Source organism: Erythrolamprus reginae, chromosome 7, assembly GCF_031021105.1.
Source record: "Erythrolamprus reginae isolate rEryReg1 chromosome 7, rEryReg1.hap1, whole genome shotgun sequence".
Taxonomy (NCBI): Eukaryota; Metazoa; Chordata; class Lepidosauria; order Squamata; family Dipsadidae; genus Erythrolamprus; species Erythrolamprus reginae.
The window spans coordinates 13,788,823-13,933,001 of NC_091956.1; the positions used below are offsets into that span (position 1 = coordinate 13,788,823).

General features: G+C 40.0%; 2 protein-coding genes across 4 annotated transcripts; one reads left to right on the plus strand and one right to left on the minus strand.

Moving 5' to 3' along the window:
* Window positions 1-18,693: 18,693 nt before the first annotated feature.
* Window positions 18,694-102,716, plus strand: ATP8A1 (ATPase phospholipid transporting 8A1). 3 transcript variants are annotated; one of them, XM_070757022.1, is made up of 37 exons: window positions 18,694-18,976; window positions 34,234-34,348; window positions 34,797-34,896; window positions 36,378-36,476; window positions 38,610-38,655; window positions 40,289-40,329; window positions 42,941-43,014; window positions 46,777-46,846; window positions 48,981-49,108; window positions 52,203-52,314; window positions 53,578-53,743; window positions 55,307-55,434; window positions 55,938-56,015; window positions 56,911-56,999; window positions 58,304-58,348; window positions 59,043-59,115; window positions 60,495-60,600; window positions 62,894-62,976; window positions 63,093-63,142; window positions 63,235-63,304; window positions 65,447-65,531; window positions 66,345-66,484; window positions 67,039-67,177; window positions 67,829-67,893; window positions 69,918-70,090; window positions 70,529-70,712; window positions 70,815-70,925; window positions 73,843-73,917; window positions 74,017-74,139; window positions 76,195-76,273; window positions 77,343-77,404; window positions 78,219-78,275; window positions 78,419-78,526; window positions 91,249-91,337; window positions 91,951-92,043; window positions 95,865-95,956; window positions 98,096-102,716. In XM_070757022.1, the coding sequence occupies exons 1-37, from the start codon at window positions 18,928-18,930 to the stop codon at window positions 98,191-98,193; spliced, it is 3,495 nt and encodes a 1,164-aa protein (XP_070613123.1). In that variant the 5' UTR covers window positions 18,694-18,927; the 3' UTR covers window positions 98,194-102,716. The 3 variants fall into 3 exon arrangements, with proteins under 3 accessions (XP_070613123.1, XP_070613124.1, XP_070613125.1); XM_070757023.1 differs by lacking the exons at window positions 95,865-95,956; window positions 98,096-102,716 and adding an exon at window positions 92,350-92,571; XM_070757024.1 differs by lacking the exons at window positions 18,694-18,976; window positions 34,234-34,348; window positions 34,797-34,896; window positions 36,378-36,476; window positions 38,610-38,655 and having other exon boundaries at window positions 40,298-40,329; window positions 42,930-43,014.
* Window positions 102,717-111,447: 8,731 nt separating this feature from the next.
* Window positions 111,448-115,705, minus strand: SHISA3 (shisa family member 3). The gene is made up of 2 exons (XM_070756733.1): window positions 115,417-115,705; window positions 111,448-111,836 (listed from the first exon to the last, which is right to left on the minus strand). The coding sequence occupies exons 1-2, from the start codon at window positions 115,703-115,705 to the stop codon at window positions 111,448-111,450; spliced, it is 678 nt and encodes a 225-aa protein (XP_070612834.1).
* Window positions 115,706-144,179: the final 28,474 nt, after the last annotated feature.

Sequence of the window (144,179 nt, forward strand, 5' to 3'; positions counted from 1 at the left end):
GCACTTGCAGTCTCGAATTTTTTGACAGCAGAGGGAGATTTTTTTTTCTGGCGTGGAAAATAAACGATATACTGTAATAGAAATAGGGAAGAAAAAAGAAAGAAATGCTTTTTTCCCAATCCTTCCCAAAAGAGACGAGGAGATTTTTTGCAAAATTAAAAATCTTGCTGCGTTTAATTCCGCCCTGATTCCTGCCTGCCTCATCGTTTGTTTAAAGCTCCACGGAATGCAGAAGTTTTAGAAAGAAAATCTGTCGTAACTTCCTCCAGGAAGTCAGTGGGAGCAGTCAGGGGTGAAATCATGTGGTGGGCTGCACCTCATGTGGGCCACTATATAGAGTAGTAGTAAATTCAGGGGTGGATGGAGGGAGGGAGGGAGGGATGGAGAGTGGATGGATGGATGGATGAATAAATAGATTGATAGATGATAGGTAGATGCAGTGATGGGCTCCTACAGGAACAGTCAGGAATGCAGTTCCGGTAGCAAAATTTGAAGCTCCACCCCAGAGCACCCAATTTGCACTGAAAGATGTTGAAACAAAATGCATAAGCCATGCCCACAGTGTGGTAGTACAAATTTTGGTAGCCCATCACTGGGTAGATGGTTAGATGGATGGATGGTTGGTTGGTTAGATCGATAGATGATAGGTAGATGGATAAATGGATAGATGGAGGGATGGATGGATAGATGGATGGATGGATGGATGGATGGATAAATAGATTGATAGATGATGGGTAGATGGATAAATGGATAGAGGGAGGGATGGGTGGACAGATGGTTGGTTAGATGGATAGATGAATAGATGGAATGGGTGGATAGATGATAACTAGATAGATGATAGCTAGATAGATAGATAGGTAGGTAGGTAGGTAGGTAGGTAGGTAGGTAGGTATATACAGTAGATAGATAGATAGATAGATAGATAGATAGATAGATAGATAGATAGATAGATGGGTGGGTGGGTGGGTGGGTGGGTGGGTGGGTGGGGTGGGGTGGGCGGGCGGGCGGACGGACGGACGGACGGACAGACGGACAGACGGACAGACGGACAGACGGACAGACGGACAGACGGACAGACGGACAGACGGACAGACGGACAGACGGACAGACGGACAGACGGACAGACGGACAGGCAGATGAGAGGGAGGAAGGGAGAGAGAAAGAGAAAAATACCAAAAACAGAAGAGATCAAATGACTACCAGGCTGATGGGTCAGAAGGAAACCAATCTTTTTTTTAAACTACTTCTTCTAGTCATCGAAAACTGGACAACCACTATCCTAAAATTACATCCTGGGTTTTGTAGGCTTCCATCCGTTTAGCATTCTCTGTGCGTAACGACTGAGAATATTTACAAAGAGGTAAATTGCTCATAGAAGCAGCCCAAGTTCCTTCCCACATAAGCAGCCTAATTCGCCTAATAATAGGTTTCTGCCTGTCATTAGAAGTAGACATGCCATTTTTATATGCAAGAATCGGCTTTGTATCTCCGAAACCGAAAGGTGTTTTGAATTAAAAGATATTTTTTTTTTGGAAAAAAAAATTATAATATTATGACAATGATAAAAAAAATTGGCATTGAAAACACTTCTGCCCTGGAACTTTATTAGATTACTGCATCTGAAATCTAATATTAGAACAGCAATCTCGACTCATCTTTTTGTTCAAGTTGTATAATTCAAGTTGGAATTTTGTGCTTAAAATTTTAATCTGTTTTTTTTTTTAAATTGACCAGATCAAGTCCCAGAGGGGGAGAAAATTCCTGATGCTGGCAGGAGGGGAGTGAGTGGCTGGTGGGTGAAATTTTTATTTCCACCATAAGATAAATGGTCAAAGCAATGGAAACTGCAGTTTAATGTTTCCAAACGTAAAATAAGGCACTTGGGGAAAAGGAATGCTCTATCTGAGTATTGTATTGGCAGTTCTGTGTTAGCAAAAACTTCAGAAGAGAAGGATTTAGGGGTAGTGATTTCTGACAGTCTCCAAATGGGTGAACAGTGCGGTCAGGCGGTAGGGAAAGCGAGTAGAATGCTTGGCTACATAACTAGAGGTATAACAAGCAGGAAGAGGGAGATTGCAATCCCACTGTATAGAGCGGTGGTAAGGCTACATTTGGAATACTGTGTCCAGTTTTGGAGACCTCACCTACAAAAAGATATGGATAAAGTTGAACGGGTCCAGAGACGGGCTACAAAAGTGATGGAAGGTCTTCAGCATAAACTGATCAGGAAAGACTTCATGAACTCAATCTGTATAGTCTGGAGGACAGAAGGGAAAGGGGGGGACGCGATTGAAACATTTAAATATGTTAAAGGATTAAATAAGGTTCAGGAGGGAAAGTGAACACAAGAACAAGGGGACACAATCTGAGGTTAATTGGGGGAAAGATCAGAAGCAACATGAGAAAATATTATTTTACTGAAAGAGTAGTAGATGCTCGGAACAAACACCCAGCAGATGTGGTTGGTAAATCCACAGTAACTGAATACCTGGGATAAACATATGTTCTGTCGGGCTCTCTGGTAGAATCCTCCCAAAAATTCACAGGTACAAATTTCCGACACACACACACACGTTTGAAAATTCAAAACAATGTTCTTTATAATGCAAATTCACTTAAACCAAGCCCTCTTTTGGTATAGCAAAGAGCACTCGTCTCCAAACAAACTGGTAATGTGTACAAGTCCCTTATCAGTTCTGTGATACTTAGCTTGCAGCTGTGAAGCAATTCACAGTCCTTCTTCTTTCCCAAAGTGAAACACACTTTGCTCTGGTTTAGTTTCAAAGCGGGGAAAATCAGCACACAAAAAGTCAAAGTCAGTAAAGCAGTCACGAAATACAACGATCAGATAATCCTCCACAATGGCCAAACCCACAGGCTGCTATTTATAGCAGCCTCACTAATTACCACAGCCCCACCCAACCACAGGTGGCCTCATTTTCTTTGATAATAATCTCTTAGTTGTTGTTGCCTATGCATCGCTCTCCGCATGCGTGGCTGTATCATTAACTCTTGTTCTGAATCCAAGGAGGAGCTAGATAATTGATCTCCTTCTGAGCTGTCTGCCACACTCTCCTCCTCCCTGTCACTCATGTCTTCTTGGTCAGAGGAGCCTTCATCATCAGATTCCATCGGGGACAAAACAGGCCTGCAGCATGTGGATCTCTCCCCCACATCCACAGTCCTTGGGGCAGGAGCAGGGCCAGAGCTAACCACAACAGTAATGACCTATAAAGCCCTACATGGCATCGGGCTAGATTGCTTGTGGGACCGCCTCCTGCCGCATGAGTCCTAGTGCCTGGTTAGGTCCCACAGTCGGCCTTCTCCAGGTCTCGTCAACTAGCCAATGTCACTTGGTGGGGCCTAGGGGAAGAGCCTTCTATGTGGGGGGCCCAGCCCTCTGGAATCAGCTCCCCCCAGAGATTCACACTACCCCCACGCTCCTCACCTTCCGTAAAAGTTTAAATACCTATCTGTGCCACCAGGCTTGGGGCCATTAGTCCCTAGACGAGTGTAGTATGTCTTGCTGTGCGAATGGGAATGAATGATTTTAAATGTTATTAGAGTTTTGAAAGTTTTTTAGCTATATTAATTGGATTTTTTAGATATGTATATTGTATATTGTTTTGATATGTTGTGAGCTGCCCCAAGTCCTCAGAGAGAGGCGGCATACAAATCCAATTAATAATAATAATAATAATAATAATAATAATAATAATAATAATAATAGATTATGTGAAGCCCACCTCCAATCAAAAAGGAATCTAGCATGGAATCTTATTTATTTATTTTTATTTATTTATTTATTTATTTTGTCCAATACACAATGAGGGTTTTAGTGGGTATATATCTATATACACGTAGTAAAATACATGATGAATGCTATAGAGGAGATACTCATAGTAAAATATATCTAAGAAATAATAGAAAAGAAGATATAGGAATAGAACATATCAATGAACGAATAGAAGAAGAGATATAGGAATAGAAGAAAGGTATAGGAGATATAGGAGAGCAATAGGACAGGGGACGGAAGGCACTCTAGTGCACTTGTACTCGCCCCTTACTGACCTCTTAGGAATCTGGATAGGTCAACCGTAGATAATCTAAGGGTAAAGTGTTGGGGGTTTGGGGATGACACTATGGAGTCCGGTAATGAGTTCCACGCTTCGACAACTCGGTTACTGAAGTCATATTTTTTTACAGTCAAGTTTGGAGCAGTTAATATTAAGTTTAAATCTGTTGTGTGCTCTTGTGTTGTTGTGGTTGAAGCTGAAGTAGTCGCCGACAGGCAGGACGTTGCAGCACATGATCTTGTGGGCAATACTTAGATCTTGTTTAAGGCGTCTTAGTTCTAAACTTTCTAGGCCCAGGATTGAAAGTCTAGTCTCATAGGGTATTCTATTTCGAGTGGAGGAGTGGAGGGCTCTTCTGGTAAAGTATCTTTGGACATTTTCAAGGGTGTTAATGTCTGAGATGCGATATGGGTTCCAAACCGATGAGCTGTATTCGAGGATGGGTCTGGCAAAAGTTTTGTAAGCTCTGGTAAGTAGCGCGAAATTGCCAGAGCAGAAGCTACGTAGGATTAGGTTTACAACTCTTGAAGCCTTCTTGGCTATATTGTTGCAGTGGGCTTTGGCACTTAAATCTTTTGTTATTAGTATCAAATTATCTGTGATAATTTGATTATTCAGTTCGTATTTGGAGTTCAGATTCTTCTTCCCAATGTGTAGGACAGAGCATTTGCTAGTTGAGATTTGGAGTTGCCATGCGTTAGACCACTCAGAAACAGCGTCAAGGCCTTTTTGGAGAGTAGTTGTGTTATCGGTGGTGTTGAAGAGTTTTACATCGTCTGCAAAGGTTGCTTGTGATGTAATCGCAAAGGTCATTGATGTAGAGAATGAAGAGCGTTGGTCCCAGTACACTACCTTGGGGAACACCGCTTTTAACTGGGACGGGGGTGGATATGGTGCTTCCCATTTTGACCACCTATTTTGACGTGCCACTTGACGTGATTCTTTCATCTTTGCGGCGAAGGCTGAGTGTTCAATTGTCCACCTGCCCTCCTCTCCCAACATCCATTAAAATGGCTGCTATCAAAATCAGCTTGGTTTGGCCTGACTGGTTTTTAATAAACTCAACGCAGACTTCGAGTGAGCCAAGCAATATTGCTAAATCCTTTCCAAACGTCTGCTGATCCATCTGTTCCAAAGTTTTGCTCAGCACCATCGTGGCTGATTAAGCAAGGCCTCCTTTCCAATTTTTGGAAGAGGGGAACAAATCTTTCTCCTCCTTCCCTACTTTTATTCCCTTCACCATTCAGTCATTTCTTGAAAATCAAAAAAATAAACCCCTCTCTTGAGATTCCTTTAAGATTCGGAGAGCTAATTTTATTTCTGAGTCACCTGTTCCCCAACATTTACTTACTGATTTATTGTTTGTACAAATAACTCAAGGAGGTGAACATACCTAATGCTCCTTCCTCCTACAAGTAGGATGCTTGGCTGCATAGCTAGAGGTATAACAAGCAGGAAGAGGGAGATTGTGATCCCTTTATATAGAGTGCTGGTGAGACCACATTTGGAATACTGTGTTCAGTTCTGGAGACCTCACCTACAAAAAGATATTGACAAAATTGAACCAGTCCAAAGACGGGCTACAAGAATGGTGGAAGGTCTTAAGCATAAAACTTATCAGCAAAGACTTAATGAACTCAATCTGTATAGTCTGAAGGAAAAGTGGGGGACATGATCGAAACATTTAAATGTCAAAGGGTTAAATAAGGTTCAGGAGGGAAGTGTTTTTAATAGGAAAGTGAACACAAGAACAAGGGGACACAATCTGAAGTTAGTTGGGGGAAAGATCAAAAGCAACGTGAGAAAATATTATTTCACTGAAAGAGTAGTAGATCCTTGGAACAAACTTCCAGCAGACGTGGTAGATAAATCCACAGTAACTGAATTTAAACATGCCTGGGATAAACATATATCCATTGTAAGATAAAATACAGGAAATAGTATAAGGGCAGACTAGATGGACCATGAGGTCTTTTTCTGCCGTCAGTCTTCTATGTTTCTATGTTTCTATGTTTCTACTACTTTGCTCACAACAACCCTTGGGCTGAAGGAAAGGGACTCAACCGAAGTCACACAATAGAATAGAATAGAATAGAATAGAATTTTTATTGGCCAAGTGTGATTGGACACACAAGGAATTTGTCTTGGTGCATATGCTCTCAACGTACAATACTATCGCACAATAGGAGGATGAGGGGCCACTCCCTAAAGCTCACAGATGAGAAAGCGAGGACAAATAAAAGGGAATATTTCTTCACCCAGAGGGTCATTGGTTTATGGAATTCCCTTCCAGAAGAGGCCGTGACAGCTGTCAGCCTGGATAGCTTCAAGGCAGGATTAGACAGATTCAGGGATGCCAAGTGTATCATAGGTGGTTATTGAAATGGATGTCCAAGTGCCACCTCTATGTTGGTTGAGCCAAGCAGGGTTCCCTTGGGTCCCATTCATAGTTCCCTCTAAGCTGAGCAGTGAGCAATCGCTCACTTAAAAATCATAATCAACTCAGGGTTTTCCAAACCTGCCCAGAAGCCGAGAGGGAAAGAGTGAGAGGGAAGGAGAGAGAGAGGAAGAGAGAGAAACAGATAGAAAAAAGAGAGGAAGGAAAAGAGAAAGAAAAAGAATGGGAGTAAGGAAGAGAGAAAGAAAATCAAAATCTAGTTTGAAACTAGCTCAACTATTTAACTGGCATTTTGATATTGATAGAGTTGCCCTATTATGAGCTCACTGTTATAGACACACAGTACAGTATTTTATTTTGAAATTCTCTGTGGCAAAACAGGGTGGGTTTTTTGTTTGTTTGTTTGTTTGTTTGTTTGTTTATTTATTTATTTATTATTTCTGTGCCGCCCAGTCCCAAAGGGACTGCCGCTCAGACACTATACTTTTCCGCCCACCCCAAAAAAAAATTAGAGGGAACACTGGTCTCATTTATTTATTTATTTATTTATTTATTCATTCATTCATTCATTCATTCATTCATTCATTCATTTGATTTGTATGCCGCCCCTCTCCGTAGACTCGGGGCTGCTCACAACATACAATAAAACAATTCACAACAAATCTAATAAATTTAAAAAATTAAAAAAACCCATTATTAAACCAGACATACACACAGACATACCATACATAAATTGTATAGGCCCGGGGGAGGTGGGAATGCTTCAATTCCCCCATGCCTGACGGCAGAGGTGAGTTTTAAGGAGTTTACGGAAGGCAAGGCGGGTGGGGGCAGTTCTAATCTCCGGGGGGAGCTGGTTCCAGAGAGTCGGGGCCGCCACAGAGAAGGCTCTTCCCCTGGGACCCACCAGATGACATTGTTTATTCGACGGGACCCGGAGAAGGCCAACTCTGTGGGACCTAATCGGTCGCTGGGATTCGTGCAGCAGAAGGCGGTCCCGGAGATATTCTGGTCCAATGCCATTTGTTGGGGATCAAGGGAAAGGGAGGGTTTTGCCTTCTCTTTCTGCTCAAGATTCCCCATGGACAATTGGTGGGCTACTGTGGGACACAGAATGCTGGACTCGATGGGCTTTGGCCCAATTCAGCAGGGCTCTTCTTAGGGTCTTGGGTTCTTACCAAGCTAGGTCTCCTAAATTATTCCTCATATTTCCAATTTCCAAACAAACTGTCAGGGGTTCGATCGTTCTACAACTTTTGCCCGAGGATATCTGTTCACAGGATCCTGTCTTTAATTCTAGGATTTTTAGCGCAAGCTGTTCGCCATTTGCCGAAAGAAGAAAAATTGGCTGGGATCTGATTTTATGCTGTCCAGGCCAGGTGCCGGCCATATGTCTGGGGGACGTTACCACTGAACATGCAGTCTGCCATTGCAGGTTTTTTGGGGGTGCAGAGCATTCATTCATTTCATCGCAGAAGGATGGATTTTGCAAGGCCGAGCTCAACAGAAAAGGCCGATAGCGGCGCACAGAACAGGGCAGAGTATCTCTTTGCAGAGAGAAAGACTTTGGAAAAAATGTACAGTGGTACCTCTACCTATAAACGCCTCTACCTACGAACTTTTCTAGATAAGAACCAGGTGTTTGCCTCTTCTCAAGAACCATTTTCCACTTACAAACCCGAGCCTCTGAAACTGTAACCAGAAAAGGCGGGGAGAAGCCTCCGTGGGGCCTCTCTAGGAATCTCCTGGGAGGAAAGAGGGCCGGAAAAGATGGAGAGAAGCCTCTGTGGGGCCTTCTCTAGGAATCTCCTGGGATGAAACAGGGCCGGAAAAGGCGGGGAGAAGCCTCCTTGTGGCCTCTCTAGGAATCTCCTGGGAGGAAAAAGTGCCAGAAAAGGCAGAGAGAAGCCTCTGTGGGGCCTTCTCTAGGAATCTCCTGGGATGAAACAGGGCCGGAAAAGGCGGGGAGAAGCCTCCGTGGGGTCTCTCTAGGAATCTCCTGGGAGGAAAGAGGGCCGGAAAAGGTGGAGGGAAGCCTCTGGAGGGCCTCTCTAGGAATCTCCTGGGAGGAAAAAGGGCCATAAAAAGCAGAGAGAAGCCTCTGTGGGGCCTTCTCTAGGAATCTCCTGGGATGAAACAGGGCCGGAAAAGGCGGGGAGAAGCCTCCGTTGGGTCTCTCTAGGAATCTCCTGGGAGGAAAGAGAGCTGGAAAAGGTGGAGGGAAGCCTCTGGAGGGCCTCTCTAGGAATCTCCTGGGAGGAAACAGGGCCGGAAAAGGCAGAGAGAAGCCTCTGTGGGGTCTATCTAGGAATCTCCTGGGAGGAAACAGGGCCAGGAAAGGTGGGGAGAAGTCTCTGTGGGGTCTCTCTAGGAATCTCCTGGGAGGAAACAGGGGCCCCCATCGTCCCTGTAGTTTCCCCAATCGCACACATTATTTGCTTTTACATTGATTCCTATGGGAAAAATTGCTTCTTCTTACAAACTTTTCTACTTAAGAACCTGGTCATGGACCAAATTAAGTTCATAAGTAGAGGTCCCACTGTATGTAAAAAACAAGAGAACGGTAACTGCTGATATGTAAGCCAAGAATCTCAACCAATGTTAAGCATGTTTGTCAATTTTGTTTATTTTAATTGTTTAAATAAAATCTTTTTTTAAACTTTTTTTTTAAAAAAGGGAAAAAAAACCCAAGCCATCATTTGTTCAAGTTTTATAAACAAATCACGTACGAGTCATAAGCCCATCTTGAATAATGTTAACCATGTAATAGCCAAAAGGATCAATGGCGGGTGAAAATCACTGCTTTTTTGCTTTTGCGCATGCATTGAAGCAAAAAAGCCACGAAAATTGCCAAAATCTCATGTGCATGTCCTCGTGCGAGCGAGATTTGGGTAAAAATCACCACTTTTTTGCTTCCGCAAATTCATGGAAGCAAAGAAATAGGAGGAAATCGCCCAAATCCCATGTGTGTGACCGTCCTTGCGCGAGCAAGATTTCGGTGAAAATTGCTGCCTTTTTTTTGCTTCCACACATTTGCATATGCAAGAGCCAAATCTTGTGCGAGTGAGCGCATGAGCATGGGCCCCGGCGACTGGCGGTCCATCACTGAATAGGATGCGTTTGGGAAGCAAACCTAAAAAATAAAACAGTAAGTCCACGGGTGGATTGTGACTTAATCTTGCTACCAGTTTTCTTCCTCCTACACAGCATGGAGCTGAAAAAAGAAATGGCTGGGAACATTGTTAGCACCTGGCTAGGGCTGGAAAGAAAAATTCTGAGCAAGTTAGAGCAATGAAAAAAAACCTGCAAAGATTTAGGGCTTGGAAAACATTCTTTGCAGAGAGTAACAATGAAAGATCTTGCAAGTGGGTAAGAGCTGGGAACATCATTAGCACCTGGTTAGGGTTGGAAAGAAACATTTGGAGCAAGTTAGACCAATGGGGGGGGGGGAAGCCGCAAAGACAGGGCTTGGAAAACCTTCTTCGCAGAGAGTAACAATGAAAGAGCTTGCAAGCCGGTAAGAGCTGGGAACATTGTTAGCACCTGGTTAAGGCTGGAAAGAAACATTTGGAGCAAGTAGAGAAAGGGAAAAAAACTACAAAGACAGGGTTTAGAAAATATTATTTGCAGAGAGTAACAATGAAAGAGCTTGCAAGTGGGTAAGAGCTGGGAACATCATTAGCACCTGGTTAGGGCTGGAAAGAAACATTTGGAGCAAGTTAGACCAATGGGGGGAAAAAACCTGCAAAGACTTAGGGATTGGAAAACATTCTTCACAGACAGTAATAATGAAAGAGCTTGCAAGCCGGTAAGAGCTGGGAACATTGTTAGCACCTGGTTAAGGCTAGAAAGAAACATTCGGAGCAAGTAGAGAAAGAAAAAACCCCTACAAGACAGGGTTTGGAAAACATTCTTTGCAGAGAGTAACAATGAAAGAGCTTGCAAGCCAGTAAGAGCTGGGAACATCATTAACACCTGGAAAGAAACATTCGGACCAAGTAGAGCAATGAAAAAAAATACAAAGGCTTAGGGCTTGGAAAACATTATTCACAGAGAGTAACAATGAAAGATCTTGCAAGCGGTTAAGATCTGGGAACATCATGAGCACTTGGTTAGGGCTGGAAAGAAACATTTGGAGCAAGTTAGAACAATGAAAAATAACCTGCAAAGATGGCTTGGAAAAACTTCTTAGCAGGAGTAACAATGAAAGAGCTTGCAAGCAGTAAGAGCTGGGGACATCATTTTCACCTGGTTAGGGCTGGAAATAAACTTACCCAGAGCAAGTTAGAGCAATGAAAAAACCCTGCAAAGACTTAGGGCTTGGAAAACATTCTTAGCAGACAGTAACAGTGAAAGAACCTGCAAGGTAAGAGCTGGGAAGATTGTTAGCACCTAGTTAGGGCTGGGCGGGGGGAAAGCTTCGAGAAAAGCTGTATTCAGAGTATAAGACACACGGGAATTTTCAACCTCTTTTAGGGAAGAAAAAAATGGGTCTTATACTCCAAAAAATATGGTACCTGTTTATGTTGATATAAGTAATAATGGAAATAACTTCTTGCAAATATAAGACCATGAGGATAAAAGAGAGGAATCAGCAACTAGGAAAAGTTGCGATATTTACAAAAGGAATATGTGGGTTTTTAAAAACAAAAAAAAAACATTTTAAAACCTTCCGGGGCTGAAATTAATTGTAGCAGTAGCAGGAATAAAGTACCCTTAACTATGAGATCAGAATAGGCTTTGTTGGGGATCTTTTTGTGTGTACATTATTAAATTTTATTACTTTCATTGTCCATGTATTTTTGGTTAGATTTCTCAACGAATGATCGAGGGTGATATAAAACTTAGTAGACTGAAGAGAGGCTGCAGAAGACCGAATACTGCAGTGCAGGCTAATGATGCAGAGAAATTATTTCTTCTTTATTTCTTTTTGACAACAGGCTGGGTTACTAGGTTTCCTGCCTCAAAATCTGGGTGGAATTTCTAAACTACCATCTTACAGGTTGCCCTGTTGCCACAAATCTCTTGTTTAATGATAGGAACATAGAAACATAAAAGATTGACAGCAGAAAAAGACCTCCTGGTCCATCCAGTCTGCCCTTATACTATTTCCTGTATTTTATCTTAGGATGGATCTATGTTTATCCCTGTGGATTTACCAACCACGTCTGCTGGAAGTTTGTTCCAAGCATCTACTACTCTTTCAGTCAAATAATATTTTCTCACGTTGCTTCTGATCTTTCCCCCAACTAACCTCAGATTGTGCCCCCTTGTTCACTTTCCGATTAAAAACACATCCCTCCTGAACCTGATTGAACCCTTTCACAAATTTAAATGTTTCGATCGTATCCCCCCTTTCCCTTCTGTCCTCCAGACTAGACAGACTGAGTTCATGAAGTCTTTCCTGATATGATAGCAGAGGATTTGGTAGCTTTGTTTTTTTAATCATATTTTTTTTTAAAAAAGAAGAAAACCCTTTGAGTTTCTTACATATAACGTTTCTTCTTGCCCAAATTTTTTTTCTCCATCAGTGATTCGAATTTTTTAAAAAATATTACACCAGTTCAAAAGAACTTGACTGGAATTCTTCCATTAACTAATGCCCATTTTATTGAAATACAAGGTTCTTTTTATTCCTACATAGACGGCATTTATTTATAAAAGTGACAGTGTCAGCCTGCTTAATTTTCTGGTTTTAAAGATCAGAAAATAAAATTACAACGTGTGCTTCACCTTTTCTTTGTTCTCAATTGCAGTCAAACAATCAACTCAACTGTATTTTCTTCCCTTAGCTGAACCAAACCACAACAGCCTGCAGTGTTTATTACTCACTCTACTTGCTTCCCTGAGAAAATAGCATTTATTTTATTTTGACACCGCTAATCTGTCACCTATTAATTACAATGCAAATTGTTTGCGTTAGTGTGAAAAAGTAAAAAAAAGTTGTCAAAAGCGATTCGGAAATTGTGAGTTTCCCAACCCTGGAGGCTTTTAAGAAACGATGGGGAAAGCATCCACAATTGGCATTGCGATGAAAGTTTTTCTGTACACGTGATTGGAGAGAATTTTTTTTTTAAATTACCCCAAAGTTTCCGTTTCCCTCCAAGTGCAAAGTGCACGTTTAATACGCTACCTGAATGCCGAGGTCATGAACGCTGCTGCAATATTTGCCCAAGATGATGATGATGATGATGATGATTATTATTATTATTATTATTTATTAGATTTGTATGCTGCCCCTCTCCGTAGACTCCGTAGATGCTTCCTGAAGTGCACAAAATCGACACAGTCAATGCTGTCCCAGAATTTCTTCACCATTGTAGAGTGACAGGAGATGAAACTTGGGCTTATCACCAGACTCCAGAGAGCAAACGTCAATCAATGCAGTGGCACCATACCCATTCTCCTTCAGCCCCAAAATTCAAAACTCAGCAATCGGCGAGAAAAGTCTTGGGCACCTGTGGCGCACAAATCCTGGGCACCCATCGCAGCAGCGTTCAGCACGCACTTCGCCCTTGGAGGGAAATGGAATGAGGACGCTCATCTCTAACCTTCCCCACCACAATGCCAGTCGATGATCTACTGACCACTGGCACTGCTGGTTCGCTTCCGCTGGCTTCCCGCTACACGATAATCACACCAACTTCCCCCATAAACATTCCCCGTGAGAACTAAGTACCTTGTAAACTTACTTTACGGATAACTCTCGTACACTTGACAACAAATGGCGAATACTTAGAAGTTGTCAATGTTCTATATTTTGCTAATTTTATTCCACTCTCAGTTTGAATCCCTTAACATTAATCACGAAAACATTTGGGAAACACCAGATCTTGTGATTGAAGCAGGAAAACCTTTAAATTGCCTAAAAGAAAAATAAAATTACTGAGCCCAGGTGGATACAGCTTGCTATGAAAAAAATAATAATCTCCCAGTCGGTGGAACAAATTTGTCACATACACACAAAAATACCCCCCCCCCTAATATTTCTCTGCATGAAAGTATGTTTGGTGTTAGGTTCTACCTCCAAGCCAATCTACCTACTAACATAAACAAAACCTACGTGTTACATTAAACAATTGTCTCGATAATGCAATGTTTTTACACTCCTCCTGTAGAATTGCGAGTTTCCAACTCCCAACTTCAAAATGTGGAGAGTCATCCATTTTATACTGGTTTTTGGGGAAAGGTATTAGAGTAATATTACCCTCACGTTGCTTGGCAACTAATTTAAAAAATAACACAGTACTGCTAAGAATCGATGAGGATACTGGGCATTTTATTGGTAGTATACAAAGATATAACAATGTTTATATACATGATACAGTGGTACCTCTACTTACAAACTTAATTCGTTCCGTGACCAGGTTAAGTAGAAAGGCTTGTAAGAAGAAGCAATTTTTCCCATAGGAATCAATGTAAAAGCAAGTAATGTGTGCGATTACTGGGACGTTGGAGACCCTGCTTCCTCCCAGGTGATTCCTAGAGAGGCCCACATAGGCTACTCCCAGCCTTTTCTGACCCTGTTTCCTCCCAGGAGATTCCTAGAGAGGCCGCACAGAGGCTTCTCACTGCCGTTTCCGGATCTATTTCCTCCCAGGACATTCCTAGAGAGGCCCCAGAAGGGCTTCTCCCTGCCTTTATTGGCCCTGTTTCCTCCCAGGAGATTCCTAGAGAGGCCCCACGGAGGCTTCTCCCTGCTTTTCCGGTTATAGTTTCAGAGACTCGGGTTTATAAGTGGAAAATGGTTCTTGAGAAGAGGCAAAAAAATCTTGAACACCTGGTTCTTATCTAGAAAATTTCGTAAGTAGAGGCGTTCCTATGTAGAGGTACCACTGTACTAGTAATAGGGACACATTAGGACAGGGGACGGTAGGCACGTTGGTGCAATTATTCACGTTCCTTCTACAATGGCTTCCTGGCAGTCAGTTTATAAGGTATATTTTGCTGGCTATTGTTTCTGAAAATTATAAACGGTGAACAATATAAACTAGACATATCCAATTCCTGCAATGGTTCATTGTATGTTTTAATCTTCAGTATCCTAATCATCTTAGCTGCTCTTCTCTGCATTGTTCCTAGAGTCTCAACAGTATTTTAAAAAGTTTTTCTGCATTTAATTTCAAAGGATGCCCTCATGTTTTAACATTGTAAAAGATGTGCAAATAACCATCACCACTTCTCGGCATTGTTAACTTGGCATTTCTAAGGATTCCAAGTAAGACATTTCTGTTTGTTTTTTCAATTCTATAAAAAAAGAAAACAGCCAAATAGCTGTTCACAGCTCATCAAAGTCTTATTATGTAAGAGTTCTCTTTGAGGGAGGTGGCGTATTCAGAAATGTGAATAAATAAATATCAGAGTTAAAAAAAACCCCAAAAAACCCACTTATCAATATGTTGCAAATCTTTTAATTTAAATGTCCGTATGCTTCCAGAATTAGAAGTAGGGTCATTCTTTGTCAAGTGGATCAGGTGAAATTGAAGCTGTATTTGAAAATAAACCATTAAATATTATATATATATATATGATAGAAACAAATGTGCTCTTTCCAATGAAGATTGAAGGTGATGAAACAGAGCTCTCTGTTTCCTCACCTTCAATCACCATCATTTTTATTTCATTAGAAAGAGTACTTTTTTCCATATAAGTTGTTTTTGTGATGGTTTCGTTTCTCTCCTATATCTCCTATACCTTTCTTCTATTCTTCTATTTTTCTCTTCTCTTCTTCTATTTTTCATTGATATGTTTTATTCCTATTGTTGTGGTTCGCTCTGGCCCTGCTCCTGCCCCAAGGACTGTGGATGTGGGGGGAGACATCCACATGCTGCAGGCCTGTTTTGCCCCCAGTGGAATCTGCTGCTGAAGGCTCCTCTGACCAAGAAGACATGAGTGACAGGGAGGAGGAGAGTGTGGCAGACAGCTCAGAAGGAGATCCATTCTCTAGCTGCTCCTTGGATTCAGAACAAGAGTTAATGATACAGCCATGCATGCGGAGAGCGATGCATAGGCAGCAACAACTGAGAGATTATTATCAAAGAAAATGAGGCCACCTGTGGTTGGGTGGGGCTGTGGTAATTAGTGAGGCTGCTATAAATAGCAGCCTGTGGGTTTGGCCATTGTGGAGGATTATCTGATCGTTGTGTTTCATGCCTGCTTTGCTGACTTTGACCTTTTGTGTGCTGATTTTTCCCTGCTTTGAAACTAAACCAGAGCAAAGTGTGTTTCACTTTGTGAAAGAAGAAGGACTGTGAATTGCCTCACAGCTGCAAGCTAAGTATCACAGAACTGATAAGGGACTTGTATAAATTACCAGTTTGTTTGGAGACAAGTGCTCTTTCCTATACCAAAAGAGGGCTTAGTTTATAATTTTCATTATAAAAAACATTGTTTTGAATTTTCAAACGTGTGTGTGTCTGAAATTGTATCTGTGAATTTTTGGGAGGATTCTACCAGAGAGCCCGACAGAACACCTATATCTTCTCTTCTATTCTTTCTTAGATATATTTTACTATGAGTATATCCTCTATAACCTTCATTATGTATTTTACTATGTGTATACCCACTAAAACCCTCATTGTGTATTGGATAAAATCAATCAATCAATCAATCAATCAATAAGGCTGCAAAAATATACTGCATCTGTTTTATTGAGATTGATGATCTGAGTCCAAAAATATGCTTGGTTTTGCTCTATCACATAAAGTTTCTGACATAGAAGCATTTTTGTGACTATGTTATTTCTACATTTTCGATGTATGTGGTAGTTAGTGTTTTCTTAGTGCCGCCAGCAACTGTGTTCTTTTCGCCGATGATGTAAAACTTTTCAACACCACGGACAACACATCTACTCTCCAAAAAGACCTCGACTTTGTCTCACATTGGTCTAGCACATGGCAACTTCAAATATCAACCAGCAAATGTTCTACCCTCCACATCGGCAAAAAGAATCCGAACCTCATATATAAACTGAATAAACAAAATCTCACGGCCAACCCCCACTCAGTAAAAGACCTTGGAATACTAATATCAAATGATCTAAGTGCCAAATCCCACTGCAACAATATCACCAAAAAGGCTTCTAGAGTTGTTAACCTGATCCTACGCAGCTTCTGCTCTGGCAATCTCACGCTACTCACCAGAGCCTACAAAGCTTTTGCCAGACCCATCCTTGAATACAGTTCATCTGTCTGGAACCCATACCACATCTCAGACATCAACACCCTTGAAAATGTCCAAAGATACTTCACCAGAAGAGCCCTTCACTCCTCCACTCGAAACAGAATACCCTACGAAAGCAGACTATCAATCCTAGGTCTAGAAAGCTTAGAACTACGTCGCCTAAAACACGATCTAAGTATTGCCCACAAGATCATATGCTGCAACGTTCTACCTGTCAATGACTATTTCAGCTTCAATCGCAACAACACAAGAGCACACAACATATTCAAACTTAATATTAACCGCTCCAAACTTGACTGTAAAAAATATGACTTCAGCAACCGAATTGTTGAAGCGTGGAACTCATTACCCGACTCAGTAGTGTCAACCCCTAACCCCAAACATTTTTCCCTTAGACTATCCACGATTGACCTCTCCAGGTTCCTTAGAGGTCAGTAAGGGGCATGCTTAAGTGCACCAGTGTGCCTTCCATCCCCTGTCCAATTGTCTCTCCTTATCTCATTTATCTTTTCTTCCTTTCAAATATGTTCACCTATACTTTTATATCTTATCTTCTATTCTTTTCTTTACTTATATTATTACATATCTTTCTCTTCAATGTGTATTATGTATTGGACAAAATAAATAAATAAATAAATAAATAAATAAATAAATAAGTATACAGTATTTCCTATACCTTATAATAATTATATTTAGATTTGTTATAAATTGTTGTGTTATGCTGTGAGCCGTCCCGAGTCTGCGGAGAGGGGCGGCATACAAATCTAAATAATAAATAAATAAAATAAATAAATAAATGATGCTGCTCCGTGGAAACTATACCTGCAACAGAAAAACTATAGACATTTTCGAAATCAGAACAAAAAATGATTCAGAAAAATACAAGGTCAATTGCGATGATTACAAAAAAAATTTTTTTTTCCAGACCTGTGTTATATAACTTGTGCAGGACAGGATTTTTTCCATCAGCTACAGTTCACGTCCTGCAGAACAGAGTAACCACGTTCAGGCTACTACTCAGATGTTATAGGACAATTACTGTACATGCATGGGTTTTTTTAAAAAAAAAAACATATACACTGCTCAAAAAAGGGGGACACTCAAATAACACATCCTAGATCTAAATGAAATATTCTCATTGAATACTTTCTTCTGTACAAAGTTGAAGGTGCTGACAGCAAAATAAAATTGATTGTCAACCAGTGTTGCTTCCTAAGTGGACCAGTTTGATTTCACAGAAGTTTGATTTACTTGGAGTTATATTGTGTTGTTTAAGTGTTCCCTTTATTTTTTTTTTTGAGCAGTGTATATTGCAAGAGCCCAGAATCATAACGTTTGCTGGGTCATTTTTGCTCTATAGCTTCACTGCTGCAGGCAGATATTACATTATGTTGGAAAGATACAGAAGGCTGCAAACATTCATTTTCAATCATCTAAATGGCCATTTTGTGCCTAGAGACAATTCCCTTGGTTGAGCCTTGGGATTTCCTGGTGGTCTTCCATCCAGGCTCCATCAGATCCTTACAGGGTGCAAAAAAGGCTCAAAGGTTTCATACCTTACAAGGGAGGGTGCACTCAACGAACACCCACCACTCATAAGCCCAGCTGCCCACCCCACCTACAATTCAGCAAACGCCGATAAATCTCACACCACCCGGCCTTTTATACCCTAAGCCCCGCCCCTTTTCTTGACAGGCCCCACCCCCACCTCCAATCCGGCCTCTTCCATTATCGATCCTTGAAAGCGCAGAGGAGTCGATCGGGTTGAGGGGGGGGAGAGAAAAAAGACCCTACCCCCCCCCCCCCATTCCACACACATACAGGCAGAGTGAAGGGCACGCGCGTCTTTTTTTTTTTGTCTTAACGTGTGCCTCAAAAGGCCGGTCGAAAATATTTTCCTCCCCCCAACACACACCCTCAAGGGAGTTGGTACATTCCAGTTGGGGCGGGGGGGGGAGGTGGGAGGGATCGACGGGCACGCGAAAGCCCAGAAAGCGCGCTAGCGAGCGCGTTAGCCGGCCAGCTCGGGCGCGCAGGCGCAGGTGTGTGGTCTCGCGACCGCAGCCGCGAGGGGTCTCCCTCAGGAAAGAGAAAAGGCGGGAGTTGAGTGTAAGAGAGAGAGAGAGAGACCCCCCTCCCCCAACAGCGGGGAGAGGGAGCGCGCACGCGCACGGGAGCGCGAAAGTCGCCTCAGCGCCTTGTGTGAGGGCAGAGAGCGCGCGCGCTCCTTGCCTGCCGGGCGCCTGAGGCGAGAGAAAAAGAGAGAAAGAGATGCCCGCCGTTCAGAAGACCGTGTCGGATCTGCGGTCTAGGGTGGAAGGTGAGTGTGGCCGGGGCCCGGGGGCGGGGGGTTGGTGAGTGAGGGCGGCGGCCTTTCGGGGGGACTTGGAAGGCGAGGAAGAAGCCCCACAGCATGGCTTGCTGAGGTAAATGGGTGAGCGGAGGGCGTAAAAGGAGGCTCAGGAACCCCCTCAGGAACCGCTTCTCCTCACAGGCAGGCGAGGAGGGGAAGGAGGAAGCTCGCTCGGCCCCGAAGGGGAGGGGGCTCCTGGGGGGGGTGTCAGTTGAACTGCCCACCCACCCAAATCTCTCTCTCTTTGTCCGCAGCCCTTGCGCTTTTGGCCCGGCCTTTTTATTCCTTTTCCGGGGAGCATCCTCCTCCGCCTTCCTTTTGGGCCAAAGGCAGGGCTGGAGAGGGGGACCCTGGAGGTCTTCTAGTCTGACCACCACCACCTGACCAAGGCAGGAAGTCATCCCCACCCCTGCCTATATCGTTCTGGCCAAATGATTTTTTAAAAACTACATTTGTGCAATTTAGGGCTTGTTCGGATTTGCTTCTTCATCTCAGGTTTGGAAAGGGACCTTGCAGGTCCTCTAGTTCACCCCCTGCCCAAGGCAGGAGTCTTGATTGATTGATTGATTGATTGATTGATTGATTGGATTTATATGCCGCCCTTCTCCGAGGACTCATACTATGCAGTCCATTCCCTTCATAAAAGCTTCCAATTGATGCAATTTGGGACACCATTCACTCTGTGGTTCAGATAACTCCTGTTTATAAGGCTGGGAGACCTTGGGGGTCTTCTAGCCTATCCCCATGTCCAAGGCAGTAGACCTTGTACTATTCTGCACAAATGGATGTCCAATCTCTTCATAAAAGCCACCATTGATGCAATTTAGGACTTGTTCACTCTGTGGTTCAGATGACTCCTGTTTATAGGGCTGGAAAGGTCTTCTAGTCTAGCCCCCTGCCCAAGGTAGGAGTCCTCATAATGTCTTTTCATAAAAGCCTCCATTGATGCAGTTTAGGGCTTGTTCGCTCTGTGGCTTAGATGACTCCTGTTTATAGGGCTGGGAGGGACTGGAGGTCCTCTAGTCTAACCCCTGCCCAAGGCAGGAGTCCTCCTACTATTCTAAACAAATGGCTGTCCAATCTCTTCTTGAAAACTACATTTGTGCAATTTAGGACTTGTTAAGATTTGCCTCTTCATCTTAGGTTTGGAAAGGGACCTTGGAGGTCCTCTAGTAGTGCACTCCCTGCCAGCTCATTATTTGTTTGTTTGCCGCCCCTCTCCCAAGACTCCATTCTCTTAATAAAAGCCTCCTTGATGCAATTTGGGACAAAGTCCACTCTGAAATTCAGATGGCTCCTGTTTATAGGGCTGGGAGGGACCCCAGAGGTCTTCTAGTCTAGCCCCCTGTCCAAGGCAGGAAACTTCAAATGATTCAGGACAAATGACTGTCCATTCTCTTCATAAAAGTCTCCGTTGATGCAATTTAGGATTTGTTTGCTCTGTGGTTCGGATGACTCCTGCTTATAGGGCTGGGAGGGATCTTGGAGGTCCCCTAGTCCAACCCATGCCCCAAGGCAGGAGTCCTCATCATACCATCCACGCTGTCCATTCTCTTCCTAAAAGCCTTCCATTAATGCAATTTGTGACTATGTTCACTCTATGGTTCAGATGACTCCTGTTTATAGGGCTGGGAGGGACCCCAGAGGTCTTCTAGTCTAGCCCCCCTGTCCAAGGCAGGAGACTTCATATCATCCAAGACAAATGGCTGTTCATTCTCTTCATAAAAGTCTCCATTAATGCAATTTCGGATTTGTTCACTCTATGGTTCAGATGACTCTTTTTTATAGGGCCGAGAGGGACCCCCAGAGGTCTTCTAATCTAGCCCCCTGTCCAAGGCAGGACATTTTATACCATTCTGGACAAATTGCTGTCCAATCTCTTCAGAAAAGTCTCAATTGATGCAATTTAGTACTGTGGTTCAAATGACTCCTAATTAAAAGGCTGGAAGGGACCTTGGAGGTCCTCTGGTCCAACCCCTGCCCAAGGCAGGAGTCTTCATACCTTCCCAGACAAATAGCCATCCAGTCTTTTCTTGAAAACCTCCATGGATGGAGCAGCCACAACTCCAGGAGGCAAAACTGCCACTGATTGTTTCCACTATCAGGAAATTCCTCCTCAGGTTGGGTCTCTCTTTCATGAGCTTCTACCCATTGCTCAGTCCTAGGGAGAATAAATTGATGCTCTCTTCCCTATGACAGCCCTTCCAGTATTGGAAGATGCTATTATTCTATCCCTAAGCCGCCTCTCCAAAAGCCTAGACCTGTGATGTCAGTCACATCCATGCCGCAAGTGGCGTGCGGAGCCATGTTGGTGGGCATGCGAGCTCATGTCCGGCGCACATTCATGCATTAACCAGCTGATTTTCAGGTCTTCTGGGCCCACTGGAAGTTGGGAAGCACTGTTTTCTGCCGGGGGGGGGGGCTTTTTTGCCCCCCCCTCTCCTAGAAAGGCTCTGAAGCCTGGGGAAAGCAAAAAAACTGGTGTCCCATCGCGTGCCAAGAGGGGAGGGGTCATGCACAGGGGGTGCATGGAATTATGGGTGTTTCCCTCGCCCATTCCCCCCCCTTTAGCACACAAATCAAAAAAAGGTTCACCTTCAGTGGCCTAGACATACCTTAGTTCCTTGACCCATTCATTGCATGATTTGAGCGACCAGACCTTGAGCTATCTTCAAAGGTGTGTCAAAACACACCAAGGTGACCGCTGCGCTCCCCAGCAAAGAAGGGAGGTCTTATTCTGGCAAAGCTGCCATTTTGACTCTTTTGACCACCTCAGATGCCCATCTTTAATTGGCTCCTATAAAACAGCGAGTCACTAATGGGAAAAAAACCCTCATGTCTTGGTGTCTGCTTTTGACTATTCCATCTTTTGGTCCTTCTGCTTCCTGAATTGGATTTCTTTTCTCAAACATCCAGTGGCTCTTTCCCGATAATTGAATAGTCATCTGTTTCATGCAAATGCCAGTAATCAATCATGTTTGATGGTGATCTTAGGGGATGGCAGCCCCTGGTGGGGTGAGGAAAACTTAGCTGGTCAGGGTTGGATAGTCCTGAATGGATTTGAATGAAGGCTGCAGAAGTGGAGCTTGATTGAAAAACCTTTACCTTTTTACTTTAACTTTGCATCACATTTCACAAAAGCAATAGAAAGTGGCTCTGTCCTGTTGTGTTCAAATTGGAGGCTTTTGCTGTTTGCTAGATGTTTTCTGGACTGTTTTCTGCTACAATGAAACACAATAAAATTATTGCTAGTGTGACATTGAGATGTTATTTGGTAGTCCTAGGCCTGTGAAATGCTGATAAATACCTTCATATTCCTCAGTATCTGGGAATGTTGAGATATTAGAAAAGATGTTATGTCATCTTTACTTAAATAAAAGGAATCACAATAGCCTAAAAACAAATTGAAGGGAATTATTGCTCTTAGAGAATGATACATCCTTAATATTTGAAGCAGAGAGATTTCAGTTGCTGAAACCTTTTATAATAATTTGTGAAATATACAGCATCTCAGTTTATAAAGTATATATCTCTCAGCCTTCTTCTTGCCCCAGGTTGTGGCTGAAGTTAAAGAAATCCATACGAAGAGATGTACAGTATTTGTATTATAGGGAAGACTATCCTGTAGCAGAAGGTGAATGGAGAACTCTGGCTATACACAGTGAGATTACATCTTATGGTCTCATGTTGTATTGCTCAGTTTTCTCTGCAGCATGAGAAGGAATAAGGGAAAACAACCCATTCTGGACTGAATCCCTTGTACTGCATTTGTTATCAAATGAGCCGCTCCTGTTACCTCCAAATCTTGTCAGCAATATAATGCAATTTCATTCCATGTGAGGACTACCAAGATTCAGATTTAGGGGAACAGAAAGCTGTTCCTCTAAGAACAATATTACACTGGATAGTGGAACCCTCCTGCAATATGGGGAGAAATTTGCAAACATTTACCTATTGTGATCAAAAGTGAATTTGTTTTATTTTAATAATCAAACATCATTTCAGTTGATATTGCATATTTAAAATGAAATTACCATAGATGCCACCATGCATTTTAAATATAAATTGTACTTCACTTAATTAAAATTGTCATTCTACTTTTGGAGGGGTTTTTTAATTACATTTCCTCCCCCCCCCAATTTTTGGAGCTGAGTAGGCAAAACTTTAAAATCCAATACAATTTTTCTTAATTTAAATAATAAATTGAACAGTTCAGTCCTGTTCAATTCCAGCATTCCACTTTGACAGTACAAGTTCAGTTTGTCAAAAATAGCACTATACTAATTTGTATGTCTGAAATAAACAATCAAGAGTTTCCTAATGTGAAGTTTATTTTTATAGCCAGCACATCTGCAAGTTTCTTTTTGTTCTGTCGATGCAAGAAAGAGAAAGTTCTGTATACAGTATATCTGCTGCAATACAGCACTAAGAAAAACATTGTGATAAAAGCTTTTGTTATGCTTTATTCTGCTATAAATAATTTCTGTTGTATCCCTTTTTCTGCATAGAAAAAATATTTATCATTTATCAAATAAACACCTACAACTGTCTTTACAGTTTTAAAAGATATGAATGCTTACATAATTGTGTAAAAATATATTAATATATGGCTGAAACATTAGATATTAATAACTGAAAATAATCTACTTCATAAATCATTCCTGATAATAAATCTAATTAGTACTAATGTAAATATAGTACATTTATATACCGGTATTTAAAATTTTTAGCAGAGAGAATAATATTCGGTTTATTAGTTTTACTAATGACTTCCTACTAGTTATTAGCATTAGTACCTAATGTTTATTATATAAGTAGAATTGAGTACAGTATTACTATGGAAAGAATGCATCTGAATAAATGGTTGTAAGTTTTCAGTTTCGTTCTTGTGAACGCGATTGAATACAACATTTCAAATGACGTGCCTTCCTTTGTTTTATTACTCCAAATTGAAAAAGAAATAAAGCTGTTTGTGAAATATAAAATGCATATACTCATCATTTATTTTTAGTTCTACAAAAATGCCATTTGGGCATGTTCTATTAATTTTCTTCTTCTCTTGAGCAGTGAGGCTAATAAATTTTGCTTCCATCTGTTCTTATCAATCATGCGAGCCCGGCCATTGAAAGGAATGGGAATACAAAGATTACTCAGAAAGCAAATGGAATGAGAAGTGCCTTGTAATTCACGCAGATTTTCCTTTGCAGAAGGACAAGGCTATGGAGCATTTTCTGGTATTTAAGAAATGGCTGTGAAAGTAGGAAGCCGCAAGGAGCTTTGGCGCTGAATGGCCAGTACAGATAGTCCTCAACTTACAACCACAATTGAGCCCGTAAATTTCTGTGAGATGTTTGTTAAGTGAGTCTTGCCCCATTTTACAAACTTTCTTGCCACTGTTGTTAAGTGAATCATTGCTAAACATGTTAAGCGAGTCTGGTTTCCCCATTGATTTTGCTCCTCGGAAGATCACAAAACCTGATCATATGACCCCAGGGTGCGGCAACCATAATAAACATGAACCAGTTGCCAAGCATCTAGATTTTGATCTTGTGGCCAGGGGGTGGCTGTAAATGTGTGTGAAAAATGGTCATAAGTTACTTTTTTTTCAAAGCTGCTGTAATATGGAACAGTGGTTAAACGAACTGTTGTAAGTTGTGGGCTACCTACATCTAGTTTTCTTTCTCTTCAAATGCTAGGAGATAGCAAGCCTTAGGAAATTATTCTCTGAAAGCCACACAAAACTTCTTGTAATTCAGCTAAGTTTCAGCCACATGTTTTAGGAGCTAAAGGGGAAGCACAAATCAGATCATGTGAAAGTAATTTTGATACATTCTTTTCCTATCTTAATGCAGAGATGAACAATTTTTATGAAAGAAGACCACACATAAGCAAAGCTTATGAGCAAAGAAACACGGACTGCACCCTACATTCCCATGCTTTTTCTCCACAGAAAGGATTGTTCCTTTCCCCCTCCTTTTTGCATTTGCGTGCAGTCATTGTTGGATGTGTTAAGTGGTATCTGCAATTTCCCTAATAAAAAGCAGTGATGCTTGCTGAAGGAAATGTGAAGCTGGGAATGAGGCTAAAACTTCTACATTGTTCTTGATCAAGTTTGCTGGTGGGAGGAACAGTCCTTCCTCTTTCCTCAGCAGTCCTAATTAGGACTGCAGGGGGATGGAGATCTTTAACCTTGGTCTCTTCTGATAAATCCCATTAAAAAGCTGTTGTTTAATGTTTTTGTTCTTCAGCCCCTTCTGTTTTGTTTGTCAAATTGATGCTTTAGGGAAGAAAATGTAGCTTTCATCCAGTGTCTCTTGAATAATTACTTTTCAGTTTGAGTGCCTATCAGAAACTTTTGTTTTAAAATGATTAATATCTGCAAAGTGTTTTAGTTGAAAAAAATCCTTAATTATTAGCTTAGGTAATGGCGTATTATCAGCACATGGAGCCATATCTGCTGGCACGCGAGCCTTTGCCCTAGTTCAACTCTAACATGCATGTATGTGCTGGCCAGCTGATTTTTGGTTCACACAGAAGCTCTGAGAGGGCATTTTTGGCTTCAAGAGAGCCTCCCGGGGAATGGGGGAGAGCATTTTTACCCTCCCCCTGCTCCAGGGAAGCCTTTGGAACCTGGGGAGGGTGAAATAAGCTGTTTCCAGCTTCCAGAGGGCCTCGGGGGGGGGGGGGGAGTCAAGGGAAGCTGTTTTCGCCCTCCCCAGGCATTGAATTATGGGTATGGGCACTCATGCTTGCGCGATAACGCACACCCGAGGGAAAAAACACACACCCGAGGGGAAAATGGTTTGCCATCACTATACTACGCACAGTATGATCTACTGGTTTAGAGGGAGGTAATGTTGAAATCGGCTATAAGGAGTCTTCAATTTAAGGTCACAATATTGAACCCAAAATTTTTGTTGCTAGGGGGGATGTTTGTTAAGTGAGTTTTGTCACATTTTTTGACCTTTCTTGCCACAATTGTTAAGTGAATCATTGTAGTTCTTAAGTCAGTAATATGGTTGCTAAATGAATCTGACCTCTTCATTGACTTTGCTTGTCAGAAGGTCTCCAAAGACGGGGGTAGGTGTCACGTGATCCCAGGACTTGCCTCTGTCATAAATACAGGCAAGTTGTCAAGTGCCAATTTTGATCATGGGACCATGGGATCCTGTAGTGGTCATAAGTGTGAAAAACAGTCATAAGTCACTTTTGTCAGTAACTTGGAGCAGTCACTAAATGAACTACAGTAATACCTCATGATACGAACTTAATTGGTGCAAGGAGGAGGTTCGTAAGACGAAAGGTTCGTAAGACGAAACATTGTTTCCCATAGGAAACAATGTAAAGTCAATTAATCCGTGCAACCAAAAAAACCCCCCCAAAAAAAACGGCTTTCCGGCTGTTTTAAAAGGTCGCAGCCGGCCTGGGGGGCTTGCCAGCACCCCCCGCACCCGGGGTGCGGGGGGGTGCTGGCAAGCCCCCCAGGCCGGCTGCGACCTTTTAAAACACCCACGCTCTTCCCTCACCCCCGCCGCCGCAAGGCATCGCAGCGACAAGCAGGTTTTTCCAACGCGGGTCTTATGCGCCCGAGCCGCGTTTCCCCCCACGTCCGGGCCCACGCACCTGTTCCAGCGGGCTCGGCCGGCCTCTCGGGGGTGCTGTAGAGCGGGTGCGCGAATAGCCTCCTCAGCTTGGAGTGGGGGGGCCTGGCTGCTCAGGTTGGCGGGTGGCCGAGTCCGGAGCTTTGGCCGGCGGCGACGGCGGCTTCTTCGGCGGGGCAGGAGCAGCGGGGCTCAGCCGTCTCCGTGGCCGGACCGAGGCGCCGCCTCATTTGGGGCCAGAGGTGGAAGTAGAAATCGGCGCTGAGCAGCGCCCCGAGAAGCAGCAGAATGAGCAGCCGGTCGCGCCGGGTCCCCAGCATGGTCAGTGCCGGCGGCTGGGCGAGAAGCAGGCCGGGCGCGAAGGCAGCGGCGCACGGGCGATGCCGGGCCGTGGGTGGGAAAGGAAGGCGAGCCACGCGCCTGTTTGGCCGCGAGAGCCCGGGCGAGTCCCGGCAGGGCCTCTGCCCCGCTGCCGCCGCAGGAGCAGGTGGGGGAAGCCGAGGCAAGGGAAGCAGCAGGCAGCGCCCCGCTTGTGGCCGAGAGGCGACCGGCTGCATCTTTGCCCGGTGGCCTCTCCCGAGTAGGCAGACCGTGCCGCCTCTGGAAGGATGGACGCGTTGGGCGTTTGTTTGCATCACGTGATTGACCGGGTGAAATAAAAGATCTAAAAATCCCTTGTCTCCCCAACCCGGATTTTTAGATCTTTTATTTCACCCGGTCAATCACGAGATGCAAACAAACGCCCAACGTGTCCGAAAGCCAGAGACTTTGGCTAGAGGTCTCTCCGACGAGCTCCGGTTCTCGTCGGAGAGACCGCTTGCCAAAGTCTCTGGCTTTCGGACACGTTGGGCGTTTGTTTGCATCTCGTGATTGACCGGGTGAAATAAAAGATCTAAAAATCCGGGTTGGGGAGACAAGGGATTTTTAGATCTTTTATTTCACCCGGTCAATCACGTGATGCAAACAAACGCCCAACGCGTCCATCCTTCCAGAGGCGGCACGGTCTGCCTACTCGGGAGAGGCCACCGGGCAAAGATGCAGCCGGTCGCCTCTCGGCCACAAGCGGGGCGCTGCCTGCTGCTTCCCTTGCCTCGGCTTCCCCCACCTGCTCCTGCGGCGGCAGCGGGGCAGAGGCCCTGCCGGGACTCGCCCGGGCTCTCGCGGCCAAACAGGCGCGTGGCTCGCCTTCCTTTCCCACCCACGGCCCGGCATCGCCCGTGCGCCGCTGCCTTCGCGCCCGGCCTGCTTCTCGCCCAGCCGCCGGCGCTGACCATGCTGGGGACCCGGTGCGACCGGCTGCTCATTCTGCTGCTTCTCGGGGCGCTGCTCAGCGCCGATTTCTACTTCCACCTCTGGCCCCAAATGAGGCGGCGCCTCGGTCCGGCCACGGAGACGGCTGAGCCCCGCTGCTCCTGCCCCGCCGAAGAAGCCGCCGTCGCCGCCGGTCCAAAGCTCCGGACTCGGCCGCCCGCCAACCTGAGCAGCCAGGCCCCCCCACTCCAAGCTGAGGAGGCTATTCGCGCACCCGCTCTACAGCACCCCCGAGAGACCGGCCGAGAAGCTGCTCAACGGGCAGGAGGCGCTGCGTTACTACCGGCGGAAAATAGCCCGCTGGAACAGGTGCGTGGGCCCGGATGTGGGGGGAAACCCGGCTCGGGCGCATAAGACCCGCGTCGGAAAAACCCGCTTGTCGCTGCGATGCCTTGCGGGGGCGGGGGTGAGGGAAGAGCGTGGGTGTTTTAAAAGGTCGCAGCCGGCCTGGGGGGCTTGCCAGCACCCCCCCACACCCGGGTTCGGGGTGCGGGGGTTGCTGGCAAGCCCCCCAGGCCAGCTGCCACCTTTTAAAACACCCGCGCCGCTTCCCATGTGTCTCCTGGAGCCGAATGCGGAAGTTCGGCTTTGCTGTTCAGCTTCAGGCTTTGCTGTTCGGCTCCGGGAGACAGCTGCGAAGCGGCGCGGGTGTTTTAAAAGGTCGCAGTCTGCCTGGGGGGCTTCCCAGCAACCTCCTGAACCGAACCTGGGGTTCAGCAAAATTTTGCCTCGGCGTTCGGGAGGCTTCTGGGAAGCCCCGCCGCCCGGCTGTTACCTTTTAAAACAGCCGCGGGGCTTCCCAGCAGTCTCCGAACGCAGGTTCGTAACTCGAAAAAAGTTCGTAAGAAGAGGCAAAATTTTTCTGAACCCCGGGTTCGTATCACGAGTTGTTCGTAAGACGAGGGGTTCGTATCTTAAGGTACCACTGTACCTGTATTTTATGTCCATTTTATCAATGCAAATGTAAGGAACAAAACTCAGCCAACTACTATAAATTTCAACCCTGTTTTTATTTATTCTACAACATATGCAAACATATTGCCTGTGCATGTATATGAGAACTTTAAAGATATTTTAATATTATTTTACATTCTTACAAATATTGTTCTCCTGCACAGTCCATAACATTATTTTTGATAACCAAATTGCAGTTGTACGTACACAGTTTCAGTATATTTAAATACATATTTTTATGCTAGAAGAAAATCATGTTTTCATATTCTCCACGTATTTTTTGAAAAGATTTCCACCAGTAGTTCTTGATTCATCAAATTGATAAAAATATTCAGATCTATATATGAGTCTAATTTTGTCTGATTTCTAATTAGCAAGAATTTAATCATCGATTTGTCTACAATGCAATTATTCCATAAATTTTTCCTAGTGATAGAATTTGTAACGTCAAAGTTCCTTCAAAATCTTAACAAATGCTATGCTGTTTCCATAAGACATTCTACTATATCAACGATTACTGTATATATTTTAATAATGCACTTGTAGGACAAAAGTATTTATTAATGCTAGCTGAGGAATTATTTCAATTTCCCAATGAAATTTCCCAGTTTTTCTGAAAATCACTTTCTTGACTGTAGGTCCACAATAGGTAAATATATATTGCCTTAATTCTTCAACTCACCCTGTGAATGATTCCTCATGATTGTTTTATTAATATATAGTCATCTTGCCTGGAACATTATATTGTGCTTGAATGATTTACTGTGACATTTCTTGTATTTGCGACAAAATAGATTTATAAGGTAATTTTTTGTACTCTAAATTTTCAATTTATCTCATGTTTTATTAAGGTACCACAAATCATAATCAGAATGGTTTTTTTATATAAATTACTGATCTCATATCTACTCTGGTTCTTTGCTACCTGTATTGGAAGAAATGGCTATCTGGGTTCAGTTCCAAGTGGGGAGAAAGGCACTGGAAACATGGTGGCTGATTGGAAATATGGTTTTTAATGGTGGACAGGAGAGAGAGGGAGCAGAGAGAGGAGATGGAGAGAGTGGGGGAGACACAGAATGAGAGAGAGGCCATGCAAGGGTAACTCTGTAGGTTGTGTTTTGAATCCCAAGCTTAGTTGAGCCTTGCTGGGTGATGATGTAATGAAGGCTGTGGGCAATTTCTACTATGGCTCTGCCTGAAGGAGGTAGATCTTTGTTATATAGACTAGACTGGCCCAGGTCTTAATAGCCCATTGACAAAGGTGGGAGGGGCTGAGTTTCTACCTTTTAATATTTCCTAAAAGGTCTCATTTTGAGAGAGGTGGGTGCTAACTTCCTACACCTGTTTTAAGTTATACTGTATTTTTGAATTCAGTTTGAATTTTAGTACTGTTATTTTACTTTTTAAAACTATATCATTCCAACTAAGAAACAAGAATACTTATCACAGTCAACAGGAAAAAAGCCTCTTTTGTTATAGGATTCTTATTCCTGTGTAGAAGTTCTATAAGTTGAATGAGCCTAGTTTTTTCCAAGTTTGTGCCTCTAAACGTTTTTGCTTAAATTTGGATGCAGAATTTTGGTGATAGTGAAAGGCCTAAAAGGCTTACCGTACATTGTATTTTATGACATAAGATTTTATTTCACATGTGTCAATTTCAATTGCACTTTTAATATTTATTATCAATTTATTTTTTAAAAGACTGTATTCTTTTACGGGTAGTCCTTGACTTTTGAGCCCAAAATGTCTATTGCTAAGTGAGACAGTTAAGTGAGTTTTGCCCCCATTTTTTTTGCCACAGTTGTTAAATGAATCACTGTAATTGTTAACTTAGTAACACTGTTAAGTGAATCTGGCTTCCTCATTGATTCTGCTTGTCATAAGGTTGTAAAAAGGATATCATATGACCTCGGGACACTGCAACCATGATAAATCCATGCCTGTTGCTTAGCATCTGAGTTTTGATCATGTGACCATGGGAATATTGCAGTGATCATGTGTGAAAAAATGGTCATAAGTCACTTTTTTCAGCGAGTTGTAAGTTGAGGAGTACTTGTACTTAAAATATAATGTTGTATGATCAGTTATTTATCTCTACAACCTCAATTTGAATTTACGGCTTTTTAGGATCCCTTATTAAAGAACAAAGGTGTATTGATAGTCCTTACAATAGAGTTTTATGAAAATTACATTTCATCTCTCTCTCAGTTCTACGTGCTACTGAAGGTTGCTTTTATGTTTGGATCCTTTTACAAAACTATAATTTTGAAAAATTCCCACTAATTCAGCTGCTTTTCAATTATTTGACAGTAGTACAAACCCCCTTCTGCCACAAAGCTTCAAAGGAAGCATCATTTTCCCAGCTATTATGCTGCTACTTTAATTCAGATGTATTCTTTTTTTTAACCATTTAGCAAGTATCTGTCCACAATGGAGTATAATTAGCATGAAACCATTTATTCAGGTCGCTTGTCATCTCAATGTGCAGATATCTAATGTGCTTATTATACAAAATCTAATCTTTTACTTAATTTTTGTCTGCTTCATCTAACAAAATATGAAAACATAAAAAATTAACATGTAGGCCTAAACCAGCTTCAACATTTTTTCAGTTCTTTTAATGCTTCAGATGTTTTAATCCTTCAGGTGACCTCTGAGTGAAGCATTGCTAGTATATCAAATTAATGTTTCTTCTGACTGCTTAGAATAACAGAGTTGGAAGGGACCTTGGAGGTCTTCTAGTCCAACCCCCTAGTTAGGCATGAAATCCTATACCATTTGAGACAAATGGTTGTCCCGTCCCTTCTTACAAACCTCCAGTGTTGGAGCATTCACAACTTCTGGAGGCAAGCTGTCAGGAAATTTATCCTTAGTTCTGTTCTGTCTGGGTCACTCCAAAAGCCAACCCAAAAAGAGAATCCAGACACACTGGTAAAAGGCAAAGGCAGTTTTATAAAAGTCAAGAAAAACACAGGTAACAGAAAATGTCCTTACAAACAGGAAAATGCTGTATCTTCAGATATATCCACAAAGGCAAAAGTCCATGCAGCAATACAGGATTCTTGCTGCCAAGCCGAGGCTGTAGATAGCAGACCTACACCTCCCACGGGTCTTCCAAAGCTGCTGGGCCACAAGCCAGGAACAGAGACGCCGAGAAACAAGACACAATAACGCAACTCCAAACTGATAACACTCCACATGGGTTCAAGGGCTTGCCTGCCTTTTAAACCCTGCTAAGGAGGACCACACCCAAACCCAGCTGTTCCTAATTCAGTGCTGATAATACTTCTTTAATTGCTCCTTTCTTTGATCTGACCACACCCAAACCCAGCTGTTCCTAATTCAGTGCTGATAATACTTCTTTAATTGCTCCTTTCTTTGATCTGACCGTCTCTGTCGCATGTCAATGACGGCTTGAGCTTCATCACCTAATGACTCCAAACTACTGGCTGGGGGGAGCCCCCCCCCCGGGGCTCTCATGCTGTTCTCCTTCATCCCATTCCTGATTTTCCTCTCCCCGTCCGACTGTTCAGCCCCCTCCTCTTCGCTGTCATCCTCCTCCGGGCATGGAGCCAGCAGAGACACAGCTGGTCCCTGAGCAGCAACAAGTTCTAGGCTTCTTCTCTCCTTGCTTAGTTTCCACCAGGGGTGAAATGCTCCCAGTTCACTCGTGCCTGTCAGTCCTCAGAGAGCCAGTCACGAAGGCAGCACGAGGCTCCGCGCCCACCTGCATGGACGCCACCATTTGGTTTCTTTTACCCTCTGTGCACACGCAAAGTGTTCTGTGCATGCGCAGAGGGTAAAAGAACTCAAATAGCAGCATCCAGGCGGGTGGGCAGAACCTTATGCTGCCTTCGCGACCGGCTCTCCAATGACCGATAGGCATGAGCAGACCGGGAGCATTTCACCCCTGGATGGAAATGTCTTGTCCTGCCTTCAGATGCTTTGGAGAATAAAACCTTAGATATTGGAAGAGTGCTATCATGTCACCCCTAGTCCCTTCATTTCATTAAACGAGGCATACCCAATTTCTGCAATGGGTCTTTATATGTTTTAGCATCCAGTCCCCTAATCATCTTCGTTGCTCTTCTCTGCACTCTTTCTGGAGTCTCAATATCTTTTTTTACATCGTGGTGACCAAAACGGAATGCAGTATTCCAAGTGTGGCCTTATCAAGGCCTTATAAAGTGGTATTAACACTTCACATGATCTTGATTCTATCCATCTGTTACTGTAGTGGCAAGGTGTTCTATATGAGTTTGCTTTTGGAAGTTATTTGGAAGCCACAGTTGTGTAATATGCAACTGTCTGCAAACTGACAGGGAAGATCGGTTACAGTACACACATATTCATAATCATATTCCTGGTACTATGCTAGCTTACAGCAGGCACAATGACAGTTTAAACTTAAAATGCTGCGGTGCTTTGTTTCTACTGTAGGTAATTGGAGGAACACCTTCCCCTGGTATAAGCTGTCAATCCAACATGCTCATTTCAGTTTAAAAGACTGAATATCATTGATTCACAACAGATTAAATTAATGACTCATTGGAAGTGGTCTCTTTGGTGGTTTCAACCCTGTACAGTAGTCTTCCTAGTAGAGTAGCTGACATTACAAACTTATTAAGCAAAATTGTCCAGAAAAGCTTTGCTGTGAAACAGTTGAGGATGTGGGGGAGAGTGTGTCTTGTGTTTGATCTAAAGCAGCTAAAAAAACAGCTAGAAAAGAGAAGTGTTTTTTCCACGAGAAGGAAGGGTTAGGAGGAAGGAAGTAGAGAGGCCAGGATTTGACGTAGCGTAAAAAGAACCCATGATTGGCTAAGATTGAGAGGTTATACTAGACTTTGGAGGAGTGATGTTACCTACCGTAATATTGGTTGCTATCTGTAACCAAAATTATTGACACTTTTTATTTTAATGCTTTTAGTTATCTTGGCTTTTTTATTATTTTAGCTGCACATATAACAATAGTGTGCAGTTAAAATAATAAAAAGCCCTTTTTTGGCTCATACTGAAAATGTTTGGGAGTTGTAAGTTTCAAGTATATAAAACATTTAACAACTAAGTCCCTGACCAGAGTATACTAAGCTTGAAACATAAATAAGCAACATTTAAAGTACATAAAATGTAATTTTTCTGTCAAATCAAAATATTTAGTTTAAATGCTTTTTACAGCATGTCACTAACAGATCAGGAAAAGATAAAAAATGTACCGGTAATCAAAATGGGAATTAAAAAGATTAATTTTATCAATACAAATGATATAATAGCATTTATCACTGTTTAAAAATGCTTTTTGTTTTTATTTAAATCATCTCAGAATTTAAATGTACATATTAGATTTCTAATATTTTGTAGGTTATGAGAAGACAGATGATGTTTCAGAGAAAACCTCATTAGCTGATCAAGAGGAAGTGAGAACTATATTCATCAATCAACCACAATTCTCCAAGTTCTGTAGCAATCATGTCAGGTACTGTATTTGTAATCAAAGTTTTGTACAATTGTCTTGCATACTCCCATTGGAAGCCAAAGCACTGTTCTGCTACTGCATCATTATCTCTGACCTGTTGTGTGTATGTGTTACCATTATGTGCACATTGAAATAGAGGTGCTTGTGCTTCCTTTAACCATGTATGTCCTTAAACTTCACCCAGGGATATATCTGATTTGTTACAAGTTATGGTAGGCTCCTTGGTGCTCTCTCAGTTTGGTTGTTTTCTTGCAGACAAATAAGACTATAAGGCTAGAAGGAGGGGGAGGGGTTGGAGACAGAAGGAGAAGGAAGATGTTATGTGTATTTAGACATAAAAATGCCGCATTGACTCTTAATATCTCTCTTAGTGTACTCTGATTGCATATTTTATCTGTTTTTTATGTCTTTCCCTTAATTCCATGTGTTTTTAATTCTCCTCTCTCAGCACTGCAAAATACAACGTTATCACATTCCTGCCTAGATTTCTCTATTCCCAGTTCAGGAGAGCTGCTAATGCCTTTTTTCTTTTCATTGCATTGCTTCAGGTAAGAAAGTGTGTAAGTGCTCTGCTTCGTCCCTCCCTTTACCCTCCAGTAACATTTAAGTCATTAGATTGTCATGTACTCAGTAGTTGCAGCATTTCATTATGCAATGTTCAGATATAGTTCAGATAAAATCTTAGAACTTCTTAGGGAATGAAATTTTAAACCAGGGCGAGGTTATTTTTTTCCACCCATCATTATTGTTTTAAACTCTCTTTAATAATTTAAACGATAAGGTATATTTTGAATTGTAAGCCGCTCAGAAAGATTGACTGGGATGGGCGGCCATGGAAATTGAACAAACAAATATATTGTCTAAGTTTTCTTATGAAAAGATTCCTAAGAATTTTTTGGGCCCTGCAGAAGCAGAGTTACTTATTAGGGACTTAGCCTGATAAATTTACCAAGTTATGAGAAAAAAAATGCTTTAAGAGTTGCATTCAATTTCACAGCATCATCTTTTCTCAGACTGGCCCAAAAATCTGAAAAAAGGCACCCCACTTTAATGATTAATGAAGAGATATTGAACTCAAGTGACGTCCAAAGCACTTTTGCTAAATCATTTTAAGCAATGTTTCCTGAAAATCACATGTATTGCTGTACTAAACTTTAAACTGAAAGTTGCTTTACCAGTTCTTCCTGTCCATGTGTAATGATCAGTATAATAATGAGTGTTTATGATGTATAGGAAAGACCAACTCCTGTATTTTCTTATCTGTCATATGATGAATGTATCCCCTCCTGACTGAACTTTGTAATTGGGCACCTATTTTGGCATCAGTGTTTCTATAGAACATAATATAACAAGTAAAAAGACTAAAATATTCTCAGCTAGAAAGTTGTTATGTGACTCCTTTGATATCAGGTCAGGCTTTATTTGCATTCTAATTCTACACTGTAATTATTGTATTAAAGACTGTAAGGGTAATGAGATTAAATTTAACACATTTTCATGTTACACATTTTTATTCTGGGGTAAATAAAAATTCTGGAGTGTTTTTTTTAAAGACATGAGCCATTAGTGGCAGCAATATTTTATAATGTAAATTATTTAAAAACTTTCCTGGCAATATGTATATAGACTTATTGCCGGGCAAGTTTTTAAATCATGTAAATTAAAATAAAAGGAATTCAGATTACTTGAAATCAAAGAGTGAATCTCCTTAATTCACTGTTTACTCCAAATGGATCAGTAATGCCTAAAGCTCTCAAATTATTATCAGTATTAGAATGTATTTTTGGTGATTATAAATATATAATGAATGTTTATTATGAATATAATATAATGTTTATTATGAAACAGTTAATTGTAAGCAGGGTAGATAATAATTAATTGAAATAACCATTGTAATTATTAGTTACCTATTTGAGAAATTTTCCTCATTAACATTTAAGTGGATTCTGCTGTTATCACATTTTATTGAACATATTTTCATACAATTAATGTGCTGATATTAAAATGTGCTTTTCTTTTTATGTTTTAGCAAATTCCAGATGTTTCTCCAACAGGACGGTATACAACTTTGGTTCCTCTCTTATTTATTTTAGCTGTAGCAGCTGTCAAAGAAATAATAGAAGATATTGTAAGTAGAAAAATGTTTCCTTCATAAATTCTAACAAATACTCATCTTTAAATAAGATATATGTTTAAATTGAAAGGGATGTGAAGCAAGTATATTCAGGGGGAAGGTTTGCCTATTTGCCGATGACTCTAAAGTGTGCAATAGGGTTGATATTCCTGGATGCGTCTGTAATATGCCAAATGATTTAGCTTTACTAGATAAGTGGTCAAAGCAATGGAAACTCCAGTTTAATGTTTTCATTAAACTGCCCATTCCAGGGGTAGTGATTTCTGATCGTTTCAAAATGGGTGAACAGTGCGGTCAGGCAGTAGGGAAAGTGAGTAGAATGCTTGGCTGCACAGTTAGAGATATAACAAGCAGGAAGAGGGAGATTGTGATCCCACTGTAAATAGCACTGGTGAGACCACATTTGGAATACTGTGTTCAGTTCTGGAGACCTCACCTACAAAAAGATATTGACAAAATTGAACGGGTCCAAAGACGGGCTACAAGAATGGTGGAAGGTCTTAAGCATAAAACTTATAAGGAAAGACTTCATGAACTCAATCTGTATAGTCTGGAGGACAGAAGGAAAAGGGGGGACATGATTGAAACATTTAAATATGTTAAAGGGTTAAATAAGGTTCAGAAGGGAAGTGTTTTTAATAGGAAAGTGAACACAAGAACAAGGGGCACAATCTGAGGTCAGTTGGGGGAAAGATCAGAAGCAATGTGAGAAAATATTATTTTACTGAAAGAGTTGTAGATGCTTGGAACAAACTTCCAGGAGATGTGGTTGGTAAATCTCCAGTAACTGAATTTAAACATGCCTGGGATAAGCATATATCCACTCTTAAGACAAAATACAGGAAATAGTATAAGGGCATACTAGATGGACCATGAGGTCTTTTTCTGCCGTCAATCTTCTATGTTTCTATTTTGATTTTTTTTTTTTTTTTGCAGCTAAACAAAAAATCTCTCATATTTTGTTATGGAGGATGCATTTCTGATTTTACACATGCAACACGTGATGATGATGTGCCCTTAGGCGAAAGAAATTTATAAACAGAAATGCTATAGATTTTCTGCCTCTCCCACAGGCCTAGCACTTTCTGTGCTTTTTATTAACTGAAGCATTTTAAATATTTTATGTATGATTGTTCAGTAGAGGAAGTCCGCAACTTACAGCAAATACCTCAAAAGCTACTTACGACTCAGTTTCAAAATTACTGCCGCTGCAGCATTTCTTCACTTCTTTGGGCATTAAAAGGAACTGTAGAAATACTGCATGCAGCCCCTCTGTCCATTTCCTCCATCCCACCATATTCCCGCAGGCCTTGAAGTTTGCTTCCCATGCAGCAGGATTCGGCCGTCTACTCAGTCCTCTCCAGCACCCAGTGCACAACAACTCTTATTTCTTTATTTTCAGCTTCCAGGTGCCCAGTCAATGTGAGGTTCAGGGTTTTGTTTTACATAGAATAACACAGTGTGTATTATTTTACTATTGTCTCAATCCTTGGAAGCCTCTGTTTTTAAGGGTGAGAGTCAGGCTGAGTTGAGTCCAACAGGTCCTTTGATGGACTATGGTGCCTGATTTGCTTCCCTTGTTAAAACAAAACCATTGCATTTATAAGATGCCAGAGTGAAAATATTTTCTAAATGTAGTGATGACAAGAAGTATATTGAATATTACTAATTTTACACAAATGTTCTAGAATTGTGTCCCAAGCTTGGTACTAAAACCACAATCTTTAGAGGATAATGGAAACAAGCTCTTGCTATGTTGTTCTTTATCCAAAGATCACAGTATTTGTCTATCTGTTGGCCAAGAGGAGGATGTTTTGACAAAAATAAATATTTTGAATTAATCCTGTAGCAAATCACCAATTTAGGATGCTCTCTGCAGTTTGCCTGGACAATGTAGTACTTTAAAAAAAATGAAAAATTTAAAATTTCTGCCTTGGTTTGCATGAAGTATAAATCACACAAAAATTACCAATTGTGATACCTTGTGCATATGCAGGCACTACTTCTCTAGCGTGATCTGTTATACGTGTTGTGTCAACCTAGTCATAGTACACTTTCACATGCAACTTGCCTAATATTAAAAGTATTCTATAATAGTAGTATAAAAATCTATGTGGTTTGTTTCAGAAAAGACAGAAAGCTGATAATGCTGTGAATAAAAAGGAAATACAAGGTACGAAGTTTCATATACAACCATTTTTTAACTGTTTAGTGAGAAAAAATGAAGTCATGAAGTTTTCTGAATAAAGCTATTTTTATAATTTTACTTTGTCATTTTATTTATTTAGATGATGATTTGTATGATCACCCATTACATGGCAATGAACCTAGATGGAGTTTAAAGTATAAACAAGAAATTGTAAAATGTGAGATCACAAGCATATTTGTGGTTTCACTTAATGACCACTTCTGTTAAGCACCGAGTTGCCAGTCCCAATTGTGGTAGCTAAACACAAACTACCATATTTTTCAGCATATACAATGCTCCAGAGTATAAAACACACATTGAAAAAAACCCTTCTGCCTCTGCATCCCAGTAGCCATTGGTATTCATCTGGCTAGCGACCTTACAGTAGTTATTACAGCATGTTCAGCTGATTGACAGTTGGATCGGTCTCCCAGAATGCTGCCAATCAGCTGTTCCAGGCTGTGGGGATCGCCAGAGCCCGTCGCTGCATCTGTGTGTCATGTTTTTGGACTCTGTGTTTTTTGCCTTCACACATTCCATTTTACACCCGTTGCAGGCTGCTGGGATCGCCACAGCTAATTGCAGTCTCCACACATTGTGTTTTCGACCTCCACACATCACGTTTTTGGCCTCTGAATGCCCTGTTTTTTGCCTTTGCGCATTATGTTTTCAGCCCTTCCAGATGCTGCTGCCAATCACTATCTGGAACTAGCCAAAAACGGGATGCTGTAAACACAACACCCAGAGGCAGCGATTTGCAGCAATTTATTATTTATCTATTTATTTATTTATTGGATTTGTATGCCGCCCCTCTCACTAGACTCAGGGCGGCTAACAACATTAATAAAAACAGCATATAACAATCCAATATTAAAACAGTTAAAAACCCTTATTATAAAACCAAACATACATACAGACATACCATGCATAAAATTGTAAAGGCCTAGGGGGAAGGAGTATCTCAGTTCCCCCATGCCTGGCGGCAGAGGTGGATTTGTGCTGTGGTCACCCCCTCAGCCTGGAACGGTCTAAAACTGTGTGTGCAAAGGCTGAAAATGTGATGTGCAGAGGCCAAAAATGGTGTGCAGAAGCCGAAAACACCATATCCAGAGGTGGCGATCAATGATAATGTGCTGTGGCGATCCCCTCAGCCTGGAATGGTCTAAAACAGTGTGCAGATGCTGAAAACGCAACGCATTGAGACCAAAAACAGAGCGTGCGAAGGCCAAAAAGGTGGGGGCTTCAGCAACGTTCGCTGTATAACACGCACAGACATTTCTACCCACTTTTGGAGTGGGGGAGTGCATCTTATACTCCAAAAATAGGGTATGTACTTGAAAAAGAAAGCACTTTACCCAGAAAAGGTGGTGGAGAGAAAGTAAAGAAAAAGACTGAGAAAAACTTGTACAAATGAATGGTTTTATATTCAGAATTCTGTTGGTAACAAAATGCATTTTTGTAGAATAAACTTTTCACACAATTTTGTTTTGTATTTTCTTTTTGCATAAAATATTTCTGTATAATTGGATCTTGGAGCAAATGTTACATTAGTAGAAAAGCATTTTGATTATTGGTTTAATAGAACATTTGTGGTTTTATTGTTGCTTTCATGATGCAGTATTGAGAAATGGAGCCTGGGAGATTGTACACTGGGAAAAGGTATGTGGCTTTGTCATTGTAAAATTTAAATACATTTAGATCCAGAGAATTGAACGTACAAAAATGCTTGTTAAACGCTCTTCTGAAGTATATTTGTTGTCAAGTTATTAAATACGGTAGTGTTTATCTTTTTGCAAAAATAATAATAATTTATTAGTTTTGTATGCCGCCCCTCACTGAAGAATGTTTTTCACTACCTGCCAAAAAAATTACAGATTATTAAAGCATCCTGTATTCTCTGATATAACCTCCTACAGGTAGTCCTCAGATTACAAGAGTTTTATTTAGTGACTATTTGAAGTTACAACAGCAGTGAGAAAAGTGACTTATGGCCATTTTTCACACGGTTGTTGCAGCATCACTTTGATCACATGTTTAAAATGCAGACCCTTGGCAATTGGTTCACATTTATCAATTGGGTCATATGATTCCCCATTTGTAAACATTTGCCAAGCAATGTCAATGGGAAAGCCAGTTTCACTTAACAACTGCAGTGATTCACTTAACAAGAAAGGTAATAAAACGGGGCAAAACTCACTTAACAACAGAAAGTCAAACTGTCCATTATGTAACTCTGGATCTCAATCTTTATACAGTGATCCCCCGGGTATTGCGCTCCCGGTGATTGCGAAACGGCTAATTTGCGATTTTTGAACCCGGAAGTAAAAACACCATCTGCGCATGCGCGCCCTTTTTTTCTATGGGCACGCATGCGTAGATGGCGCCGGGCAGATCAGCTGCTGGGCGGCTTCCCTAGGTCTTCCCCCTCTTGGCGGGCATCAGCGAGGAGTTTCCCCACCGCCCACGCAAACTCCTCGCTGCTGCTGCTTCGCTCGAGTACTCAGCTGGGAAGCGGCCCGAGCAAACGGCTTGTCCGCAGCCTGCCCACGCCGTTCGCTCCCCCTCTTGCTGGCGGGAGGGCGAGAAGCCCTCCCCAGCACCCGCTCGCCCGCCCTTCGCCCGGCCACCCGCCCTTCGCTCGCTGCTCGCCCGGCCACCCGGGTTCGGGGGGGTGCTGGCAAGCCGCCCATACCGGCGGCGACGTTTTAAAACAGCCGCGCGGCTTTCCAATGAGTCCCGAAGACAAACGCGGAAGTTTGACGTTTGTCTTCGGAACTCATTGGAAAGCTGCACGGCTGTTTTAAAACATCGCCGCCGGCATGGGCGGCTTCCTAGCAGCCCCCCAAACCTGGGTTGGGGGTCCGGGGGGGTGCTGGCAAGCTGCCCATGCCGGCGGCGACGTTTTAAAACAGGAATCCCAATCTTCGGCTCCTCGCTAGCGCTGCGGGAGTAAAAACACCATCTGCGCATGCGCAGATGGTGTTTTTACTTCCGCAGCGCTGCTTCGCGAAAACCCGATCATTGCTAGGGGTCCTGGAACGGAACCCTCGCAATGATCGGGGGATCACTGTATATGTTACAGTGAATTACACTGAATAAATGAAATGTTGGTGTTTACCGTATTGAATGTACGGTAGGATTAAAAGGATTAGAATTGCTATACGTTTTCTATTTTGTTGACTATATATTTATCATACTGATTAAATTGCCATTAATTGTTTTATTGCCTACATAATAATTCAATGTGCATTTGATCCCTGAAGGGTTAATTTGTATGCTCTGATATGCAGACGATTTAGACAAAAGAATAGTTTATTATTCTATGCAATAGTTCTCAAAGTTGCCATTTCCCTATTCTATTAATTCAACCCTAATTATTTTCACACAGCATAATTAGCAAATATCCTGGATTCTCACCATGCATTGAATCAAATCAAATGAATCAAATCAAAATGCACATGTATCTTATCTGTTTAAACATGTAAATGTAACCGTAGTGCTAACAGCACTATAATAAAGAATTAAAAATATTACTTTTCTGGTTTAGCATAGAATAGTGCTCTAATTGTTCTTATAAGTGCCTTCCTTCGTTATGAATTACCGTATTTACTTGGAAAAATAACCACTGGAGAACTAAAATACAAATTCATTTTAGATATTTTTAATTCATGACAACTGTAAATCTATATTTTCCCACATAGAAGCCGATTTCATTAAACTAAGTAGGGATTACTTCTAAGTAGAAATTCCTCAAGTTACTCTACTAATCAATTTTATATGGCTACAAGAGAGTGTCTCTCTCAGTATTTGCCTTGACAGATTCTATACTGTATAAACTTTATTTCTTATGAAAAGAGAAAACACCTTCCAAATTGTTACATTTTTTGTTATTACACAAGTGCTACAGAAGCCCATAATTTTTTAGTAAAATTTGTTTGTTGAAGTCAGCTTTTTAACTCTTGGAGTTAAATCTGTCAAGACTGTAATATGATCTAAATAAAGCAAAGAGCTGGCTGAGTAGTATAAAGATGTCTTTTGTATTCATACCGAGTTACAAAACCGATCACTTTTTCTCACAAAATGAAAATAGAAATGTGGTCATTCTGTTAAATGGGAGAAAAATAATACTTAGATGAGAATGCCTACAGTTTTAAAACCTCTTATACAAGTCATGTACTACTTTTATTGCACAATGTGTACTTAAATACAGTAAAGGAAAGGATCGTTCTGCTAGTTTCAGACCATTAACCAATTCCCAGTTTTCTTTCAGGTAGATGTTGGAGATATAGTTTTAATAAAAGGCAAAGAATTTATACCTGCTGACATTGTACTTCTCTCATCAAGGTAGAGATGCCCATCAATGCTTCCAGAATAGAGTCTGTTTTCTCTCTCCAACTTTTTTCCATAATTGCACCAAGGAAATAAAGAATAAACAAGTGTTTAGAACTGCTGGAATATTGGATACATGAATTATTCCTAAGGAAGCCTACTTTGAATAAATAAAGTGCTGGGCTTTCCAATGCATCTGATTATATTTTCTTTCATAGTTTGGAATTCAGAAGCTTTCCCTCCTAATTTTATTTAATTTATCTCACAAATATATCAGTTGAAAATAAAATGTTAATTTTGGACACAATGTTTTCTTAATATTAAATCATTACAAAGTGTTACTGACAACTTCCTGAAAATATAGTGTTTTAAATTATTTTTTAGTCTCAAGACATGCTTTCATATTTCAAAATACTAGATTCCATCCCTGTGAAATTTAATCTTGTTTATCTGTGTTTCCTTGGACAACTCAATATATGAAACATTTCCCCCCAAAATCTATTTGGTTGGGTCATTATCTTCAAATATAAATATTTAAATTGCATATAGTAAAAATCATCAGGCAAGATTAGCACCCTTGCCTGAAGATTTTTACCATGCGCAATTCTTGTTTAGGCTTTTCCTTTCTCAACAGAAGTTCTATTTTGTTATTTTGTATGAGGAAATTGCTCATAGAATGGCTATTTGATTCCCACTCTCTAAATCATGCCTTCCTGGTAGACGTGCTCAATTTGAATTTCTAGACATATCGGCGCACTTCTCTAGGATTGTAAAACAGCCATGAGTTACAGTATTTATTAAATCTCTTAAAGCAGTTCTTAGCATCTGAAAAGGAAACCAAGAAATTTCCCTCCATTCCTTTTTCAAATTTCTTTTATTATTTTGCTAAAGTTAAAGAATACATTATTATGCTCTGTTTCCTTTCTAATATCATGAATTTGTATTACTGTAGGACTGTTGGCAGGGTTAGGAGTGGCAGGCAGAGTCATCTCTGGACACGCGAGCCATTGCCCATTGCTCTTCCGGGTTCTGGTGCACCAGCAGTTAGCTGGTCTTCACCCATGCTGGAGTGACAGAAACTGGAAGAGCAAGTGCGCATATGTACACCAGGTGGCTGCTCTTCCAGTTTCTGGTGCGCGAAGACCAGCTAGCCAGCGTGCATGCCGGAAACTAGAAGATGATGTTCCCGGCATGCACATACGTACCGGGCGGCTACTCTTCTGGTTTCTGGTGTACATGCACGCGTGAAGACCAGCTGGCCAGCGCACATGCATGCACCGGAAACCAGGACATCATCTCCCTGGCACGTTCTGGTGCATGTACATGCGCTTCCTTTTCGGCACTTGGTACCAAAAAGGTTCGCCAACACTGTTGTAGGAAATGACCAGATTGAACCTGAGGGGAGGGGTCAAACATGTCATCAGTCACGAGTCCCTGTGCGCTCCCAAGAGATCTAAGTCTAGCCCACCTTGAATGCCTCTCCTATCTCCGGTTCATTTCCCTTGATTGCTAGTAGCTCAGATTCTTGTAGAGAGTTTAAGCCTGCAATAAATCTTTATACTTATTTGAATTGCCTGAATCTCCTGGTTTCCCCAGTGCTTGACAATTACGCTTTGATGTCCACATGCTAGGGTTATTTTTTGCTGTCTCTAAAAATATTTTAAATAACACATTTTTCTGATCCAAATTAAATAGATTTTGAGCAGGGGGGAAAGACTGTTTCTTAACACACTTTATATAATAATTTCAACTTTCTGTCTTTTTTAATCTATTTGATTTCTCTTTTATTTATTATTCTGTTATAATTATTATTTCAAAATTGGTAAAGGTTGCAGTGGGGGAAATAGTGAAGGTGACCAATGGGGAGCATCTCCCAGCTGATCTCATCAGTCTGTCCACAAGGTTAGAATTAATCCATTCTAGAATAAATGTGTTTCCGGGTCCTTCTATTAAACCAAGGCAGAAAGGAATTCTGCTGTGAACAGATTGCAGAATGTTTTACTATGTACAAACATTCATTCAAATGGAAGTACAAGGGAATGTCTAAGATAATAGCAATAGCACAAAGACTTATATACCACTTTACAGTGCTTTACAGTCCTCTAATCTGCATGATTATTAAAGCCACATGTGCAGTTAAACACCCATGTACTTCAGCATGAATTCCACTGAAAATAATCAGACATACAGTACTTATAAATCAAGAGGCTTAGTATAAAAATAGATGATCTACCTCCAGATTTAGTCTCTAAAAATAAACCAATGACTAAAACTGTTTTGATGAAGTTATTATGTAGATACTAACATTTTAAACTTGACTCCCATGAGGAAGATGGGCTGTCTAGAAATATGAAATATAGATATAAATCAGTGAATCATGATCATAAATCATACTACAGACAACTTTATGGGTTTTTTTAAATATATTTTGAGAATTATAGAGGACCCACAACACAGGCCTAAATGTTGCATGCTTTATATTGCATGCATTTGGATTTGTTGATGAACAGCATGCTTCCTCAATAAAAGCAGTTTTTATATAGATTCTATATTTGGATTGCATTTTGTTTGACCTCATTAATTTTATTTGATTGTAGAGATGAATGCCAAAATATATTAATTTCTGTAATGAAACATATTTTCCTGATCTTTGATGTTCCACTCATTTATTTTCAATATTCTTCAGTAAATAGTCACTCAAATGTAAACCCAATTTGATAAATAGCTCTTATTTTAAATTATATATAAATAATGTTGCTGAACCCATTGAAGGGAAGTCTTCTGTAATCCAAGACTTGACCTTGGATGGCCTGGAATCTATGCCGCACCTATACATACATGATTATTCAGAACTAAACTGATTTGAATTGAGTAATCCTAGAAAGAAGTGTAAAGGATTGCAAACACAGTGTATAGTTGTTAAATCATATGCGGTATGTTCGGATTTAAATATGTTTCATATACCGAAACTGAAATAATTTGCATGCCGATTTGTAATCAGTCAATTACATTTTCAGAAAAACTGGCCTTTAAAACAAATGTAAAGTGAAGAAATTCCTGTTTAAATATGGACGTGCTTTGCAACTTTACTAAATATTCAACATTTACTAAATATATTTATGACATAAATGCAAGATAAACATTATATGTATTTTGGGAGATATGGTGATATTTTCATACAATGCATTTCATTACAAGCCAATTACAATACAATACATTCAATTACAATTATGTTCACCATGATTTTTGACATTTTTTTGCCAGTTATTTCCTGGATAAAACAGATTTGCTTAATAACTGCCAAATTCACTTAATGACTGCCACAAAAGTCATAAAATTGGGCACAGTCACTTTCTTGCCTTCTTTATTATTACAATGATTTATAATCATAATTCTGGGCTCAATTACTATCATATGTCAAGGACTTCCTATATGTTGCATAAGTATTTATTTTGTGTTACTTTATTTTAAAAAAACTAGAGAATTTATGTTATTCAAACCTATGGATTGCAAGCTTAGTTTCTTGTCAAACTATTTAGCTTGCTTTTTCTGTTTAATAGAAAAAGATCTGGAATCAGTGAATTTCTAGCACTCATTAATGAAGTCAATACGAATCATTTTCTTTACATATTTTAAGGGACATTTTCTGAAAATATAAATTACTAGTTCATATTTTGTTTAATGACAATAACATAAACTAAAGAACAATGTTGTATTTCAGTGAAAATAGATTCTGGACTGCTTAATTTATAAAATGGATCTTCTCTTTTCTATAAGTGAACCGCAAGCTATGTGCTACATTGAAACATCAAATTTAGATGGCGAAACTAATTTAAAAATACGTCAGGTAAGAAGTTTTCCCCTCTCTGTTAACTTACTGTATATTGCTGCAAGATAATTTGCAGTGCATAGCTCACAGCGTGAAGCAGAAGCTTAAAGAGCAAAAAAAAAATGCATTAAGGGACAGGAACATTCATTTAAGTCCTCGAGATGTAGGCACTGATCCAAAGTGTATTGCATACCATTGATGTTCGTCTGTTACTTACAAAAAGAAGAATCCACATTCTTAAAAACCTGGTTTTACCAAACCCCCACTCCCCCCCGCAAAATAATAAGGCTACCTGATTGGAAAGGATATTATAAGGCTGCCGTTCTTACTTGGGCAAAAGAGTGGATTAAATTGGAGAACAATAATGTCAAGGTTCTAGTTAGGATTAGGGTTTAAATCAGTCCAAGTATTCCTCAAAGTTCCAATTATTTCTAGAGCCATTCTAGCACCTACACTGGAGAATAAAAAATAAAAAATTGACATTAGCCACAGCATATAAAGAGAACTGGTATGAAATGTTCTATGGGTGGCATAACACCAATACAATTAGCAAAGATAGACAAGAAATATTCACCTAGATGTTGGAAGTATAGGAAAGAATGGTTCCTATTATGATGTGGTGGCGTTGTGATAAAACAGAAATATTGGGACAGAGTCCAAATATGGCTGGAAGAAATATTGGAAAGGAAAACTGAAAAAAGCCCACATTTTTCTTATTGGGAATAACACATGAAAAATATGAAAAATGTTAAATTTATTTAATATTACCTATAATAACGGTGAGAATCATATTTGCACAACAATGGAAAAGCGAAAGTATACCAACTGAAGAAGATTTAATAAAAAAGATAATGTCTTCTGCAGAAATGGACAAATTAACAATGGAGATAAAAGAAAAAGATGAATCAGAATACTGTATTATAAATGTTGAAATAAGTTATATTGCTGGTTGGGGAAAAATATATATACAGAGTCAACTAAATTAAACATTAGGAATTAAAAGAGGATTGGTTAAAAGTGTGACAAAAGAGATACCTATATAAGATCTGTATATAATATAATGTATTTAATGTATAAAATAATAATAATGATAATAGAAATATCGCAATAGGAAATGAGAAACGGGACTGTCACACATTGTCCAATGTTTTTTAAATGTTTGTCTATGTATGTTTGTATTGAAATAAAGAAAACTTTTTTTAAAAAAAAAAAGCCTGGTTTTACCTGTAAAATATTAATAATATATATCCCTTCTGTGTGCATTTTCAGAATGCAGGCATAAAAATTAATAACCCTTCAATTTTATGTTAGCAGTCTTCTCAATCCTTTCAATTTTATTAGGCATTTGATTTTATACTCAGTTTTATGAAAAATCTGACATGGGAAATTGGGCACTGCAGGTGAAGAGGGAGGGAGGAAGAAAAATGAGAAGACAGTATCATACATTGAAAGAAACATGATTTTTAAAATGAAAATCTATAATTAAAATGTAAATACATTACCAGCTGATAAATAATTAGGGCTAGCGCAAAGGTAGATATATACATGGGTTGAAATGAGTGAACACAGCTTAGGGCAGAGAAGAAATACAGTATTTGAAATTTTGCTTTTAGTTGTCTTAAATTTGTCACATCACCCGTGCATAGAATTGTGGCAACTATCAACAGTTATTAGCAACTAGCAAGTTTAATCAGTCACCATGCATTTTGTATTTGGCTTAGACTTAGAGTGATATTGCTGAATCTTTTTTCCATTCTGCCTTTAATTTTATTATGAACCACTTAAAATCATAATTAAAAATACAGACTTAATTATAGAGATAAGATTCTGTGTGTGCTTCATATAAATAATTTTTATGAGGCACAGTTTGTTGCTCTAAATAATATGACATCTTGTTCTTAAATAAAAATGAATGCGTTTTTCAATACCTTCATAATTATATGGAATTGAGGGGGAAAAGAGCTCGTAAAACTGAAGCTAACCGCAGGATGAATTTGCTTATATACAACACGGTATAATATGATTTACCAGTAAATGCAACTAATGAATTAATAAATAGATGTAAACACCCATATATAGGAAATCATAAGATTGTATTGTTACTTATTCTTAATTTTTCATTATCCCATTATCAAAACTTTTTTTCAAACAGGGCTTACCACTGACTGCTGATATAAAAGACATTGACAACTTGGTCAGACTTTCAGGCAAAATTGAGTGTGAGAGTCCTAATAGACATCTCTATGACTTTGTTGGAAATATTAGACTAGACAGCCACGGGTATGTAAACATTTGAATACAATTTGTTTCGTAATGTTTCTAAAATCTATAAAAAGTAGAACATTGATATTGGTGGAAAGAATATTTTCATTGCTGCTTTTTAACGTGTTGGTTCTATTAATATTAGTTGGCTTTCACTGTTTAAAGTTCTGGTAATACCCGTCCCTCGCACCCATTTTATAAGTAAATATTAACTCAATGTGCTTATTCATCCTGCCATTAAAAAAAAAAGGTTTGGCTGTTTTATTTCAGCATCATTGTTCAAGCATTAAAGTTTGAAGAAAGAAAGGGAATGAAACAACAGATTTTAATCATGAAAATAACCAACCTTTGAGCTCACAAGTATTTATAATTATGGTTTGGCTTTTACTCTTCATTTTACACATTCACCTCCTATTTCTAATCTTAACAATTTAAAATGAATCCCTCTCTTATCTGATTCCTTAATCCCACCACTTGCACCTCAACCAGTATTTTTCTCCAAGCATCCTAAAACACACATTATGCTGGAGAATCAGAATTGGAATAAAGCCGGTGGAGACACTAGCTTTATTAACTGTCATAAATGTGAATCAGTTGTCAAGCATCCAAATGTAAATTATATCACCACGGGGAGGCTGCTGCAACAGTCATAAGTATGAAAAATGGTCATGTCAATTTTTAATGTAACATCGAACCGTCACTAAGCAAACTCTTGTAAGTCGAGGACTACCTATATCTCCTTCCCAAAAGGAGCTGATGCAAAACAAATTTGTGAAACAAATTGTGAAACAATTGGCACATTCACTTACAATGTTTCAAATGTCTTTAAGTCCAGACCAAAGGAAACTTGAGACATTTTGAAACTATTTCCACTATTTATTGAAACTCAAAATTATTGCTTTCTTAATTTTCAAGCTTGGAAGCAAGATAGTCAATGATAAACAAAACTAGGTAGTAACTATCGTGCAACATGCAGAGTGGATTATTGTAAGTGTTTCTACAGGCTACTATAGAAGCAATACTTAAAAACATTTCTAAAGCCAAATGTTGCTAGAACAAGCAGCAGAGAACTGAACCCAGAAATGAAGAAATGTGAAATATATTCAGTTTTAACAATGCTCGTGAATTCACAGGGAAAAATCCTCCATTAGCTTGAGACCTCTTTCTATGCAGGCACAGCATACATGGCAGTTATGCAACCAACAATAACAAAAAAAAGTAGCACAATTGTGCATTTGTCAACTCAAAAGCTCATCAAATTTAACAATGCATCTATTATTCACATGCACAACACACATTTTTGTATTTGGCTGTTTGCTGACAAAGCTCAACATAGAAAGGAATAATTTTCTGGAAAATCTCAACAACCGTAGCAACGGGAATATCTATAAACGGTCATGCACCGCACACATTTTTGTAAGTGGCACTCTGTCCATAACAGCACAACTTTTATTGTTACCCATGGATTATCATGGACATTTTTGTGTTTGCCCACAAAAGAAAACAAAGCACACAACAAATACATAATTCACAACATTATGCTACAATCCATGAGCTTAATTTTCATCTAAAAGAATTTTAATAGCAATAAGCAAAACCTGGATGTTACAAAACGGTCTAATCCAGTGATGGCAAACCTTTTTTGGTTCGTGTGCCAAGAGGGTGTATCTGTGTATGCTAGCAAGCGTGCACGTGCCCACACCAATTTCATCCCCCATGCATGCGCAGCCCCCACACATGTTGCCCCTGCGCGTGCGCACAATCTCCACCCCATCTCCACACATGCACAAAGGCCTCACTGAAGCCTGGGACGGTGAAAAATATAGGCAAACAGGATATTCAGAAAAACAGACTATCAGTTTGGGCTGTTTTTCACACTGTGAAGCCTTCAAGGAAGCTTCCTGAAGCCCTGGAATGCAAAAAATAGTACAACGGCCATTCTTCCGAACTTCCGGTTTGTACGTTGGGTGGTTTTTCGCACTCCAGGGCTTCAGGAAGCCTCCCTAAAGCCTTTGTAGAGTGAAATGGCCTTCTCCAAGGCCGAAAATCAGCTGGCTAGTGCGTGCATGCATGCTGGAGGTGACAGGGTAACGTCTTGTGTGCTCTCCAATATGACTCCGTGTGCTACAAGTGCCATAGGTTTCCTATCCCAGGTCTAGACTCTGAGAAATATGGCTAATGCCCTATTCTCTATTCCCTTTAACTAGTTCCATTCAATACTAACTGAGGTTAAAGCCTTTGCCTATAATCCAGGTCTCTGTTGCAAAAATATTTTTTTAATGTTACTTTTTGTGTTAGAAATGGTTTACATATCCTGATTTCCCATTTGGTGGAAATGTACCAAAAATCTAATATTAAGAAGTGAGGACTACAAAGTTCAGCAGATTCTGGCATAGGTTCCAGGCCATCCAGGGTCAAGTCTTAGATTACATAAGACTTACTTTCAATGGGTTCAGCAACATTTTAAATTTGGATGGTTTCTGCTCAAACACATAAGTGCTCATTGAAGGAAGAACCAGGAGGTGGAAGGACAACACTCATATATCTTCCACTATAAAAATGGTTAATACCTTGATTTTATCAGCAGTGCAAATATAAAATGAGTGGGAAGGCAAGCTCTTTTGTAGATTAATCACCAACAGCAAATAAAGATGAAAAGCTAAAGTGAAAAGCTTTTTCTATTACTATTAGTAATGGTACAAGAGGCCTTATTGATTCATTGTACTACCTCTGTCTTTTTCACTCTTTAAAAAAAAACCCTAATGAAGAAGGAAAATGGTGGTGAGGCTTAATCGTGTGACCGACTCAGTTTTGGATGCAATGATCAGTTGTTACGATTGACAGGACTATAAAAAATATCAGTACAAAATAGCAATTGGGAATGTATGCAATGCAAAGAGAAACAGAACATACCGAATGGCAGAATTAAAATTATGTTCTTGTTAATATTATCCTTGTTATTATTCCCATTAAAAAGCCTTAAGGTTTCATTTAATGTGGCTAAAAATTTCTCCCCCAAAACCCGATTTGTTTCTGTATTAATGTTTCCAAAGTAGTTATTTCGCGATCAATTCAATGTGACAATATTTTTGCTGTCTTTCTTCTCTTTTAGGACTGTTCCATTGGGGCCTGACCAGATTCTTCTGCGTGGTGCTCAACTGAGAAATACACAATGGGTTCATGGAATAGTTGTTTATACAGGACATGATACAAAACTTATGCAGGTTTGTTCTAACCAAGAATAATCTTGTGTGTTAAATGTTTTTTGGACCTTCTGCTCCATGTTTGTGCCATAATGGACAGGAGCAAAAGATCGCCTGATTGGATAATAAATTAGAAGCATAACCATACATAGAATAGAATAGAGTTTTTTATTGGCCAAGTGTGATTGGACACGTGAGGAATTTGTCTTTAGTCCAGATGCTCTCAGTGTACATAAAAGAAAAAGATACCTTTGTCAAGAATCATAAGGTACAACACTTAATGATTGTCATAGGGGTCAAATAAGCAATGAGGAAACAATCATTATTAATAAAAATCTTAAGGATACAAGCAACAAGTTACAGTCATAAGTGGGAAGAGATGGGTGATAGGAGTGATGAGAAAAAATAGTAATAGTAGTGCAGACTTAGTAAATAGTTTGACAGTGTTGAGGGAATTTTTTGTTTAGCAGAGTGATGGTGTTCAGGAAAAAAACTGTTCTTGTGTCTAGTTGTCTTGCTGCGCAGTGGTCTATAGTGATGTTTTGAGGGTAGGAGTTGAAATAACTTATGTCCAGGATGTGAGGGGTGTAGTCCTCAACTTACAACAGTTCATTTAGTGACTATTCAAAGTTACGACATCACTGAAAAAGGGGTGTTAGGGCCATTTTCCTCCACTTGCAATCGACACAGCAGCCCCACATGGTCACTTGATCAAAATTCAGATGCTTGGCAACTGACTCATATTTATGACAGTTGCAGTTTCCCAGATTGCAGATTGCCCTAACAACCGTGGCAATAAATGTCGTAAAATGGGGCAAAACTCATTTAGCTGTCTCAGCAACAAAAATTTTGGACTCCAGTTGAGGATGACCTCTATAAAAGAACACTTAACACCATGAACTTGCTATATAGCTCAAAAAACCCCAACAGTTGAGTATCATTATTATTAGGTAAATATGTTGGTATCATTTGACGCATATCAAGGTTATATCCTTGGGTTTCTCAGTTCACTAGATAAGCGTATGACTCATAAATTAATAAATAAAAGTGTGCATCTATTTTACTGTCAGATTAAATCTGCAGTAATTTATTTGTGGGACAACCAAATCCCATGATACATAAAAGGCAGTCAAGCATCTTATCATACACACTTCAAAATCATTTGTTAATTTTTAAAATGCCACAACACTCTCATATTGCTGCAAAAATCTTAGACGTTAAAGAAAACCCAAAATAGCATATGAATGTCATATTTAACGTGTGGACCCTCCTTTTCTTCCACAGAACTCAACAAGCCCACCTCTTAAGCTGTCTAATGTGGAAAGGATTACAAATATACAAATTCTGTTTTTGTTCTTCATTCTTATTGCCATTTCTCTGGTTTGTTCCATTGGTGCAGCTGTATGGAATCAAAAGCACGAAGGGAAAGACTGGTACCTCAACCTAACCTGTAAGCCCTTAAAACAAGTGTGTTTATTCTGCCATAATGATACCTATCTCACTTTACGACTGCAAAGTAAAATATGTACACGATACATCTTCGTATTTATATCTGTTTAAAACAGTATTATGGTTATTATACTAAAGGTTTTTAATGGATTTTTAAAAAGTTGGTAACTTCAAGAATTATGTACGTGCACTTGCATAACCATATACAAATTCACTAGAAGACATATTTGTCCAGGTTCAAATTAGAAATTGTGTGAAACCCTGTATAGTAATTACATTTCATACATTAATTCAAAGACAAAAATTAAGGTTTTTTTAAAGAGTCTAAATGAATGGATGAATAGAATTCTTTATTGGCCAACTGTGATTGGAAACACAAGGAATTGGTCTCCGGTATATAAGCTCTCAGTTTACATAATGATATAAGGGATAAATCATGATCATAGATATAAATACATTCATCATGAATCATAAAATACAACACTTAGCGATAGTCATAGGATACTAAATAAATCATACTAAAAGACTAAGTAAAACAACATAAATCATAAAGATGCAAGCAACAAAATTATAGCCATTAGTAGAAAAGGAAATAGGTAATAGGAAGGATAAGAAAAACAATAGTAATACAGTTTTAGTAAATAGTTTGACAGTTTTGTGGGAATTAGTTGTTTAGCAGAGTGATGGCATGCGGGGGTGGGGCTGTCCTTGTGTCTAGTTCGGATATGCAGTGCCCTGTAGTGTCGTTTTGAGGGTAGAAGTTAAAAGACTTTATGTTCCAGATGTACGGGGTCTGTAGATATTTTCACAGCCCACATGCAATATACAGCAGAGGAAGGCAGATTGGCAGTACAGTAATTGTTTTTTTCTGCAGTTCCGATTATACTCTGAAGTCTGTGTCTGTCTTGATTGGTTGCAGAGCCAAACCAGACAGTTATGGAGATGCAGATGACAAACTCAATAATTCCTCTGTAGAACTGAATCAGCAGCTCCTTGGGCAGTTTGAGCTTACTGAGTTGGCACAGAAAGAACATTCTTCGTTGTGCTTTTTTGATGAGGTTTTTGATCTTAGGTGACCATTTTAAGTCTTGAGATATGGAAGAACCTAGAAACTTGAAAGTCCCTACTGTTGCTACTGTGTTGTCTAATATTGTAAGAGGTGGTAGTATAGAAGGGTTTTTTCTACAACCTACCATGATTTCTATAGTTTTGAGTGTGTTTAGTTCAAGATAAGTCCCGTCACATCACAAGGCTAAATGACTTAAATAGCACCAAGACAATAGCACACGGTATGGCGGATTTATACCTTTCTATCTGCACTGAGGTCTTAGCAGAGATCGAGTTTAACTTCTATTCTCCCCAAAAAAAGAATTTTGACACCTCTATTCAGATTCCTTTCTAAGGCAAATGATCACATTCAAGAGCAGGTTTCATAGGAATAACGGTATTAGGAGAACTTTATATATAGTTTTTAAAATAAACTTAATTAAATAAAGTTCTAAAATAATTATACTTAATGTTATAACTCATACATGATTTCTGTTTATTCTCCCTGTTTTAACAGATGGTGGTGCTAATAATTTTGGACTCAATTTCCTGACATTTATCATTCTCTTCAATAATTTAATTCCAATCAGCCTATTAGTTACACTGGAAGTTGTTAAATTTATTCAAGCATATTTTATAAATTGGGTAAATATAATACTTATTGTGCTATTTGCAGACCTTTTAATAATTCATTTTGAATCGAATATATGAAATTTGATAATATTTTATACTACAGGCTATTTGTTAAAATAGTGCAGGTTAAATTGCAGGATAAAATATCACAAAATATATTCTTACTTGATTGCAGGCTTTAAGTGGTATAGATAAATGAAATCCTTTACAACCAAACCTTTTAAAATATGAGCTTGGAAAAAAACATGTTTACACCTAATACAAACTACAAAGACAGATAATGAATTGTGTAATGTATATTCTCAGTGGAGTAAGTCTACCTCCTAGCTCTACACCTGGCTTTATATCAGAAGTATCCTCATCCTATCCTCAATATTCACACGTATAATACAATTTTGGTAAATGTTTAGTTAATATCAAGTTCTTGCTTAATGTTTTGCTTGAAACAGATTGCAGTAGAGTGTGTGCATGAGTTAATATCCTTTTCAGCTTTTTTATTATTATTATTTTATTAGGATATTGACATGCATTATGAACTTACAGACACTGCTGCCATGGCACGTACGTCCAATCTTAATGAAGAACTTGGCCAGGTATTTCGGGTTGGTGGTGGGGTCCTGTTGTTTCATTAATGTGTAATTTCTTAGTTTAAATTCACACAATCATCTCCTTTAACTGTCATTTATCAGATAAATGGATAACTTGGTAGACTGTAAATATTCTCTATCCTGTGTTTAAATGGATTATGTTTACATTTATCTCCCAAATATGCCAGTGTAGAATTCCTGGCTCAGGAATTCTGGGAGTTCAAGTCCACAAGTCATAAAAGGGGCCATAGTTGCCAATCCCTAGCCTAGAGATTATTCTTCAGAACACGTCAGAGTGTAATGAGGCTCATTTATATTAATATCCTAATTCAACCACTATTCTGAACATCAAATCATTTATAAAGAGTCCTACAGATGTGGCAAGAAAAAAAATGAGCCGAGGGTTGCTATTTTTAGCAATGTCCCATTAAAAGACTGCAGATATCATAAATATTCTAATTCAGTTAGCAACACTTACAATTAGTTTTTCATCTTTGTATTTTTTAAAAACTTCAATAAAATATTACAAAAGAAATAAAAAGAAAGAGTTCCCGGAGATAACATCAGCCTTAGGGACACCCCACCCCCCCAAAGGATGTTATTTACTTAATAGCTGCTACTAGGTTTAATCTCATCCATGTAGACAGAACAAATGATCCTTCTTGAGATCCCAGTACTCCTAATTTGTGGAGTTGGAAATGGCGCTAAATTTTAAACTGACCATTTACAGATCCGTTGTCTAAACTAACCAATACTGGGAAGCTTTTGTATAATTTTTGGGGGGATAGCATTTTCAATACGTTGAATAATTTAGGAAATCACACCGTGTTACAATGACAAGGTTATATTAATGTATGTGCGATGAAACATTAATGAACATTTATCTCACTTTTTTTTTAAGGTCAAATACATATTTTCAGATAAAACAGGTACCTTGACGTGCAACGTCATGCAATTTAAGAAGTGTACTATAGCAGGAATATCTTATGGGTGAGTTCTTTTCTTATGTCATTGCTTGGTTTTATTTACTACCTTGCTACCTTTAAAAAAAATAGAGTTGGACATTTGTAATGTCATCAAAATACATTTGGTGATCCATTCAGGATCTTTAAATTGAAAACAAAAACGTCTCAAAGAGTCAAAAGCCTCAGATGCCTAACTATTTCAGTCTTAAGTCAGCTTCATCTTTTGAACAATGGGTCTCAAATGATCGAACTGGACATTTTACACGGATGTTTTTATCCACTTAAACTTTAGCAACATCTATGGTGCTTTTTCCTAGGAGCCACTGATTGTCAGATTGTTAATAATTAAAAAGAAAGATACTGAAGACTAACTAATACAGATAGTTCTCGCTTACAATAGTTTCTTTATTAACAGTTCAAAGTTATGGCACTGGAAAAAAAAGTGACATCTGACTGTTTTTCACACTTACAACCGATGCAGCATCCCCATGGTCATGTGATTTATATTAGGACGTTTGACAACTGCTTCATAGTTATTACAGTTGCAGCGTTCTGGGGTCACGTGATCACCTTTTGCAAGTTTTTGGCAAGCAAAGTCAATGGGGAAGCCAGGTTCGCTTAGCAACCATATTACTAAGTTAGCAACCGAAATGATTCACTTAACAAATGTGACAAGAAAAGTCGTAAGATGGGGCAAAACTCACTTGAAAAATTTCTCACTTAGCGACATAAATTTTGGGCTCAATAATGGTTGTAAGTTGAGGATGTACTAAAATTCTTCAGGATATGGAAGTTAAAAGAGAGTGCAAAGAATTTGCTCCATTCAAAGTCCATCTATAAGAACAAATGCTCCCTTGCATTTATTGGATTTTCAAAACATAGAAATTGGAACCTAGAATTTCAGTGCTACAGACTGTGAAGCATGTGCCCCTTCTCTGGGCTTCTGCTCCCTCTTCACTTACACCTGGCTGTGCCTTGTCCTCATGTTTAAAACCATCTCCATCGCCACCTTCCCTTTCGTTTTTGGCTGGGGAATTCTGGGAGTTGAAGTCCGCAAGCTTTGAAGTAGCCAAGATTGGACACAGCTGTCTGGAGTTGCCAACCCTACATGCTTGAGTTACATCAAGCAGGCTGTGCACTCTGGGCTCCTAACAAAGTAGGATTCCAAATAACATAGATCAGTTTTAAAAACATACTTTGAATGATGTGAATAGATCACTAGATCATTGTGATTTTGGGGGGGGGGAAGCTTAATATTCTCTCAGATGAGTTTTATGGCTTTCTTAGCTATTTCTCTATGTTGTTCTGCCTTCTTTACATTTCATGCAGCCATTCTCCGGAATCAGATGAATTTGGCAGTACCTCGGTTGAGTGGTAAGCACTAATTTTTGCTGCTATTTCCTTTCTACTCGCAATGATCTGTAACTATTATTAACATACTAAAACTGAGCATATATAGAGAAAATAATTTTGAAACAGTACATTCAAATAAACATCTCATCTATTGAAAAGTGGGATTCGATTCATCAGTGGAAAAGATAATCCGTCCATTTTTTTTAGACTGAGTAAGCTTTCCTGAGCATCACTCAAATATAAACAACCTGGTTTTTGAAATGTTCATATGAAAATTATTAGAGTATTACGGTATGGTTTTATAGCATTATCAAAAATATCCATATATGTTCATCAAAACTCAATGTTCAGGAAACCATTATTTGTTATCAGAGGCTGACTTTTGATTTTTAATCCATGGGTGAAAGGTCTGGTTTTGATGTGATTTGTATGGATAAATTAACATATTTCATTCATTTCATTCTATATATTTATCATCATTTTATGTTGAACTCAGTTAAATGTGTTGTACTACTTAATCAAACTGTAAGTATGTGGATAGATAATTAAAATGTGAGCTGCCTTCTTAAATACAAATTAAATACAAATCTTGTGTAGCCACTACTTCAAAAAACAGATGAAAACAGAATCTACATGACTTATACTTCACTGAAGCTGTTTTGTTTGTCATAAATATATGTAGTAATTGTTTCATTTCTTTCATTTTTATTTTTAGCCAGAGTCCCCAAGCAAGGGAAGAAAAATCATTTAGTGACTCATCATTACTGGAAAATCTGCAAAACAAACATGTAAGATGCAGAAATACGCTGATGCAAAATAAATAATAACTTCAAAACTAACATATAATAGGAGGAAGAAAGGATATTATGTATATTTGCTAGAAACCTAGGAAGTAATAAAGGCAGGATAAAACTCTAATAAAATAAATGCAGAATAACAGGGACCTTGGAGGTCTTCTAGTCCAACCTGCTCAGGCAGGGACCCTACACCACTTCAGACAAATGGCTGTCCAATCTCTTCTTGCAAACTTCCAGTGTTGGAGCATTCCACACTTCTGGAGGCTAGTTGTTCCACTGATTAATTGTCCTCACTGTTAGGAAGTTTCTCCTTAATTCCAGTTTGCTTCTCTCCTTGTTTAGTTTCCATCCATTGCTTCTTGTCCTACCCTCAGGTGCTTTGCAGAATAGCTTGACTCCCTCTTCTTTGCGGCAACCTCTCAGATATTGGAATACTGCTATCATGTCAACCCCTCATCTTTCTCTTTATTAAAGTAGACATACCCCGTTCTCGCAATCATTCATCATATAATTTAGCCTCCAGACTCTTTATCATCTTTGTTGCTCATGTCTGCACTCTTTCTAGAGTCTCAACAATTTTTTGTTCTACCATCTTGACCAAAAACTGAAAAAAATCCTGATTATCAGAAGAGTTAACAACATTTATTTCCTCTTAAGGGCTTAACCATCACAGAGTGGAGTTTTGATTTGCATAAAAATAGGTCTGCAATCAAGAAGGGAATAGAACAATGAGTCACTTTTGTGACTCACAACCTTTTTTCTACCACTTTCCCTTTCCTTCAATAAGCACCTGATTATTGGGTTTTTTTTAAGATAATGCATATCTTTTCTTTGTCTCTTTTGTTTCCATTACCATTTTGTTTCTGCTGGGTCAGTGATGGTGAACCTATGGCATACGTGCCACATATGACACATGGAAACATCTGAGGGCACGCGAGGCATTGCCCTATGTCAGCTCCAGCACGCATGAGATATTCATGAGCTGGAAGAGCCAGTGGTAACATGGTCAGCCAATAAATTAGTATAGTAACTCAGTCAGCCAATGGGTGTTAACTGCTACTGAGTCTGGGCAGGAGAAACTAAGTTTAAGGCTGGATGTGGTTCCAGTCTCCACGAAGTCTTGTTTGAAGTCTGCTCAAGTCGTGTTATGATCTCTTTAAGATCTCTGCTCTGAACTTGCTGTAATGAAGCTAATTCTCTGTAATTGAATGAAGAGATACTCAGCATATAGTATTGTAAATATCTGCTATGATTATAAAGGAGTTATTTAATTCATCTAAAATGAGCTATTTTTGCATCTGTGTGTACGTACGTACAATTTTTAATCCTAGGAAAAAAAACAGTTCATTCTACTGTTTTCTGTTTTTCAGCCAACAGCACCTATAATTTGTGAGTTTTTGACAATGATGGCAATTTGTCACACTGCTGTCCCAGAAAGAGAGGATGACCAAATAGTTTATCAAGCTGCATCTCCAGGTAAGGCTTATGCAACAGCCGTAATAACTTTCAACTGGTTTTAAGTTTGAACTGCATTACGTCCAATTGCGTACTTAAAAGATACATTCACTTTGAACGGATGGATTAGTCTGGACTTTATTGTAAAGAAGAAGCATTGCTAACCATAGGCTGAACATTATCCTGAGAATAATGTGAGCTTTTAAAGGACATTTTGGCTTACCACATAACAAAGTCACGCCTATAATAGGCTTTGTAGAGTTTCTCCATGCAATGTAATGTGAAGAAAATGAATTAGCACCGGTTTAGTTGAACAATGCATGCCCATAATTTATACCACCCATCATCGGAATAACAGACCGCTCTGGACAGAAGATCTTGATCTTCAAAAGTCCATGTGAAAGCCTGTGATTATATCTGTGCTTGCATTCCTTGGAGGTTAGAGATAGGGAAGTAGCCACCAGCTTACCTTTACATTTCCGATTTCCTCAGCAGAAATATATTTTACATATACCACTGGTAAAAAACTTGGGGAAACAGGCTCCAGCATTGAATTACAGGTAGTCTTCAACTTACAACAGTTTTTTTTAGTGACTGTTCGAAGTTACAACAGCCTCGAAAAAAGAGGAACCTATGTCCATTTTTCACACTTACGACCAATGCAGCATGCCCATGGTCATGTGATCGAAATTCAGACACTTGCCAACTGACTCACAACAGTTGCAGTCTCCCAGGGCCATGTAATTATATATACCTCCTAGCCAGGAAAGTCAACAGGAGGAGACAAAGTTCATTTAACCGCCATGTTACTAACTTAACAACCACGGCGATTCACTTAACAGCAGTGGCAAAAAAGGGCATAAAGTGGGGCAGAACTCACTGAACAAATGTTTCACTTAGCAACATAAATTTTGGGCTCAGTTGTGGTCGTAAGACGAGGTCTACTTGCACATTACAAGCTGATTGATCGATCAGTCACTGTTCTGATTACTGGTGGATTTGTGGGCCCAATTTGGAATGCTGGTTATTACTACAACCCCTTAACGGGCTATGACCAGGGACCAGCTTATTGAAAATCAAATGCCTGTTGTCATATAAGACACTTACATGTTGCCTTGTCCCGCAAGGTGAGCGGCATATAAATTTAATAAATACGTAAGAGGTATGGGGTTCTTTTTAAACTTTTTTAAATATTTTAAATTTATTTGGATTTGTTACGATTTGTTATATTTGCTGTGAGCCGCCCCGAGTCCGTGGAGAGGGGCGGCATACAAATCTAAATAATAAATAATAAATAAATGAATAAATAAATAAATAAATAAATAATTAAGAGCATAATAAAAAAGGGAGGGGAAATGCTACATAAAATATATTTGATAAAATCACTACTTTGTTTCCCCGAAAATAAGACCCTGTCTTATATATTTTTTGAACCCTGAAATAAGCGGGAAGGTCTTATTATTTTGGAGCGTGTGGAACAACATGGGGCTCCTCTTACCAGCTTACCTGATTTCCAGCTGTGTCTCCCTAACCTTAACAAAAGGAAATGGTGTTCTCAGGGGAGGGTTTATTTTTGGTGGAGGGCTTATTTTCGAGGAAACATGATAAGAGTCAAGTTCATTTGAAGAATGAACTTTAAACTAGTCTAACCTATATTTCTGGGGTGTTTGGTGGTCTGCAATATAGTGAGATCAACTATGCTTGGCCAGATTTTGCCATTTTCTAGGATGTCATTTTTCCTAAAACCCCCCCCCCCCCCCCCCCCCCCAAAAATAAAAAGGCTATGTAGGAAAAAGCTGGATTTTTTTTTTTTTGCTACACATTTTAACTACACAAACAAAAATACATAGGGGCATTACGATTCTTTCAAAGAGTTCTTGTACTGCTTCTCAAAACCAGTTAATTGACTCATATTTTTTGAAAATACACACAAAAAAATGGAAGAAGCGATACCAATAACGCAAGAAAACTGAAGCGGAACTCCACTATTCTATTTCATCTCCCCACTCCCCTGAAATTAAATTAAATTAAATGAACCAGGAAAGACTATATTATATGAGAGTAGTCTTGTTTGGAAACATTCTTGAATTATGAAATCTGCTTCTTTTTACTTGGGGGTGGGGGATGTAGCATTATTATATATAAATGAAATTTATAAATAAATAAAAATAATATAAATGAAATGAAATTGTGTGTGAATAAAAGGAAGATGAAAAATCTAATTTTCTGATGGTCAAAACAGTAAACATATTGTTTTTAGTTTATTGTTCTTAACCGATTTTCCAGTGAGATAATAGCGGATGTTTTGTTACAGATGAAGGAGCATTAGTCAGAGCAGCTAAACAACTCCATTTTGTTTTTACTGGAAGAACGCCAGACTCCGTCATTATAGAATCTGTAAGTAGATTAAATTAGTAAACTGTCACGGGTATTATTTTCTCAGTTTTTTTTTAAAAAAGAGAAACCAGAAATGCCTTTGAAGTTTTAACGTGTTGCTTCCCCCCCCCCCCCAGCTGGGTCAAGAAGAAAGATACGAATTACTAAACGTGTTAGAATTTACAAGGTAATTACATAGGCCTTTTTAATGCCTTTTATTTTTCTGTCTTTTGCTTTTTCAGTCCCTTAAAAAGGCTAACCGTTTTTCATTTCTTCCAGTTCTAGAAAAAGAATGTCTGTGATTGTGCGCACACCATCCGGGAAATTAAGACTCTACTGCAAAGGGGCTGTAAGTTGTCACTCTGTTTCGTTTTGTTTTTTTCAAATGTAAATTTCTAACACTTGCTTGTCAGTGATATTTTCTCCAGGAAGATTGCAAGGAATAAGCAGAGGGTGATTTACTTCATGCCACTCTCTTCCCGTCTCTTTTTTTTTCTATACCAGTAAACACAAAAAGTAGAACCAATGTTTCGTAATGGCACCACTGTGTCCAATCGGGTGAATGGTGGTAGGTCTCAAACTTCATTTCCCAGAAACCATTGGGATTTAACCCCATTAGTTCTTTTCTCTATGACCACATATACTCCAAGAGGCATCTGACTTACTATCCTATCTTCTAACCCTGGTGTGAACATAAAAACCCAAAGACTTGTCTCCTGGCCCCTAGATGTACTCAGAATTGATAATGGGTTTCAGGTGGACCTCAAACTTGAAGAGATCCAATTGCTCTCTTTTTCCCCTTCACTTACTGTTTTGTTTTTGGATTTCTGTAGTTGTCTTCACCAAATCTGTGCAGTTTTTATCCTGTGACTGAGATTAGACCTTACATATCCCTCAAGGTACCACATATAATATATGTGGTGTCTTGCTCAACAGTACTAACTGTGAGAGGGACCTTGGAGTCCTAGTGGACAAATACTTAAATATGAGCCAGTCGTGTGCAGCTGCTGCCAAAAAAGCCAACACAGTTCTAGGCTGCATTAACAGAGGGATGGAATCAATATCACGTGAAGTGTTAATACCACTTTATAATGTCTTGGTAAGGCCACATCTGGAGTAGGACATCCAGTTTTGGTACCCAAGCTGTAACAAAGATGTCAAAATTCTGGAAAGAGTGCAGAGAAAAGCAACAAAGATGATCAGGGGACTGAAAGCTAAAACATGAAAAACGGTTGCAGGAACTGGGCATGGCTAGTTTGATGAAAAGAAAGACTAGGGGAGACATGATAGCAGCCTTCCAATATCTCAGGGGTTGCCACAAAGAAGAGGGAGTCAACCTATTCTCCAAAGTACCTGAGGGTAGAACAAGAAGCAATGGGTGGAAACTAAACAAGGAGAGAAGAAACTTAGAACTATGGAGAAATTTTCTATATACAGTATATATTGCTATGGTGAGGAAGACACATATTTGCAATGAATCCCCATTACTGTTATGGCCCGTTCATCCTTAAGCAGCCTCTGAAGAGCTTGCTAGATCATAGTTCATCTCCTAGACAAATTTTACTTAAATAAAAAAAATGGGGGAGAATCAAACATAAAAGTTTTGCTTAACTTACAATTCAAAAATATTCAGTCAAGAAAACTCCAGGGAGAGCAACAACTGATACATTGGTTGTTAAATGCTAAGTCTGTGTCTTTTACTGGCTAGTCCACACAACTACACCACTGCAATAATTCTGCTGTGTGTATGTCGACAGTTTCGCACAGGGCTGCACCGAGACAAACTAACAGTTTTAAAAAATACTACACACAACTTAAAACTAATGGAAAGTGAGGTATAATACTCCATCCACACCACCAGATGGTGCTGCTCCATTATATGAGGCTCTTTTGAATACCAGCATTCAACTCAAAAGATTTTAGAGTTACAGCTTCTGAAAGACAAAATGCTTGGTTTAAAGCCTAAAGCTGCAATTCACGGTCCAAAATACACCATTCAGAATTGGTTGGAGCTGTACCACTCATCAATACAAAACCAAAAACATGGGAGACAATTTTATATGTTTAATTATTGGAAGTAAATTTTAAGTTATTTGATATACACTTCCGCATTCGAGTGAACAACTCTTAAAAATAATAGTGATTTAACTAATGCATCCACGTTTATACATTCAGTTCATAGTTCACAATTCAGTAAAAATTGAAAAGGGTTGTTACATACAGAATTGTTTTCAATCAGTCTTTGCATTAATATAAAAATACAGAGGACTGTTGTTTGGCTACATAGTGGTAAATTTAAAAAAAACACAGTTTCCCTATGCTGATTTTTTTAATGGAAAATGGGATATGTCTTAATTAAATAATTAACTGTAATACTATACATTAAGTAGAGTTTTTGTTATAAAGCATTTTCTGGCCTAGTTTTGCTTTTATGTTTTTTTCAGTGCTCAACAAAATAGATATTTGTTTAATCTGTTCATTATTACTACAGGACACGGTAATTTATGATCGTCTGGCTGAAAATTCAAGATACAAAGAAATTACCTTAAAACATTTAGAGCTATTTGCTACTGAAGGTGAGTACAGTGTTACTATTTAATTATAACAGCACATTGTAATAAATAATTGAGTAATAATAATATAAATGTATGATGATTGACACTTACTAAATCTTCTGGGTTTTTTAGCTAGTACACTGCATATTACAACTTTTCTTTTTTTTAAAAAAATCCCCAATAAACACTGCCTTTTGCTTATTTTCTCTATTTGATTCTCATTTGTCAGCAAGCAGTGATGTTGCCTCTTTGAAAATGTCAGTTTGAAAGAGAAAGAGCTTTTATGAACAGTTCTTTGCCCAGGTTGAAATATACAAAAACTTTCTTATTGCAACTGAAACATGGATTTTTACCCCTTTTCTAAGAAAGATGATAATTTCCTTGGAAGCACAGATTAGTAACAGCCAGTTGCTTGCAAATCAGCTGGTTCTCATGTCCATGAAGGTAACAGCCAATGTGTCAGAGGTGTCTAACCTTTTGTGGACTTCAACAGCTCGCTGGGGAATTTTGGGAGTTGAAGTCCACAAGTCTTAAACGTGTCAAGGTTGGAATACTGCTGCTGTGAGCATTAGGTCAGTGGTGGTGAACCTTTTCCGCACCGAGTGCTAAAAAGGGACCACACGTAGACTCAAATGGTCCTTAAATGAACTGTCGTAAGTCGGGGACTGCCTGCATTGCAGTCCTTGTTGCTGGTTTAAAAATTCAAAACATTCAGACAGAATTTCTGTTTCAGAATTCTGGTTGCAAACAAAAACAAAACAAAATATTATTTTTGCCTATAATCTGCGTTTAGAGAAGTAATAGTTATGGATGGTTATGTGGCTGTTTTTGTAGGTCTGAGGACCCTCTGTTTCGCTGTGGCTGAGATTACAGAAAGTGATTATCAGGAGTGGCTGGACGTGTACCAAAAAGCTACAACTTCTATTCAGCACAGAGCCCTGAAACTTGAAGAGAGTTATGAACTAATTGAAAAAGTAGGTGGTGCATGTTGCTTAAATTTATGCAATGAATTTTACTGAGATTTGACTCAATTGTGTGTAGATTTTATTATACATTAATGTTGTAGCTTAGCACCGAATGAATATATATTTTTAAAAGGAGGTGTTACCTCATATTTTCAGATTTCTCAATTGAAAGTTCTCTTAATAACTTAAAAGTAATTAACAAGACAGTAACTAACAAGAATAAAGGTGATTTAAAAAGGAAGTTTGAGAATTTAAATTGTCATTTAAAAGGCACCAACCATAGTTGCAAGTAAGGTGGTTGTCAAATTGCTCAATAGCCAGCAGAGAATAGCCAGCATTGCCACAAGGAGCAATTGTTTGGAGTTCATTTCAGTTTTTTCTTACGAGGTTTTTCTTTTCCTGTGAAAACAAAAAAAAAGACTTCGTTAAGAAAGTAAAGATATAATACCAAGAATCTTATATTAGTAAGTGCCTTAGTTTAAGGTGTGTTTGCTATGGCATCAGCTCCTAAATCTAAATTATATTTCTTGATTATGTTAATTCTCTTGTGTTTTTTTCTAAAGAATCTCCAGTTACTTGGAGCTACAGCTATCGAAGATAAACTACAAGATGAAGTGCCTGAAACCATTGAAACACTCATGAAAGCAGATATCAAAATTTGGATTCTTACCGGAGACAAGCAAGAGACAGCTATTAACATTGGTAAAATGTTAAATTGAGTTGGTAAACTTAAATGTATGCATCTTCTTCTTCTTGTGCCATATCTATCATCTTATGTTGGCGATTCTATTTTTATCAACATCCGCCTGAAAAAAATGCTGCTGAGTTTTGTCCAAACCAATCCCTTAGATTTTGAAACCATGTATATGCATGCACATATTTAAATAATTGAAAAAAGATAGGTATAGATAATTCTTGGGGAATTATTCATTGGAGGGGGGGAGTCTTTACACAATTGTATTTATTTATGGTCCCAGAAACAACAAATTACTCCTGACTCTTACCTCATTGACTTCAACTTTCCCTCTTAAAAGAGAATATCTTATAGTTTAGCATATTTTTTTCAAATAAATATAGCAAATGTTGGCTGAAAGTGTTGTATAAAAGCAAAACACAATATGTTATTTTGTATGTTTTTTGTTTAATCAAAATCAAATAGATTCCTCAACTTTATAGTGTTCTCTTTAAATATATATTCCCTCAAGTAATTTATTGCCATTTATCTTATCCAGGCCACAATATTCCTGCATTTTAATGTCTCAGGTTTAGGAATCATATTTATATCTTTATGTATCTGTAATTTCAACTTTTAAAAATCCTAATCCAATAGCGTACTTTTTTGTTTCCTAATAGGACATTCATGTAAACTTTTGAAAAAGAACATGGGATTGATTGTTATAAATGAAGGTTCCCTTGATGTAAGTATAACCTAATATTCATATCACGGTCTATGTACTGGATATAGACTATTATATATGTGTGTATATGATATGTGTGTGAATGTTTCTATGTGTGTGTGTGTGTGTGTGTGTGTGTGTGTGTGTGTGTGTGTATGTATATATATTATTTATGTTCTGATTAATAGGACACGTATAACCTAGGCATTTTCCTTCTTTGGTCTAAATATTTTTCTGAAATGTATGCTTTAGAAAATGCTGATTAGAAACAACTGTGGAGTTACATTTTGTCATATAGGAAAAATCACATGTCATTCATGCAGGACATCCTATTTAGAAATGGAGCTCTGTTCCCCATGCAAGATACTGTTTCTTTTAAAAACAGATTTTTACAAAATTTAAGAGGTAAAACTCCCCTCACAGTTGCACAGATGGGCATGCTGACTCTTCCTCATTCTCTAATGCGCACACGGACATGAGCCTGCAGACTTAGAAAATCTCATAACTCTTGAGACTTGCTAATCTGTTAGAGAGTGCATCCTTCTCCAGTCTCCACTGTTTGTAGATAAACAGTCTGGGTTTAATACTTTAACAGTAAACAAATGCAATGTTTCCCCGAAAATAAGACCCATCTTATATCTTTTTTGAACCCTGAAATAAGTGTTTGGCCCCATTGCCATGCACTCAAAAGCCCGATTGGGCTTATTTTCAGGGGAAGTCTTATTTGGGAGGAAACAGGGCAGGTTGAAGAACATCACAGAAAGATGGCTGGTAACATGATGTTAGTTACACAAAGCCAGGCTGTACACTTCTTCTGATCTCAAAATATAAAAAACATGCAATGAAAAAAATATTTTTTAAACCCTAGCTTTTGTTCCACCTTGTTTTCATGTACTGTTTGTTTATTTAAAAAGATAACTTGGAAGATTTGTAATGATGGGAACTTCCTTAGCTGCAACAATATTGTTCATCTGCATCACCCAGCCATTTTACGAGCTATGAAAATGAAATGACATTGTGTCAGCCTTGTTGCATCAGGAAAGTTTTTCCTGTAGCTCCAAACCCGATTGCATTTTATTGGAATGTCTCAATAGAGACCAAGATACATTCTCAACAAATCCTGTGATTGGCATTAGAGCAGATATTGAAGTTATTGAGAAAGAAAGTAATGGTTGCCTTGAATTCAGAAGGCAGAAAAGAGGACTGTTGATCACTAGCAAACAGTACTCAACTGTATGTAATTAGGATTGACAGATTTTCCTAATAGACATAATCCCAAATTGTTTATTCCTAATGCTAATAAAAAAAGGCTTCAGCTGTGGTAGTCTGGTTTTCTTTTTCTTTTTCTTTTTTTTGAGGAAAATGCAAAATGCAACAATAATGTGTCTTGCAAGTTTGTTTTATTAAAGTTTTCCAGGGGGGAAAAAGAGGTGGATTAAACGACTCACCTCATCTAGTAAAATAGATTTAATCCCCTAGCAAAGCCTCTCAGTTGGTTTTAAATTATCCAGTAAAAACCACAACCAGTTTACAGAGTTTCATTGACAAAATTAATAGTTTATTTTTGAGGAAGCAAATATAGATAGAATTTTAGCATATGGCAATATTACATTTATGCATAGTGTATAAAAAGTGATTAATGGATTAACATTTTCCAATAAATGCAGTAAATGACATTGATGTAGTCTGAACACAATTAAACAGGAACCTGGTTGTGCAAGAATGTATCAAGATTAATAAAAGAAAGTTCACCATTAATAATTGCCAAGTGAAAACCCTTTTTCTTCCCTCCAGATAAGTTTAATTGTGAGCTAAGTTGACTTTTATTTTGTGGTGGTTCTATTTTTCCTGTTTTTAATCATTTCTGATTTCAATCCCTGCTGCTGATAAACTTTGTACCTTTAAAAAAAATTAATAGTGCTTTTAACTCCCTTGATAATTATGTTAATAAAGTTGCACATAATAAAATAAACATCAATGGAAGGAAAACCCTAGGAACAACAAACAGAGGTGATGTGTGTGTTTATTTTTGTGGTATTTTACAGGCAACAAGAGAGACCTTAACCCATCACTGCAGCGTCCTGGGTGAGGCATTGAGGAAGGAAAATGATTTTGCACTAATCATTGACGGCAAAACGTTAAAATATGCTTTGACGTTTGGTGTAAGGCAGTATTTCTTGGATTTGGCTCTGTCCTGCAAAGCTGTCATTTGTTGCAGGTAATTCTTTCTTTCTTTCTTTCTTTCTTTCTTTCTTTCTTTCATTTGCTCATACAATTTTAGGCAGCATTCCTCCAAAATATCTTTGGTTCTAGTTGAATTTACAGTAATTTATCGAATGCTTTATTTTTGTCATCTGGGTTACACCAATCATATTTCTCATTTCCTTTTGTCCCATTTATATTAAGTTAAATATTACAAACTTTATATTCTTTTTCAAACTATTTATAACATTTCGCCCAAACTTTGTAAAACTCCAAGTCCTCATTTTTCATTCTCATTGTCAGTCTATTCATTTCCGCACAGCCCATTATTTTAAGTACTTCTCTCTCCATCAGTGTTCTACTCAATTTTCAGTTTTGAGCATATGCTATTCTAGCATCTTACTTTATTTAAGTTTAATAAACAATATTGCCTTTTCCTCTCTCTTTTTTCTAGAGTTTCACCTCTGCAGAAATCTGATATTGTAGAAATGGTTAAAAAACAGGTAAAGGTAGTGACATTGGCCATTGGGGATGGAGCGAACGATGTCAGCATGATACAAACAGCACACGTAGGTGTTGGCATCAGTGGAAACGAAGGCCTCCAAGCTGCTAATTCTTCAGATTATTCTATAGCTCAGGTAAGGTCCTTCCACTGGCCATTCAAGAACATTAAAACATTGTCAATATGTGATTGTAAGCATCAAAGGCTTAAATCCTGCATGTCTGTTTTTTCTTTGTAGTTCAAGTACTTGAAGAACTTACTTCTGGTCCATGGTGCCTGGAATTACAGTAGAATTGCTAAATGCATTTTGTATTGCTTCTACAAGAATATTGTCCTTTATATTATTGAGGTAAGAATGGGCTTACATCGGGATGGGGGGGAGCAGACACACCTCTCAATTCCACCCCTCAAATCTTAATTGAAAGATGTGCTTTTATCCACTTCAAACATTCCTTCCTATTTTGATTTATGGAACACGAAAGAAAGAGAAATTGGCATCCTTTAAGTTTGGTGGCTGCATGATATACACTAATACGAATTAAAGCAAACCCAGGATGTTTTAGTTGTTATTTAAGGATATGTTATTGGCTAAAACATATTGCCATGGCACATATTTAAATTAGACCAGGGGTCGACCGCCTTAAGCACTCAAAAGCCAAAAATCTCACAGAAACGGAAACACCGGGAACCACAAAACTGTTCCCATGCCTGGACTTTTCGGCTCATACCTTGGCTGTGCCTGCTTCTCCTCCAGTATTTTCCTTTTAAGCAATTAATTGTTAAACATTGGAGACACAAATGTCTCTGTAAAAATATATGCCTGCAATCAATTGCATCTCTCCTGCATTAAGATCTAAATACTTTATAAATCCTTTTTCTTCTTCACTTAAATGCCACCCCATTTTCTCCAGGAATTGGCACGTAATAATCTTGATTTCAACCTACCAAATCAATCCACAGACCTGAATGTCAGCCCTCTTTCCCTGAAAGCTTTAACTGGGAAATACATTGCTTAGATACATCGGTATTTTTTTGTGGCTCCAGAGTTAACAAAGCTGCCAATTTTGCTTGGATTTTATGTTCTGTTTTGCCAACTAAAATAAACCAGTGGGTGACTGAAACTCCAGACAATCTTAGCTTAGATGGGAAGACGTTGAAAGTCCCTGAAAGGTTTCGAACCTATCTGGAAATGAGCTGCCAATCACTTAACCTACATTCAACTTTTGCAGCTCATGCAGTGGTTAATAGCTTATGTCAACACCGAATGAATGAATAAATGAATGGACAGAATATGCATGTCTGTAGCAAGGACAACTGCCTGTCCTTTCATTGTTCAAGCGTGAGAGCAAGCAACTGACTGAGGATCTTATACTCCCCGTTACAATGCTTGAAACCTAGGAAAATCTGCGTGGCTGTTTTCTTTTTTTCTGCCCCAACTCTTTCCCTTTTTTCCCTTTTAGATTTTTGAAAAACATTTTGACCAATATTTAGCTCAAATAAGTGGTGTCTAGTTACACTTTTTATATTGCCATTAAATTGCAAAATTCTACTACAAAACAACGCTAGTTTTTTAAAAAATTACCCGAAACGCTGAACATATAATTGCTTATACTGTATTTCAGAATTTGTGTACGTATAGCATATATTTCATGTTTTGCTTAAAGTTTTTATATCTTATGAAGTATGCTTATGGAATATGAGTTCTTTTGTTAAGTCCTTGATAAAAAAATTAAGTGAATAGACCTGTTGTTTAGCTGCTATGGCTAGCATTAACAGCCTTTCGTAAAGTTCTTAAGACCCATCTCTGTCGTCAGGCATGGGGGAACTGACACATTTCCCTGTGGCCTATACAGTTTATACATGGAATGTTTGTGTGTGTGTTTGCTTTTAATAATGGGGTTTTTAGTGTTTTTTAAATTATTAGATTTGTTTTTTACATTGTTCTTGTTATTGTTGTGAGCCGCCCCGAGTCTACGGAGAGGGGTGGCATACAAATCTAATAAATAAATAAAATAAATAAATAACTCTAACAGCTGGGGCAGGTTTGTGCCGCCTGTATGTTGGTTGAGGCAGGCAGGATTCCCTTGAGTACCATTTGTTGGGGGTCAGGGGAAAGGGAGGGTCTTGCCTTTTCTTTCTGCTCAAGATCCCCAAGAACAATTGGTGGGTCACTGTATGACACAGAATGCTTTACTCGATGGGCTTTGGCCTGATTCAGCATGGCTCTTCTTATGTTCTTAGGTTTGTATGTATTTGATTAAAATAAAATCAATGCTTCCCAATATCTATTAAATTCTAACAGTTTTCTTTATGTTAATTACTGTGTGTGAGGTTGCTTTTAGGCTCTTTTCTCCTTTCCCTCTAATTATTGGATATCAGTTAATGATCTGTTTGGAATTCAGTTGTTGAAACCAAACCCTATAATTTATATTTCAAATGTCAGCTCAGTATTATTTCGTTGTGTCTACAGAATCCCTGTTGCGCTTTTTTAAAAAAATCCAGAAAATACAGCCTTGTGAAAACCTTGCCTTGTGCCCTGTTATGTTCCATAGTTATCAAAACATTAATCATAGGCAGCTCATTTAATTTACATAAGCATTTTGCAAATACTCAGATAGTTGCTGACTATTTTGCACATTCAATTGCATACTTTCAGATACGAAAAACTTGTAGGAGTCTCTCTCTGAGAAATGCATTAAATTCAAGTAATATTTTGAGATTTTTTTTATCCATTAGTAATTATAATTAATCTATTCATTTAATATCTGGAAGGACAGGAATGTACTCTTAAGAAACAAAGGAATTATGTGCTCTGTTACCTAATAAAAGTTAAATAGATATTGTCTTCATTATTAACTTTTCTGTGATGGAAAGTTTATGTTGTTGCTGTTGTGAACATACTTGGTTAGCAAATATTAGTGATTCCAATTCTTCAAGTTGAAAGTACAATTGGAAAAAATGTTCATTATAAACGATTTAATCAAGAAGTTATAGTTAAAATTACATAAAATATTCAGATGGAATCATGCCCAGAGATAATGTGGAACCAAAATAATCTATGCAAAACAGTATCTCAGAGACAGCTATCGTGAAGGGTGTGACCTTAATCAGAATTAATTGAAATGAATTTTTAAAATTATAGGCTGAAGACTCTTCACATGTTTATTATCTTTTCTGCCTTTTTTTTTTTTAACATTATTGATTCAAGAAAAGATGCCCTTGAATCCATAAAACTAATATACTATGTTTTAAACTCTATTCTTCAGATATGGTTTGCATTTGTTAATGGATTTTCTGGACAGATACTGTTTGAAAGATGGTGCATAGGACTTTATAATGTGGTAAGTTTTTATAATTAGTTTCTTTGACAATGCTAATAGTTAAAATATATTTGAATATTCATTACAAGTTTTTGTTATTGTATTTGGTTTGCCCATTAGATGTTTACGGCTATGCCTCCATTGACGCTTGGAATATTTGAGAGATCCTGCCACAAAGTAAATATGCTCAAATACCCTGAATTATACAAGACATCCCAAAATGCTCTGGATTTCAATTCAAAGGTAGTTGGAAATAATCTGTAATTATTGCAAGTATAGTGTACCTGTTTGATTCTATTTTACGACAACATGTTACAATCATTTACATATAAGTTTGACGATGATGGTCCCCTATATCTCAGTAAATTTTCAGTGACAATAAAATCCAATCCTGTTCACCTTCTGAGGTGTTTTTTTTTTAAGCTAGCTAGTTTTCCAGAGAAAAACTGTTCATGAATATGCATACAATTTTCAGAAGAGGATTTAATGTTGTAAAAAGTAGCAGAATTTGACCTTCAGGAAACAGATAAATCATTCATGTGTATGGAAGTGTTTCTTATTTAGGCTTGTTGGCTGAGACGTTTTTTGGGGCTCAAGTGAACAGTGAATTTTTCATATTAAGAGTAAATAAATAATAATAAATAATGTTCAAATTATGTATCCTAGTTCTTTAAAAACTTTTTAAAAGCCAGTGTGGATAATAGAGGCACAATTTCTAAATACTGATGTACTAGTTAGAGTTTTAAGGATAACTACAATCTGAATCTGAGAATGTATATTTTGTCAATTAAATGAAGTATGATTGATTGTATCATAATATATACACTCAACAAAATGAAATCTCAAGTGATTTTTTAGCTGGTGTTGACCTTCATTCACATTGTTATTATATTTTTTTTCCTGTACATAATTCTCTTCATTAGGTATAAGTAAACCTAAAACAAATAAAGAAAGAAAGAACACTTAAATATGGACTAGTGTTGGTGATTTTATTAACACCAATTTAATTAAAATCAAATTAATTAACGGAATAATTATATGGGTCATGTTTTAAGTTAATATGGCTGATGTTTTATTTTTTTATTTCAGTACCACTTATTTATAGCACTTTAAAACTAATTAGCTCAGATTCTATGAGTTTCTTAAAATAAATGCTTCCTAGATTTTTTTTCTTTTACATTATTCTTATTTTTAAAATTACAGTATAAATAATTATGAAGGCCTAATAGGTAAAAAAGAAATTCAGCAGTTTACCAACGTAGGGTTTCTGCCACAATTTTTGCATTGTCTTTTGTTAATACATATAATTATTTTTGAAAAAGTTTAGTATATGTAAATAAAGTTATTATACTTGTACAGTGTCCTGTTTAGTTTTGTTTTGCACAATTATGAAATTGTGGTCAAATTCCGTGAGCCACTCAGTTGTAAAGGTTTTAATTGTGTTTTGTATTTTGGAAACTGAGCTAGCTTGTACCTTTTATTGTTTTTGATTCTTAACAGGTTTTACAATTTCAAATAGTTTGCAAATACAGATATTTTGGTTTTTATATGTGGAAGATTTAGAATTTTTATTGCCCTAAATACTGGTGCACAGATTCATTGCGATCAAAAGGGTCAGAGTTCAAGGGTTATGAAGAGAGGTTAAAGGATTAACGTGGGACAATGAGTATTCACCATAAAAATGAAAAAGCAGTCCTAATTTTCTTGGCCCCCACCTCAGCTTTTTCTCAAATAATATTCTTTTGTCAATGACACAGCAAGGAGAGACAAGGGTTAATGAGTAACACAAAAGTTCAAATATGCAAAGTATTGTGGCATAAATTGGATTGTACAACCTTAGCATCTTAGATTATATTACAAAGATGTTACAGGCAGGGTAGAAATTTTTTTGAAGCAAAGAACATAATTCTGTTGTTCGGACAATTTCAAGCGATTAATACGCTCTTTAGCACAATAAAGATTGTGATTTGTAAAAGTATGCCATATGTTATTACAAAACAATAGTGAAAAGTGTGCTTCTTTGTACTTACTCTTGACTTGACTCTAGTCATATCTAAATACATAAAAACATAGATTTTTTGTGCTTGTTTGATAAAATTATCTTATAATCTTTATTTGTAACATGCGAATTAGGAAAATTGTATAAATAAAAAAATGCTTCATGTGCATAATTAAATTGTGCATATTATACACACACACACACACACATTAAATATATAATATAAACAACACATACACATATGTTAGGTAAAATTAGTTTTACCACAATGACAGCCATAAATCTTTGTTTTTGCTTAGGTTTTCTGGATCCATTGTTTAAATGGCCTCTTTCATTCAGTAATTCTGTTTTGGTTTCCGCTAAAAGCCATCCAATATGGTAAGTAAATATTTAAAAATTAAAAACTGCATTCACACTAGATATACAGTGTTCCCTCGATTTCCGCAGGGGATGCGTTCCGAGACCACCAGCGAAAGTCGAATTTCCGCGAAGTAGAGATGCGGAAGTAAATACACCATTTTTGGCTATGGACAGTATCAGAAGCCTTCCCTTAACACTTTAAACCCCTAAATTACCATTTCCCATTCCCTTAACAACAATTTACTCACCATTATTATTGGTACTCACCATTGAATAAGACACTTAGTGATCCTGATATTTATAAACATAGTTATTTATTAACAATAATTTTTTTTGTTATTTATTTGCAAAAATTATTAGTTGTATAACATCATCGGGCGGGAAAAACAGTGGTATAGAAAAAAAAACCCGCAAAGTATTTTTTAATTAATATTTTTTGAAAAACCATGGTATAGGCTATTCGCGAAGTTTGAACCCGCAAAAATCGAGGGGACACTGCAGACGTATTTGTTTGTTTAGCAAAGGCAAACAGAAACTCATTAGTCAGATGGAATTATCTAAATAATCAAAAGATGACGAAGGAAGATCAAATACAAAATTGAATTCAGCTGGTGGTTGCAGATGTGCAGAAGATGCGCTCCTTCCTTGCTTGAAAGGTTGATATTTAGTTTTAGTTCATCCCCGACCAACCTGAGCCCTAGAAAGTTTTTGCTCTGATCCAAGTGCATAGAACTAGTCATGATTGGCAAGCAACCTCTGTATTCCTCCACATAATCTCCAGATAATCTGCAGAAATATACTAAATACATTTATTGGTAATCTATATGATGTCACCTTTCATTAGAAGCCAGGCTGCTAAATCGAGGACTACTAGTAGACTTGTGTCCCTTAACTACAACTTTAGCTAAACAACTGAATAAAGTATATTTGTTAATAGTTGAAGTTTTTTCTTTCTTAAGTATCGGTCTTGAGATATTTGTAGGCAAAAAAAATGCTTGGCATGTTGGCAATACGAATCTTAACAAAAGAAAAAATAAATTGTGTGATGATCTCTTAGTTAAACCTTGGCAATGTTATTATTTTATAGATACTGTGTTTGCCAGTGGCAGAACTTCAGACTACTTGCTTTTGGGAAATGCCGTATATACAGTAAGTTCTACTCATGTTAATCCAGTTCGGATCGTAAACCAGAAACAGCAGTTAGTACTGCAGTGACCTCACGGAGTCTTACTTAAGCAGCTTAAGAGCCTTGCTGACGTAGTGATTAGAATGCAGCATTGCAGGCTAACTCTGCCTACTGCCAGGAGTTCAATCCTGAAAGTTGACTCAGCCTTCCATCCTTTTGCAATAAGTTGGGGCCCACTGCTGTAATTCATTATGAAATGGTATATAAGTCTAAGCACTATTGCTGCCATGAAAGGCCAAATGACTTGATGTCATTTTTATGTAACAACGTCCTCTGTTGAGCATCTACTTTCAGCCCAGTATTCGTTGTAATCATTATTTGATTACTTGAGCTTCACCACTTGAGACTACAGCTTGTCTGCCATTTTTCAGAAGTGGTGTAGGGTCTCCTGCTCAAGCAGGGGTTGGACTAGATGACCTCTAAGGTCCTTTTCAACTCTGTTAATCTGATAAAGGATATGAAACATTATTTTCTTTTTCCATCATCAAAACCTCTGGGTCTTCTTCTCCAGATAACATATGTGTGTTTTCTGTGTTTTACTTACAAATGTATACACACAGATGCACACTCACTCACAAGCTATAGAATATAAAGTAACTTGTTTGCACTTCATTCGTATCTGAAGGAAAATGCAGAAGCAAGACAACAGTTTCTTAAATTGTGTATTATACACATGTCAAAATGTTAAACACTTCTTTGATTTTGAAATCACGTACTTCAATCTGAGTTCAATTTTAACCGGTCAAGAGAAGTAACCTCTCTCCTCTTTTTTTAAAGTTTGTGGTCATAACTGTGTGCTTAAAAGCTGGTTTGGAGACTTCGTATTGGACTTTGGTAAGATATCTTTAAAATATTATAACACAATAAAATGATAGCAGTTCATTTCTATTGAGGCAATGCACGACACTTTTAATTACTGGTGATATAGCTTTAAAAATATTCACTTACTAATTGAGTTTCTTTCTCTCTTTTTCCAGTTTAGTCATATAGCTATATGGGGCAGTATTGTGCTCTGGATAGTATTTTTTGGCATCTACTCTTCTTTATGGCCAGTAATTCCTATGGCACCGGACATGTCAGGGGAGGTAATATTTCTTTTAATTAATAAAATTTTTAAAATATGTGTTACAATTTTTCTTTCAAGCAGGAGATTATTTAAAACCTAGTAATCTTTTAACAGTTTAGGAATTCTCCTGGACATGGTCGTTTTTGACATGCTAGCATTTTTTAAAAAAGTTTCAAAAAACATTTAAGCGGAAACCTGAAGATTCCCCTCTTAGGGAATGATGCTAAAAAAAAATACTTTAGAATAAGAAAACATTTTTTTAAAAGCCAGGAGTACGTAATGGTAAGGATAGCTGGCCAAAAAAGGTAAAAACATAGATAAAAATGTGTTTGTCAGAAATATATATTCGTGGTTTGATGCAAATTCTAATATAAAACAGAACATACATTTAGCAGGGGGGTATATTTTTGAATTCTAATGGCTAAAGGGGACAGGGAACTAAAGAACCTTTTGATGTGGGTGAAAGAGGCAAGTGCAAAAGTTGACTTGAAACTTAATGTTAGGAAAAAGACCCCTTGGCTCTCAGGAAAGTACTTTTGGAACATTTTGGCTGATCAGTGTACAAAAATTAAAGTAACTGATAATGGTAAAAGAATTTAAAAAATAGGCCATTCATCAAATCTTCTCAGTGAAATCTTCCAATTAATTTAAAATTGTGACTCACAATCAAAATTTAAAAATCTGCAATGCAACAAAAGGAAAAAAAAACCCAATTGCACCGGCAGGTACCTATCTGAAATAGGATCATTTTCAGGAATTTATGAAACCCAGTTATATGGAGCATAAAAGCACTTGGTAGGATAAGCTGTTCCTTAAGGTCAGGACTGCAGGGGTCCCATTCCCTTGACTTTTGATTGAGTAGAGATTCCAAGAGACTCCAATGAACTCAATCTGTACAGTCTGGAGGACAGAAGGGAAAAGGGGGGACATGATGGAAACATTTAAATATGTTAAAGGGTTAAATAAGGTTCAGGAGGGAAGTGTTTTTAATAGGAAAGGGAAGACAAGAACAAGGGGGCACAATCTGAGGTCAGTTGGGAGAAAGATCGGAAGCAACGTGAGAAAATATCATTTGACTGAAAGAGTAGTAGATGCTTGGAACAAACTTCCAGCAGATGTGGTTGGTAAATCCACAGTAACTGAATTTAAACATACGTGGGACAAACATCTATCCATCCTAAGATAAAATACAGGAAATAGTATAAGAGCAGACTAGATGGACCATGAGGTCTTTTTCTGCTTTCTATGTTTCTACCATCTCTAACTGGGAGATGGTAAGTTCTAGTCCCACCTTAAGTATGAAAGCTGGCTGGGTGACTTTGGGCCAACCAACCTCGCAGGGTGGTTATTTTGGGGGAAAATAGAAGGAAGACCAATGCCCCACTGCTCATCCCCCCCGAGTGACTTTTAATGTCAGGAAGGCAGGATAAAAATCTTAAGCCATAAACAAGAGAGCCAGTTTGGCGAAAGGGTCAAAGCCAAATGTTTCCTGTATGTTTTAATCGATAATAAGTTTTAAGAGGGACCCTTTCGCCCATTAACATTGAACAGGTTCTAAAGAGGACATTCGGCTCAACCAAGGCGACCCACTGGCAAGATTTATATTTCTCTGTTGTGTTAGGGGAGGTGGGGGGGCTCACGCTATTCTTCCAGCAGGTTGCATTTGATTTCCCAAGGCCGAAAGGGGCCAGAGCCAGAGGACTTGGCAGCGGACGGCTGATGAATTTGTAAATCGCGAAAAGGCAGACGGAGTCCAACCCCAGAACAGGCTGTCCCTGTTAGCGGCCATTGTCTGCCCTGGATCCATTTGCTATATTCCCAGCTGACCTGTTTATGGGCAGAGAGATGTGAAAAGTTAGAGACAAAATGGTTCTGAGCTGAGCCCAGAGGGAGCTTCCCCCCCATCCATCCACCCACCCCCAAACAGAAAGGAAGGAAATACCTCCGTGGGATTGTGTGTTTCTCTCTCTTCACCCACACACATACAAAGAAGCTTTCTGTCTTTAATGTGAATGTCAGCTTTAAATCTTTTACTTTTGGATTAACTCTGGAAAAAGGGGTTGGGGGTGGCGGTACAAAATCTGACAGGGCTTTCAAATATGATGCAGAAACACTTTTGGTGGTGGTGGGTGTTTTTCCCCCCTGCTCCCTTCCCTTCAATTCAGGTTGCTCATTTGTGAAGCCAAAGGCTGGATTGAGTGAATGTGGGCGCCCTGTTGTTCCTTCGTTCATACTTAGCATCACAATGCTCAGAATTAACATCCTGAGACCTACATTATCAATTCTGCTGTTTCACCAAGCAACTTTTAATACAAGAGGGCTTAGACAAGGGATAGCTCTCTTTGGTGTTTCCCTAACTTTAAAAAGTCATTAAGAACCATTAAAAAGAGAAAAAAGGAATTCTATTTAAATCCCCTCCCCTTCCCCAGCTATTTTTTGCCTTTATGTTTAATTCAGAAATTAAAAGCCACAGGTCAGATCAGCCTTTCTTCTGTAGCATTTATGCAACACTCTTAGAAAAGTAATTATCGTCTTTTCTTTCACCTGTTATGGATCTAATTCTATGAGCACCCTTCATTTCTCTGTGCAGTAATACTTGGATTATATCACAGGAAATAATTTCCAATTCCATCTGTAAAGTCACTGCATCACCTCTCTCCCTCCCTCTCTCTCTCTCAATAAAATTTGGGCAAAATAATTTACCATGTTATTACTTAATGAAAGGCAAAGGCGCTAAGGACCAGCAGACATTAAGTTTTCCAAGTCAAACTATCACTGCTAGAAGAGAGCGGCTACTGATTACACTCCCCTGCCCCATTGCCCATTGCCCCCTGCTCCCTCAGCCTTAGGAAAAAGGGTCCCTTGTCTGTCTGGAGTGATTTGGGGAGCAGGGGGGCAGGCTGCAGCTCCAGGGGATTAGCAGGCCTCCCACTTATTCAGCAAAAGAGTTTAAAATGCTCCTGCATGGAAATTTCCTGTTTGTCATTTGATAAAGGGAGACCCATCTGTTCCCATGATTTTGAACAGATAGAATACCAAAAACTCATTCCCAACATCCATTTAGAAACATAGAAGACTGACGGCAGAAAAAGACCTCATGATCCATCTAGTCTGCCCTTATACTATTTTTTGTATTTTATCTTAGGATGGATATATGTTTATCCCAGCATGTTTAAAGTCAGTTACTGTGGATTTACCAACCGCATCTGCTGGAAGTTTGTTCCAAGGATCTACTACTCTTTCAGTCAAATAATATTTTCTCACGTTGCTTCTGATTTTTCTCCCAACTGACTTCAGATTGTGCCCCCTTGTTCGTGTCTTCCCTTCCCTATTAAAAACACTTCCCTCCTGAACCTTATTTAACCCTTTGACATATTTAAATGTTTCGATCATGTCCTCCATTTTACTTCTGTCCTCCAGACAATACAGATTGAGTCTATCAGCTCTTTATGTGGAACCATATCAAAGACTTTGCTGAAGTCCAGATAGGCAATATCCACGGCACCACCTTCATCCAACACCTTTGTGACATAGTCAAAGAAATCAATGAGATTAGTCTGACATTATTTGCCTTCAGTAAAGCCATGCTGATATTTTATCCTTCTACACAATTTGGGTCCAATAAGTTATTGGATTTGGGTCCAATAAGTTATTGGATTTGGGTCCAATAAGTTATTGTTTTTTAGGTGCTGATTTATCCTCTTTTTGAGTAGAGTCTCCATCATTTTAACTATAACTGATGTCAAGCTAACTGGCCTGTAGTTACCAGCTTCTTCTCTACTGCCTTTCTTGTGGATAGGCACAACACTGGCCATTCTCCAATCCTCAGGAACATCTCCTGTTAACAGGGATTGGTTAAACAAATCAGTCAGGGGGGTAGCAATGACAAATCTGAGTTATTTAATAACTCTGGGGTGGATGCCATCTGGACCCATTGCCTTATTTATCTTTAATCGTTCAAGTTCTTCTAAGATCACTGGAGCTGAATCCATACAGCTGGAAGCAATGCTCTATCCATCTATAGTATTATATTGTAATGTGTCTTTTGAGAAAACTGAACAGAAGTAGCTATTGAAATGGTCAGCGATCTCCTTATTCCCATCAATGCATGTATTATTCCTGGTACTAAGCTTCGTGATGCTGCAGTTTTTCTTCTTCCTGTCACTAATATATCTAAAGAAGGTTTTATCCCCCTTCTTTACAGATTTGGCAATTTCTTCCTCTTTTGAGGCTTTAGCAGCATATATTATCTGTTTCGCCTCATTCTGTCTCATTTTATACACCTCTCTATCAGCTATACTTCCAGACTCTTTATATCTCCTATAGGCAGCCTTTTTTTCATTGACTATAGCCCTTACATCATTGCTAAACCATAGCGGTTTCTTCTTCCTTTTACCTTTAGTTATTTGTCTTACATACAGTCCAGTGTCTTTTAAGATGGCCTTTTTTAACACAGTCCACTGGGTGCTCGCTCCTGCCATTTTATCCCTCCCCTTTAATTCATTATTTAAATATTCCCCCATTGCATTAAAATTTGTTTTTCTGAAATCCAATTCTTTGGTTGAAGTATAGGATTGCTCACAATCAGTTTTTACATCAAACCACAAACATAGATGGTCACTGCAACCTAAATTTTCTCCCACCTTAACCTCTGAAACCCAATTCCCATTCGTAAAGACTAAATCTAGAATATTCTCCCCTCTAGTCGGTGTCTTAACCAGCTGTGCCAGAGATGCTCCTGTAAAGGCCTCTACTATATTCTTACTTTCGCATGTAAGGGCACTGGGGATATTCCAGTCAACATCAGGCATGTTGAAATCACCCATAACCACAATATCTCCCTTTACTGCCATTTGGGTAATTTCATCCACCATCTTGTTCTCATATTCCTCAGATTGCCCTGGAGGCCTATAGATCACCCCAATTCTAATAACAGAACCTCAAACAACATTTGAGTGTTGTTAGTGTATATTTCATATCATACTATCCCATCAAAACCTGAAATTTGCACTGTCCTATGTACACCTGGAGCTAATAAGAAAGGCAAGGGTGTGTAAGTAACCCTCGGCTTTTAAATTACTCAAAATACCTTGAAAATTTCATTCATAAAAACTTCTTCTTTTAGTGAAGGGCTTGATTGTATTTTCAGATATTACAGTGCTTTCAGATAATCCATCTTCTTCTCTGGAGAGTGATTAAAGGGTTACGAGAGGGTAAATTAAAAAGGCTCTCCATTCACCAGCAACTCTTTTACAGATTTTATTTAATATATTTTATCCTTCTACACAATTTTTTTCAAAACAGTGGTATCCAACAATAAAACAATGATTACAGGGTAACCAAAATCATTTTTTAAAACCATTAAAAATAACCCTAGAACAAAGATGAACAACCCATATCCAAAACAGGTTGCCTATTCTCCGTACTGAAGGAGCGGGTCCAGCAGTCACATGGGTTGCTCATGTCCAATCCGGTGGAACTGAGCCTAGTGTTAAAAAAGCTTGCTGGATCCGCCCCTTCCCCAGAATTCGCTCAGTTCTCGCATCCTGCGGTTGTATTGTGATAGCTCGTTCAACATTCTAACACCTTCCCTTCGATCTTTCCTTCAAACTAGTAAGAATTGTTTTTCCTTATTTGTTTTACTTGCATTAACAGCGCCAGCCGTTTGCGGCTCGGCTTTTTTCCTTTGGGAGAAGTTGCGGTTTCGTTTTCCCTCGGCTTTTTTTGCCGTTTACGATCACCGCAGCCGTTTGTGGATTCTTTTAATCCTTTGGCCTGGAGGTCCTTGTGCAAGTATTGCTTCATTGATTTATTTATAGTACTATTGTTAAAGGGCTTAAGAAATACCTCCTGCGGAGTGAGACGCTTGTTCTAGTCTCCTGGACTTAGTCGATCGCTTCCCCTTTAAGATTTCTATTATGGAGCGATTTTTCGGCGCGAAGGCCTTCGCGCCCTTTTTTAATTTAGGCCTCTCGTGTTGGCCTTCTGCCAGCCGCGTGGGCCTTAGTCCACCGCTCGGATCCCGGAGTGGGCTTTGGGACGCTCAGGCTTAATTCTCCACCGGCTAAGCCTCCAACCAGAGTGCCTTGGTTACTTTAATTAAAGTTTAGGGAGGCTGGCCACGCTGTATTTGGGGACACGAACTCTGGGTTTGCCCAGATTGCCCTCAAGTCTCAGCAGCTCCGAGGCCTAGGAGCAGGATCCATTCCTCTTGGGAAGTCTTTGAAATTCTTCTCCCTAATCATCCAGTTTATTTGGCTCAGCCTTGTCTTCTGTTAATTGTCAGACTATGGCTACTTTTCCCAAGAGAGGCACCACTCAAGGTCCCAGAGAGGCCAGGCCTACAGGCGATGAGATTACCAGTATCCCCCAGGCCTCAACCTCCTCTTCTTCAGGGGCCCGCCCCTTGACCAAAGTCACCAGGGCTGAGAAGAGAAGGGACCAAGCCCTACAAAAAATCCATGACAAATCAGCAAAGCGTTTGAAAGTACAGGCCCAAGTACTCAGTAGTCATGACCCCCCAGAGGCTCCTAATCTGCCTTCTTCTGGGGTCACTGTGTTATCTCTGGATGAGCCAAACCTAGACAGACCCCAACCTAACCTATGGGGATTAGGTCCAGAGGAACCAGATATTATTGAAGATTCCTCCCAGCCAGGATCCTCCCAGGCTTTCAGGGATTCTTCTGCCATTCCTGCTGATATTTCTAGTTTACCTCCTGAATTCCAATCTATTTTTTCTGTGTTATCCAAGGCCATTGATGCTAAACTCTCTACCATCAATGCGCCCCCCTTACCTCCTCCACCTCCTCGTCCCTCCCGCCCCTTGGGTTCTTCCCCAACGGTTAGAGCTCCTATTCAGGATGAATCAGATTCCTCTCAGGACGAATATGAGGATATGGAAGAGGAGGAGGATCCCTTTCAAGGTCTCTCAGATGATGAGGAATCCCAAATAAAGGTTCCTTCTCCAATTACTATTTTTCCCTCTCAATTGTTCAAATCTCTCCTCCTCAAAGCTAGAATTTCTACGGGATTGGCGGCCCAGGAGAAACAGGCCTCCACATCCACTGATCCCCCGGAGGAGAATTTACCTTACTTCACAGAGGAACAGGAGGATAACGAGGTAATTCCTATGCCTAAATTGTTTAAGGATGCCTTACTTAAGCAGTGGGATTTCCCAGCCTCTGGGCTTAATCCCACAACCAAGGACAAAAAGTTGTACAAACTCTCCTCTTCCTATGAGGAGCTCCTATCCTTTCCTAAACCGGATGAACCTGTCAAGATCCTTCACTCGGCGGCTGCTGTGCCAGGCGAAGCAGAGGAGGTCCTCCGCCCAGAGGACAAGCGGATTGAACAGATGCTCAAAAGAGGATTCACCGCAGATTCCTGGGCCATTAAAAGTTCCGCAGCGGCTTCCTTTTTCTCCAGAGCCATGCTTCTGTGGCTTCGCCAACTTCAACAGCATATTCCTCCCGATGACTTGAGAGGTCAACAAGACTTCAACAAGGTATTTGCAGCTGCTCAGTACGTGGCTGATGCCACTTTACAATCTACTAGATTTGCTGCCAAGTCTATTGCAGCTTCTACAACGGCAAGAAGACTCCTATGGCTTCGCCCTTGGCAAGCAGGAGTACGTCAGAAGTGGCAGTTATCTCTGGGACCCTTGAAGCGCGACCTTCTTTTCGGGGATCTTCTGGATCCACTCCTCACGGAAACCACGGACAAGAAGAAAGTATTGGGTCCAACCACCAAAAAGGCCACCAAAACGCAGTCCTTTCGTCGCCCAGGGCGTCAACAAGATCAAGCGGCTTCCTATCAGAGAATCCCAGGTCAGTGTTCCCCCCGCTTTCGTTCCCAAGGTAGGAACTCCAGGGGCAGAGGTTTTCGCTTCCAAAGGGGAGCGTCCTCTAACAGGGCTTCAAAAAAACCTAGATGGTAGTTCTTCCTCGATTCCCATAGGTGGCCGCCTAGCCTATTTCGCCTCTAATTGGCGTCTCACCTCCAAGGACCCCTGGGTCATTGACACTGTTCAAAAAGGCCTTCTTTTAGAATTTACTTCTCCCCCCCCCTAAACGTTTTATTTCCTGCCCTTCTCCCAGGTCCTCCTCAGATTGTAACCGTATGGAGGAGGCCATTTCCCACTTATTGTCCATCAGAGCCATTCAACCCGTTCCCCCCGGTCAGAAGGGCCTAGGTTTTTATTCCATCCTATTTATGGTTCCAAAATCCTCCGGAGGTTGGAGAGCTATTTTGGATTTAAAGAAGCTGAACCTATTCATCAAATATAGGAAGTTTAAGATGCACTCCTTATCATCCATTTTGGCCGCCATCCACCCGGGAGATTTCATGGTTTCTTTAGACCTCACTGAGGCCTACCTCCATATTCCTATAGCCAAATGCCACAGAAAATTTTTACGTTTCTCCTTTCAGGGCAGGCATTTCCAGTATAGGGCGATGCCATTTGGCCTTTCCTCGGCCCCTCGGGTCTTTACAAAGCTCTTGGGGTCCCTGGCGGCCTATATCCGGGCGTCACCCATCCACATTTTATGTTACCTTGATGATATTTTGGTTCATGGGAACTCCCTAGAGAAAGTGAAAGCAGACCTTTCTGTCACCATGTCGGTTCTACAGGACCATGGTTTTTCCATCAACTTTGACAAAAGTCACCTCCAACCTTCCACATCCATTTTACACCTGGGATCCATTATTAATTCAGAATCTTCCCAGGTCTTTCTCTCTCCTGAGAGAAAAATCAGTATAGGGGAGTTAATTTCACGCATTTTATCTCAACCTTCAGTTTCTATAGTAACCCTGTCTTCCCTTTTGGGGAAGATGGTGTCATGCATAGGCATCATTCCTTGGGCTCGCCTTCATGCTAGGGAACTACAGTGGCTCCTATTACCCTTTCAGAGATCGGGGCACAGCAACTCAAGTCGTCGCATTGTCATCCCACCAATTGTTCGCAGATCCTTCAAGTGGTGGAAGTCTCCGGCCATGGACAAAGGATCCCCTTTCAGGTGCCCGGATCAATTTGTCATCACCACAGACGCCAGTCTATCGGGATGGGGCGCCCACGCCCAGGGGATGATAGCCCAGGGCACGTGGTCCCCGGAGGAAGCTTCCAAGCCAATCAATTGGCTAGAGTTAAGAGCCGTCTCCCTGGCTCTGAAGCAATTCTCTCCTCGCATCCCCAACCGACACGTTCTCATTCTCACCGACAACATTGCCACGAAAAGCCATATCTGCAGACAGGGGGGCACGAGATCCAAGGCCCTCATGAGGGAGGCCCTCAAGTTAGGCCTTTGGGCGGAAAAACATCTTCGGTCGCTCCTAGCCGACCACATCTCGGGGAGCCTCAACGTCCAGGCGGATTGGCTATCTCGAGCAACGATAGACCCAGGAGAGTGGAATCTCCATCAAGACCTGTTCCATCAAATCAGCCTCAGATTCGGCCTACCAGTTCTGGATCTCTTCGCGACCAATGCGAACGCCCAACTCCCTCGCTTTTTTTCCAGATTTCCATCCCCGGGAGCGGAAGCAATCAATGCCCTCCGGAGCCCATGGCCTCCAGGCCTACTCTACGCATTCCCTCCAATTCCAATTCTCCCGGACGTGATTCACAAGGTCCTCACCGAGAGGGCCCGAGTAATCCTAATCGCCCCTCATTGGCCCCGCCGGCCCTGGTTCGCGGATCTCCAACAGTTGTCCGTCCAGGACCCTTGGCGACTCCCCGTTTCGGGGGATATGCTGCGGCAGGGGGCCTCATTCCATCCAGACCCGGAGTGGTTCCACCTCACCGCCTGGCTGTTATCAGGAGAGACTTAGAACTGCGTGGCCACGACCCCGATACAGTGGAGGTCATTTTAAAGGCCAGAAGGGGTTCGACCAATCGAATCTACGACCATACGTGGTCCAAGTTTCACCAGTGGTGTCTACAGGAGGGCCTCTCTCCCCTGTGCATCCCCATACACAGGATCATTTCCTTCCTTATGCAAGGTTTCCATCAAGGACTTTCCACCAGCACCCTCCGGCGTCATCTGGCGGCCATTTCCTCTGTCCTAGCGGGGCCCCGCAGACAGCCTCTCCGTTCCTTTCCAGAAGTTCAGGAATTCCTCAAGGGTATAGCCAACCTCAGACCTTCCAAGGTCCACAGGTACCCATCCTGGGACTTGCCACGGGTTCTCCATTCCCTCACGCAGGCACCATACGAACCCCTAAAATCGGCGTCCCTCAGGTACCTATCCTTTAAAGTAGCATTCCTGGTGGCTATTACCTCTGCCCGACGCATTTCGGAGCTGGCTGCCCTCTCAATCAGGCAGGACCTCTGCCAATTTCATCAGGACAAGGTAGTCTTGCGACTGGACCCCACCTTCTTACCCAAGGTCTGTTCCATGTTCCACAGAACCCAGGATATTGTCTTACCTTCCTTCTGCCTCCAACGGGACCATCCCTTGGCAATTAGATGGCACACCCTGGATCTCATTAGAGCGCTGAGGATCTATATCCAACGCACAGGACCCTTTCGGAGGTCAGAAGCACTTTTTATAGCCTATCACCCCAGAGTCATGGGTGCCAAAGTGTCTTCAACAGTGATAGGCCGTTGGATCAGAGGGACTATATCTAAGGCCTACGAGTCGGCCTCCCTTTCAGTTCCAAGGAACATCACAGCGCATTCCACCAGGAGCGCAGCCACCTCGGCCGCTTGGGCGACTCAAGCCCCGTTGGAGGAGGTCTGCAAAGCAGCCACTTGGGCCTCGCCAAATTCCTTCATCAGGCACTACAAGATTGACTCTTACGCCTCAGCGGACGCTGCCTTCGGCAGAAGGGTACTCCAATCCGTTATCTCTCACGATAGCAATCTAACCCCACCCTAGGGACCGTCTATTGGGTATGTCCCATGTGACTGCTGGACCCGCTCCTTCAGTACGGAGAATAGGCGTTGATTGCTTACCTGAACGCCTCTTCTCGTACGGTGAGCGGGTACAGCAGTCACTTCCCGCCCTTGTATGTGTCTTCTTTACCTTCCTATAACCTTTCTTCCTCTAACAATGAGAGTTGAACACTAAAGAGCTTCACATCTGAGCCTAGTCTACGGATTCGCGAATTCTGGGGAAGGGGCGGATCCAGCAAGCTTTTTTAACACTAGGCTCAGTTCCACCGGATTGGACATGAGCAACCCATGTGACTGCTGTACCCGCTCACCGTACGAGAAGAGGCGTTCAGGTAAGCAATCAACGCCTATTCTCTTCCCCCACCCCCCAAAAAAAGCATTTAATTATTATTTTAGTTTCTAAAACAATTCACTGACGATTGATTCTGGGTGGCTTAACAAACTATTAAAAATGGCAATCCTGAAGAATATAATAATTCCAACAATGAAACAATACATTGCACTAGATGCCCACAGAAATTTTCTGTTCAATTTTAAAGGCCAGTAGCCATGTAAATTTTTTCAGGAGAAAAAACTCCTTTTAGCTAAAACCTATACAAAACCTTACTGTATCCCTTCCACTTCTGGACAATCAACGCCACGCCAGCCTATGGTTTTCCTCCCCAGGCAATGAAACACCCCACCAGTCACAAACAGGCTCTCCCTCAGCTAAGGAAGGGTTACTTCCCTTCGCAATCTCTGGAGAAAATAAAATACATTTTAATGGCTTGGAGCTCTCTTTTTTTTAAAAAAAAAAAAATTCTTGCTGCATTCTGACCTTGATGGTTTTCTTGCAGACATTTCATTAACCGACTAGGTAACATCTTCAGTGCTATAAGAGAAAAGAGTTTGCGGAGTGGCAGAGGAGGAGGAGAAGGAATGTGGGGTCCTTAATGCTCTCTGAACTTGGTTTCCTCCAGACGCTTCATTACCCAACTAGCTAACTTCATCAGGGCCAGAAGAGAGAGGGGTTTGCAGAGAGAAGGAGGAAGAGAAGGACTGTGGGGTCCTCAGTGCTTTCTGAGTTTTGTGGTTTTCTTGCTGATGTTTCCTTACCCTAAGCTACAAATATTCTGTTGGTACTAGTTTTTTTCTACATAGGCGATTTACTATTTTATTTACCATCATTGCAAATGTTTCTGCCCGAATCTTCGGAGAGGGACAACATACAAATCTATTTTTTTATTTCATTTCATTTCATTTCATTTATTGGATTTATATGCCGCCCCTCTCCGAAAACTCGGGGCGGCTAACAACAGTCATGAACAATGTACAGTAAAAATCCAATACTAAAAACTAACTTAAAACCCCTTAATATATAAAACCAGCATACGCACAAACATACCATACATACAGTTGTATCAGCCTAGGGGGAGAAGAAGTCTTAATTCCCCCATGCCTGGCGGCAGAGGTGGGTTTTGAGTAGCTTACGAAAGGCAAGGAGGGTAGGGGCAGTTCTAATCTCTGGGGGGAGTTGGTTCCAGAGGGCCGGGGCCGCCACAGAGAAGGCTCTTCTCCTGGGTCCCGCCAAGTGGCATTGTTTCGTTGACGGGACCCGGAGAAGACCCACTCTGTGGGACCTAACTGGCCGCTGGGATTCGTGCGGCAGAAGGCGGTCCCGGAGATATTCTGGTCCGGTGCCATGAAGGGCTTTATAGGTCATAACCAACACTTTGAATTGTGACCGGAAACTGATCGGCAACCAATGCAGACTGCGGATTATTATTATTATTATTATTATTATTATTATTATTATTATTATTATTATTTCATTGTACAGGTTGTTTTGTTTTGTTTTGTCTTCATCTCTATAGGCCGTGATGTTATTCAGCTCCGGAGTCTTCTGGATGGGCTTATTTAGTATTCCAACAACAGCACTGATATTTGATGTAGTATATAAAGTGTAAGCATGATATAATTAATATATGGTCTACCAAATAACTAATCCGTCCATTTATTAATTACCTAAAATTACAGTGCAGGCTTCACAGCTACTCGGGACAAAATCCCATTAGTTCAATGGGGTGTATTCCTAAGCAAGTGCATTTAATGACGCAGTGTAATTATTGGCATATCTTCCTAATTAAATACAAGCTCAATTAGATTTACACATGTATAGAGAATTGAATTCTTAATTTAAGAAATTATGACCTACTTTTGCAGATTGTTCTTTTAGTTGAGATTACTCTTCAGAAGAGAACAACATATATATGGTATTCCAGAGTTTTAATACTGTATATGAAAGTTTAAAATATTAAAAGTAAATAAACTATGAATACAAATGCTTCTTTGGAAGATAATACTCCCCAGTTTCCTAATGGTTAATCTCAAAATCTGAGTTCTCTGTGGGCTCCACTATAGTATAATGTATATTCTTTTTTAGACAATGTTATTGTGGGACTGAATTTAACATTACTGGGTTACATTTAATTTTATACTGATATTTGCGGACAGATAAAAAGATTTAACGTTTTAAAACAAATTAACTAGGTATGTTTTCTTAATCATTCTTTTAGAGTGAAGAGGGCAGCATTTAAGACCTTAGTAGATGAAGTTCAGGAGTTGGAAGCAAAATTGCAAGACCCAGGTGCTGTTCTTCATGGAAAAAGGTAGAACATGATTATCAGTAATTTCCTCAACCTTGAATATTAGCATTCTATTTATGTGTTTGGCCTGAGTTGACATCATCCCTTGGAATCTAAAATCAAAGTCATAAAGGTTTTTGGATTAATTTTGCTCATAAAATGAACCAAATATTGCCTTAGTTAAGCATTGTCTTCCATGCTAACTAACGATGCAACTAGTTCAGCATACTGAGAGCAGCTTGGATTAGCTTGTACATTGTCCCTATTGCATCTAGTCAGTTAAGGATCAGTTATTTCTACTAATAGGTAACTATGATATGTATATTTCAGTGGGCCTGGAAGGGGTTGAATCCCTAATCAGAAGAGAAGGAGCTGTTGGAAACAAGGGACTTCAAATGGCTGCGCACAAGGATGCATTTGAAATATACCTGAAGATTAGCTTCTTTTGGGGAGTAGCCCTTTACCTTTCAAATTTAATTTTTTTGTTAAAAAAATAATAATTAAATTCTTTCTTTCCTCGGAGTATAATTTCTTCCCAACTGTTATTTTCATGTAGTGTCATTCTCCCTTTTTTTCTTGGCTTTCTCTCCCAGACTAATTACAGTAACAACAGTATAGTTACAGAGTAACTAGAATATAATATATGATACAGTAATATTAATATAGTTACAGAGTAACTAGAATATCTAAGTAGCTACAGAGCAATTAACAGTAATTATTTCATAAACATACAATTCCAATGGATGTTACTGGTGTGATAGTTTATAATTAAATACCATTTATCATTTTAATATCTTTAACTCCCCTCCTAACCCTTTACAAGATTACGGTAGACTCACTACGAACACAATGCAGTTATAGTAAAATACCTTGCAGCAGTTTGGGGGTTTCGCCTGGGTTTTCCAAACCTGTGTTTATTCTCATTCTTTACAACTTTCAACGGGATGATATAAAGGAGGGAAGACACCAGGAAGAGCTAGAACAAAACTGTTGTTAAAGGGATGGAAGAACCTTGAACCCACGCTGGGCATGAAGAATAACAAAGTTGGAAAGGGATCCTGGAGGTCTTCTAGTCCTGCCCCCTACTCAAACAAGAGCCCCTATACCACTCTGGACAAATGGCAGCACAATTCCTTCTTAAAAGCCTCCAGTGATGGAGCACAAACTACTTCTGGAGAGAAGCCGTTCCACTGGTTACCGTATATACTCGAGTATAAGCCGACCCGAGTATAAGCCGAGGCACCAATTTTTGCCACAAAAACTGGGAAAACGTATTGACCCGAGTATAAGCCGAGGTTAGAAAATGCAGTGGCTACTGGTAACTTATAAAAATGGAAAACAATAAAATTACATTAATTGAGACATGTTTTAGAATATTTATTTTAAAGAAAACCAGTAAACTAGCTCTGTAAATTTAAAAGAGGGTAAACAAATTAACAATATTAACAATAAATTAAAAAGTAAAAAAAGTAGCTCGATCAGGAACAAAGCTAAAACCTAACAGTTAAAATCCTTCAAAACTGGATTCCTTCTCATCATTAATTGGATTTACATTATTGTTCTGTTTTTATATATGCTGTGAGCCACCTTGAGTCCTTGGAGAGGGATTGCATACAAATCCAATTAAATAAATAAACAAACAAACAAACAAATAAATAAGTGTATCCAAAGAAGAGCTTCAGCATTAGCTGCTGTGAGGTTATCAGCATAGAAAACCAGATAGATAGATAGATAGATAGATAGATAGATAGATAGATAGATAGATAGATAGATAGATAGATAGATAGATAGATAGATAGATAGATAGATATAGATAGAAAGATAGATAGATAGACAGACAGACAGAAAAATAGATAGATAGATAGATAGATAGATAGATAGATAGATAGATAGATAGATAGAAATAGATACAGATAGATAGATAGATAGATATAGATAGAAAGATAGATAGACAGATAGACAGACACACAGACAGATAGAAAAATAGATAGATAGATAGATAGATAGATAGATAGATAGATAGATAGATAGAAATAGATACAGATAGATAGATAGATAGATAGAAAGAAAAATAGATAGATAGAAAAATAGATAGATAGAAAGATAGAAAAATAGATAGATAGAAATAGATACAGATAGATAGATAGATGATAGATAGATAGATAGACAGATAGATATAGATAGAAAGATAGATAGACAGACAGACAGACAGACAGATAAAAAAATAGATAGATAGATAGATAGATAGATAGATAGATAGATAGATAGATAGATAGATAGATAGATAGAAATAGATACAGATAGATAGATAGATAGATAGATAGATAGATAGATAGAAAAATAGATAGATAGAAAAATAGATAGATAGAAAAATAGACAGATAGAAAAAGAATTCCTGTCTAGCTCTGCCTCATAACACATTATTAGATCCTATCCAAACAAGGACAGCAACTACCACAAAATACCATTTTTTAAACAGTTTAAATCCTTTCAAAGGAGGGGGAGGCGAATCTGACAGCAGGGGGCCTTTTTAATCCGACTAAGGGTAATGCAGATAGAGCAAAGAATAGTTACTCACCATTGCTTTTTCCCTCTCTCGGTTGGAGCAAATGGCTGCCTCATTTGCTTGAGGCAGGGAGAGGAACTACGGCGGCGTGCCAGAGGGGACAAAAGCTGGTGCCTCCTCGCTCTGGCTCAAGCAATGGCGCCCTCGTGTGGTGACTTTGTCAATGACCCGAGTATAAGCCGAGGCTGTGTTTTTCAGCCCATTTTTTGGGCTAAAAAACTCGGCTTATACTCGAGTATATACGGTAATTGTTCTGGGCTGAATCCCTATTTATTGATCTTCCACTCATTGCTTATTGTCTGGCATCCGGGTGCTTTGGTGAATAAATCAATGCTTTCTTCTTTGCTGCAGCCCCTCAAATTTTGGAAGCTGCTATTACATCACCCCTACTCCTTCTCTTTGTTAGACTAGAAATTCCAGGATGCTGCAGCCACTCATTGTGTGTTTTATCCTCCAGCCTCCACAGTCATGTAATTTGTTTCATTCCTATATTTTGGTTGCTTAGGATTAAGTCCAGTGGTTTCCAAAAGACTTGCTCACTCAATGAAGTTTGATTTCCCTTTCTCCATTTTGAAGTTGCTTGCAGCCTTCCCCTTGCCCCCATTCCCAAGCTTCACCCAAGGAATTCAGGAATTCACCCCTGAAAATCTGACAATAACATGGAGTTGATGGAAATTATGTGAAGGGAATGCTTTGACACCAAAGATTCAAAATTACTGATCTCCCTAGTTTCTTCCTGGATGCCCTTCATGAGAACAATCTGACCATCATTAATTGCAGGACTTGCGGATTAAATCCTAACATTTGAATGTTTAAGATAACATTAACAAGCTCTTGACTTATTCCATTAAATTGTCAACCAGAATCATATTTACTGTAAAACATACTAAAAGTTGGCTTGGTGCCTTAAATTTTGATGCTAAATCTACAACACTGGTTTAAAGCATAAAGCGAAGAAGAATAATTATCATTTTTGCATTTATACTTAATACTTAAGAATAGCCCGATTGTTATGAAATATAGAACTAGTACCAGAAATCTACTGGCTTTGATAGTAGGAGCTGAAAAAACTTTTCTTGAAGTAGCGTTGCCAGTAAATAATTCCATTTTCGGTCCCTGAATAGGTTTATATAGCTAATGTCACAATGTTAAATGTGTGATTGATGCCATTGTTCATTTCCAATATTCTGTTCAATATTTGTTATTGCAGTCTGGATTTCTGCCCCACCCACCCTAAATTTCAGTGCATTTCATAAATTTGTCACCTTTTTCCCCCTAGCTTAACTGAAAGAGCTCAGCTATTGAAAAACGTCTTTAAGAAAAGCCACGTCAACTTGTACCGCTCTGAATCTTTGCAACAAAATTTGCTTCGTAAGTATTTGAGGTATACTAGAAAGCAATACAGAATCAAAAATCACAAATAACAGAACAGTCTTATCAGAAATTTTGCCGACATGCTAATTAGTTTACATATTATTCTAAAGTCTCATCTGCTTACAGTCCTGTAACTGATTTTCATCTGCATTGAAGGTTTATAACAAAGGGTCTTCAAACTTGGCAACTTTAAGACTTCTATAGCTGGCTAGAGAATTCTGGAAGTTGAAGTCCACAAGTCTTAAAGTTGCCAAGTTTGAGGATACCTGGTTTAGAAAGTGAAAAAGCAAACAGCAAATATTTCAAACAAATAAGCAAATGAAATTTTCAAAAATTCTATTTCAAAGAAAATTAACCCCCCAATCTACGGTTATATCATTGAGGGACTAATTACATAAAAGAGAATAAAGGGTAAATAAAAAATTGAGAAGTGTCTTGCCTTCAACAAAAGGGTCACTGTGAAATCTTTCACCTCTTCTCACCTTCATCTGTCTCTCACGGATTCAGAGCATTTCTTTGGAATTTTTTCTCGCTGGAGGTCAAGTCGTCCCCCATAATTCTAGCCTTCCAACGGAGTCTAAAAATCTGGTCCTGGGAGTGGCTGATGTGATAGAGAGAGAAGATTCCAACCCTGTGTCACTGGCCCTCTTGGATTTTAATGTCCAATTTCTCTCATTTTAAAATTAACTTCTAAAAAGCTTTTTATTATTCTGAAAGCCTCCCTGAATCGTTGTAACAGTAAAATGACCCACATATAAATTTAATCAATTAATTAATAAAATCTCTTGACCTCCATGTTCCATTGATAGCCTGTAGTGCCAACAGATCTCAATTTTGACTAGATTTGATCCAACGTAGGTCAAAGGTCCTGGCACTGTAATTCATTCTTGGAATTTGGCATTTAAAAGGATCTAAACTTGAATCAGATTTTTTTAAACATGTCATATTATCAATAAATGTTCTTCAGAGTACTGTATTTGTGGTTCACCAAATCCGTTATCCTTTCCTTCTTTTTTCTATGTGAGTCCCTAAGGCTCACATAGAACAAAGTCCCTAAGGCTCACATGAACAAAAATTTTCTCAGTGCAGGCAATCATTGACTTACAGTATAATCACATTTGAGTCCAACGTTTCCGTTGTAAAACAAGACAGTGAGTTTTGCCCCATTTTAGAACTTTTCAGAGCTGTGCTGGTACAGTGGTAAGAATTCTGCTGACTGCCACCTGCCTACACTTCGGCGGTTCAATTCTTACCAACTCAAAAGTTGACTCAGCCTTCTATCTTTCCGAGGCCAGTAAAATGAGGAACCAGATTTTGGGGGTAATATGCTTACTCTGTAAACCACTTAGAGAGGGCTGTGAAGCACTGTGAAGCAGTATACATGTCTAAGTGCTTATTGCTATCTTCTTGCCATAATTGTTAAGTCACAACATTGTTTGTTTGTTTAATTCAATTTCTGTGCTGCCCAATCCCAAAGGACTCAGGGTGGCTTACAACAATATAAAATATAAAACCCAGATTAAAACTCATAATAAATTAAACAGTCAACATGCATGCATAGCATTCATACAATTTGGGCATAATGGTTGTTAATTCATGGCCCCCAGGCCTGCTGGCAAAGCAATACAGACTTTGCAGGGGAGTTGATTCCATAGAGCCGGGGCAGCAACAGAGAAGGCCCTCCAACCTACATTGCTTAGTCAACGAGACCTGGAGGGGGCCATCCCTGGGTGTTCTTATAGGTCTCTGGGAGGTATGTGGCAGGAGGCAGTCCCGTAAATAGCCTGGCCCTGAGCCAGGTGAATCTTGTTGTTACGTGAATCTGGCTTCCCCATTGACTTTGCCTTTTGGAAGGTCATAAGAGGTGGTCACACAGCCCCTGGACCCTGCAGTGGTCATAAATATGAGCCAGTTGCCAAGCATTTGAATTTTGATCACATGACCACAGTCATAAGTGGTCACAAATCACTTTTTTTCCCCTCGGTGCACTTATAACTTTGAATGGTCACTATACGGACTGTTGCATGTCGAGGCCCCCACCTGTTATTTCATTCCCGCAATGCTTTCCAAGCTTTTAAAGAGCGTTAGAACGATCCCAACTGTTTCCGGTCTCAACCCAACTCTCTCCACTTCCAGATGGATACGCTTTCTCACAAGATGAAAATGGAATCGTCTCGCAGTCGGAGGTAATAAGGGCCTATGACACTACGAAACAGAAACCCGACGAATGGTGAAGGATAAAGGACCGAAGTCACAAGAGTTCCAGTATTTGCCATATCCAGCCAAATTAATGCATATTTCCTGCGTCTGCAAACATGGTTGAATAACAAGATTAGTGGCAGTTGTAGGTTGTTCGCTCTTGTTTCTTGAAGTTAGCGCGTATTGAGTAGACGCAAGCACTGTGCAACTATAGTCTTAACACACCATCCCTCAAAATTTTCAAAAGGGACTTAGATTTATGTAAACAGATGCTGAGAATTAACCGGCAGCCTTTACAAACAGCTAATTTTACAGTAAAGAGGAGTACTGCTTCAGGGTTTAGGGCAGAGAGAGATAAAAGCTAAATACATCCAATATGGTGAACAACCAGGTTGCTCAGCATATACTATACACATTGAGAAGCAGAGCCTTTGCCAAGGTGTAGACATGGTGAAATTGAATATAATGAGCCTTTTGATTTCCACAAGTGCTAAAGAACCATTTTAATTACCTTAATTCATGTGGTGAAGAAAGACCGCAAAGCAAGATACTAAGAAGGAATTGGGTTAAATGAGCTTGTTTGCCAAAGAAATTCCACATGTCTCCTCCTAAGTCCTCATTTGTTAGAACCTAAGCGGTAGTGATAGGCGTCCGACGTCAGACTTGCATGTTTGATACTCTGTACTTGAAAAGTATTACAATAATATGAAAACTGATAGGATTTGGTTTTTATGCGTTTTAATTTCAGATCTGTGGTTCCTTTCACCTTTGGCCTTACAGAAGCCTTTCTTTTTGCGTTCCATGTTCTTTTTCACAGAATGTGTACATTCAACACAGCATTCATTTCCCTCTTGTCAGGACTGTTGTGTCTTTGAGACTTGTGTTACCTGCTTAAAGAGTCCCGGTGTGAAATTTGTGTGCAAGGCTCAGGTTTTCCTCCCCATGCATATCATCAAGAACTTTCGTTTTTTAAAAAGCAATGGTGGCTTGTTGGGAATGGCAAAGAGATAGAGATGGTGCCTTAACTAAGTTTCCTGTTTCCCAAACAGGCATAAACACTGTCAGACAAGAGAGAGCCAACTGTATTAGCGACTGTTCAGATGTAATTCAAGACCATGGTGCATTGCATCCACCCCCTATGATATATATATAGGATATATAGGCCCTATAAAGAAAAGCCAGTCCAGAATTTTGTAATATTTACAGAAGTCAGAAACTGTCCTTAATAGATTGGGGTGGAAGTGTGCTTGAAAATAAGAGATTTTATTTACAGAACATTTTATATATAAATTAGTTTACTATAAAATAATTTACCTTGTTAGTCACAATCTGAAAGAAAAAGGAATCGACATTATCAGTTTACTACTGTACTATACATTCAGTTTGCACTATCGAACAGTTTATTTGGGGTATTTCATAGATTGTTTGTACATTCCCAAACTTGATTTAAATTAAAAGTATGCAAAAGTTCGACGATTTAAAATAACAAGGTTTGTGTATGTTTAAAATAAAAAGCTTTTCTAGATAGTAATGTAAAACCTCCCTTCTCATTAACTGAAATATTTTGAGTAAATGTTTTTAAATCTTGTCATTTTGTAAAATCAGAATGAGAAAGCCTATTCAATTGCAGTCATTTTTCCACTATGCGTGTTAATAGCCATTTCAGTCTATCTATAATATAGTTGATATAGACAGTTCCATGTCTAATTTCTGTGACATGTGCAATTAATTTAACTATAGACAAGCAGAAAAGTTATGATATATTCAGTATTTCTGGGTCATGTTTCTATTCCTGTCCATTTTTAAAAACTAGTGTGTAATAGAAACACTATTATCACTATGTATATTGCATATGCATGAAATAAAGATATATATCTTTATTTCATATATATGCAATATGTGTGTATGTGTGTGTGGTGTGTGTGTAAATGATTCAAGTATAGTCTTTTATAATTATTTCATAATTGTGCTCATAATTTAAAGTTATCTTCCTCTGGCTAAGCAGAAAATAAACCAATAATCATTAAAGCCTATTCCTAAAAGGGATTTTCAATCATACAGCCTGAAATTGCCTTCAGGAAAGTTATTTCTGGCATGGATAATTAATATATCAATGAGAGCCAAATAAATTGACCTGCAGTGCTCACATACACCCATACATTCATATCATCAAATATACACAAAGTTAAGAGCGTCTTTTAAATTTTCTTTAAAAAGCCTGAATTATTGCTTTACATTAATTAATTGTGCCTCTCCCACCACAAAAGCAAATATTTTTTTTAAAAAAAATACTGTAGCATACTTATGGTACAGTTTTTAGTGGTGTATATTTCTTTTAGGCTCCAAGTCACATCATAACCAAGCAAAGACTGAGTAACTTCCCATTGGCTACTTACGGTCTAATGCAAAGTTGTCCAACCTTGGCAAAATTTAAGACTTGTGGACTTCAACTCCCAGAATTTCCTAGCCAACCATAAGGAATTCTGGGAGTTGAAGTCTCCAAGTTGGACACCCTGATTCTAATGCAAGCTCTTACGGACTCTGACAGAGGGGGAATAATTATAGTTCAGCCCGCAGTAGCAAGATATACATAATATGACATAATATCAATTGGGTCAACACCTCTCCATTCCCAACAGCAATTGATCCAGAACAATGATCTGCATGTAAAGATTTGTTTCTACTGCTGTCTTCCCATGTCCTTGGTGAATCCCGACAAAGGCATAAATCTCGCATCTTAGCTAGAATTCAGGAAACGATAATTTCCCAATTGCCTAGCCATTACAAAAATGGTAGACCACGTCCACTGCCTGTGATTATATATCATATTTTTTAATTCATGTTCACCCATTTCCTAGCCCTCTAGGAAAACCTTTTTCACACCTATGATGCAATATTTGCTTAACCGAAACTTAGGTTTTGAGAGTGCGCTTTACAAAGTGAACGAGAGGATTCTTTGTCTGTCTTGTGTTGTCTGTAGGGGTATAGAAATGTTTGAATTTCAAGTCAAATGACATTTTCAGATATCTGAGAAGCTAAAAACCCAAGTAAACTAGAAATGTTAGAACAAGTCAGGATGTACAAAGCATATCTAATTTGCAAGCCTTAGAAAGAAGAGTTTTCATTATTACACTGTAATGTAGAAATATATATTATAATATAATGTATATTTAGGGATGTTGGTTGATGTGCATATTTTATTCAGCTAGGTTCTTTTTAATTTTCCATTTTTTTACATTTCGTTCAAAGTGATAAAAATTACACTTTTCTTTGTTACCTAAATTAAGGAAATTTTACATTATATGTATATTTTGTATTGTGGAATATTTATGTTAAGATTTTTTTTAAAAAAATCATCATTGAAACTATCTGGTACCTTTCAGGAATCAAAAGAATGTCTATAACTGTGTATTATTTTGAATTAAATGATTGTAACGATGTGGTACTATTTAACCAGAAAAATTGGATAGACTTTGTAGAGCCATAAGTACAAAGGTTTTCTTAGGTTAGACTTACAAAAATAAATTTTCATAAAATATAATAGTTGTATAACAATAGAGGAAATGTTTCCAAAAAAAATCCCCATAATATAATCTCAAATGGGAAGACATCTTTTTTTTAATCAATTGATGTTAAATTGCTTACTTGCTTGACAATTTGGACCATATGATCTGTTTTTTCCCCTACTGATTTCTATATTGTGGAAAAGCAATTGCTTCAATTAAGTTTTAGTAATCTGTCTGCATGTCACAGTATGAATCTGAACTGATGCATGCTTGTGCTGTAAAACTCATTATTTCTTTGTTAACCGAAAGTGGCATCAACATTTATATGTTTGGTAAGCAAAAGTGAAGTGTTAGTAAACAGCTAGATTGCCAACTTCATTTTGTTAGCATGGAATGTCAACTCAAAAGCAACAGTCAAACTATTCTCAAATAGACCCATGAAACCAATTGAATTAGTCAGTGAATTGCGGTGAAAATAGACAGTGATGCATCTACTTGCTTTTTCAGTTGTTTCGACAAAGACTTGTCGCCATTTTAAAAGTTTGTAATTGCAAAAAACATGGCCCAGATGTGTAAAAGCTAAAAATATATATATCATGTTTCAGTGTTGTTTTACATGTTCTACAATTTAAAGCCATAATGCATTAACTTTGTTCTCTGCTGCGGTTTTCATGAAGTGTTGATTTAAAAAATAAAATAAAATAGGGACTATATATAATATTTAGCACTGCATTTGGGGTAAGCTAGGATTTTTTTCCACTCTCTCTCAAATCATTACTGCTGAAACTCCTGTGGAAATTAATTGTGATGCTGCATGAATGGAGAGAATTTTTTTGACTCCGTGTTTATGTTAGTTTTCTCAGGTTTCGTTTTAAATGGATGTTAAATGCACTGTTTTATAATGTTATTAAATTTTAATAATATATTCACTTCTATGCAGTGTTACATGTCATTGGCATTTGGTGAATGTGCATGTTCTGAACTGCAAATTTTAATTGTTTTGTCTTCTAATTGTTAAAAAATAAAAAAAATAAACCTTGCCATTAAGTATACTCTGAAGTTTGCAGTATCTGCATCTTAAATACATAACAATTTGTTTTCACAGGCTAGCCAACAGATCTGAAATATGACATGCATTCCAATACATCATGAAAGCTTATCAGACTGTGACACATATATCCATTTTTAATCAAAATATGTCTCTATAAACTTGCAAGGCTAGTTGGTTTGCATAATTCAAATCGTTAAAGGTGGGGGAAAAACAACGATGATAAATAAGCACATTGTGTATTGCTAAATTGGCCGTTAATAATTTCCTTCTTAACTAGGCACACTCTTTTCTGTCAATGTGAGGATGATGCTTATCAAAACGTATTATACGAACACATGAAGGACAGGTAGGACAAAGTCTGAATAAGTAAACTTAAACCTCTCGTTTGAGAAATTAAAGGATCCGTTCGTTCCAATGTGAAACAGAAATACAATTCCATCAAACAGTAAATCAACAAAGTGAAAGCAACAATGGAAGAATTGCAATTACAGTGTTCCCTCGATTTTCGCGGGGGATGCGTTCCGAGACCGCCCGCGAAAGTCGAATTTCCGCGAAGTAGAGATGCGGAAGTAAATACACTATTTTTGGCTATGAACGGTATCACAAGCCTTCCCTTAACACTTTAAACCTCTAAAGTGCAATTTCCCATTCCATTAGCAACCATTTAGATCATTACTCACCATGTTTATTTATTAAAGTTTATTTAAAAAAATATTTATTAAAGTCGGATGAAAGTTTGGCGATGACATATGACGTCATCGGGCGGGAAAAACCGTGGTATAGGGAAAAAACCCGCAAAGTATTTTTTAATTAATATTTTTGAAAAACCGTAGTATAGACTTTTCGCTAAGTTCGAACCCGCAAAAATCGAGGGAACACTGTATTATTATTTTTAACGCAAAGGAACAACCCCAGCAGGGTGTTTTGGCCCACGACGGGATTCCAATAACACACAAGTTACACAATCTGCCCATAGTTATCACCTGCTGGTTGAGCAGGAGTTGTGAGCCCCAAGAAGGACCCTCAAATTTTGAGTCCTCTCCAAATGGTGGAATAGAAGCCTGTTCCTTTTATTTAATTTATTGAGCTTTTACACTTATTTAACTATTTAAATATTATTATTATTATTATAAACATTATTTGAATTTTTGGAACTTTACAATGGTATGATCCCTTGGCAGCATTTATGCCTCTGGCAGCACCCGTTTGCCTAGCTACCCAAGAAGTATAAACCCTTCCATTCCCAACCATCCTGGAGGGAATTCAGTCTCTGCTTCTCCAACCTTCCTTGTACCATCATCTGAATTCGAGAGAGAAGCAACATATTCCCATTATGTCCGTGTTATGGGGCTACATTGCCAACGGTTGATCTTCCACCAGAGTGGGTTCACGTAAACATTAAAAAAGAATGAGAGAAGTGGGGGGGGTGGAGAATCCTGGTCTTTATGCAGATCTCACCTGCCCTACTACAAGCCCTGGAGGAGGAGAATAACTGACACTAAACAATATTAATTAAAATGTATACTATAAGAATGGAAGGGGGAGAGGGGAGCAGAGAAGGAAAAGTAGAAAGTGAACAAAACTAGAAGAGAACTGGAACAAAATGGAATAGAATAGGATTCAGAATAAAAGAATAGAATATCAGAATATAGAATAGAATATAGAATGGAATAGAATAGAATATCGGAGAACAGAATAGAGTAGAATAGAATAATGGAATGTGGATTAGAATAGAATATCGGAAAGTAGAATGGACTAGAACAGAATTATGGAATGAGGAATGGAATAGAAAATCAGAGAATAGAATAGAATAATGGAATGTGGAATAGAACAGAACAGAATAATGGAATAGAATAGAATTAGAATAGAATATCAGAAAATAGAATACGTAGAATAGAATAATATTGGCATATAGAATTGAATAAAATAGAGAATGGAACAGGAATAAAATAGAGAATGGAATAGGAATAGAATAGAATAGAAAAAATATTGGAGAATGGAATGGAATATCGGAATAAAGGATAGGATAGGATGAGAAGAGAAGAGAGTGTTGGAAGGGACCTTGGAGGTCTTCTAGTCTAGTCCAACCCCCTGCTTAGGCAGGAAACCCTACCCCACTTCAGACAAATGGTTATCCAATCTCTTCTTAAAGATTTTCAGTGTTGGAGCATGCTATACGTTCTGGGAGGGGGGAGATGACAGACCACTATCGATGGCTTATGTGTGACTCCAGCTAACTACAGCTTCAATCAAGGTGAATGATTTATTTGCCAGACTCATTCCACAGCTGAGCTTCTCTTCCAGGTCAGGGGGGCAAAATCTTGCAGATTGCCCTTCATAGCTTCGTACAATCCGAGGACTCCGCCATTCGATGATGTAAACCCTGGTTTATAGAATGGTACGTATTTTCCATCAGTCAGACTAGGGTTTCTATGGAATGCAAAAGATTTCACCGCAAAGCTAAAGGGAAAGGGTCTACTTTTGGAAAGGGGCTTCAGTTTGAAACTACAAACTGAAATAAATTATGGCTTTTGGATCATGATTATAATGATTTGTTCAACAAAGCACATTTAAAGCCAGGTGTAAAAATGTGTAGCCTGGAAGGAATAAATACCAAACATCCACTATGCATTTTCGATAATAATTTAATTGCTGGATTTAAGTGTTCATTTATTATATCCGAAACAACATTGAGTTTCATTCCACTGCCCCCACTGTATTTTTAATATAGAAATTAAAACCAAGAAATTATTACTTTAATTTTGTCATCTTCAACTCATGAACTTTAATCCTAGGCATTTATTAAGGAGCTCCATTAAAGATAAGACATTAGATGCAGAATTGCAATCTCAGGAGAAACAGTAACCATTTTTTAAAGGAACGGTTGTTTCCATATTCATTCTGAAAAATCCACTATATGGATTCTACATTATTTCTGCACAGGTGACATTGATATTTTAATGCAAAATAAGCAACAACATGATATCAGCACTTCAATACAGAATTTTATACCATTTTTTAAAAATACAAAATTGTAAAAGTTTTGTAAAAACATACATATACACATGCACACACACGTGTGTGTGTGTGTGTGTGATTTGACACAAAAATATGTAATCCCTGGTGCAGAGCTGAAGGGATTGGATACTGTAGCCTAGAGGTTAATTCTCTGCCTTACAAGGCAAAGGTTGCAGGTTCAAGTCCCAGTGAGGGTATGGCTAGCTGATGAGGCCAAAATAAGGCCGAAATAGATCTATCCTAGTCTCCCTTAATTTTCAAATTCAGCAAAAAACATGTGACATATATACATATATATATACACACTTCTCAAAAAAATAAAGGGAACAATTAAAAAAACAGAATGTAACTTCAAGTAAATAAAACTTCTGGGAAATCAAACTGTCCACTTAGGAAGCAACACCGATTGACAGTCAATTTCACATGTTGTGCAAATGGAAGAGTTATGCAAATGAAATATTCAATGAGAATATTTCATTCATTCAGATCTAGGATGTGTTATTTTAATGTTCCCTTTATTTATTTTTTTCGAGCAGTGTGTATGTGTATATATACACTTCTCAAAAAAAATAAAGGGAACGCTGTAACAACACAATATAACTCCAAGTAAATCAAATGTCTGTGAAATCAAACTGTCCACTTAGGAAGCAACACCAATTGACAGTCAATTTCACCTGCTGTTGTGCACATTCAGCTTTGTAGAGAACAAAGTATTCAATGAGAATTCAATGTTGTTTGAGTGTTCCCTTAATTTTTTTTTGAGCAGTGTGTGTGTGTTTGTGTGTGTGTGTGTGTGTGTGTGTGTGTATATATATATATATATTTGGAAATCAGACTTAAACAAAACACTTCATAATCTTCATACCATTCCTTCTATAACCATGATTACACCAACCAATCAGATCACGGAAGCATAGTCACCCAATCTATTTGCTACATTCAAAGCAAATCTCCACCCCCACACTACATGCTAAGAAGGAATGTCAGTTGCTAATATTCATTTGCAAAAACACAGAGATTGGAACTCCAGCCTGATGATGGTAAATGTGATTTTACCGAAACGTCGCATAGACATGCAAAACATTACACAGGGCAAAACCCGAACTCAGAACAATCTACATACATATACCCGTGAAAATTTACGAAAACAAATATATATATATATATATATATATATATATATATATATATATATATATATACATACACACACACACATATACATACATACATACATACATACATACATACATATGTGTATATACATATTTTGCTGATAAATGAAAAGGACATATATATATGTTAATTGAAACGATCAACATCAAATATGCATATTGCTTTCATTATAAAATGATTTATTGGCAGAAAACTGATAACCACTAAAACATTTAATGTCATAATTTCATTTTAAAATTATGACTCTGAAACATTACTCTATGTGGTGCTAATTTTAGAAATAAAAATCTAATCCCTTTTACCCCATTATCTGTATCCAAGGCATACAACAAAATACAAATAAATACGTTACTGAGACAATGTGTAAGGCCAATGGCACTTCAGTATTTTCCTTTTACACTAACCCTCAACTGAATTATTTGAGAGATAAATTGAGATGACTTTCAATCTCATCTATTCTATGACACCCCCTTGCTGACAGTTCTAGTTTAAATCTGATTAATAAAACCTGACTTGCAATGAATTGAAATTCAAACTGCGTTGCTGCATCCTCATGCAAAGCTAATCGGTGATATCAGACGAAAATATCTCACAGCTCCATAAATATAAGAAGCCCTTTTCTAACCTTGCACAACATCCTTTCCTGACCCATATTTCAGGAGGGGCAGAAATATTATTTTGTTGCCTCTCCTCCAGTTTCGTGAATAAAAAATCCAGAATAAAATAACCGGTATATCTGTAGTGAGAATTGTCACATGTGTGCCACCAAATTATTTATTTTCTACTCACCCAGCCTCAAATAAAATTCACTGATACAGTGGTACATCTACCTAAGAACGCCTCTACTTACGAACTTTTCTAGATAAGAACTGGGTGTTCAGGATTTTTTTGCCTCTTCTCCAGAACCATTTTCCACTTAAAAACCTGAGCCTCCGAAACTGTAACTGGAAAAGGAAGGGAGAAGCCTCCATGGGGCCTCTCTAGGAATCTCCTGGGATGAAACAGGGCCAGAAATGGCAGGGAAAACCTCCATGGAGCCTCTCTAGGAATGTCCTGGGAGGAAACAGGGCCAGAAAAGGCAGGTAGAAGCCTCAGTTGGGCCTCTCTAGGAATCTCCTGGGAGGAAACAGGACTAGAAAATGCGGGGAGAAGCCTCCGTGGTGCCTCTAGGAATCTCCTGGGAGGAAACAGGACCAGAAAATGCGGGGAGAAGCCTCTCTGGTGCCTCTCTAGGAATCTCCTGGGAGGAAATAGGGCCGGAAAAGGAAGGGAGAAGCCTCCGTTGGGCCTCTCTAGGAATCTCCTGGGGGGAAACAGGACCAGAAAAAGCAGGGAGAAGCCTCCGTGGTGCCTCTCTAGGAATCTCCTGGGACGAAACAGGGCCAGAAAAGGTGGGGAGAAGCCTCTGTTGGGCCTCTCTAGGAATTTCCTGGGGGAAAACAGGACCAGAAAAAGCAGTGAGAAGCCTCCATGGTGACTCTCTAGGAATCTGGGAGGAAACAGGGCCTCTTCCCTCCCTGTGGTTTCCCCAATCGCACACATTATTTACTTTTATATTGATTCCTATGGGAAAATTGTTTCTTTTTACAAACTTCTACTTAAGAACCTGGTCATGGTACAAATTAAGTTAGTAAGTAGAGGTACCACTGTACTTGTAAAAACGATAAAGGCAGAATACAAGTGAATGAATGAAAGAAGGAATGATAAAAAGGGCCTCTCTTGCACAGAACACAATGTAAAAGTTGCTTTATTGGAAACATTTGTTTTACAAATTTATGTAAAATGTTTCACTCCAACGTGAAATTCTTTTTTCATTTTAATTTTCTCTACAAATTACATTTAAATATCAATACACACATACCTTAAAATACTGTATATCCATTTTCAATTCCTATTCATACGTCTGTCTCTCTCATGCTCCCCTCCCGCTTCCAACGTGAAATTCTACTGTCTTAAATCTGTACGCCTGATCTAGCAAGCATTAGAGTTTTAACTGTTGGTGACAATCCTATCAAACTTCCCTGAGTACAAGCTTTGCTTGAACTCGATGGGATTTCCCCCCCCCTCTAAGTCGCTAAGTTTAGCACTGTAGTGTTAGACTCTTCCATCTTAACGTAACATACCTTAAGAATATTAATTGCTCTGGTTTTACAACTCACTTTCTTTAGGGGTTCACCATAAAACCCTAACTATTTATAAAACTCTTCTCTTTATAATAACCAATCAAAGCTACAGGTAAAAAAGTAATTTACTACTCTTTTTTAAAAATGTAATTCATGTTAATTGTGGGGAAAAGAAACGAGGTGAGGATTAACACATAGATAACCTAAAGGGGCGGGTTGCCATTACCACCATTACTGTTCATTTCACTTGCATGCACGCATGTGTGTCACATGTGCAGGAAGCAAAAATGTGCTGAAATCTTGCAAGGGGATGCGCAAGTGTGTGAGATTTCGGTGAATTTTTTTTTTGCTTCTCATGTGCACAGAAGCAAAAAATTGCTGAAATCTTGCATGCAAGATATTGCTTCTGCACATGCACCCGAAGCAAAAATATGCTGGGACGCGCATGCAAGAGAACCAAAGCTGCATGCGCAACGCACCGAAGTTTGACTGTCGTCAAAAAGGCCATCTATGTCAAAATTGAACATACTACCAAAAGAAGGACTTGAAAAAGACAAGATTCCAAATTATAGACCGATCTCGTTGCTGAACTCGGATTATAAAATCTTTATGACAATACTAGCAGAGAGAACAAAACAAGTCTTGAACAAAACTATTTGTGGCTTCCTTCCACAAAGGCAAATTAAACACTGCACAAGAACTATTTTAGACATTATTGAATTCAGTGAAGTGCATCCAGGGAGGCAGGTAACCCTGATCTCCCTGAATGCGCAAAAAGCGTTTGATAATGTAAGCTGGCAATACCTAGTAGGCTTGATTAAAAATCTTAAATTGGGAGACAAATTTGAACAGCCCTCTCTCAACAGAGGGGAAGAGATGTGACATTATTAATCTCCAAGAACAGTTTTTTCCCCATCACTCTGCTAAACAAATAATTCCCTCAACACTGTCAAACCATTTACTAAGTCTGCACTACTATTACTACTAGTTTTTTCTCATCATTCCTATTACCCATTTCCTCCCACTTAGGACTGTATGACTGTAATTTGTTGCTTGTATCCTTAATATTTTTATTAATATTGATTGTTTCCTGATTGCTTAATTTGACCCCTATGACCAGGGGTGGTCAGCAGGCAGGACGGGACGGAATGCAGTTCCACCGGCAGAAATGAAGATGCGTGTGCAGCTCCAGCTGATTGGCGGCTGTCACTTCCTGGATTACTGGTCTCGGCTCGGCTCTCCTTTTTTTCCCTACTGCTGCATCTGCACTCCTTGCTTTTTCTCTCTTCCTTCCTTCCTGGCCTCGGACAAGCTTTCCTCTCTCCTGCCTGGCTTCCCTCCGGCCTCACGCAGCCACCTCCTACCTGAGGTGCAAGCAGAAGGCATGGGTGGAAGCAGCGCTGGCAGCATTTATGCATCTGGCAGCACCCATTCGCCTAGCTGCCCAAGAAGTATAAACCCTTCCATTCCCAACCATCCACCCAGAGCAGAAGAAGCTTCTTGGACGAGAAGCATAACATCTTCAAAGATTTACTTAACAACTGGGAGAAACTTTAACATTGTTCACACTTCAGAAAGAAAATGAATAAAAGCAAAGAGTAATCTTATAAATCCTTTTAACTATGGTCAACTAAACACGTAGATAAACTATTGCTAAACACACTTATTGACTCTTACCAAAATATCAATTCACAGTAACCCAGGTAAAGGTAGCCCAGAAAAAGAAACACAAAGAGATGTAAAATATGTAACGTATAAAGCGCATGTTATAAGAAAGTTAGCAAATGAAATAGAATTAATATAGATGGGCTGTAAGGAACAAGGTCCAGCAGAATAGCTGGCATATATGTCAATTGTTAGATGCTTAAGTTCTGATACCAAAGTAACCTGTATATTATATAGCTGTATGTTTCTCTATGTTATTTTTTGTTTGTGCGGGGGGGGGGGGTGTCCTTGTCTTTGTTTTTAAATGTAAATATTCAATAAGGATATTTTCACACACAAAAGAACCCAACCGGAAGACTAACCTATTGTCACCCTGATTCACTTAACAACCCCGGCGAGCAAGTCGGTAAAAATGGAGCAAACTCACTTGACAAATGTTTCACTGAGCGAGAAAAATTGGGGGTGGTGGCTCCATCGTGGGTTTCGACCGAGGGCTGCCTGTACCCTATTCACCCACCGCCTGAAAGAGTTGGGGTTTTTTAACTCCAAGGACCTCTGCCCAGCCAAAAACGTGGACGTTGAAACGAGCAACTCACCACGGGCCTAGTTTTCAATCCCCAAACCAACTGAAAACCGCAAAATGTTCATTGTGATTTTTTTTTAAAAAAATGGTGTCCTGTTGACCTCTTTTGATCTGGAAGGAAATCTTGGACCCGTTTCCCACACAGAGGTCAATAGGGGAATGAGTTGCTACGGTGCGGTCGAGGTCGCAAATCCAGGTGATGGAGAGACGTTGAGAGAATGGTCCGTTGTCAAGCCACCCACCGTGTACGGTGGCGGTGAAGGGATTTCTCGACTCCCACGTTCGGGCCTGACAAGGGGGAAATGGCAGAGGGAGTCCGACAGACCTCCGGAGGTGATTGCAGGAGTGGTTGGTCTCGAGGGAACCCGTAAACTGGCTGAGCTGAGGATGATGGGCAAAGTCTCCATCTGGTAGCTTCGTAGGGAGAACCTGACGGGCGCTTGGGAGGTGGGCTTCGGCCTCAGGCAGGTGCAGCAATACACGGCGATGAAAGACCCCACAAAAATGAAAGCGACGAAGATGGAGCCAACGATGAGGAAGGGGACGTAGGTGGGCTCTGAGGAAAAGTAAAACAAATAGAAACATAGAAGATTGACGGCAGAAAAAGACCTCATGGTCCATCTCGTCTGCCCTTATACTATTTCCTGTATTTTATCTTACAATGGATATATGTTTATCCCAGGCATGTTTGAATTCATACTGTGGATTTACCAACCACGTCTGCTGGAAATTTGTTCCAAGGATCTACTACTCTTTCAGTCAAATAATATTTTCTCATGTTGCCTTTGATCTTTCCCCCAACTAACTTCAGATTGTGTCCCCTTGTTCTTGTGTTCACTTTCCTATTAAAAACACTTCCCTCCTGAACCTTATTTAACCCTTTAACATATTTAAATGTTTCGATCATGTCCCCCCTTTTCCTTCTGTCCTCCAGACTATACAGATTGAGTTCATTAAATCTTTCCTGATAAGTTTTATGCTTAAGACCTTCCACCATTCTTGTACCCCGTCTTTGGACCCGTTCAATTTGATCAATATCTTGTGATATGATCGGGATCACCACTGAGATGACGGAGAATCAAATTATTCAAGATGTTTTGGTGTTCTTCTAAGTAACAAGTTCATATCATCCCAACCATTCTTTATAATATACAGGGGAAACTCGAAAAATTAAAATATCGTGCAAACGTTCATTTATTTCAGTAATGTAACTTAAAACATAATACGTATATGAGAGAGAGGCATTACATGCAAGGCAAGATAGATCAAGCCATGATTTGTCATAATTGTGATGATTATGAGGTACAGTGCATGAAAACCACAAATCCCCCATCTCAGAAAATTAGAATATTACATGCAATCAATAAAACAAGGATTGTACATAGAACAATATCGGACCTCTGAAAGGTATAGACATGCATATGTACTCAGTACTTGGTTTATTTTATTTATTATTTATTTATTTGTCCAATACACAATGCAAATGGAAGAAAATAGACATGAAGTAATATATATAAAGATAATATGTAAAAATAGAGGAGAAGATATATGAAAGGAAGAAAATATATATGATATATGAGATAAAGGAAAGACAATTGGACAGGGGACGAAAGGCACACTAGTGCACTTATGTACGCCCCTTACTGACCTCTTAGGAACCCAGAGAGGTCAATCGTGGATAGTCTAAGGGAGAAATGATGAGGGTTAGGGGTTGACACTGTTGAGTCCGGTAATGAGTTCCATGCTTCGACAACTCGATTGTTAAGGTCATATTTTTTACAGTCAAGTTTGGAGCGGTTAATATTAAGTTTGAATCTGTTGCGTGCTCTTGTGTTGTTGCGGTTGAAGCTGAAGTAGTCATTGAGCGGTAGGACGTTGCAGCATATGGTTTGGGCCGCTTTTGCAGCAATTATTGCCTCGATGCGGCGTGGCATGGACGCTATCAGCCTGTGGCACTGCTCAGGTGTTAAGGAAGACCAGGATGCTTCAATAGCGGCCTGCAGCTCTTCTGCATTGTTCTGTCTCATGTCTCTTGTCTTTCTCTTGGCAATGCCCCATAGATTCTCTATGGGGTTCAGGTCAGGCGAGTTTGCTGGCCAATCAAGGACAGTCATCTCAAGGTCATTGAAGCAGTTTTTGGTGCTTTTGGCAATGTGGGCAGATGCCAAGTCTTGCTTGAAAATTTAAGTCAGTTTCCCCATATGTGGATGGAAGCATGGAGCACTCCCAAATCTCTCGGTTGACCCTGGTCTTAATGAAGCACAGTGGACCGACACCAGCAGATGACGTGGCTGCCCAAAATCAGCACAGACTGTGGAAACGTTACACACTAGAGTGTGTAACATTACACTGGAAACGTGGAAACGTGTGAAACATTACACTGGAGTATCTTGCAGTGTGTGCCGCACACTCCATTCTTTCTCCATATTCTGGGTCCTTGGTTGCCAAATGAGATGCAAAAGTTTCTACAGGAAGGAAGGAAGGAAGGAAACGGAGGGAAGGAAGGAAACGGAAGGAAGGAAACGGAAGGAAGGAAAGAAGGAAGGAAGGAAACGGAAGGAAGGAAGGAAATGGAAGGAAGGAAGGAAGGAAGGAAATGGAAGGAAGGAAGGAAACAGAAGGAAGGAAGGAAAGAAATGGAAGGAAGGAAACGGAAGGAAGGAAGGAAGGAAACAGAAGGAAGGAAGGAAGGAAACGGAAGGAAGGAAATGGAAGGAAGGAAACAGAAGGAAGGAAACGGAAGGAAGGAAGGAAATGGAAGGAAGGAAACAGAAGGAAGGAAGGAAATGGAAGGAAGGAAGGAAACGGAAGGAAGGAAATGGAAGGAAGGAAGGAAGGAAACGGAAGGAAGGAAACAGAAGGAAGGAAGGAAATGGAAGGAAGGAAACGGAAGGAAGGAAGGAAATGGAAGGAAGGAAAAGGGAAGAGGGAGGAGGAGAAGATGGAAGGGAGGGAGAGGAAGGGAGGGAGGAAGAAGAATGAGGGGGGAAAGGAAGAAAGGAAAGAAGAAAGAAAGGAAGGGAGAGAGGGAGGAGAATAAAGAGAGAAGGAAGGAAGGAAAGAAGGAAGGAAGGAGAGTGTGCCTGCCCGACACACGAATCCTACGAATTATTATCTTTTGCGGGGCATCCCATGGCATTGTTATATAACAGCACCCAGGAAGCTCCTAGGGTAGATCGCAACTGAATCGTGGCTTAGAATCGTGCAAAAAAGAACCGCACTCCTAACTGCTTGCTTCCTCGATTGGGTCGAGAAAGGCTGCGCGGGAAGAGGCAGAGATCCTCTTCTTAGCGAATTTAGCAGATTTTCCAGCGCGATCCTAGGCATGGACTGCTTTGTAGTAAAGCGTCCGGCTTTTAGGGGTTCGCCCGGTCCCATAACGCGCAGCCTGGACGGCTTCCGCAGATCAGTGTAAAGGCCGCTTCAAACCTTGCGCGAGGCTCGGATTTGGAGCCGCGGAGCTTTCAAAAGAAGAGGCGCGCAAAAAAATGCGCAAATGACGTTCTTGATCCGACGGAGGGAAAGGGATAGGTGGGTATTTAAATTTAAAAAGGGGGGGGACAACTTCGACTAAGATTTCTTTAGGATGACTAAGCTAACGTGGCCAGAATGGGATTTTTTTGGTAATTAATTTTATTATACACCACTCAAAAAAATAAAGGGAACACTTAAAAAGCAGAATATAACTTCAAGTTAATCAAACTTCTGTGAAATCAAACTGTCCACTTAGGAAGCAACACTGATTGATCATCAATTTCACATGCTGTTGCGCAAATGGAATAGTTGTGCAAATGAAATATCCAATGAGAAAATTTCATTCATTCAGATTTAGGATGTGTTCTTTGAGTGTTCCCTTTATATTTTTGAGCAGTATATTTTAGTGAAATTGCAATTAAACTACCCACCAATGGCTCCTGACCGCCAAGCAATCTAGTCCTCAAGAAGGATGCATGGATGAAGGGGGAAGGCGGGCAAGGGAAGAAGACCCTCCCTCCAAAAAGAGGACGACTGAATTTCGCGCAGGGAAAGCACCCTTCCATCTAACAACACCCTCCTAGCAAAGACGCGCAAGGAAAGGCGAGCGCGCCCCACCTGCCCGCGAACTCCCAAGCGGACTGAACCACCCGGACACTTACGGGCGCTCCCCGCCGGGGGACGCGGCTCGGGGTCGTCCGCGCACCCGCCTTGCTCCAAGCGCGCCTCACTGGCGGCGCAACAATAGCGCAAGGCGCAGGAACCGCAGCAGATGGTGGCGTCCGGGGTGTCGAAGCGCTCCGGGCAGAGGAATCCTCCGTGGGACCTGCCCTGCGCGTCTTTCCAAGCGTGGCAGTATTCGCCGCCCAGGGGTCTCTGCGCCCGAAAGACCCCCCAGCGCCCGGCTAGGCAGCACCCCAGGAACAAACAGCGCAGCCACCGGGCGCCCATGGCTTTTTTGCGCGGAAGATGCTCCAGGCTTCAGAGCGCCTGTTTCTCTCCCCTCCCTCCTGGGAGGTCCGGGGGGCAGAGCAGGAGGTGGGTGGGTGAGTGGAAAGACCCCCCCCTCACCGCTGAGAACACCCACCTAGCCCCTAAGGCAGACCCCCCTCCCCTCTCCAAAAGGGCAGTGGTCAGCCATCAATAGGAGGGGTGGTTTTCCAACTGGGGGAATTGGTCAAAGGCTTTTTTTCAAGTACTATCGGTAGCATACAACGATAATGTTTATGTACATTATACTAGTAAGAGAGAAACCTTAGAACAGGGGATGGTAGGCATGCTGGTGCACTTATGCACACCCCTTACTGACCTCTTAGGAATCGGGAGAGATCAACAGTGGATAGTCTAAGAGTAAAGTTTTGCAGGTTAGGTGATGATACTACAGAGTCTGGTAGTGAGTTCCATGCATCAACTCCTCGGTTACTAAAGTCGTATTTCCTGCAGTCGAGTTTGGAGCAGTTTACTTTAAGTTTGTATCTGTTGTGTGCTTGTGTGTGGTTGTGGTTGAAGCTGAAGTAGTCGTTGACAAGGAAGGACGTTGTACCAGATGATTTTATGGACTATGCTTAGGTCATGTTTACGGCGATGTAGTTCTAAGCTTTCTAAACCTAGGATTGTAAGTCTAGTTGCGTAGGGTATTCTGTTGCGAGTGGAGGAGTGAAGGGCTCTTCTAGTATAGTATCTCTGGGCATTTTCTAGAGTGTTTATATCCGAAATGCGGTGTGGTTTCCAGATAGATGAGCTGTATTTGAGGATTGGTTTTGTATGCTCTGGTTAGTAGTGTGAGATTAGCGGAGCAGAAGCTACATAGGATTAGGTTAACAGCTCTTGAAGCCTTTTTAGCAATGCTGTTGCAGTGGGCTTTGGCACTTAGGTCGTTGGACATGAGTATCCCAAGGTCTTTTACGGAGTGAGGGTTGTCTGCAAGGTCTTGTTTATCCAGCTTGTATTTGATGCTTGGATTCTTTTTGCCAATGTGTAGGACAGAGCAATTTTTGGTCGAGATTTGGAGTTGCAAGAGGTTTGACCGTTCAGACACAAAGTCAAGGTCTTTTTGAAGGGTAGCTGTTGGCCAAAGGATGGGTTGAAAGACCAGGGCAAGGGGGTGTCTGTGGGGCAGAAGGAGGGAGACCCTCACCCACCCATGTCTGAGAATGTTGCGATCTCCGGAAGGGACTTTTAGGAGGTTTGTGCTTTCCACACAACTTTCCCTGCAACTTGGCACCAATTGGCGATGCTGGCAGAAAGAAGATGGAAGGGGACCTTTTAAAGGCAGAGGTCTTCAAACTTGGCAACATTTATGACTTGTAGACTTCAATTCCAGGAGGTGAAGTCCACAAGTCTTTAAATTTGCCAAGTTTGGGGACCACCTGCTTTTATAAAAAAAATATATCTTTATTTTAAAAATTTACATTTAATGCTGGCAGGCGACCACCTGCTTTGAATGAATGAACATGGGAGCGAATTCTGGGAGTTGAAGTCCATAAGTCTTAAAGTTGTCAAAGTTTGAAGACTCCTGTTTTAAAGGTAAGTGAATCCAGACAATTCTCCCCATTAGAAGATACTAGTTGTACTGAGCCCTTTCTATTTGTATTTTTTAGTTTTATTTCTAGGTTTCTTTTCTTTCACACCCATAAATGCTTGGTAAACAGTGTATTTTTTTCTGGTCAATATATACTGCTCAAAATAAAATAAAATAAAAGGAACACTCAAAGAACACACCCTAGATCTGAATGAATGAAATATTCTCATTGAATACTTAGTTCTGTACAAAGTTGAATGTGCACGACAGCAGGTGAAATTGATTGTCCATCAGTGTTGCTTCCTAAGTGGACAGTTTGATTTCACAGAAGTTTGATTTACTTGGAGTTATATTGTGTTGTTTAAGCATTCCCTTTGTTTTATTTTTTTTTGAGCAGTGTATTTTAAACAACAGTACTACTAACTAATGTTATTTAGTTCTACATAGTCTTAATAATGAACCTTGAATTCAGTAGTGAGTTCCTACTGGAAGGATAAAGGATGTTGCATCAGTAGTAAAAGTTGAGCTGCATGCACAGCTTCGGGTGTCTTGCATGCACGCGCATGCGTCCCAGTGTGGTTTTGCTTCTGCACATGCGCAGGAGCAAAATCTCACAAGAGGACACCCGCACGTGTGCGTGAGATTTCATCGACTTTTTGCATCTGTGCATGAACAGAAGAAAAAAAATTTGCTGAAATCTCAAGCGCACATGTGCCCATCGTACAAATCTAATAAATAAATAAATAAAATCTAATAAATAAATTTTGTTCCCTGCGCATGCGCAGAGGCAAAAAAACATGTCAGGATGATCATATGCACTCACGCAAGATGCCCAAAGCTTTGTGTTCAGCTCACTGGTAGCACATGAATGGGAATCTGTCCCTGCTTGAGTTGTGGTTTTCTTGACCCAGCTGGGTAATATCCATGAAAGATTCCACATTAGACAACTTTACCTAACCCAAACCTGTGAAGGATTGCAAAAATTTTTACTAACACATAAAGGGTGTGGCTTATTTTCTGGGTGTGGCTTGCCGGCCATGTGGCCAGGTGAGAGTGGCTAGATGGTCATGTGACCGGGTTGGCTTAAAGGTCATGTGACTGGCTTAAAGTTGGCCAACTTGACATCACTCACATCCAGGGTTTGGGTTAAGGGACCTGGCCTCTCCTCGCCTCCAAGAGATACAATTTCCCTCTCTATTTACTATGATTGAATATCCAAAATATAGTCTTTGATTTTATGTATATATGCCATATGTGTACAGTACATACATATTACACACAGGCACATAAAAATATATACTGTTCAAAAGTTTTATTTACTTGGAGTTATATTGTGTTGTTTTTTCTTTCACACCCATAAATGCTTAGTGAGTGTATTTTATATTGTGGAGTTATATTGTGTTGTTTTTTCTTTCACACCCATAAATGCTTGGTGAACAGCGTATTTTATATTGTGTATTTATATTGTGGAGTTATATTGTGTTGTTTTTTCTTTCACACCCATAAATACTTGGTGAACAGTGTATTTTATATTGTGTATTTATATTGTGGAGTTATATTGTGTTGTTTTTTCTTTCACATCCATAAATACTTGGTGAACTGTGTATTTTATATTGTGTATTTATATTGTGTATTTATATTGTGTTGTTTTTTCTTTCACACCCATAAATGCTTGGTGAACAGTGTATTTTTTTTCTGGTCAATATATACTGCTCAAAAAAATAAAGGGAACACTCAAATAACAGATCCCAGATCTGAACGAATGAAATATTATCATTGAATACTTTGTTCTGTACAAAGTTGAATGTGCACAACAGCATGGGAAATTGACTGTCAATCAGTGTTGCTTCCCAAGTGAACAGTTTCATTTCACAGACGTTTGATTGACGGAGTTATATTCTGTTGTTTAAGTGCTCCCTTTATTTTTTTGAGCAGTGTATAATAAAATTAATTACCAAAAAAATCCCATTCTGGCCACGTTGGCTTAGTCATCCTAAAGAAATCTTAGTCAAAGTTGTTTTTCCCCCCTTTTTAAATTTAAATACCCACCGACCTACCCCTTTCCCGTCGTCGGATCAAAAACATTATCTACTATATAAACTGTATATGTATATACACACACTGAGAGAGAGAGAAAGCTCTTCTAAAATGATACACATTCAACCTCATTTACTGCAATAGGAAAACCATACCCAGAGCCCAGAAGGGGGAAAAATAAGGGAAAAAATTCATTTTTTTTCTCGTGCGTCTGCGTACCTGGCCGTATCCGTAGGAGCCCATCACTGGCCCACATTCTCTTCTAGCACTGATGGTGTTGCCTAGTTAGGTCACAAGATGTTTGCAGGGAAACCACCAAGCTCAGAAAGCAGCGAGGACCCCCAGGTGGCCTTGGGCAGAAGGAACCCAAGTCTACAGAGAGGGGCGGCATACAAATCTAATAAATGAATGAATGAATGAATGAATGAATGAATGAATGAATGAATAAATAAATAAATAAATAACCCAACCTCGGCCTCAAAGTTTATCTAGACGCCACCAAACGGACCCACCCCCCACCTCCGTTTGTGTTCGTGAGTCTTTCTTTCTTTTTCTTCTTTTTTTCTGTCTCTCCTGCTTGGCTGTCAGAGCAATTAGGATTTACAGCCCTCACGCCAAGAGCCCTGTGGTTAACTGGGCGACTTGACCCCCCCCCTTCCTGGCCGCCCCGAGTCACTTCCTATTTGCAATGCTTGGATGGCTGCATTGCTGGGATTCCCAGGGTGGAGTCTGAAGACAACAACAACAACAATAATAATAATAATAATAATAAGATGGTGGTGATGATGATGATTAAGAAGAAAAAGAATATTTAGAATAATTAGAATAATTAGAATAATTTATTTATTTAATTAATTTGACTTCTATGCTGCCCAGTCCCGAAGGACCTAGGGCTTTTTACAACAATATAAAATTACAATATAAAATTACAAACAACAATAGAAAAAAGTCAAGAAAAAAATCTAATCTAATTACTAAAACCCTAGCTAAAACTCATAGTGGGACAACTCAACAACATGCGTACATACCATCATCATCATCTTCATCATCATCATAAGAAGGAGGAGGAGGAGGAGGAGGAGAAGAAGAAGAAGAAGAAGAAGAAGAAGAAGAAGAAGAAGAAGAAGAAGAACAACAACAACAACAACAACAACAACAACAAAAGAGTTGGAAGGGACCTTGGAGGTCTTCTACTCCAGTGGTCCCCAATGTTTTTTCCACCAGGGACCAGTTTCAGCAAGACAATTTTTCTATGGCCCAGTGGAGGCGGAAAGGGGTGTGGTTGGGGGCGGGATTAAGCATGGGGGTGCTGGTCCTCCCCGCCCCTCTTTCCCGCCATCGTCCTGTGGCCGGCAGAACCTGCCTCCCAAGCCCTCTTGCCCAGCGGGGGCTAAGCGCTGGAGACAGGGGGTCAGGCTGGCCCTCCTGCCTCCCCCCAGCCAAAAACGCAAAAGCGCCGCACGGCAGAAGCCAAAAGAGGCTTGAGCCTCTCGGTCCTTCCCGCCCCTCTGTCCCGTCCATCGTCCTGTGGCCGGCAGAACCTGCCTCCCGAGGCCTCTTGCCCGGCGGGAGGCGAAGCGCTGGAGGGAGGGGGTGGCAGCATGAGGGCCGGCAGCTGCTGACTCCACGGACCGGTGCAACATGCCCCGCAGCCCGGTACTGGTCCGCGGCCCGGTGGTTGGGGACCCCTGTTCTAGTCGAACCCCCTGCCTGGACAGGAAACCTTACACTACTTCAGACAAATGGTTATCCAACATCTTCTTAAAAGCTTCCAATGTTGGAGCATTCACAACTTCTGGAGGCAAGTTGGTTCTTTTCTTGATTAGTTTCCATCTGTTGCTTCATGTTCTACCCTCAGGTGCTTTGGAGAATAGCTTGACTCCCTCTTCTTTGTGGCAGCCCCTGAGATATTGGAAGACTGCTATCATGTCTGCCCCAGTCCTTCCTTTCATTAAACTAGACATAATCAGTTCCTGCAACCGTTCTTCATATGTTTTAGCCTCCAGTCCCCTAATAATCTTTGTTGCTCTTCTCTGCATTCTTTCTAGAGCCTCAACATCCTTTTTGCATCGTGGTGACCAAAACTGGATGCAATATTCCAAGTGTGGCCTTACCAAGGCCTTGTGAAGTGGTATTAACACTTTGCGTGATCTCGCTTGTTATCCCTTTGTTAATGCAGCATAGAACCGTGTTGGCTTTTTTGGCAGCTGCTGCACACAGCTGGCTCATATTTAGAAACATAGAAGATTGATGGCAGAAAAAGACCTCATGGTCCATCTAGTCTGCCCTTATACTATTTCCTGTATTTTATCTTCGGATGGATCTATGTTTATCCCAGGCATGTTTAAATATATTTAAATGTTTGTCCACTCTCACAGTTGCTACTGTTGAGTAATGCACCACATATTCTGTACCTGTGCATTTTGTTTTTCTTGTCTAAATGTAGAACCTGACTTTTTTCACCATTGAATTTCATTTTGTTAGATACCGCCCTATATTCTGGAGAGTTGGCTATTCCTGCCAGTTTGGTGTCATCTGCAAATTTGATAAGTTCCCCATCTATCCCCTCGCCAAGTCATTGATGATGATGATGTTGAAGAATACTGGGCCTCAAACAGAGCCTTGGGGTACTCCACTGCATACATCCCTCGCTGTAGATGTAGTTCCATTGAGCACTATGGGTTGAGTGTGGTTGGTTAGCCAGTTTTGATTCCATCTGGTGGTGTTGCTGTCTAACCCTTTATCTAGTGGTAGGTTCTGGTCTACTTTGTCAAAAGCCTCACTGACGTCCAAGTAAATCAAATTGACAGCATTCCCCTGGTCCACTGATTTTTGTCACTTTGTTTATTTATTTTGTCACTTTGTTTATTTATTTATTTATTTATTTATTGTTTGTTCGTTCGTTCGTTCATTAGTTAATTCATTCATTCATTCATTCATTCATTCATTGTACTTCAATATTTTTTTCTGTTTCAATAGGACATCAAACTTTTTCCTCTTCCTGTTTTGTTGGTAAACAAAAATAGATTTTATGGGTCCAGTGAGAAAATAAACTAGTAAAGGTGGCTGAACACTGCCATCTAGTGCTGAAACCATGGTATAATTCTTTTTTTTTTCTTTTTTCTTTTTGCATCTCCAAGGCGGCTAACCTGAAGCCAGGTCATGGCTCTGCTTTTGATAAGCTAAATTTGGTAGGAATGCTTTTTGTTTTTCGATGCAGAAGATGACTCCAAAATGATCACTCAGATCTTAGTCCCGTTCTTTTGGATGTAATAAATAAATTTAATAAATTTCCGCAGAAATAAATCCACAGTTCAGGCAGTCGCGCTCTTTGGAACGGCCTGAATTTCAATGGAGGAGGAGCTAATCTAATTCTTCATGCCATCATTCTCTTCTCCTCTCCTCTCCATCTCATCTTATCATATATCATCCCCTCCTCTCCCTTTCTCTTTCTCTTTGTTCCCCTCCCTCTCCTCTCCTCTTATCTACCTTCTCTTATTCTTTTCTGTCTTGTGAATGCTGGTCCCTTGGCTATGTAAGAAGGTGAGCATTTATTTATTTTATTTTTATTATTTATTTATTTATTTTGTCCAATACACAATGAGGGTTTTAGTGGGTATATATCAATATACACATAGTAAAATACATGATGAAGGTTATAGAGGAGATACTCATAGTAAAATATATCTAAGAAATAATAGAAAAGAAGATATAGGAATAGAATATATCAATGAAAGAATAGAAGAAGAGATATAGGAATAGAAGAAAGGTATAGGAGATATAGGAGAGCAATAGGACAGGGGACGGAAGGCACTCTAGTGCACTTGTACTCGCCCCTTACTGACCTCTTAGGAATCTGGATAGGTCAACCGTAGATAATCTAAGGGTAAAGTGTTGGGGGTTTGGGGATGACACTATGGAGTCCGGTAATGAGTTCCACGCTTCAACAACTCGGTTACTGAAGTCATATTTTTTACAGTCCAGTTTGGAGCGGTTAATATTAAGTTTAAATCTGTCGTGTGCTCTTGTGTTGTTGTGGTTGAAGCTGAAGTAGTCGCCGGCAGGCAGGACGTTGCAGCATATGATCTTGTGGGCAATACTTAGATCTTGTTTAAGGCGTCTTATACTCATAGTAAAATATATCTAAGAAATAATAGAAAAGAAGGTATAGTAATAGAACATATCAATGAAAGAACAGAAGAAGAGATAGAGGAATAGAAGAAAAGAATAGGAGATATAGGAGAGCCATAGGACAGGGGACGGAAGGCACTCTAGGGCACTTGTACTTTAGGGGAACAATGCTTCCATTTTTTAAAAAAAAACTCACAGGGTTCACTGTTCATATGTAAACGTTCTTCTTCGGAATAACAGTAGGACCAGGGAATGTAGAGGTTAAAAAGAAAATCAGAAAGGAACTGATTTTCTATTCCGACTGAGATCTTGACTGCCCGCTTCGAAAATCAATCCCTAAAAGACTAAAAAAGAAATCAATGTTGCTCTGAAAGACCTTCCTTCCTGGAAAACCAGAGTCGGAGAAAACAGAGGCAGACCTAGACTTGCGACCACCATGGAGCCCGACATTTCTGTGGCGAAGGGAGACATTTCGTGAAGTGAGAATTCCTCCATGTCATGACCATAGTTCCCTCTAAGCTGAGCAGTGAGCAATCGCTCACTTAAAAATCATCATCAACTCAGAGTTTTCCAAACCTGCCCAGAAGCCGAGAGGGAAAGAGGGAGAGGGAAGGAGAGAGAGAGGAAGAGAGAGAAACAGATAGAAAAAAGAGAGGAAGGAAAAGAGAAAGAAAAAGAATGGGAGTAAGGAAGAGAGAAAGAAAATCAAAATCTAGTTTGAAACTAGCTCAACTATTTAAGTGGCATTTTGATATTGATAGAGTTGCCCTATTATGAGCTCGCTGTTATAGACACACAGTACAGTATTTTATTTTGAAATTCTCTGAGACAAAACAGGGTGGGTTTTTTATTTATTTGTTTATTTGTTTATTTATTTATTATTTCTGTGCCGCCCAGTCCCAAAAGGACTGCCGCTCAGACACTATACTTTTACGCCCCCCCCCCAAAAAAAATTAGAGGGAACACTGGTCATGACTCTTTCTTGCCAAAACGGTTCTGTGAATCCCTGCCGTTGTTAAGTTAGTAACCTAGTCGTTAAGTGAATCTTGCTTTCCGATTGGCCTTCGCTGCTCAGAAGGTCTCACACAAGGGAATCACATGACACCCCCCCCCCCCGGGGTGCTGCAATGGTCATAAGGGTGAGTCGGGGGCCAATGGTTTGAATTTTGATCATGTCACACAGGCCGTCTGTTGGGGGAGAGTTTTGCACATCTGGAAGATAACTCCACCAACTGGCCACAGTTCACCACTATACCTAATTTATTTATTTATTTATTCAATTTTTATGACACCTTTCTCCTTAGACTTAGGGAGGCTTACAACACGTTAGCAATAGCACTTTTTAACAGAGCCAGCATATTGCCCCCACAATCCGGGTCCTCGTTTTACCCACCTCGGAAGGATGGAAATTGAAGTCTTCAATGAAAAAACACTGCAGCAGGCTCTCTTGTACAATATATTTTACTTATCTTCTTAGCAAAATGTTTCTCTAAATAAACTATCACAATACAGTGGTACCTCTATCTAAGAATGCCTCTACTTATGAACTTTTCTAGATAAGAACCAGGTGTTCAAGATTTTTTTGCCTCTTCTCAAGAACCATTTTCCACTTACAAATCCGAGCCTCCGAAACTGTAACTGGAAAAGGCAGGGAGAAGCCTCTGTGGGGCCTCTCTAGGAATCTCTTGGGAGGAAACAGGGCTGGAAAAGGTGGGGAGAAGCCTCTGTGGGGCCTCTCTAGGAATCTCCTGGGAGGAAACAGGGCCAGAAAAGGCGGGGAGAAGACTCCATGGGGCCTCTCTGGGAATCACCTGGGAGGAAACAGGGCTGGAAAAGGTGGGGAGAAGCCTCTGTGGGGCCTCTCTAGGAATCTCCTGGGAGGAAACAGGGCCAGAAAAGGCGGGGAGAAGACTCCATGGGGCCTCTCTGGGAATCACCTGGGAGGAAACAGGGCTGGAAAAGGTGGGGAGAAGCCTCTGTGGGGCCTCTCTAGGAATCTCCTGGGAGGAAACAGGGCCTCCACCCTCCCTGTGGTTTCCCCAATCGCAGACATTATTTGCTTTTACTATGGGAAAAATTGCTTCTTCTTACAAACTTTTCTACTTAAGAACCTGGTCACAGAATGAATTAAGTTCATAAGTAGAGTATTTTACTTTTCTTCTTAGCAAAAGGTTTCTCTAAATAAACTATCACAATACTATCATACACTACTATTACATCTACCACTGCAACCACCCACATATAACTAAGCACTAAGCCACCAAATCACCAAACCACTATAACAAACCACCCAGCACAAACCAAACCCAGGCAAGAGTGTTACTCCTTATATATAGGTTACAGCCAATCAGGTTGCATCACAATTAGCAAACCCGGGGTGGCGCAGCTGTACTGCAGGCCACTGAAGCTGACTTGTAGATCTGAAGGTCAGCGGTTCAAATCTCATCACCGGCTCAAGGTTGACTCAGCCTTCCATCCTTCCGAGGTGGGTAAAATGAGGACCCAGATTGTGGGGGCAATAGGCTAGCTCTGTTTAAAAAGTGCTATTGCTAACATGTTGTAAGCCGCCCTGAGTCTAAGGAGAAGGGCGGCATAAAAATTGAATAAACAAACAAACAAACAAACAAACAGACAGACAGACAAACAAACAAACAAATAAATAAATACTGATTATGGCTTACATCAGCCTTTCCTGTGGTTACAGACTATTTTCTTGCATTGTAATATTACCTCAGAAATAAACTTATTTCTGACACTGTCGCTGTGAAAAATGATCACAAGTCTCTTTTTTCATCGGCGTCATAATTTTGAACGGTCACTAAATGAACTGTGAGTAGCCTTGGAGGATCTTCTGCCCCATATTTGCATTAAGCCACTTGCAAGAAATCCTTTTTTTTTTTTAATGAAAGCTAATACAGATGAATTCCTGCCAAAAATATTTTCAACAGAACAAAATAAGTGAAAACCTCTGTTTGGTCATCTCGACTCACCCGTGTTTACCCATGTAAAAAATATTCTGTTGAATATTCACCTGAATCTCCTCTGCCCGGCTTGGTTTAAATTGGTTTAATTTACAATTCAATCGATTCATTACACTCTTCAAGCAGATCCCGGAAAGGCAGATTCTCACCAATATGTTCTCTCCGTTAGGAGCCTTTGGGGGTGGGGGCTTGGGGAAAATATATCTAATGATGCTTCTCTCTTTTTTTTAAATTTAAGATATTTTTTAAAAAATAGGGAAGGGAAGAGATGACAGAAGAGAGGAGAGGAGAGAAATAAGAATAGAGTAGAAGAGGAGAAATAAGAGAAGAGAAATAATAGAGTTGAGGAGAGGAGAGGAGAAGGGAAGGGAAGAGATGAGAGGAGAGGAGAGGAGAGGAGTAAGAATAGAGTAGAAGAGGAGAAATAAGAGAAGAGAAATAATAGAGTAGAGGAGAGTTGAGGAGAGGAGAAGGGAAGGCAAGGCAAGGGAAGAGATGAGAGAGGAGAGGAGAGGAGTAAGAATAGAGTAGAAGAGGAGAAATAAGAGAAGAGAAATAATAGAGTAGAGGAGAGTTGAGGAGAGGAGAAGGGAAGGCAAGGCAAGGGAAGAGATGAGAGAGGAGAGGAGAGGAGTAAGAATAGAGTAGAAGAGGAGAAATAAGAGAAGAGAAATAATAGAGTAGAGGAGAGTTGAGGAGAGGAGAAGGGAAGGCAAGGCAAGGGAAGAGATGAGAGAGGAGAGGAGAGGAGTAAGAATAGAGTAGAAGAGGAGAAATAAGAGAAGAGAAATAATAGAGTAGAGGAGAGTTGAGGAGAGGAGAAGGGAAGGCAAGGCAAGGGAAGAGATGAGAGAGGAGAGGAGAGGAGTAAGAATAGAGTAGAAGAGGAGAAATAAGAGAAGAGAAATAATAGAGTAGAGGAGAGTTGAGGGGAGGAGAAGGGAAGGGAAGGGAAGAGATGAGAGAGGAGAGGAGAGGAGTAAGAATAGAGTAGAAGAGAAGAAATAAGAGAAGAGAAATAATAGAGTAGAGGAGAGTTGAGGAGAGGAGAAGGGAAGGGAAGGGAAGGGAAGGGATGAGAGAAGTGAAGTGAAGGGAAGAATGAAGAATGAAGGATTAGCTTAGAATATAATATTATATGATATAAGATAAGATAAGAGATGAAATGAAATGAGATAAGATGAGATGAAATGGGATGGGATGGGGTGGGATAGAATGGGGTGTGTGGGATGGAATAGAAAATATAGAATGGAGTGGAGTAGAATAGAATAGGAAATAGAAAATAATAGAAAACAGAAGATGGAGTTGGATGTCATAAATATGATCTGTAAATATGAATCCATGGCCAAGCATCTTGAATTTTGATCACGTGACCAAGAATCGTAAGTATTTATTTATTTTTTTGGTGCCATTATAACTTTGACCAGTCACTCAATGAACAACTTTTGCATTTGTTTTAGAAATCTTAAGCGATTTTTTTGGATGTGTGTGTGTCAGTGATTTCAAAAACCCATAAAATCTGGGACAGATATAAGGCCATGCGATCTTGTTAGTGAAATCACTTTGCGCCCAGCACAAAGTGCAGTAAGAAATCAATACGAGCACAAATTGCTCCACCCTTTCGTGCATTCGTTTTAGAGCCTTCAAGGTTATCTTTGCCGCCATGCAAAGGAGGAGGCGCATTTTCTCTGGCATGCATGTTAAATCACGACGCCAGTTAGGGGAAAAACAGCTCCATCGATCAGGAGGAATGCAGTCAGGCTCTCGTAGGGAGAGGCGGACAGAGGCTGCAGCTTTAGTTCTTCTTCCATGTTCCCACGGGTGCCTCCTGTTTTGAAAAAGAGGCATTTTGAAATAACCAGAATGGAATGGAATAGAGGGTGGGATGGGATGGAATGGGAGAGAGAAGAGGAGGGGAGGGGAAAGGTGGGAGGGAGAGGAGAATAGTGGAATGAAGAATGGAATAGGATAGGATAGGATAGGATTAGGATAGGATAGGATAGGAAAGGATAGGATAGGATAGGATAGGATAGGAAAGGATAGGAAAGGATAGGATAGGACAGTGTTTTTCAACCAGTGTGCCGTGGCACACTAGTGTGCCGCGAGACATGGTCAGGTGTGCCGCGAAGAAGGAAGCTCAGGTTCTGGTCTCACAACTTTTTGCTGAGAGAGAGAGAGAGAAAGAGTGAGAGAAAGAGAGAAAGAGTGTGAGAGAGAAAGCAAGTGAGAGAGAGAGAAAGAGAGAGAGAGAGAAAGAAAGAAAGAGAGAGAGAAAGAGAGAGAAAGAAAGCAAGAGAGAGAGAGAGAAAAGGAGAGGAAGGGAGAGAGAGAGAGAAATGAGCAAAAAGGGGAGAAAAAAAGAGAAATGAGAAAACGATTGAGACAGAGAATGAGAGGAAAGAGAGAGAAACAAAAGAGAGAGAGAGAAGTGACTCTTGATTTAAAGCATATGATAAAAAGCACCCCAAAAATAAGAGAGAAAACCCCCCAGCCCTCACCTGTTTTTGGAAATGGTTCAAGAGTATGTATACACACACACACACACAAGAGGGGGAGGAGACAGGGATGGAAAAAGGGAGGAGTGTGTCTTAGAGTGTCGTTTTGTGTCATTTTGGTTGGTGGTGTGCCCCAGGATTTTGTAAATGTAAAAAATGTGCCGCGGTTCAAAAAAGGTTGAAAATCACTGGGATAGGATAGGATTAGGATAGGATAGAATGAAGAACGAATAGACTAGACTAGAAAAGAATGAAATGGAATAAAATAGAATAGAACAGAAGGAATGAAGAAAGAATAGAATGGAACGGAACGGAACGGAATAGAGCAGAACAGAAGGAATGAAGAAAGAAAGAAAGAAAGAAAGAAAGAAAGAAAGAAAAGAACAGAATAACAAGATAGAATGGAATGGAGTGGAGTGGAGTAGAAGGGGATGCATGTGAGAGAGATTCCGGCAATTTTTTTGCTTCTGTGCATGCACGGAAGCAAAAGAACCACAAAAATCTCACCGCGTGTGCATCCCCTTGCGAGATTTTGCTTCTTGCATATGCGCAGAAGCAAGATCTCGCTGGGGCATGCACACAATAGATTCAAGCTCAACATAAACCACTCAAAACTCGACTGCAGAAAATATGACTTCAGCAACAGAGTGGTCAATGCCTGGAATGCACTACCTGACTCGGTGGTTTCTTCCCCAAACCTCCAAAAACCTTAACCTTAGACTGTCCACAGTTGACCTCACCCCATTCCTAAGAGGTCTGTAAGGGCCGTGCATAAGCGCACCAGTACACCTACCATTCCTGTCTACTGTCTTATTGTCCAAATTTACCTGTACCTACTTTCTTTGTTTATGTTCTTACCATACCTATTACAAGGGTCGCCCAGAAAGCAATGCACCACATTTTTTTTTCTCAGCCTACAGTAATGGTATGAATGCGAAACTTTAGATATACATTATTTGAATTGTCAGGAATGTGTGCGTAAATTTTGTGTTCCTTCAGACAGATAGTGTAGCTGCGGCAGCGTTTCAAAATGCCGTCTGCAAGTGATGTATGTTACAAGCAGCCTGTCGTCATTGAACTTTTCACTGCGGAGAAAGAAACTGTTGGGAACATTCACAAACGTTTGTGTACAGTTTGTGGAGAATCTGCAGTCGACAGAAGTACGGTTAGTCGCTGAAGACATTTTGAGGATGGCGAAGAGGTGATTCACAGAAATGGCTTCAGGACCAGAACAAGGAATGGTACCTACAGGGCTTACTCGCCCTTGTGTCTCGCTGGAGGAAATCTATAGAACGGGATGGAGATTACGCGGAAAAATAGGGAGGGTAGAAGAAACATAATTCTTTCTTGTGTGTAAGTTTCATTGTGTTCAATAAATAATTGTTGAAGAAAAAACTTTCTTTCTGGGCGACCCTCGTATCTTGTACACGTTTTGACAAATGAATAAATAAAATGAAATAAATAAATCGGCGGTGCAAATTAAGGTATACCCTATGAGACTAGACTTTCAATCCTGGGCCTAGAAAGCCTAGAACTAAGACGCCTTAAACAAGATCTAAGTATTGCCCACAAGATCATATGCTGCAACGTCCTGCCTGTCGGCGACTACTTCAGCTTCAACCACAACAACACAAGAGCACACAACAGATTTAAACTTAATATTAACCGCTCCAAACTGGACTGTAAAAAATATGACTTCAGTAACCGAGTTGTCGAAGCGTGGAACTCATTACCGGACTCCGTAGTGTCATCCCCAAACCCCCAACACTTTACCCTTAGATTATCTACGGTTGACCTATCCAGATTCCTAAGAGGTCAGTAAGGGGCGAGTACAAGTGCACTAGAATGCCTTCCGTCCCCTGTCCTATTGCTCTCCTATATCTCCTATTCCTTTCTTCTATTCCTATATCTCTTCTTCTGTTCTTTCATTGATATGTTCTATTACTATACCTTCCTTTCTATTATTTCTTAGATATATTTTGCTATGAGTATCTCCTCTATAACCTTCATCATGTATTTTACTATGTGTATATAGATATATACCCACTAAAACCCTCATTATGTATTGGACAAAATAAATAAATAAATAAAATAAAATAAAGGTAGAAGTAAGAAAGGGATTTGAAAGCCACCCCCCACCCCGTGTGAATCTCTTCCTTTGCGTTTTTCCCCAAAGCTTCCAGCTTTGATCAGAATGACATTTCACAGACGGAGAATGAGCGGGTTGTCTGTTTTCAAGGACGTTTGCAAAGTATCAATTTCTCTGCCTTTAATATCGCCCCAGAAATGCCAACGGGGCAGGATTGATGAGGATGAAGGAAGACAGCAAGCATCCATCTCCACACCTTTCAAATCATTTTTTTTCCACCAAGGCTGTCTGGTTGGAATTCTCCACCCAGCTGAATATTTAGGGGGAGAGTGGGGGAGAAAAGGAGTAAGATCGATGGGCGGGCAGTCCTCGACTTCAAACAGTTTGCTTTTCATGTCCCTTCGAAGTTTTCAACGGCGCTGACCATAAAAGGGACTGCTGGGGCCATGTTTCGGATTTACGACCATTGCAGCCACTCCATGGTGCTGTTGAAAGAAGGAGTGCATTTGGGAAGAAGGGAAGAACTGGCAAAATATTAGATTTAACGAAAGAAAATTATTTAATGGCACTCACACACCCTCTCTCTTTCTGTCTCTCTCTCTCTACACCCTCTGTCTCTTTCTTTCTTTCTTTCTTTCTTTTTCTTTCTTTCTTTCTTTCTTTCTTTCTTTCTCTCCCCTCTCTGTTTCTGTCTTTTTCTTTCTTTCTTTCTTTCTTTTTCTTTCTTTCTTTTTCTTTCTTTCTTTCTTTTTCTTTCTTTCTTTCTCTCCCCTCTCTGTCTCTGTCTTTTTCTCTCTTTCTTTCTTTCTTTCTTTTTCTTTCTTTCTTTCTTTCTTTTTCTTTCTTTCTTTCTTTCTCTCCCCTCTCTACACCCTCTGTCTCTTTCTTTCTTTCTTTCTTTTTCTTTCTTTCTTTCTTTCTCTCCCCTCTCTGTTTCTGTCTTTTTCTTTCTTTCTTTCTTTCTTTTTCTTTCTTTCTTTCTTTCTCTCCCCTCTCTGTTTCTGTCTTTTTCTTTCTTTCTTTCTTTTTCTTTCTTTCTTTCTCTCCCCTCTCTGTTTCTTTTTCTTTCTTTCTTTCTTTTTCTTTCTTTCTTTCTTTCTCTCCCCTCTCTGTTTCTGTCTTTTTCTTTCTTTCTTTCTTTCTTTTTCTTTCTGTCTTTTTCTTTCTTCCTTCCTTCCTTCCTTCCTTTCTTTCTTTCTCTGTCTCTCTCCCTCTCTGTCTTTCTCTTCCTTCTCTCTCTCTCTCTCTCCATTTTCCCTTCTTTCTTTCTTTCTCCCTCTCTCTGTCTCTTTCTTTCTTTCTTTTTCTTTCTTTCTTTCTTTCTCTCCCCTCTCTGTCTCTGTCTCTTTCTTTCTTTTTTTCTTTTTTTCTTTCTTTCTTTCTTCCTTCCTTCCTTTCTTTCTCTGTCTCTCTCCCTCTCTGTCTTTCTCTCCCTTCTCTCTCTCTCCCCGTTTTCCCTTCTTTCTTTCTCAATCTCTCTGTCTCTGCCTTTCTCCTTCTGTCTCTCTCTTTCTCTCCACCGTGTCTCTATCTCTCTCTGTTTCTCCTCCTCTCTCTGTCTCTCTTCCTATCTCTCTTTCTCTCCCCCTCTCAGTTCTTCTTTTCATTAAACTAGACATACTCAGTTCCTGCAACCGTTCATCGTATGTTCTAGCCTTCAGTCCCCTAATTATCTCTGTTGCTCTTCTCTCCACTTTTTCTAGAGTCTCAACATCCTTTTTTTTACATCGTGGCAACCGAAACTGGATGCATGGGATAGAAAAGGTAGATAGAGAAAAATTATTTTCTCTATCACACAATACTAGGAGGAGGGCGCATTCCCTAAAGCTCATAGGTAAGAAAGTGGGGACAAATAAAGGGAAATATTTCTTCACCTAGAGGGTCCTTGGTTTATGGAACTCCCTTCCAGGAGAGATCATGACAGCTATCAGCCTGGATAGCTTCAAGGCAGGATTAGACAGATTCAGGGAGGCCAAGTGTATCAGTGGTTATTGAAACAGATTTCCATGTTGGCTGAGGCGGGCAGGGTTCCCTTGGGTCCCATTTGTTGGGGGTCAAGGGAAAGGGAGGGTTTTGCCTTTTGTTTCTGCTCAAGATCCCCATGGACAATTGGTGGGCCACTGTGTGACACAGAATGCTGGACTCGATAGGCTTTGGCCTGATTCGGCATGGCTCTTCTTATGTTCTTATGTTCTTACTCCAGATGTGGTTTTACCAACACATTATAGAAACATAGAAACATAGAAGTCTGACGGCAGGAAAAGACCTCATGGTCCATCTAGTCTGCCCTTATACTATTTTCTCTATTCTATCTTAGGATGGATATATGTTTATCCCAGGCATGTTTAAATTCAGTTACTGTGGATTTATCCACCATGTCTGCTGGAAGTTTGTTCCAAGGATCTACTACTCTTTCAGTAAAATAATATTTTCTCATGTTGCTTTTGATCTTTCCCCCAACTAACTTCAGATTGTATCCCCTTGTTCTTGTGTTCAGTTTCCTATTAAAAACACTTCCCTCCTGGACCTTATTTAACCCTTTAACATAATTAAATGTTTCGATCATGTCCCCCCTTTTCCTTCTGTCCTCCAGACTATACAGATTGAGTTCATGAAGTCTTTCCTGATACGTTTTATGCTTAAGACCTTCCACCATTCTTGTAGCCCGTCTTTGGACCCGTGCAATTTTGTCAATATCTTTTTGTAGGTGAGGTCTCCAGAACTGAACACAGTATTCCAAATTATAAAGTGAATTAGTCTCCATTGTAATTTGCTTTCACTGAAGTAACTCTGGGAAGAGTATCATTGGAGAATCCATGCCCTTCCATTTCCATTGCGATCGTTTCCCATCTTCTTTCATTTGTGATCTCTCCAAAGAAAGCACAAATTGTTACATCCAAACATAGCTAGGGAGTCCCTGGGCGGCAAATTTACAACATCCAACCCATGCAACTGACCGAAAACCTCAATTTTTATGTAGCTAGATAGGAGTGGTCTGAATCTTTCTTAGGATCATCATTTTATTTATTTTATTTATTTATTTGTCCAATACATAATACACATTGAAGAGAAAGATATGTAATAATATAAGTAAAGAAAAGAATAGAAGATAAGATATAAAAGTATAGGTGTTCTGTCTGGGTCACTCCGGAAGCCAATACCAACCCAAAAATAGAAGCCAGACACACTGGTAAAAGGCAAAGGCAGTTTATAAAATTCAAGAAAAACACAGGTAACAGAAAATGTCCTTACAAACAGGAAAATGCTGTATCTTCAGATATATCCACGAAGACAAAAGTCCATGCAGCAATACAGGATTCTTGCTGCTAAGACGAGGCTGTAGATAGCAGACCTACACCTCCCACAGGTCTTCCAACCTGCTGGGCCACAAGCCAGGAACAGAGACGCCGAGAACAAAGCAGGACACCGTAGCTCCAACTGATAACACTCCACATGGCTTCAAGGGCTTGCCTGCCTTTTAAACCCTGCTAAGGAGGACCAAGCCCAAGCCCAGTTGTTCCTAATTCAGTGCTGATAATACTTCTTTAATTGCTCCTTTCTCTGATCTGAACGTCTCTGTCGCATGTCAATGACGGCTTGTGCTTCATCACCTAATGACTCCAAGCTACTGGCTGGGGAGAGCCCCCCCCCCCCAGGGCTCTCATGCTGTTCTCCTTCATCCCATTCCTGACTTTCCTCTCCCCCGTCCGACTGTTCAGCCCCCTCCTCTTCGCTGTCATCCTCCTCCGGGCATGGAGCCAGCAGAGACACAGCTGGTCCCTGAGCAGCCTGAGGCTGAACCACAACAATAGGTAAACATATTTGAAAGGAAGAAAAGATAAATGAGATAAGGAGAGACAATTGGACAGAGGACGGAAGGCACACTGGTGCACTTATGCACGCCCTTTACTGACCTCTAAGGAACCTGGAGAGGTCAATTGTGGATAGTCTAAGGGAAAAATGTTTGGGGTTAGGGGTTGACACTACTGAGTCGGGTAATGAGTTCCTGAGTCGGGTAATGAGTTCCTGAGTCGGGTAATGAGTTGAATTTCGTGCATAATACTAAAACAGACAAAGCTCTGTGAGTTAAAAAATAATAATAAGCCATTCTCTGCCACAAAATTAAAAAGAGTTTACGACTATAGAGAAAACACAAGATTATGAATACATTTTCCCCCTCGGTATGCTGATTGATGCGAGACGGGCCAATAAAACCAGAATGCAGCTATCAACACAAGGTTTATTTCCATCTTAATGTTCTCCGAAAGTTGCAAATAAATATTTAGCGCATTGCACAAATGCAGCTTTTTAAAGAGGAGGCAATTCTGTCCATAAGCATAATTGCACTTGGCAGTAAAGATTCTTGCTGCTTTCATTGTTTGGACATTTGGTGTGTTTTCTCTTGGAAGGAAGCTGCCATTTGATTGATTATCGCGAGCATGTTTTATAGTGGTTCTCCTTCCACAACTTGCACATTTGAAAAAGGAGTAAATTGATTTATTTTTTAATCCTCAGAGTATTATATACTAACCCCCTCAGAGAGGGTCCGCAACTTGGGCGTCCTCCTCGACCCACAGCTCACATTAGAGAAACATCTTTCAGCTGTGGTGAGGGGGGCGTTTGCCCAGGTTCGCCTGGTGCACCAGTTGCGGCCCTATTTGGACCGGGAGTCACTGCTCACAGTCACTCATGCCCTCATCACCTCGAGGTTCGACTACTGTAACGCTCTCTACATGGGGCTACCTTTGAAAAGTGTTCGGAAACTTCAGATCGTGCAGAATGCAGCTGCGAGAGCTATCATGGACTTTCCTAAATATGCCCATGTCACACCAACACTCCACAGTCTGCATTGGTTGCCGATCAGTTTCCGGTCACAATTCAAAGTGTTGGTTATGACCTATAAAGCCCTTCATGGCGCCGGACCAGAATATCTCCGGGACCGCCTTCTGCCGCACGAATCCCAGCGACCAGTTAGGTCTCACAGAGTGGGCCTTCTCCAGGTCCCGTCAACTAAACAATGTCGTTTGGCGGGACCCAGGGGAAGAGCCTTCTCTGTGGCGGCCCCGACCCTTTGGAACCAACTCCCCCCAGATATCAGAGTTGCCCCCACCCTCCTTGCCTTTCATAAGCTCCTTAAAACCCACCTCTGTCGTCAGGCATGGGGGAATTGAGACTTTCCCTTCCCCCTAGGCTTATAAAATTTATGCATGGTATGTCAGTATGTATGATTGGTTTCTTAAATTGGGGTTTTTTACATTACTTTTAATATTAGATTTGTTCATATTGTCTTTTTACTGTTGTTAGCCGCCCCGAGTCTACGGAGAGGGGCGACATACAAATCTGATTAATAAATAAATAAAATAAAATGATGACGACGACAACAACAACAACAACAGAGATGGAAGGGACCTTGGAGGTCTTCTAGTCCAACCCGTTAGGCAGGAAACCTTACACTACTTGAAACGGATGGTTGTGCAACATCTTCTTAAAAACTCCCAGTGTTGGAGCACCCACAACTTCTGGAGGCAAGTTGTTCCACTGGTTAACAGTTCTGACTGTCAGGAAAATTCCTCCTTAATTCCAGGTTGCTTTTCTCCTTGGTTAGTTTCCATCCATTGTTTCTCATTCTGCTTTCAGATGCTTTGGAGAATAGCTCGACTCCCTCTTCTTTGTGGCAACTTCTGATATATATTGGAAGATGCTATCTTGTCCTTCTTTTCATTATACTAGACTGTTGTGGTTAGCTCTGGCCCAGCTCCTGCCCCAAGGACTGTGGATGTTGGGGAGACATCCACATGCTGCAGGCCTGTTTTGCCCCCGGTGGAATCTGCTGATGAAGGCTCCTCTGACCAAGAAGACATGAGTGACAGGGAGGAGGAGAGTGGGGCAGACAGCTCAGAAGGAGATCAATTATGTAGCTCCTCCTTGGATTCAGAACAAGAGTTAATGATACAGCCATGCATGCGGAGAGCGATGCATAGGCAGCAACAACTGAGAGATTATTATCAAAGAAAATGAGGCCACCTGTGGTTGGGTGGGGCTGTGGGTTTGGCCATTGTGGAGGATTATCTGATGTGTTTCGTGCCTGCTTTGCTGACTTTGATCTTTGCGTGCTGATTTTTCCCTGCTGTGAAACTAAACCAGAGCAAAGTGTGTTTCACTTTGTGAAAGAAGAAGGACTGTGAATTGCCTCAGAGCTGCAAGCTAAGTATCTCAGAACTGATAAGGGACTTGTACAAATTACCAGTTTGTTTGGAGACGAGTGCTCTTTGCTATAAAAAAAGAGTGCTATGTTTATTTGCATTTTCGGTATAAAGAACATTGTTTTGAATTTTGAAACGTGTGTGTGTCTGAAATTGTATCTATGCGTTTTCGGGAGGATTCTACCAGAGAGCTCGACAGAACACTAGACATACTCAGTTCCTGCAACCGTTCATCGTATGTTTTAGCCTCCAGTCCCCTAATCATCTCTGTTGCTCTTCTCTGCACTCTTTCTAGAGTCTCAACATCCTTTTTGCATCCTTTTTGCATCGTGGCACCCAAAACTGAATGCAGCATTCCAAGTGTGGCCTTACCAAGGCCTTATAAAGTGGTATTGACCCTCCATGTGATCTTGATTCTATCCCTCTGTTAATACAGCCTAGAACTGTGTTGGCTTTTTTGGCAGCTGCTGCACATGGCTGGCTCCTATTTAAATGGTTGTCCACTAGAACTCCAAGATCCCTCTCACAATTACTACTGATTGTTGTGGTTCAGCCTGAGTCAGATGAAAGACCAGCTGCGTCTCTGCTGGCTCCATGCCCGGGGGAGGATGAGAGCGAAGAGGAGAGTTCTGGGCAGTCGGACAGGGGAGATTACAGTCAGGAACGTGACGAGGAAGAACGGTCTGGGAGCCTTGGGGAGGGGCTCTCTCAAGCCAGTAGCTTGGAGTCTCTGGAGTCATTGGATGACAAAGCACAAGCTATCATTACCGTTTTTCCCCGAAAGTAAGACAGTGTCTTACTTTCTTTTTACCCCCAAAAGCCCCACTACGTCTTACTTTCGGGGTATGTCTTACATTGGAAAAAAATTGAAAGGGTCGCGTTCCCGAAGGCATCTCCCCAGAGTCCAGAAGGGCAACCGTGGGACAGGAGCCTCGTGAGCCCTTTTCCAAGTTCAACCTCAGGGCTCCAAGCGGCGTGCACGCGTGGAGCCACAGACGCGTGTCAGGGAAGCGTATGTCTGGAGGGGAGGAGCCGCTCTGCGCAGTTGGGCAGCCCCACCTGCCTGCCGGAAAGGAGGCGGGCGAAGGAGGGCGCAGCTCCGGCCGCTCGCCTCGGAGCTGGTCGGCCTCGCTGGCCACTTGCAGCCGAGCCTCGGCAGGACTCAGTTTCTGGGACGAGCGCCTTCGCTGCAAGCCGCCGCCCGCTCGGCTCACTTCGGACCAGCGCCGTCATTCGCTTTGCCAAGCCGGGGAAGAGGCGGTGGCGCTGCGGCGAGGCAAAGGCGAGGGGCGCGCGGGGAGCTTGGAAGCGACGTCATCGGGCTCCCCCCCCGGCAATACCCCCGTGTTTCCCCGAAAGTAAGACATATGTCTTACTTTCAGGGTACGGCTTATATTAACCGACCCCCCTGAAACTCCCGATACGTCTTACAATCGGGGGTGTCTTACTATCGGGGAAACAGGGTAGTATGCGACAGAGACGCATAGATCAAAGGAGGAATCAATTGAAGAAATATTAACAGCATTGAATGAGGAACACCAGGGGGTTGGGTGTGGTCCTCATTAGCAGGGAAGGGTTTATAAGGCAGGCAAACTCTTTCGGTAGTGTGGAGTGTTATCAGAGTGGAGTTGCTGTAATCTGCATTGTCTCTCAGCGTTTCTGATCCTGGCTCGTGGCCCAGCAGTCTTGAAGACCCGTGGGAGGTGTATGTCTGTTATCTACAGCCTCATCTTGACATCAAGGATCCTGTGTTTCTGTATGAACAATTGCCTTCATGTATCCATTTGGAGTTCCAGTGTTTTCCTGATTTGTAAGGACATTTTCTGTTGGCTTCTTTTCTCTTTACCATTATAAAACTGTGTTTGGATTCTACCGGTGTGTCTGGCTTATCTTTTTGGGTTGGTCATAGCTTCCGGAGTGACCCAGACAGAACACTGATGAGCAATGTACCACATATATTGTACCGGTGTGTTTTGTTTTTCTTGCCTAAATGTAGAACCTGACTTTTTTCACCATCGAATTTCATTTTGTTAGGTAACGCCCGTTGTTCAGGTTTGTCAAGATCGTTCTGTATTTTGAGCCTATCGTCTGGAGTGTTAATGGACCCAATTTTGCTCGTATCATAGGGAAAGGAGTCACAGAAACAGAAGTGGTTCTGTTTTTCAGTTGGTTCAGACCGGCTCAGGGAAGCCACTAGTGGTGACCGACGCCCGGCGCAATCTCATCCTATATCCAGGGGTGGGCAGCAGGCAGGACAGGGTGGAATGCAGTTCCACCGGCGGAAATAAAGCAGTGTGCCCAGCTCCAACTGACTGTCCCTCCCTCCCATCCTCTTCCTGCTCCTTGGAAAGTGGCAGGGAGACCAGCACCGGAAGGAGTTGCATGGGACCCTTTTCCTTCTGCCTTTTTTTTCTTTTCTTTTTTTTAAAAAAAATATACTTTATTAATTTATTAAGAATGGGGAAAGGGGATGGGGATAGAAAAAGAAAGATAGGAGGGGCATGAGGCAAACAATCTTTTTATGCAGTAGCATATATATATTGTTGTAGATTCATTTCTCCGAGACCGCCTCCTGCCGCACGAATCCCAGCGACCGATTAGGTCCCACAGAGTGGGCCTTCTCCGGGTCCCGTCAACTAAACAATGTCGGTTGGCGGGCCCCAGGGGAAGAGCCTTCTCTGTGGCGGCACCGGCCCTCTGGAACCAACTCCCCCCGGAGATTAGAACTGCCCCTACTCTTCCTGCCTTCCGTAAACTCCTTAAAACCCACCTTTGCCGTCAGGCATGGGGGAACTGAACATCTCCCCCTGGGCACGTTTAATTTATGCATGGTATGTCTGTGTGTGTGTCTGTTAGCACATGGGGTTTTTAAATATTTAAATATTTTAAATTTGTCTGATTGCTTATGATTTGTTTCTACATGTTGTGAGCCGCCCCGAGTCTCCGGAGAGGGGCGGCATACAAATCTAAGTAATAAAATAAATAAATTTCAGACATTTATCTATAGATAATTATTTTATGTTCAATATTCATATTTACATAGTCTTATATCTATAAAGTATAGTAGTTTAAGAATAAAGTAGAGCTTTGCTATATGCAATGATAGATAGGTATTATAGTAAAGATTTTAGATGAGATAAGAAAAGAAAGGGGGGTAGTACCTGCATGCTAGCAGGAATATGTATTGTGAAACTTAGTTTGGTTGTGTTTATTAGTTTTGCTTTTTTCAATAGCTGGTCGGCACCCGTTTGCCTAACTACCCACCTTGATGCAGGGGGCAACCCAGGAAGGAGGGCGCGGGAAACGTGAAGCAAATTGTCACCCCAGAGAGCAACACTTGTGACGTTGTAAGTCGAGGACCTAACAGTTCACTTTTTTTTAAAAAAAAATAAATTTTATTGATTTTATAGGTTTACAAAAAACAAACATATAACAGTGCACAGTGCATGTGCCCATCACCAAACAACACACACACCCCGTCACCCCCATCACCCCTATAGAAGGATTCAAAGAATTTTAAGTTATTTATCTATCTATTGATCCTTGGCTCTATCTTGAACGATTTTTACTAAAAGAGTGATTGTAATTTATTTTTCGTATTTACATCACAGATTCTACTTAACATATAATCTTTTACCTTGTTCCATCGCACCATCAGCTTCTCTAGTTTATTCTCATCAAAATTATTTAATCTTATTTCCATAATTTCAAAATGTATGTGATCCACCATGTACCAGTACCAATTCTGTAGTGTCCATTTTGTAGTGTCTTTCCATCCTAATACTATCACCGCTTGAGCACTTTCCAATGCTACAGTTTTAATTTCCTTAGATTCTCCTAGTTCCCTATATTTAATTAAGATTGCTGTTTCTTTTGTAATTATCCAGTTGATGTTTAACATTTTATTAATTTCATTCTGGACTACCTTCCAGAATTTCTGTATTTCTGCACATTCCCAGATCATATGCATAAAAATTCCTTTTTTCTGGCACCCATGCCAACATTTACCCTTCTCTTTCCCCTGGAAGTGTGCAATTTGTACAGGTGTATAGTACCACTTATGTAAAATTTTTCTTCTCATCTCTTTAACTCTTGTATTTTTAATCTTGTATATATTTTCTATTATTTCTTCCATTTCTCTTTCGTCTATTTGTAAGTCATCCTGCCAACATCTTGTTAAACTTTTAACTACTTCTTCTTCCCTCTGCAATAGCATTCTATATATATTGCTGGCTTGTGCTTTACTTTCATTTATCTTTACACTTATTATTTTTTCCAAGCTATTTTCTTCTCGTAAGAAGGCTTCTTTATTCTCACTTTTATTTAAATATGTACATATTGCATTAATCTAACAGTTCACTTGAATGATGATGATCGTTCAAGCCAGTCCCACCTGGTCACATGGCCAGCAAGCCACGCCTACCCAGTCACGTGACCAGCAAGTCACACCCACAGTGTGGCAGTAAAAATTTTGGCTGCTCATTACTGCCTATATCGCTGGGGTTTTGACATTGTGCACATCTGTGGACTCTGCGCATGACCAATTGCAGTGTTGTTTGATGGCACACACATCCCCTGGGCCCCACCAGAGGACATTGTTTAGTCGCTGGGACCCGGAGAAGGCCAACTCTGTGGGACCTGATCGGCCGCTGGGATTTGTGCGGCAGAAGGCAGTCCCGTAAGTAAACTGGTCCAATGTCATGTAGGGCTTTATAGGTCATCATCACCAACACTTTGTATTGTGTCTGGAAACCAATCAGCAACCAATGGAGGCCATGGAGTGTTGACGAAACATGGGTATATCTGGGAAGACCCATGACTGCTTGCATGGCCGCATTCTGCACAATCTGAAGTATCTGAACACTCTTCAGAGGTAGCATTGCAGAAGTCGAACCTCGGGGTGATGAGGGCATGAGTGACCATGAGCAAAGACTCCCTGTCCAAATAGGGCCGCAACTGGTGCACCAGGCGAACCTGGGCAAACGCCCTCCTCGCCACAGCTGAAAGGTGATGTTCTAAAGTCAGCTGTAGATCGAGGAGGACGCCCAAGTTGCGGACCCTCTCTGAGGGGGTCAATGATACCCCCCAGGGTAAAGGACAGACAGATGGAATTGTCCCTGGGAGACAGAACCCCCACAGCCACTCTGTCTTATCAGGGTTGAGTCTGAGCCTGTTGACACCCATCCAGACCCTAACAGCCACCAGGCACCGGCACATCACTTCCACTGCTTCACCGAGTGTTTCCTTACTCCAAAGTCTTCATTGTCTGATTATTTCTTTTAGGAATTTCAGCAAACATCACCCAGAGCCCAGAAGAGAAAAAAAGAAAAAATAATAAAAAATTTGCTACCAGTACTGCGTACTTGACTATACCCATAGGAACCCATCACTGGTCCTGCCCTATATTTTCATTTACTCTGTTTTTCTTCCCCACCTTTGCGTTTATTTTTTTAAAGGATGGCAACAGCATTCATTGTTTGGCAGATGCACTGCACGCATTAGCGAAGTCACACATTTTATTTCTTTCTTAATTTCCTCGTAAAGGTCGTATCCGGATATTTGTTTACCGGAAGGATGCTCAAAGCCGCTCTGCAGAGGGATTATTGGTACCTCCCGAAAATCATATTTCATAATGATTTCGAAGAACAGCCAGGTTTTTATCTTCCTTTTAAATTACTACGGGGTTGCCAGTTTGTGAAAAGCTGCCACATGTTGGTAAATAAACATAATTCATCCTCGGCTTGAACTTGTGGGCAATTTAGCAAAACACGGCAACAAATTGAACCAGGAGAAAAGTGTAAACCGAAGGGAGGAAGAATAACAAAAGGAGAAAAAGTGGAATGTCTCCTTCTCCTTCTTCAAAATCATTATGAAACGATCCAGTAGGAAGAAGGGAGGAATTGGCTCCCAGGAGAACCAATGAAGGATGGAATGAAATATTTTAAAAGCCTGAAGTTTGAAAGAAATGCAAAGAGAGAGAATGGTTTTGAAAGCAGTAGTGGAGCAAAAGTTGAATAATTTAAGGGATCCAAGCAGAGGTGGGCTTCAGGAGGTTCTGACCAGTTCTGGAGAACCAGTGGTGGAAATTTTGAATAGTAAATGCCACCTATGAGTGGCCTTGCCCCCATCTATTCTCTGCCTCCAGAGTCCCAGTTGATCTGGAGGGAATGGGGATTTTGCAGTATCCTTCCCCCAGGAGTGAGGAGGGAATGGGGATTTTGCAGTATCCTTCCCCCAGGAGTAAGGAGAGGAAATGGGGATTTTGCAGTATCCTTCCCCCAGGAGTAAGGAGAGGGAATGGGGATTTTGCAGTATCCTTCCCCCAGGAGCGAGGAGAGGGAATGGGGATTTTGCAGTATCCTTCCCCTGGAGTGGGGAAGGAATGGAGATTTTGCAGTATCCTTCCTTTGGAGCGGGGAGGGAATGGGGATTTTGCAGTATCCTTCCCCCAGGAGTGAAGAGAGGGAATGGAGATTTTGCAGTATCCTTCCCCTGGAGTGGGGAGGGAATGGTGATTTTGCAGTATCCTTCCCCCAGGAGTGAGGAGAGGGAATGGAGATTTTGCAGGATCCTTCCCCTGGAGTGGGGAGGGAATGGTGATTTTGTAGTATCCTTCCCCTGGAGTGGGGAGGGAATGGAGATTTTGCAGTATCCATCCCCTGCAGTGGGGTGGGAATGGGGATTTTGCAGTATCCTTCCCCCAGGAGTGAGGAGAGGGAATGGTGATTTTGCAGGATCCTTCCCCTGGAGTGGGAGGGAATTGTGATTTTGCAGGATCCTTCCCCCACGAGTGAAGAGAGGGAATGGAGATTTTGCAGTATCCTTCCCCTTGAGTGGGGAGGGAATGGGGATTTTGCAGTATCCTTCCCCCCAGGAGTAAAGAGAGGGAATGGGGATTTTGCAGTATCCTCCCCTCAGGAGTGAGGAGAGGGAATGGAGATTTTGCAGTATCCTTCCCCCAGGAGTAA

Bases quoted from the DNA above. Each gene is read 5' to 3' on its own strand.
- ATP8A1 (XM_070757022.1), top strand. From the start codon at position 18,928: ATGCCCGCCGTTCAGAAGACCGTGTCGGATCTGCGGTCTAGGGTGGAA. The intron at 46,847-48,980 runs GTAAGAAGTTTT...TTTTTCAAACAG, and splicing joins CTAATTTAAAAATACGTCAG to GGCTTACCACTGACTGCTGA. The intron at 53,744-55,306 runs GTAAGCCCTTAA...CTGTTTTAACAG, and splicing joins CTGGTACCTCAACCTAACCT to ATGGTGGTGCTAATAATTTT.
- SHISA3 (XM_070756733.1), bottom strand. From the start codon at position 115,705: ATGGGCGCCCGGTGGCTGCGCTGTTTGTTCCTGGGGTGCTGCCTAGCC. The intron at 111,837-115,416 runs GTAAGTGTCCGG...ACTTTTCCTCAG, and splicing joins TCCCCCGGCGGGGAGCGCCC to AGCCCACCTACGTCCCCTTC.